Source organism: Lonchura striata, chromosome 2, assembly GCF_046129695.1.
Source record: "Lonchura striata isolate bLonStr1 chromosome 2, bLonStr1.mat, whole genome shotgun sequence".
In the NCBI taxonomy this organism is placed as follows: Eukaryota; Metazoa; Chordata; class Aves; order Passeriformes; family Estrildidae; genus Lonchura; species Lonchura striata.
The window spans coordinates 4,217,962-4,337,321 of record NC_134604.1 but is presented as its reverse complement, the minus strand read 5'-3'; the positions used below and the strand labels follow the sequence as shown (position 1 = coordinate 4,337,321).

At 53.0% G+C, this 119,360-nt stretch overlaps 10 protein-coding genes and 3 long non-coding RNA genes across 23 annotated transcripts; 7 read left to right on the top strand and 6 right to left on the bottom strand.

Annotated features, from left to right (window-relative positions):
• The first annotated feature begins 2,540 nt into the window (after nucleotides 1-2,540).
• On the top strand, nucleotides 2,541-6,068 carry PHOX2A (paired like homeobox 2A). 3 transcript variants are annotated; one of them, XM_077790541.1, is made up of 4 exons: nucleotides 2,541-2,748; nucleotides 4,471-4,658; nucleotides 4,892-4,901; nucleotides 5,563-6,068. In XM_077790541.1, exons 1-4 carry the CDS (start codon nucleotides 2,541-2,543, stop codon nucleotides 6,066-6,068), a joined length of 912 nt encoding a protein of 303 aa, XP_077646667.1. The 3 variants fall into 3 exon arrangements, with proteins under 3 accessions (XP_077646667.1, XP_021391071.1, XP_077646669.1); XM_021535396.1 differs by lacking the exon at nucleotides 4,892-4,901 and having other exon boundaries at nucleotides 5,640-6,068; XM_077790543.1 differs by lacking the exon at nucleotides 4,892-4,901 and having other exon boundaries at nucleotides 5,610-6,068.
• Nucleotides 6,069-7,782: 1,714 nt separating this feature from the next.
• On the bottom strand, nucleotides 7,783-22,537 carry INPPL1 (inositol polyphosphate phosphatase like 1). 2 transcript variants are annotated; one of them, XM_077790939.1, is made up of 28 exons: nucleotides 22,361-22,537; nucleotides 18,236-18,299; nucleotides 17,417-17,567; nucleotides 17,207-17,327; nucleotides 16,982-17,119; nucleotides 16,809-16,899; nucleotides 16,498-16,587; nucleotides 16,069-16,167; nucleotides 15,732-15,882; nucleotides 15,412-15,518; nucleotides 15,059-15,161; nucleotides 14,785-14,981; nucleotides 14,287-14,404; nucleotides 13,666-13,762; nucleotides 13,436-13,574; nucleotides 13,247-13,346; nucleotides 13,076-13,164; nucleotides 12,915-12,996; nucleotides 12,732-12,821; nucleotides 12,507-12,620; nucleotides 12,306-12,394; nucleotides 12,122-12,209; nucleotides 11,884-12,039; nucleotides 11,729-11,813; nucleotides 11,186-11,335; nucleotides 10,353-11,112; nucleotides 10,144-10,262; nucleotides 7,783-9,650 (listed from the first exon to the last, which is right to left on the bottom strand). In XM_077790939.1, exons 1-28 carry the CDS (start codon nucleotides 22,531-22,533, stop codon nucleotides 9,560-9,562), a joined length of 3,852 nt encoding a protein of 1,283 aa, XP_077647065.1. In that variant the 5' UTR covers nucleotides 22,534-22,537; the 3' UTR covers nucleotides 7,783-9,559. The 2 variants fall into 2 exon arrangements, with proteins under 2 accessions (XP_077647065.1, XP_077647064.1); XM_077790938.1 differs by having other exon boundaries at nucleotides 10,144-11,112.
• A 4,496-nt stretch (nucleotides 22,538-27,033) lies between these two features.
• Nucleotides 27,034-28,833, bottom strand: LOC110473113 (folate receptor gamma). The gene is made up of 5 exons (XM_021535397.3): nucleotides 28,737-28,833; nucleotides 28,418-28,565; nucleotides 28,011-28,199; nucleotides 27,801-27,936; nucleotides 27,034-27,445 (listed from the first exon to the last, which is right to left on the bottom strand). The coding sequence occupies exons 1-5, from the start codon at nucleotides 28,781-28,783 to the stop codon at nucleotides 27,171-27,173; spliced, it is 795 nt and encodes a 264-aa protein (XP_021391072.2). The 5' UTR covers nucleotides 28,784-28,833; the 3' UTR covers nucleotides 27,034-27,170.
• A 1,615-nt stretch (nucleotides 28,834-30,448) lies between these two features.
• ANAPC15 (anaphase promoting complex subunit 15) lies at nucleotides 30,449-32,214 on the top strand. Its single transcript, XM_021535398.3, has 4 exons — nucleotides 30,449-30,648; nucleotides 31,528-31,587; nucleotides 31,670-31,807; nucleotides 31,947-32,214. The coding sequence occupies exons 1-4, from the start codon at nucleotides 30,529-30,531 to the stop codon at nucleotides 31,992-31,994; spliced, it is 366 nt and encodes a 121-aa protein (XP_021391073.1). The 5' UTR covers nucleotides 30,449-30,528; the 3' UTR covers nucleotides 31,995-32,214.
• A 260-nt stretch (nucleotides 32,215-32,474) lies between these two features.
• TOMT (transmembrane O-methyltransferase) lies at nucleotides 32,475-33,860 on the bottom strand. The gene is made up of 3 exons (XM_021535400.2): nucleotides 33,615-33,860; nucleotides 33,018-33,230; nucleotides 32,475-32,795 (listed from the first exon to the last, which is right to left on the bottom strand). Exons 1-3 carry the CDS (start codon nucleotides 33,858-33,860, stop codon nucleotides 32,475-32,477), a joined length of 780 nt encoding a protein of 259 aa, XP_021391075.1.
• Nucleotides 33,861-39,481: 5,621 nt separating this feature from the next.
• Nucleotides 39,482-43,806, top strand: LAMTOR1 (late endosomal/lysosomal adaptor, MAPK and MTOR activator 1). Its single transcript, XM_077790937.1, has 5 exons — nucleotides 39,482-39,589; nucleotides 41,155-41,300; nucleotides 42,251-42,328; nucleotides 42,785-42,911; nucleotides 43,201-43,806. The coding sequence occupies exons 1-5, from the start codon at nucleotides 39,548-39,550 to the stop codon at nucleotides 43,291-43,293; spliced, it is 486 nt and encodes a 161-aa protein (XP_077647063.1). The 5' UTR covers nucleotides 39,482-39,547; the 3' UTR covers nucleotides 43,294-43,806.
• Nucleotides 43,807-45,562: 1,756 nt separating this feature from the next.
• NUMA1 (nuclear mitotic apparatus protein 1) lies at nucleotides 45,563-64,639 on the top strand. Of its 5 annotated transcripts, none has more exons than XM_021535357.3 (26): nucleotides 45,563-45,755; nucleotides 48,326-48,398; nucleotides 49,305-49,393; nucleotides 51,061-51,140; nucleotides 51,849-51,931; nucleotides 52,020-52,100; nucleotides 52,380-52,464; nucleotides 52,863-52,992; nucleotides 53,525-53,679; nucleotides 54,022-54,139; nucleotides 55,533-55,650; nucleotides 55,994-56,134; nucleotides 56,444-56,566; nucleotides 56,867-58,963; nucleotides 59,625-59,666; nucleotides 60,583-60,651; nucleotides 60,754-60,864; nucleotides 60,945-61,163; nucleotides 61,265-61,401; nucleotides 61,497-61,713; nucleotides 62,428-62,710; nucleotides 62,803-62,939; nucleotides 63,052-63,240; nucleotides 63,574-63,684; nucleotides 63,772-63,933; nucleotides 64,140-64,639. In XM_021535357.3, exons 2-26 carry the CDS (start codon nucleotides 48,357-48,359, stop codon nucleotides 64,173-64,175), a joined length of 5,055 nt encoding a protein of 1,684 aa, XP_021391032.2. In that variant the 5' UTR covers nucleotides 45,563-45,755; nucleotides 48,326-48,356; the 3' UTR covers nucleotides 64,176-64,639. The 5 variants fall into 5 exon arrangements, with proteins under 5 accessions (XP_021391032.2, XP_077647061.1, XP_021391033.2 ...); XM_077790935.1 differs by lacking the exon at nucleotides 45,563-45,755 and adding an exon at nucleotides 46,472-46,643 and having other exon boundaries at nucleotides 52,866-52,992; nucleotides 62,428-62,695; XM_021535358.2 differs by lacking the exon at nucleotides 45,563-45,755 and adding an exon at nucleotides 46,472-46,643 and having other exon boundaries at nucleotides 52,866-52,992.
• On the bottom strand, nucleotides 53,337-54,541 carry LOC144248936 (uncharacterized). Its single transcript, XR_013342121.1, has 2 exons — nucleotides 54,391-54,541; nucleotides 53,337-54,277 (listed from the first exon to the last, which is right to left on the bottom strand). It is a non-coding gene; the product is annotated as an uncharacterized LOC144248936 (long non-coding RNA).
• LOC110473097 (uncharacterized) lies at nucleotides 60,932-66,503 on the bottom strand. The gene is made up of 3 exons (XR_002465817.3): nucleotides 66,390-66,503; nucleotides 65,550-65,656; nucleotides 60,932-61,025 (listed from the first exon to the last, which is right to left on the bottom strand). It is a non-coding gene; the product is annotated as an uncharacterized LOC110473097 (long non-coding RNA).
• On the top strand, nucleotides 66,397-81,516 carry RNF121 (ring finger protein 121). 3 transcript variants are annotated; one of them, XM_021535362.2, is made up of 10 exons: nucleotides 66,549-66,615; nucleotides 71,389-71,426; nucleotides 73,249-73,390; nucleotides 74,745-74,899; nucleotides 75,420-75,527; nucleotides 75,968-76,088; nucleotides 78,063-78,196; nucleotides 79,771-79,872; nucleotides 79,943-79,953; nucleotides 80,188-81,516. In XM_021535362.2, the coding sequence occupies exons 1-10, from the start codon at nucleotides 66,559-66,561 to the stop codon at nucleotides 80,259-80,261; spliced, it is 942 nt and encodes a 313-aa protein (XP_021391037.1). In that variant the 5' UTR covers nucleotides 66,549-66,558; the 3' UTR covers nucleotides 80,262-81,516. The 3 variants fall into 3 exon arrangements, with proteins under 3 accessions (XP_077647062.1, XP_021391037.1, XP_021391035.1); XM_077790936.1 differs by lacking the exons at nucleotides 66,549-66,615; nucleotides 79,943-79,953 and adding an exon at nucleotides 66,397-66,489; XM_021535360.3 differs by lacking the exon at nucleotides 79,943-79,953.
• A 1,116-nt stretch (nucleotides 81,517-82,632) lies between these two features.
• Nucleotides 82,633-86,383, top strand: IL18BP (interleukin 18 binding protein). Of its 2 annotated transcripts, XM_031506041.2 has the most exons (5): nucleotides 82,633-82,778; nucleotides 82,985-83,047; nucleotides 83,245-83,310; nucleotides 83,546-83,675; nucleotides 83,779-85,131. In XM_031506041.2, exons 1-5 carry the CDS (start codon nucleotides 82,700-82,702, stop codon nucleotides 83,963-83,965), a joined length of 525 nt encoding a protein of 174 aa, XP_031361901.2. In that variant the 5' UTR covers nucleotides 82,633-82,699; the 3' UTR covers nucleotides 83,966-85,131. The 2 variants fall into 2 exon arrangements, 1 of the variants encoding a protein (XP_031361901.2); XR_004148877.2 differs by lacking the exons at nucleotides 82,633-82,778; nucleotides 82,985-83,047; nucleotides 83,245-83,310; nucleotides 83,779-85,131 and adding an exon at nucleotides 86,160-86,383 and having other exon boundaries at nucleotides 83,599-83,675.
• A 5,127-nt stretch (nucleotides 86,384-91,510) lies between these two features.
• Nucleotides 91,511-115,761, top strand: PAXBP1 (PAX3 and PAX7 binding protein 1). The gene is made up of 18 exons (XM_021535363.3): nucleotides 91,511-92,007; nucleotides 92,712-92,840; nucleotides 94,407-94,583; nucleotides 95,685-95,906; nucleotides 96,468-96,571; nucleotides 96,927-97,147; nucleotides 98,077-98,266; nucleotides 102,199-102,322; nucleotides 104,328-104,427; nucleotides 104,871-104,986; nucleotides 107,330-107,529; nucleotides 109,009-109,153; nucleotides 109,349-109,470; nucleotides 110,044-110,120; nucleotides 110,385-110,451; nucleotides 111,931-112,077; nucleotides 112,453-112,607; nucleotides 113,807-115,761. The coding sequence occupies exons 1-18, from the start codon at nucleotides 91,575-91,577 to the stop codon at nucleotides 113,922-113,924; spliced, it is 2,847 nt and encodes a 948-aa protein (XP_021391038.1). The 5' UTR covers nucleotides 91,511-91,574; the 3' UTR covers nucleotides 113,925-115,761.
• A 2,469-nt stretch (nucleotides 115,762-118,230) lies between these two features.
• Nucleotides 118,231-119,031, bottom strand: LOC110473116 (uncharacterized). The gene is made up of 2 exons (XR_002465821.3): nucleotides 118,900-119,031; nucleotides 118,231-118,713 (listed from the first exon to the last, which is right to left on the bottom strand). It is a non-coding gene; the product is annotated as an uncharacterized LOC110473116 (long non-coding RNA).
• Between the last annotated feature and the right edge of the window lie 329 nt (nucleotides 119,032-119,360).

Here is a 119,360-nt window from a genome sequence, read left to right as displayed (position 1 = left end):
GGGATCTAGAAGAAGAATCATCTTTGGCTGTGCCAGACACATTCAGTTCCCCATCTCTGAACCTGATGCTGTCACCCAATCCAGTCAGGGCACAGGGTGCCAGCAGCGTGGGGGCTCAGGACACCCTGGAGCACTCCAGCTTTGTCCCCAGGAGCAGTGTGGCAGTGAACAGATGCCCCCAGCACCGCTGGGAGCAGCTGTGGGGCTGGGGGACCCACCAGGACCCCCTGACACCCAATCTGGGGGACTCCATGGGGCGATGAAGGCTGGAGAGTGGGAGATATAGCAATGATGAGGTGCTATCATCCCAACCAAACTGGAGCTAGAGCTGGGGGAGTTTGGGGTGTGATCAGAGGGGATCTTGCAGAGGGGTCCCATCAGAGGGGGTTCACCCATCAGAAGGGTCCCATTGAAGGAGTCCCATTGGAAGGAGTCCCCCATCAGGTCAGTCCCTTTGGAGCTGTTCTATCATTGGAGAGGGTCACATCAGCCCCCCCGACCAGCTCTGGAGGGACCCCAATCCACCCAGGCACATGGACTTATCTCCAAGCCTCCAGGCAGCTCCCAGCACACAATTGGGATGGAGTGATGGGAGTCCCTGTCCCCATCTCCGCCACTGCTCAGCCCTCCCCGCTGCCAATCCTACCTGGGAGAAGGGGGCGTCAACCTTTACCCACCCCCCCACCCCAATTCGGCAGCACCGGGGACAGCTGGGCCACTGCCAGCACCCATCTCCCTTCATCCACCACAGTCCGCGGGGATCACCCAGCTCCACATCCCGCGGGAGCCGCAGGGATACGGGTCCGCTCCCTGGCTGTACCCCCAGCTGCACCCCATCCCACTCCCCTCCACGTTCCGCTCCCTCTGCTCTCCCCCTGCATCTCCCTCCTCCTCCTCCTCCTCGCCCTGCCGGCTCTGCCCGTCTCTGGGTAGCACCAGCAGCTCCTTGCGTGGCAGATTGCTGCCTAATTAGTTTAGAGGGAAAACTTAATTGAATTAACTTTTCACAGCTCCAGCAGCCCGACAGTGGGGCCTCGCTCCGCGCCAGCCCCACGCCCTGATCGAATTAACTTGTTTAGCAACCTGCCCGCTTCGGCCGCGCAGCTGGGGTGGGCGCGGGGGGGCACCACCGGCACCCACCGGGGACCGGGGGCTCGGCCGGGGGAGCGGAGACAGAGATGAGCAGCCGGGGGAAGGGGGGCTGCTCCCAGGGAACGGAGCCCAAGAGGGAGAAGGACCCTTTGTGGCTTGAGAATGTGGGGCAGAATGCGGGACGGGCACGGGGCAGGGCATAGGCCGGGACAGATGGGAGGCAATGGGCCAAGGGACAGGGCGGGAGATGGGGCAAAACGTGAGGCAGGACACGAGAGCAGATATGGGGCAAAACACAGAGCAAGACACGGGGCAGGATGCGCGGCAGGAAATGGGGAAGGACACAGGTTAGGACAGGAGAGGGAACAAGAATATAGGGGAGAAGGTGGGACGGGATGCGGGGCTGGGTACAGGGCAGGATATGGGCCAGGACCGATTCGAACCGATCCCACAGGACCCATCCGGAGTCCGTTCTTCCCCCATCCCCTGGTCTCCTGGGGGACCCAAAGCCCTTCACTAGGCACAATTAGACTTTTAAATCCTCTTTAGTGAAAGTGTTTGTCTTGAAAATGTCCCAAATCCCGCCAAATCCTCCTGCATCCCCCCCTCCTCACATGCCCCTCTGGTGCCGCTGAAAGGGGCAAAAGCCTTTGCCTTGGTCCCTGCAGGGGGCTGGGGGGATGGGGGGCTTTGAAATTCATCCGGGCTGAAAGGTGGGGAGGGAGATTGCAAAGGCCAGAGCCCCCCGAGGAGAGAGGGGTTGGACTGACTACCCCGCCAAAGCCGCCGCTTCCCCCGTGCGCCCAGGGATAGGGCGTGGTGGCGTTGTTCGCCCCTCTGTCCCTGAGATGCTCAGCCCCCGAGGCATGGCATGGCATGGCATGGCATGGCATGGCATGGCATGGCATGGCATGGCATGGCATGGCGACAGGGAGGGAGATGGGAATCAGGATGGAGATGCACACTGGATAGGACAGAGATGGGGACAGGACCGAGGACCGGGATGGGATGGCACGGGATGGCGATGGCGATGGGACAGGGATGATAGAAAGGGATGGGGACACGGGGGGAAGGTCCAAACGCTGGTCCCAGAGCAGGCCCGGCGAGTGCTGCTCCGGGGGGTGCCCAGGGGCCGCTGTGCCCCCAGCCCCAGCCCCGAAGCAGCGGCTGCCGGAGTCGGTCCGAGGCAGGGGGTGCGTGCGCCCACGAAGGGTTAAGGGGGGCGGGGGGCTGAGGGGAGGGGGGTGTCGGCTCCGCCCGCTCCCGCCGTCCCCGGGAGATATTGTCATGCAAAAGCCCCCGGCGAGCGCAGCCTTTGTCCGCGCTCCCCCCGCCGGTATATTAACGGGCCGGGGCGGCGGCGGTGGCGGGGGCGGGCGGGGGCCCGGCGGGCAGGAGGCGGCGGGGACGGGCGGGCGGGCGGCAGCCGGGGCCGCACCGGGCTCGCCATGGACTACTCCTACCTCAACTCCTACGAGTCCTGCGTGGCCGCCATGGAGGCGAGCTACGAGTTCAGCCCCTGCAGCCAGGCGGGCTCCTTCCAGTACAGCCCCATGCGGGGGGGCTTCGGGCCTGCGCCCGCCTGCGCCCCCCTTGCCTCCGCCAGCTGCGCCCTGGGTGCCCTCCGCGACCACCAGCCCTCGCCCTACTCGGCAGGTAAGGGAGAGGGACCCCGGCCCGCCGGGAGCCGCCAGGGGCAGCCCCTGCACGGGCGTGAGGGAGCGGCCGCGCCGTCGGGGCTGGCCGGGATGGGAGCTGGCGGGGGACCGAGGCCACCGGAGCTCGGGACCGGCAGCTGCCGGGGACGTCAGGGCTCGGTGCCATCGGTTGCCGGAGCCGTCGGTCTCTTGTACCGTCAGTGCTCGATGCCGTCGGTGCCCGGTACTGTGGGTTCCCGGAGCCGCCGCTGCCCTGTACTGTCAGAACTCGATGGCGACGGTGCCCATTGCTGAGGGCTCCCGGTGCCGCCGTGCCCGATCCCACCAATTCCCGGCACCGTTGCTGTCCAGTACCGTAAACGCTCGGTGCTGTCGGCGCCCATACCATCGGTTCCCGGTGCCGACAGTGTCCCGTTATTGCCGCTTCCCGGTGCCGCTGGTGCCCGGCATTGTCAGGATTCGTAACTATCGGTTTCGGGTGCCGCTGGCGACCGATATTATCGGTTCCCAGTGACCCCAGTGCCCAACACCGTTAGTGCTCGATGCCGCCGGCTCCGGGAGCCGTCTGTTCCCGGTGCCGCCAGCGCTCGTTCCTGCAAGTTCCCGGTACTGTCAGTTCTCGGTACCGCCAGTGCACGCTGCCACTAGTGCCCGGTGCTGCCCGTCCCCGTCGCCGCCGGTGCTCGGCATTTCACGCTCGGTGCCGTCGGTAACGGCTGCTGTCGGTCCTCGGTGCCGTCAGTTCCCCGTGACATCCATTCCCGGTGCTATCGATTCCTGGCACTATTGGTGCTAGGTCCCACCGGTTCCCGGTGCTGCCGGTGCTCGAAACCCAGGCTGGCCCTGCCTGGCTCGGTCCCTACCGCCCCTCGTCCCGGGTCTCCCCGTTCGCCCCCGCCGGTGGGGATGAACCCTCCCCAGCACGGCCGCGGATCCCCAAGGATCCCTGGAGCTGCGGCGGCCCCAGAACGGGGCTGGGGAAGGTCCTGGCCGCTGGAAACCCACTCCCCGGTCCGCATTCGTTGCCACCGCGGAGGGGCTGCATGTGCTTGCGCCGACAACGAAGGAGCTGCCGATCGGTACCGGCCGCCCCATCCGCACCGGCACCGGCACCGCATTGCCCCAGCCCAGCTCCCGCCCCGAGGTCCCGCGTCCCGCCGAACGAACGAACGAACGAACGGGGCCGGGGGCGCAGCGGGGGCAGCGATCCAGTCCTGCCCTCGTTCTGCCCGCGCTGCCCGCGGAGTCCTGCCTTGTTCGTTGTGCGCGGTCCATCCCTTCTCGGTTCACCCCAGCCCAGTTTGTCCTTCCCGGTTCCTTTGCCGATTCCTCTGCCCAGTGCATCCCCCTGCCCGTTTATGTATCGCCCGTCTATTTCTTCCTATGCGATCCTTGCCCAATTCTTCCCTGCCCCTTCCTTCCCTTCCCTTCCCTTCCCGGTTCACCCCTACCCAGTTCATCGTTCTCGGTTCATTTATCCCTGACCGGTGTCCCCTGCCCAGTCCATCCCTTCTCGTCCATTCCTTCGCGGTCCATCCCTGCCCGATCCATTCCCACCCGATCCCTCCCTGCCTCGTGTCTCATGCCTGGTCCATCCCTTCTCGTTCCATCCCTTCTCGGTCCATCCCTGCCCGATGCCCCCTGCCCAGGTGTCCTCCAGTGTTCACCACCACATCCCTCCCGCTGTGCCGGCTTTCTTGACTCCCCGTTTCCCTCCCAGTTCCGTACAAATTCTTCTCGGACCCGTCGGGGATCAACGAAAAGCGGAAGCAGCGGCGGATCCGGACCACGTTCACCAGCTCCCAGCTGAAGGAGCTGGAGAGGGTCTTTGCCGAGACCCACTACCCCGACATCTACACCCGCGAGGAGCTGGCCCTCAAGATCGACCTCACCGAGGCACGGGTGCAGGTCAGCTCCGGGGGGAGGAGGGGGCTGGGGAGCTGGGGATGGGGGTGGAAGGCTCTAATCCCGCTGGAGCAGGGACCCTGACCGTGGGATGCTGCTGCTCTGCTCCCTGCATTGGCAGATGTGCCAGGAAGGGACTTGGCCTTGGCGCTACCGCGGTCAGGGGACACGCTGTTGTCACAGCCTTGCTCTGCTGGGAGCTTTGGGGAGGCAGCCTGACTCCCAGCAGAGTGCAGGAATTAGTTCGTGCCACAGCCCCATCACTGTCATCCATGTTTTAGTCCAGTCCCGAACACCCTGAGGTAGGTTAGAGTCCAAGAAGGACAGAGAGTGGCCCTTTGTGGGTGCAGCTGTCCCCTGTGTCGGTGCAGATTTCTCCTGGGGGAGTCAAGACAGACACAAACCCCTCGTATGGGCGCAGATCCTCCTTTGTGAGTGCAGGCACCTGGTGTCAATGCAGAACCGTCTTTGTGGGGTCTTTCTGTGCGGGATCTCCCCTGTGTCAGTGAACACCCCCCTTAATGGCTTCAGAACCCCCTCAGTGAGTGCAGACACCCCCTTTGTGAGAACATCTGTCCCCATAGGAGTGTAGGGACCCCCATGGAGTGGGGGTCCTGGCCCCCTCCCTCCCAGGGGGGATGGTGAGTGAAGCGTGGACCCCACTGCTGGCACCGTGGGGAGCTGGGGGGGTGCAGGCTGTGGGGTGGGCTCTGGCCTCACACGGTGCAGGCATGGGTGATGTCCCCTCCCCATTTCCCTCCCGTGCCAACACCGGAGCACACGTCAGTGCCCGGCGTCAGCTTCACAAATCTACATTATTGTGGATTCATGGATCCCTCTGGTGATGCGGAAGACATTTCCTCCGAGGGAATGGAGGGTTGTGAAGCCCACCCCGGAGCTTGGGAAGGCTTCCTGCACCCACAGGCTCCCCGAAGCCCCAGGGACTGTGGCAAGGGGTGCTCCCACCCTCTCCATCCCCTCCAGGTGTGGTTCCAGAACCGTCGAGCCAAATTCCGCAAGCAGGAGCGCGCAGCCAATGCCAAGGGTGCCAGCGGCACCGGCAGCACCGGGAAGAAGTCGGAGCCACGCTCCTCCTCAGAAGACGACGAATCCAAGGAATCCAACTGCAGCCCGACCCCAGACAGCACGGCCTCCCTGCCTGCTGCCGCCATCGGCAGCCCCGGCGGCAGCTTGAGCCCCAGCCCTGGCGCGGGGGCACCCCTGGGACCCGGCCATGCCCCCCAGCCCCTCAAGGCACCCCTCTGGGCAGGGGTGGGGGGCGGCAGCGGTGCCCCCAACACGGCCGAGCTGCTGAAGGCCTGGCAGCCCACCGAGGCTGTGCCGGGACCCTTCTCCGGCGTCCTCTCCTCCTTCCATCGGAAACCAAACGGCATCAAGACAAACCTCTTCTGATCGCTGCATCACCGGATCCGGCTGCCCCCCAAACCCCCCTCGGCCCCCACCCTGCACCCTCCACCCACCGCCCCCACCGCGGACCCAGCCACGACGCTCCAGCAGACCGGGAGAGGGAGCAGGGGCCGCCCCCCGCCACCTCCCGCACCCTGCGCTGATGGGGCGGACCCGGAGTGGGGGCAGCTCCCACCGACACCCGTGGGTGCTGTGGGACCTCGGGGGTGCAAGGCAGGGGACGCCACCCCCCATGCCCAGCCGGCGTGCCCCTGGCAGAGCCTTTGGGTCTGGGGGCTCCTGGGGCGCTCCAGGGGTGGGGGCAGATGTGGGGCTCCCCACAGCACCGCGGGTGCTCCAGCATCGCCCCAGGAGACGCCCCCCTCCATGGTCTGTGCCGCTGGGCTGGGGGCGAGGAAGCACTTTATGGGGGAGCCTCTGGGGTCCACTGGGCGGGCAGTGCCGGGGAGTCCGGGATGGAGACGCCCCTTGGTGTGGGGAGGGGTGGATTTCCCCCAGATCCGACCTGCTACCATGGATCCCCCCCAGCAGCACCCCGGCAGGAAGGAGACACACCCCCCCACACACACACCCCGAAAATTGGGGAATTCATGCAGGGCTGGGAGGTTCAGGAGCCACCGATGGGAACAGGGCAGCGAGGTGGCCCCTGGAGGGGGGTGACGTGGGATGGACCCCCTGGCACAGCCGGTGGGATGTCTCGGAGCAGCCAGGACCCCTGGCCAGCAGCAGGTTGGGTGCTCCCACTGAGGATGCCACGGGTGCAGTGCTGGTGGTGCCCCTCGTGCCCAGCTGCCCACCACACCAGCGCTGCCGTGCTGGTGGGTTTCGTGGCACAGTGAGGATGCTGGCAGCCCATCCATAGATCCCTGTTTCCCCTGTAACCCTCCCAGCTCCCCCGAGGTGGGTTCCCCACTTTTCTTTTGGTTTTGTTTCTGGTTTTTTTTAACCATTCTGTAATTTATTACCCATGTTTGCAAATGCCACTAATCCAAATTAAACTTAATTTATTGACACTGGCTGCTGGCCCTCAGCCCTTGTTGCACCCCACACCCACCATGGGTTGCACGGGTGGGGGGGCTGCATAGTCCCCACCCCCGGACCCTTATGACCCACCAGAACCCCCCAGATGATGCCACAGACCCCCAACACCTTAGGGATTGTTTTGGGTGCCCCCCACTCAAAGACCCCAAGCAGCTGTAGGAATCTGAAGGGACACCCCATGGGAAGCCCCCTCAAGTGGGGTGAGGAGAGGGGTGCCCCACACAGCCCCCCTGGCCTCTAGGGGCCCTCTGGGGGGTGATGATGAAGAAGGCCTTGAGGGCATTGGGATGGTGGCAAGGAGCATGACAGGCTATTGGGGGAGTGGTCTGAGGTACCCAAGGTGGGCAAGAAGGGGAAAAGGGACCTGGTCCCTGCCTTGCTGGGACCAGTACAGCCAGCTTGGAGGGGTCACAGATTATGCTGGGACCCCAATTCTTCCCCTGGGTTCCCCATCTTGCCCCCCTCAGACTATTCCACAGCCATTGCATGAACATGATAAAAATCACTCCAGGTTTACCAAACACCTCCAAATACAGGAGCTGGGGGTTTAGTGAGGGGAAGTTCACACCAAACACCCCAGTAACAGAGGGGGGATGCTGGGGGATGCCAGGGGCACCTGGCCCATCCTTCATCTCAGCCGGAGTGAGGTTTTGGGGGGGGGGGGGGGGGAAGCATCACCCCCATCCCCCCTGAGGACAGCACGGAGGGAACTTCCCATGGGGAAGGCACAGTGGGAGGGCCCTTGTCCTGGGGACCCCCACCCTGGGGACCCTCCTGGAAGGACACTTGGCAAGGCTGGGGCTGAGCACCCACAAGGAGACCCGGCTGCCAGCCCCGCTGTCCCCAAGGGCAGCCCAAACCCCCGCGGGGCAGGCAGACCCAGCAAGTACCTAATGGGCAAACTGGGAGGGAGTGGGGGACACGCCCCGGAGGCACTGGTGGTGTGGGGTGGGCTCTGGGGGAAGGCACTCATCTGGCTCTGCTGTGACAGGATTCCCAGGCTGGAGATGGGGCTCCCAGCGTGGGGACAGGCACTCCCAGAGTGGGGACGGGGACCCTGCCATGTGGGAATGGGACACCCATGGTGGGGAACGGGACCCTGGGGGTAGGGACGGAATCCCCAGTATAGGGATGACAGGACCCCGGGGATGGACCCTCAGGGTGGGGGTGGGACCCCTAGGAATGAAGGCAGCACCCCCAGGATGGGAACAGGGACCATCATGGTGGGGATGGAAGCCCCAGGGATGGTGACAGGGATTCCTGGGGGGGAGATGGAACCTCTGGAGATGGGAACAGGAACTCCCAGGGGTGGTGACAGCACACCCAGGGCAGGGATGGGGATCATCAGAGTGGGGGTAGAAGCCCTGCTGTGCAGATATGAAGTCCAGGGTGGGGACAGGATTCCCTGGAGCTGAGACAGGGACCTACAGCAAGGGGATGGGACACCCAGTGATGGCGACAGGCACAACCTGGATGGGGATGGGGATCTTCCAGGGTGGGAGTGGGACATCCATCTTGATGACAGGGACCCTCAGGGGAACAGTGCCTTGGGGTGGGGACAGAAACCCTCACAGTGGGGGTGGGACCATCAGGATGGGGACAGAATCATTAGAGCTGGGGATGGGGACCCTGAGCTGTGCCTAGTGTTGTCTATGGGGGCTGGCTGAGCTATCCCGTCCCATCCCATCCCGTCCCATCCCAGGCATCATGAAGGCACTTGGGTCGAGACATGACTATGCTCAGAGCCTCCTCCTAGCTGTGAGGGGGTCATGGGGGGAGCCAGGATCCCAATGGTTACCCCCCAACCACCTCTTCCCCCATCCCTTCTCCCAATAAATAAAAAAATAACTTAAATGTGAGGGCCCCCCGTAGGGATCCTCATGTGAAATTATCTGACCAGGACCCAGCACCCCCTGTCTCCCCACTGCCCCTTCCCACCCCATTACCCTGCATCCAGGGGTGGGGGGCAGGCTGTGGAGGTCGTGGGGTTCCCACTTGCTGCTGGTGATGTGGGATGAACGGATGCAGGATGTGGGACTTTGGGATGAGGATCCTCAGCTGCAGGATGCACGGCTGCAGGATCTGGGACGCGCATCCACGGGACCCAGGATATGTGGCCACGGGATGCTGGGCTGTGGACACACAGCCAAAGGAGCTGGGAGGTCTGGGGTGCATGGCCACAGGATCTGGGGTGCTCAGCTGCAGGATGCAGGGCCACACGGTCCAGATGTGTGGCAGCAGGATGCAGAATGCACAGCCGTGGGATCCGGGACGTGCATCTGCGGGATGCAGGATGCTGGGCCGCAGGACACACAGCTGCAAGGTCTGAGACGCAGGGCTGCAGGATTTGGCATGCTGGGCCGCAGGATGCAGGATGTGCAGCTGCAGGATCTGGGATGCTGGGCCACGGGAGGCACGGGGTGCTGGATGTGCAGCTACTTGCGGAGCTGGAGGCTCTCCAGAAGGACGCGCTTGTGGCCAGGCTCCAGCACTCCAGCTTCCTCCAGGTCTTCCTCTGTGATGTCACTGGGAAGGAGGCACAAATATGGGGCTCTCTGACCCTGAGGGGCACCCCAGACTCGGCTGGGGTCCCCACCTGGGGGTGCTAGGGCCCCCACTCAGGTTGCTGGGTGCGCACCCAGGCTTCATCCTGTCCCTGCTGTGGGGTTTTGTGACTCTCAGGGGGCAGGGGGGATCCCGAGAGGCAAAGGGCAGTGGGGACACCCAGGGGCTGCAGGGACCCCTGAAGCAATGCCCACCCCAGGGCAGCACAGAACCTCTGGGGGGAAATGGGGCCCTGAAGGGGCAGTGGGGGGCTCCCAGGGGAAGTGGAGACCCGCAGTAGCAGTGGGGAACCCCTGGGAACAGTGGGGACTACCAAGGGCAGCACCCCAACAGACCTCCCCAGAACCCAGTCATCACTGGGACCCCCTGGGGAAGACATGGACCCATGGGGCTGGCCAGGCTGGTGGTGGGAGTGGGTGGGGGTCCCTCCCCACCGTTCTGGGGGGCTGCTCACCTGAGGAACTCCAGGTCATCCCAGCCATTGCGCACCAGCCCCTCCTCGTACCGCTCCAGCCCCAGCGCCCGCAGCCACTCGCCCACACCGGGCACGGCGCCCGCACCACGGCCCTGCGCCTGCGCCCCGACAGCCTCAGCACCACGGGGCACCCCAAAGGGAGCCCCAACTGAGGTGCTGAGGACCCCCACCCATCCTGTATCACCCACCTCCTCAGCTAGGTCCTCCTGGATGCTCTCCTGGATGGAGTGGGGAGGGAAGGCAAGGGGGCGGCCATAGTCAGGGTGCAGGGAGCGAGGGGCCAATGACCCCTTGGCCAGCAGCGGTGGTGGGGGGGCCACCCTCCCCTTCCCACCCCCGTAGTCCACCTCACTCAGTGTCTTGGCCATCTGCAGCACCGAGCAGGAGCGGTCATCCAGCAGCCCTCCCGGCAGCCCCCCAGGAGTGGGAAGCCCCCCGACTGCGGGCAGCCCCCCAGGAGTGGGCAGCCCCCCGACAGCAGGCAACCCCCCAGTAGCAGGCGTCCCTCCAGCCCCCTCCATCCCAAATCCAGCCCTGGCGGCTGGGGGTGGCCGGGGGTGCAGCTTGGGCACGGGAGCCTCTCCGAAGGCAGCAGGGTGGGATTTGGGGTCCTCACACCCGCCGGGTACCAGCAGCTCCTTGGGGGTGCCAAAGAAGGCGTTTGGGGGGAGCTCCAGCTCCCGCGGCAGCGGTGGCGGGGGAAAATCCGGCGGTGGCAGGTTGAGGGTGCCCACGTCCTCTTCCTCATCGCTCTCGCCACCACAGCACGCCGAGGGGCACTGGCAGCGCTCCGGCACTGCCAGCTGCACCTTGGCCTTGGGGGGCTTGCCGGGGTCCCCTTGCACCAGCAGCTGGTGGGGGACCCCCTCCAGCACGTAGTATGCTGGGTTGTTGAAGCTGTTCTTCAGGGGAGCCCCCGACAGCTCTGGCATTGCCTCCGCCTTGGACCTACGGGGACAGGGTTGAGCGTGGCACCCCCAGACCAATCCCCCCCTCCCTGGCCCTGCCCATTCTCCCTCACCGGCCCGAGGTGGCCTCGTCCCTGGGGGTGCTGCGGTGTGTGGCAGGGGGGCGCGGCGCTGCTGCGGTGCTGCTCTTCTCGGGCTCTTCTGGGAGCTTGGCCAGGATGGTGGTGGGGGGCTCAGCACCCGTGGGCTTCCGCCCCACAGACCTGGCAACAGGAGGTGTTGGGTGCCCCATGGGGTTTGAGTGTCTGCAATGAAGTTCAGACCCCCAGGCCAGGGCTCAGATCACCCAAGACAAGGTTCAGACCCTGTGGGATGGGTCTCAGCAGCCCAGATCAAGGCTCAGATCCCCGGGGTGGAGCTCTGCCCTCTAGGACAGGGTTCAGCCACCAAAACACAGCCAGAGCCACATTCGGAGGCTCAGAGCCCCGCCCCTGCCCCGTGTGCCACAAAACTGGCATCAGTACTGTCCCAAGTCACATCCCACACACCAGCCTAGGGGGACACTCTGAGCAATACCTGTGCCCAGCTAAATCCCTCAGGCCTCCCGACCCCCAGGAGCCGGTGCCCCCCACCCTGCCAAGCCCTGTCCCCCATACTTGGCATTGTCCTGGGTGGCCCTGGCACCTAGCAGCACCTTCCCTTTGCTGGCTGTCGTCTCATCCTTATCGACGCTGATCCACTCTGCCAGGGAACAGGGGCTCAGTGATGGAGCCCTCTCTCCACCATCCCCCCTGGGGTGGGGGCTCCTCACCATAGAGCCTCTCGCGGGTGCCCAGGCGCTCCGTGGGCACCCGGACCTTCATGGAGCCACGGATGTTGCCGGTCTCCTCACCGCGGTGGGACAGGTAGGTGAGGAACTGCTGTGCTGTGCTGCCAATCATCGACTTCAGGGCAATGACACACTCCCCTGGGGGTGACAGTGGGGGAGGTTGGGGGTCTACACCCCACGGACCCCCTGGTGCTGGCAGGGCGTGGGAGTGGACACTCACCGTAGGATTCGTAACCATCGAGGGATTTGACAGTGAGCAAAAGGTGCTGGTCCTGCAGGTACTCAATCTCGGAGAGGATGGGCTTCAGCTGTGGCCAAGGGAATGGGGTGTGGCACTGAGTGGGGGTCTCCCTGTCTTCAGCTTCTCCCAGCACCCACCCTGTCAGCCCCTAGCCCCTCCTCACCGTGGGCAGCTGCCGGGATGACCACTGCACCTTGAGGAAGTTGATGTTGTCACTGCTCTGGCTGTCGTTCTCAAAGCTCTTCTTGAACTCTGTGGTGGTAGCAGGACATGGCATCAATCCTTGAGCCTTCCAGGACACCATGAGCTTCCTAGAACCCCCCTCAAGCCCTCTGGGACTCCCCACTGCCATTCCAGTCCTCACCTTCCAGGCAGGTAGAATAGAACTCGATGAAAAACTTGGTGCGACTGGAAGTCTTCACGATGGCTTCTATGCTCTCAAACTCGATGTACGCCTGCTCTGAGGACTTAGAGAGCCCTCCACGGAGAGGCGAGGCATTGGAATCCCCCTGGAACCTCTCCATTTAGATGGAGAGGTTGGACCATGGAGGGGCAGGGGACAGCGAGGTATCCCCTTGGGCATAGGCACCTTTTTTGGAAACGAACTGGGATGTCACTCCCACTTCAAAGGAGCCGAAGACAGGTGAGTGGTCACTGGTGACGATGTCATCTGTGCACCCTGCAGCCAGAGGGAATGGGGAAGAAGTCAGGACGGAGGGGGGGATTGTCCCCAGAACATGATGAGAGTGCTGGGGGTGGGTACACTGCTCACCATAAGCGTTGCAGTTGACGTGAGTCTCAGGGTAGGACTTCCAGAGGATGCGGTCACACCAGGACGGCACGTTGGTACGCACCTGGCAGGGGTGGGGAGCAGTGGGGGTTTAGATTGTGGTGTCCTCCCCTCCCCTGACTCCCTCTAACCCCAGCACCTACCCCTGTGGGCTTCTGCTTGTGCCAGACGTAGGTGTCCCGGGAGCCCCGCTCATAGCGGTAGGTTGGGGGGAAGGTGATCTCCTCCTCACCTGCAGGGACAGCAGTGGGTCAGGACAATCCCCAGAGCAGGGCCTGCAGCACCAGACCCTCTCGGAGCCCCCCAGTCCTCACCGAAGCGCAGGAACACCTTGTGCTTCTCCTTCTCCAGATTGAGCTGATCCACCTTCAGCAGCGGCTCCAGCTCCTTGCGGCTGATGTAGTTGAGGATCTCCTGCGGGGACAAAGGTGTTGGCACTGGGCTGGGAGGGGGACCCTGACACTCCCACCTGCCTTCCCACCCCACCCACCCCTTCCCCTGACCTGGATGTCCATGTCTAGGCGGTAATTGAGGTCCCCGAACCAGAAGAGGTGGGTGAAGCGAAGAGAGATGTCAAAGGAGCTCAGCTGCTTGTCCCCCAGTGAGAGCAGGCGCAGGATGTCCAGGTAGTTCTGGTTCCTCCTGAAGTAGGGGACACAGGGACAGGGAGTTACAGATATGAGGACAGCAGTGACAGCCCTGTCCTGGCCCAGCTCAGGGTGGGGGTGCTCACCGTGCCGTCTTCTCATTGCCAGAGGTGAGGTGGCAATTGACAAAGCCAAAGGAGGTGCCATTGAACATGAAGGAGACACCCACAGCGCCCTTGTTCCCTGTGAGGAAATGGGGACATGGGATGGGATCAGGCAACCCCTGATTCTACCTCGGGGACAGACACCCGGCCAGCCCCACGTCACGATGACAGGGCACAGTCCCCACCTGGCCAGCCAGCACAGCATGTGCAGCCTGGCACACGCTGAGAGGCCTCCTCATGAAAAACACCCCCCAGATCCCCCTCGTGCAAAGCACCCTTATCCAGGGCCTGATCATGCAACTCACATTCCCAGACCCTTCCCTGTGCGCTGCACACGAAGCCCACCCCGTGAAACACCCATGCTCTGGGACCCCTCCACATGCAACACGTATTGGGACACCTCCTTGTGCAACCTGCACGCTGGGACCCCTCCCCGTGCAATGCCCACACACCAGGACTCCTCCCCATGCAAGGTACGCGTGCTGAGACTCCTCCTCATGCAACACATGCAACAAAAGAACCCCCCCAATGGTGCAGACAGCCCAGGACTCCCCCCAGTGCAGCACACGCCCCACATCCCTCTATACCCTGCTGCGGCCCTACCCAGGGTGTTGGCGATCCCTGTCTTGACGCTGGAGGTGCTGACGTGGCTGATGCGGTTCTCGTGCTCTGGCTTCACCAGCACCACCACCTTGATGTTCCACAGGGACTGCATGGCCACCTGTGGGTGCCAGCACCCTCAGCCCCCTGCCAGCATGTGCTGGGGCCCCCTGGGGCCATGGGGGCCCCTCTGGTGTGTCCACAGGGGATGCTCATTACTGCGTCAGCCCAGCCTCTCCCACCAAGGGCTGTTCCCCGTGGAATCCCACCACCATCAATCAGTGTCCACAGCTATCCAGCACAGGGAGACCACCCCAAAATGCTTTGTGTCGGCAGACTCGGAGCACCCACAGCCACCCAGCACCATGAGAGCACCCCAGAGCTGGGGTCACAGAGCCAGAGCACAGCCACCCCTGGCACACTGAGCATCACACACCTCCACCACCCACCAGTGCCTGCACCCCACAGCCCCCAAGGTGCCCTGGAGCCCCTGGCTCTTACCGGGCGGTACTCCACCTCTGTGAAGTCTTTGAGCACCGTGCGCAGAAAATCCACCCACTCCTTGTCTCCCAGAGAATTCTCCTGGGTGCCAAAGACGTAGATGTCGTGTGGTATGGCCATCGTCACCTCATCCAGGGTCTTGCCCAGCCCCTTGGAGGTGATCCACGAAGTGATGTTTTTGGGGGGGGGAACGCCGCCTGCAGGAGGGACAGCACAGTCAGGGGGACCCCGGGGCTTTGACATCCCACCGAGGGCTGCCCCCCGCCCTGCTCACCCATGTTCCAGGTGCCAATGAAGACAGAGATCATGTCAGGCTCATCCTGGTGGGAATGCTTGTTCTTCATCAGCTGCAAGAGCTGACAGAAGGCCTCACGTTTCTGCAGAAGGGGGAAGTGAGGGGGGGTAGAGGGGCTCCCTACAACCCTATCCCGCCCCCTGCTTTGGCTGAGCCAAAACTGGCACCTTCTGGGCATGGGGGACCGCCCCAGGGACATCACACAGCCATCAGGCACCGGTACCCAGCGCCTGTCCCTGAGCCCTGCCAGGGCCCAGGGGTCAAATCCTGCCCACCCCATCCCTACGAGGGACCCCTTGTCCCCTGCCCGTCTCCAGCTGAGCATTACCCACCCGAGCACTGACAAAAACAAAGTCTTTCCGTTGCGTTTTATCCTTTTCCTTCTCGAAGACGATGCCCAGCTTGTTCTGCACCCGCTGTGACTTGATCAGCTGCCGGACTGAGGAGGAGTGGCAAGAACTGAGAGGGTGCTGGGTGCTAGCCAAGTGCTGGAACCCCCCAGGCCATGCTTTGGGGGACCCCCAAGATGGGGACACCTCCAGCATGAGGAAATCCCCCAGCTTCCAGCTCACCACTGAGCCTCACAGGGATGCTCCCCAGTGCAAAGGGAGTCCCACGGGTGCTGGGGCCCCCCAGACACCTCCCCACTCACTCTTGTCATGGGTGAAGGTGTTCCAGTCCTCCTGGGAGTCCTTCTGCTTCTTCAGTACCACTAGTTTGCCCCCCTCCACATCCACGCTCAGCGTGTACTTCTGTGACTTCCCAATCTTGGTCAGGTCCCCCAGGGTGATATCCAGCTTCACCTGCCGGGGGACACTGGGATGAGGGAGGACACAGGGGACTCCCCCAGCAGCCTGTCTGGCATCTGGCCTCCCCCAGAAACACCTGGGGGTCTGTGCCCTCCGTGTCACACCGGAGGTTCCCAGCTGATGCTGAAATCCCCACAAAACTCCAAAACTCAGTAGGACAGGGGGTAGGGCAGGGCTCACCTCGAAGGTCTGCACTGGGATGCTCTTGGCCTTGCGGGAGAGGGGTTGAAGGGGGGTGGCAGGGGTGGCTGAGCTCATCTCCTGCAGGGCCTTCAATGCCTGCCAGAGCCCCAGCAGAGTCAGATGAGAGCCCACCAGTCCCCCAGCTCCATCAACCCCTCCAGTCCCACCAATCTTCCAAGCCCCACCAGACCTCACAGTCCACAAGGCCCCACCGGCCCCCTCAGCCCTACCAGTGTCAGCTCCACTGGCCCTCCCGAGTCCCACTGGTGCCTCAATCCCACAAGCTCATCCCCAGTCCCCCAGCTCCACCAGCCCAAAAATCTCTGCCAGTCCTGCCAGCGCCCTCAGCCCCACAGTCTCTCCAGTTCATTCAGACCCCTCAGAACACCCCCATCAGACCATCCATCCCTGCATCTCCAGCCTTACCTTCTTCTCGATGGAGGACAGGAAATCTTTCAGCACGGAGAGTTTCAGCACCAGGTTCTCCAGCTCCTGCTCTCCACTCTGCCCTGCTGTCTGGAACCCCCAGCAGGATATCCCAGCACTGGGATGTGAACCCCAGACCCACACCAGAGCCTCCCCCCACCCCAAGTGGCAGAGCCCACTGGCAATCTGGGATGGGGTAGGATGGTGTTTCTCCAGTTTTCCCCACCACCTATGGATGGTACCATGGTGGGGTCTGTGGGTGCAGTCCATGGTGGGGGATTGCCACTGCTATGTTCCCATATTCCCTTTACCTGTTGCAGAATCTTGGAGACCATGGGGGAGCTCTGCTGGTCAAACACCTTGGAGAGGATCTCCAGCCCTGCCAGCACCTTGTCCACCTCACTGGAGAGGCAAGAGGAGCCGGCTCACTGGGTGGCACAGACATCCTTCCATCTTTTCACCTGTCCCAGTGCCCGGCATTCACCTGTGCAGCCGTTTGCAGGAGGTGACAAGAGTCTTGTTGAGGTGGGGGAGGCTGTTGGCCCCTCCCTTCACTGCCTCCAGATCCAGGCTGTAGCTGCCCTTCAGGTACTCGTGAGAGATGCTGCTGATCCCATTGGTGCTACAGAGAGAGCACCCAGGGGGTGAGAGGCAGCAGGGAGGAGCAGGGGACAGACAGGGCACAGGCAGGAGACAGACAGACCCTCACCTCTCCGCTGGCCCCTCTGGCACAGATGGTCCCAGGCCAGTGGGGCTGAGCCCCGCTGAGGTGCCAGAGAAACTGGTGGAGCCGGAGCGTGGTGGCAACGGCGGCTTCTCATCTTCTCCATCTGCAATGGGGCAATGAGGGGGCAAGTTACTACCACCCCAGGGGTCTCAGGACCCTATTAACCCACCCCCCCATGTCACCCTGCCATACCTGAGTAGTCCCTGTCCTCCACGGTCTCCTTTTCTTTCTCCCTCTCGACAGGGAAGAGCAGGGTGCAGACCAGCCCCTGGTTGGGCTGCAGGTACAGGGCGATCAGCTCGCTGAGCGTCTTGAAGCGCCGCACCTGCACCCCCTGTGACGTCTGCGGGGACACGGGGACACCGGGACCATCAGCACCTGCAGCCAGTATCCCCAGACTCCCCCAGGTGGAGACACCACCAAGCAGGGAACCCACCATGCAGGGATGCCACCATGCAGAGATGCCCACAAATAGGAATCTCCCCAGGCAGGGATACCACCATGCAGGGACCCGCCCCCCCATGCAGGGATAATACCATGCAAGGATCCCCTCACGCAGAGCTGCCACCATGCAGGGATGTTCCCATGAAGGGACCCCCATGCAGGAACCCCTCCATGCAGGGACCTCCACGCAGGATGGGGGGCTGACCCCACGGTGGGGACCAGGGCCTATTGCAGGGGGCCTGCAGGGCTGGTAAGTGGGCTGACAGGGTGCAGGCAGCAGCAATCCCTTGGCCTCCTCCCTCCCAAGGGCAGCTTTTCCTGCCTGCCTGGCCAGCACAAAGAGGGTTCTGTTGCTCTAAAAATACCCAGTGCCACAGCCGGCCAAGACAGGCACGGCCAAGCCATCCGGCACAGCCGGGCATGCACGTGGCATCGGGCCAGGGCTGAGCCCAGCACAGCCAGAGAGACAGGTAAACTCACAGCACAAAGGCAGCACTGAGTACTGCTGAGCTGGAGACCCCCCCACTGCCCACGAGCCTGAGGGTGCCCCGTGCCCGCGCTGCCCACCTGCACGGCCAGGAAATCCTCCTCGTCCGGCAGGATGCGGTAGGTGTGCACGTGTTTCTGGAACCTGTGGCAGCAGGGAGGGCATCAGGGTGCTGGGGGTTGGGTAGTGTCCCCCCCAGCTGGCTGCACAGCCCCTGCCAGCCCCAAAGGGATGCTCAAGATTCATCCAGTCAGAGCCCTACTTCACCAGCACCAACAGTGAGGAGCTCCAATACCACTATACCCCATAAAATGCAGTGAGCTGACAGGAAACCCATGGAAAAATCATGGGAAGACGCTTGCAGAATGGGTGCTGGGAGTCCGAGAGTGACTCCCCTGCTTGCTCCGACCCCACAATTGACACCACTACGTCCTTGGCAGTGCTGCTGCCCCTGCTGCACTGCCTGTCTGTGCCAGAGGCACTGTCCCCAGCCCACAGCACAGGCAGGAGCTGGCAGGAGCAAGCAGGAGCTGGCAGCCAGGACACCAGGAAACAATTTATTTTCCTGTGGAAGCTGACAGGAACCAAGGACGTGATCCCGGGGCAGGGGGTGACGGGCAGCGCTAAGAGATGGGGTGACAGCAACAGTGGGTGCAAGGAGCAGGATTGGAAGCCCTCCCCATTTCAGGGACTCCAAGAGACAGGGAGCCTCAGCACTGCCAGACCTCCCCCCTCCAGGGCTGTCAGCAGGGACTGTGCCTCCTTGGCTGGCCTCTGGCCACAGAGGTCACCATAAGCATTGAGGCTGCTGTCACCACCAGGGCCACTCAGATGCTGTGTTCCCTGCCCCAGCTCAACACAGGGCTGGGGGACTGGGACAAGGCAGCATCCATCCCCCCATGCTGTGCTGTGTCTCTGGACAGGGTGCTGTGCCCTTGGACAGGGTGCTGTGCCCCCAAATCCTACCCCCTGCAGTCAGGTCCCCTGGTGCCACCCTACACTTCTGGTTACCTTGCCACAACCCCACACCACCAGGTCCCCTGGTGCCACCACACTCCCTGCAGTGCCAGGTACCCCATTTCTCCTGCCTCCTCTGGAGGTATGACCTATCCCAGCATCACTGGGGTCTTCCCAGGTGCCCTAATACCCAGTCAGGGGTCATTGTGAGAATGTGGGGCCATGGAGAACTCCCCAAGTGGTAGCAGGGGGCTGAATGGGAATCCACTATGGGGAGGATGTGTGGAAAACCCCACTAGCATAGGTGAAGGGATCAGGGGTTCCCAGACTCAAAGGAGTCTGTGGGAGAATCCCAGCTGGTAGGATGGGGGAGGGCACAAAGAGACACCCCCAAATGAAGGCAGCTTAAGGGGTCTCTGTGGGAAGTCCTAATACACAATTGGGGTCTCCATAGCAGGAACACCAGTGGAGGTGTGATGTGGGTACGAGAGGAACCCCAGCATAGCACTAATATGTGAATTGGAGGGGCAAGGAGCAGGATCCTTAGGAGGAACCTCAGCTGTGGGGGACATCGAGGAGTTCTCTGTGGATAACTGGCAGGGGGCTGGAGGGACACCCAGCACAGGGGTTGCTACTGTGGAAGGTCCCCCTGGCTGCCCAGTCCCACACTGCTGTCGCTGCTATTTTGGTATTTTGGTGAGCAGTGACGGGGAGGGGGGGCCAGAGAGCACCGGGCTTGGGCACAAAGAGCCTTTATGCAGGAGCAACGGGACTCCCCTGTCGGCTCTGACGCACAGCACCCTGCCATGGCCCCGCTAGCTCAGCGGGCACCCCGTATCCCCACTGCTCTGTGGCACCTACCACCCTGCTCCACCAAGAGCAGGATGTGGGCACCCTGGCAAGGGGGATACCGTGCGCCCACCGGCACCACCTTGGCACTGGTGTCCCCCATGAACTGGCGCTGAGCCAGGATGGAAGCTCCAAGCCCCCACGCTCCTGTGGGACACTACAGCAGGACTGTCCCCACTAGCACTGCTCACCAGCCAGTGATGTCAGCACACCCAGCACACACACTGCCATATGCTAACCCTGTGGGCTCCAGTGATGCCCCAATATGCAACAGTGAGGCCACAAGTGTGGCACCCTGGCGTGCCATGGTGAGACACCCAAGTGTGCCACGGCAAGAGCACAGTGAGATGTCCTGGTGTGCCACATCCGTCCCAGTGAGTCCATGGTGCACCAGTGGGAGGGTTAAAGGAAGCCGACGCTGCCGGGATCCCGCTGCAGTTCCCTTTCCTCCTCCTGATTCTGCAGCTATTTTTAGGGCCCCAGGAATAGCTGAGGCCAGTGGCTCCACAGCCTTGTCCACCCACTCATTGGCAATGGGGGTGCCTGGTGAGATCACAGCACCAGGGACTCCCAATAGCTCTTGCTGGAGTTCAGCTTGCCAACCTGGCATCCTCACGTTGGGCTTTGCCATGCTGCATGGTCCCAGTGCCACAGGCCAGCCTCGTGGCACCCACGGCCTCCTCACCGAGCAGTGAGAGGCATCAATGACAGACACACCTTACCCAGGCACCCGTACCACAATGCTGTCTGTAGCCCCCTATCACCCACACTGGTGCCACAATGCCCTCCAGCCACATGGCACCATTAGGTGCTGGAATTACATGCTCTCCCAGGGCTGTGCTAGTGCTGCTTGCTAGCCCAGCTCTGTGGTGGGGAGCCAGTGCCCAGAGCCACGCTGTGCCCATTTGGCTGGGAAACTGCATTTGCCACAGTCCAGGGGGAAGGACATCTATGCCACCATGGAGGCTGCATGCCTGGCAACTGCGTGTGGCACCAGCACACAGTACCCCAGGCCAGGGCAGGCCAGCTCACAGTACACTCCCAATTCTCCCACAGGCTCTCAGGGCACAGAAAAGCTTTAAGTGCCCTCATCACCACCTCACAACCACATCAAGGTCCAGGTGCTGGCACAGGTAGCCAGCCTTGAGCAAAGCTGGTGGCACGCCCCAAGAGCATCCCAGCACAACGAGGTGCCAGAGGCCCCAGGTATGGTGGGGGTGCTGGGGTGCACCACTGGGCAAAGGCACTTCAGGACCCCCAGGGCTGTCAGCACTCACCTGTGACCTGGCACAAGCTGGGAGCCATGGAGTTCCATGGCACAACTCAAGGGCACAGAGCTGTCCCCCCTTCCCAGACTGGGGACCCCCAGTGCCATGGGTAGGCTCAGGGACCCCAAGAGTGTGGGGTAGGGTAACAAAGCACCCCTGGAGCCAGCCCAATATCCCCCCAATGTCCAGAGATTGCCAGCCCCTCCGGAGTCTGTTGGTTTCTGGGCTCCTGGGAAACCCGGGCCACAGCTGGTGCCATTCTCCTAGTGCCCTGTGTCCCAGAAGTGCCAGTGTCCCTCTGAACCCCCAGGTCTTCCCATGTCTGTGCCCCCACAGCACCCACCAACCAGAGCTGTCCCAGCCTTCTTGTGCCCAAATTCCTAGCAAGCCCCACAGTACTGGTGACCCCCATGTTCACTGTATCCCTCAGGTGGCTTTCCCTCTCTGTCTGTTGCCCTCTTGATGTTTCGCCCACCCCCCAATGCTCCCTGCGTGTTCCCCTGGATCCCTTCCAGTGATCTCCACTGCTTCCCCTGCCCGTGCTTCCTTGGCACCCCCCCTCCCGACCTCGGTGGCTCTCCCACTGTTCTTCCCAGTTCTCTGCCAGTGCTTCCCTGGACACCTGCCCTGTGTCTCCTGAACCTCCTGGGTCTCCTGAATCCCTGCAATGACCCCACCATGACGCCCCAGTGCTCTCCCTGGGACCTCGCTGGCGCTCCCCCAAACCCTCCCCTCTGCTCGTCCAGAACCCACCCCCGGCTGCCCTCCAGACCTCCTGCTCTCCTCGGACCATCCCCGAGGCCCCTCTGGTGCCGCCCTGAACACTCCACTCCTACGCCCGAATCTCCCCCGGTACCCCCGCCCCGTTTCTCCCGGGATCCCCCCCCCCCAAGCTCCGGCGGTATCTAGCCGGTGCCCCCCTCAAGCAGAACCCGCTGTTCTCCCAGGGTCGCCCCCGGTCCTCCCCCCGACACCCTGCCCGTGCCTCCGCAGCTCCCCCGGCCCCCACCTTTCCCCGCCCCGGTGCCCCCCCTCCGGTCACCCCCGGTGGCCGCTCCCGGATCTCCCGCCGTGCTCCGCCGGTGCCGCGTGGGTCTCGGCCCGGCACCCCCCCGCCCGTACCCCACTCACAGCAGGCAGAGCGCGTAGGCCCCCGCCACGCTTTCGCTGTCCCGCACCAGGAAGCTGCCGTCCCGCCCGGCCCGCGCCAGCTGCTCCTCGGCCGCCGCCCGGCTCAGGTCCCGGTGGTACCAGGGGGGCACCGGCACCGGGGCCGCTCCTCCCGCGCCCCCCGCGCCCGCCATGCTCCGCCGCCGGGGCCGCGCCGCGGGGCCGCGCTCCGAGGGGGAGGGAGGCCGAGGGGCGGGCACCGGGGCGGGGAAAGGTGGGGGACGGGGACATCCCGGGGACAGGCGGGGTCTCCGGGGCTTGGGGGCACCGGGGGCCCCTGGGTACCTCATCGGTGTCCCCCGGAGAGATCCGGGGGTGGCCGCCGGGAAGGGCGATCGAGGGAGGTCGAGAGGGGTACCGGGGGGGACCCACGGGGGATCCTGGGGGAGCAGCAGCGGGGAGCCTGGGGGAGTACCGGTGAGGTAACGGGGGAGCATTGGTGGGGTCCTGGGGGGCGCACCTGAGAGGCACCGGGGCAGATCAGGGGCCATGAGTAGGATGTTCAGGGGGAATCGGGGGTTCTGATCGAGGGGCAGCGGCACCGAGGGGCGGAGAGCAGCACCGGGTAGCGGGCAGCAGCAGTGGGGAGCACGGGGACGATGGAGAGCACCGGGGCGGGGAGCACCTGGGAGGGGGAAAGCACTTGGAGAGATAGGGACACTAGGGGAGCACCCAGGGGCACATCGAAGGGAAGAGCAGGGGCACGGTGGTATGAAGGTATCGGGGTGTGAAGGTACCGGGGAGCCGGGCACTGGGAAAAGGGGGACCGCGGTGGGGCAGGGCTGGGGTCGGGGGCTGAAGAAGTGGGGGGCGCCACCCGGTTTCGCCACCAAAACCGGGGACTTCTCCACGGTCCAGGGATCGGAACGGTGCCACCCCACAGCCGGGAACACGGAGCGTGTGGGGGGAAAAGGGACACCAGGGGTGGGCTCCGGGCCAGCGAAACTCCCTTGACATGCTCTCACTTCAGAGTCCCCAGGATGTCCTCCCCTTTTCCCCCATAGTTTTCCCAGTCTCATCCTGTGCACCCCAGGGTGGCAGTGACGCCCTGGAGCCGTATCAGGTGCTAGGACACATTCAGCGACCCCATCCTCCTGGGCTCCAGAGGCAGGCAGCCCTGTGCCTTCTGCTTTGCCCAGCACAGTGGTTTTGGGGGAGGCAGTGCTGGGTGGAAATGAATAGAAGTGATGTCTGCTATTGGGGAAGATGAAGTGCCCAACGTGGAAGTGCCACACCCTTCAACTTTTCCACCAGTGCAACAGTTTTCTATGGTCGGTAACTAAATAACCAGTTGTAGCCCTCAAATAGGTGTCGTGAGCGCGGCATTTCGCTGCTGGCCAGCGTGAAAGCTGATGCTCAAAAGATTTCCCGAGGCAATCGTCGAGCACGTGGAGCCGTTATTAAGTAGCGAGCACCTGGAGCTCTCGGAGGACTTTGCCTGGCTGTCCTGGAGCACAGGGGCCGCTGCTAGCCGGCGGCTGCCTGGAGCTCTCTGAGGACCCTTGCCGTGGCATCCCTCGAGCACGGAGGCGCTGCGGAACAGCGCCGACCGGAGCTCTCCGGAGGGACACTGCCCCGAGCACAGGCGAGTGCTGCTCTGCACCGCCCGCACTGGGGCTCGGAGCGACTGGAGTCCGGGGGTCCCGAGCACGGAAAGCTGTTGCCAAGCGACGCCTGAAACCGGAGCTCTGAGGGGATGAACGCCGATTGGAATGCCCGGCCAGGCTCCCACGCCCGAGTTCTGAGTGAGGACCCTGCTCTGCGACACCAAGGTGGGCTACACTTGTGTAACAACGGGACAATCCCACTCTGCCCACGACCGAGATCTCTATAAGCAACTAAAGCATTTTTTAAAGATGCAGCAACATCACATTACCTAAGCAAGAGCTAGAAAACCTTTCAGGATGGACTTTAGTTAACTTCCCAATACTGAACGTCTTTACCAGAGACTTTTGGGACGCAGTTGGAAATAGACTGTTTAATAACATCTCCCGCCGGGACACGACTGCCGGTGAGCTCGTCCCGGCGTGCAGGGCGTTGGTCGAGCTGTTTGCTGCACAGACCACGCCCGCAGCAGCCCGTCCGTGTTGTTGCTGAGAATCCGCTCCATTCCTCCGCCGCTCTCCAACGCGGCTCCGCCGACCCCTACGGACCCCGCCGCCCCTCCCGCCATCCCCGCGCCCGCACTCCCGTTCAAGCAGCCCTGCTGTCCCGGTTGCCGCAGCTCTTCCAGCCGCCCCTGCGAGCCCGCCCACAGCGTCACCGCGGCGACAGCTCCCGCTGCCGGCATCGCGGCAGCCCCGGCCCCGCCTTCCCCCGCAGGCGCAGCTGCTGCGGCCCCCGGCCCATCCGTGACCCGTTCAGCCGGGACACCGCTCCTGGCATCGGCCGTGCGCAACTCCGGCACCCCGCACCGCTCCGCCACGGCTTTGATGCGGCCTCCCGGTTCCCACCCGCTGCATGCCGCAGTCCACCCCCGCCGACATCCTTGTGGCCCCAGTTCCAGCCGCAGGACGCCAGCCGGCCCTGCCAGCGCTTCCGTGTTCCCCGAGTGTCCAAGCGGACCCATCCACGCCGCCAGCCCAGCCCCATCACAAATAGTTCCCCCTGCAGCGCCTCCCGCACACCTTCTGGAACCCCCAACACTACAGCGGCCAGCAGTTCCTCAGCCCTCAGCTGCTCTTCACCTGCCTCCACCGCCAACACGGACCAGCGTGTCACCTGCATCCTGCCGCAGCTCCCGACTCTGCTCCTGTGCCTCCACTGACAGCTTCCCTGCCCCCTGCTTCCCTGCCTCCGCCGCCGCATCCTGCGCCTCACCCAAGCAGGACGGGACCACAGCCAGGCACACAAGCCGTGCAAGAAGGGAACGTGACACCCGCTTTAGCAGGACAGACAGAGAACTACTTTGCTCCTCCAAATGCTAACCCTTTGAACCCAATGCAAAGAAAGTCCGAAAAAGAACTAACCCTGTTCCCGAACAGCTCTAAAGTTTCTCCAGAGTTTGGCACAGATTTGGCAACCCAAAATAAAACAGTAGACCCTGACAATTCACCACCATCAACCTCAAATTTAGAAAATTCCCAGGGAGGTTTTGATAACCTTCAACTAACTGACTGGCATGAAGTCAGACGCGAAATTTGCAAAGAGGAAAGTTTAAATTCTTTGGCAATGCCTGTGATATTCAGCCAGCAAGCCAGTGGTCCTAGAAATGGACAGCCATCCCATCTCATGAGATGAAAGAATTACAAAAAACGATAAAGGACAGTGGTATTTTCTCTTCATATTTTAAGCAACTGCTGAAAAGTACCCTGGAAGGTACATACACTCACACCAACTGACTGTAAAAATCTTGCTCATATAATTCTTACAGATTGACAATATATGCTATGGGAACTCAAATGGAAGAGACTGCTTGCAGGGGTCCTAGCCACTTATAGACAATGCACTGATGCAGACCTTCGTGTCCTCACCTTGTCTAAGCTAACAGGTGACCCTCCTGATGATAAAAATGATAATCAAGTGAATTTACCCAGAATGGCGTTAGATGACATCAGAAAGATGGCTCTCAGAGCCCTTTTGCAAATTTAGCCTGCAGGAACTTTTGAAAAAGCTGACAATCTAATTAGCCAAGAGTAATCCGAACCATTTACCACATTTGTAGATCGAGTAATCCGAGCAGCAGAAAGGCAATGCAGTGATGATATAGCTCACCCAATAATGATATGGGACATTATTGAAAATAATGCCAATGCAGAATGCAAAAGAATTATCAAAGCCTTGGGAAAAGAAAAACCTACAGTGCTTGAAATGATTGAGGCCTGCAACAAAATTGGAAGTCCACAGCAAGCAGCGACGATTCAAGCAAATGAACTTGGAAAAACTCTAGGAGAACAAATTCAAAAGGCTCTCACAGCACAGGCAACACAAGCAGAAGCACGAGACAAAAAACTTACTGAAATCCTAGCTGCCTTGCATCTCACCTCCCAGCAACAAGGCAACGCTATGGCTGTTAGGCAAACTGCTGTAACTTCAGGACCTTGCTACTTCTGCAAAAAAACCTGGCCATATCATGAAGAATTGCCCAAACGGCTAAAGGAGCTCTGTAAAGTAGGCTTGATTATGTTAATAGTGATAGTTTCGTTTCATTTGTAGTACCCTGCATACTTCAGTGTGTGCAAAATTGATGAGGAAGAGAGTATCTAACATCTTAGTTGTTCATCAGAACGGGGGAGATATTGGGGAAGATGAAATGGGAAAGTCTTATAAATATGTTTGCTTAGCAAAGGATTTGGAAAATACAGAGACTGAGTGAAACTGAGATGAGAACAAACTTTGAGATTTCGGACCTTGGTTGCTAAGCAGCTGGTGGACAGTAGTGTAGCTAGTAGAAGGTAACTCCCTTTTTTGACCCACAGACAGATCCAAGGGTCATCCCTCAAAAATGTGTAGTTTATCCTAACACCTGACTTCAGAGATCTCTTGTCTCTGTCCGTCCCGACCATCCAGGACCAGCCCTCACCACAGTCTGCTTCATCTCCCCCCCAGAAGCAGGATGAGACAAACAGACACCCCCTAGGTCCCTCAACCATCCTACTGCCACCCCAACCATCCCACAACACCCCAAGACCAAGCCGGGCAGGAGCATTTATTCATGAAGCACGTGCCTTGGTGGGGGACACAGCTTGGGAACATTTCATGGGGAGACACAAGGCAGCCTGGTGACCTCCCTGACCACCTACTGCCTGCTCCTGCCTGCAGCCCCTCCTGCTCAGAGCAGGGCCAGAAGGGCGAGGGGCAGCAGGGACAGCAGGATAGAGAGCGGGGAGTTTGGGGGAGCATCGCCATGGGCGTAATATTGGGCGACGACAACGTTGGGGTTCCCCTGCGTGGGATCAAACCACATCTGGATGCAGCGACCGCTGCCACGGTGGTGGGATGTGTAGCGGTAGGAGCCAGACCAGATCTGCTCGCAGAGTGCAGCCGCCGTGGGGAACACAAACTTGAACTTCTGGCACATGGCACCCTTGGGACACTGGTTGGTGCCTGGGGGTGGGCAAGGGGTGAAGTGGGTGAAGGGCTTGGGGAAATGGGTGTTGTTTGCCTGTGCATGGGGTGCAGATGGGTCCCACTGGCATTGCTGGGGAAGAGAGAGTTGACCTCAAGGTGGCACAGGGTCTACCCCACATGCCATGAGGACCCTGACCCACTCACATGCACAGGGGACTCTCACCTGGCTGCCACCCCCACCCCATGGGGACCCTCACACCCCTGGACCCACTCACACCCACCAGGGAGGGTGGATACAACTCCCTTGCTCCCCTGCAGCAAGATGGACACTGACTGGAGACCTACAGGAGAGTTGAGGCATGATGGGGGCTGCCCTGCAACCCCCACTCACCTGTAGTCCAGTTCCAGCCCTTGTGCCAGTTGACCTTGCAGGTGACAGCATCCTGGCAATCCTCCCACCACTGCTCACAGTCCTCCCAGCACAGTGGCACATCCCGGATCCGCTCCTTCCTCCAGCTGGTGTCTGCCTGCAGGGCCCCCAGTTTTCTCCAGTTCACCCCAGGGATCCTGGTGGGTGGGTGAGGGTGGGGTCTTCACCTACCTGGTCGATCCATGGCCCCAGGTTAGGGGAACACTCATAGAGACACAAGTCCTGGATGAAGTGGCGCTTGCATTTCTCTGGCATGGCCCCACAGTGGTCCCAGTTGAAGTTGTACAGGTAGGACTGGTCCTGGTGAGCTTCCAAACTCGTGTTGGCAGTGCAGCAGGCATTGTCCTTCCAGAGGATACACTGCACCAGGGCAGCTGGGGCTCAGCTGGGACCCACCAGGACCCACCAGGGCTCAGCTGGGACCTGCTGCAGGTCCAGGGGAAGCACCAGTGCCCGTGGGTGGGTGACACTGGATGATGGAATTCATGTTGGGGCACAGAGCCCTCCAGCCTCCATCCTGGTGACCCCACAGCAAGTGACACCAGTGGGAGCTATAGTACAGTGCATGAGGACCGTACCTGCCCATAGAGCTGCCCCTCAGGGCCAGGCTCTGTTTTATGGTGCTTGGCATCCATGCAGACGTTGAGCAGCGAGTCCTGTGTCACTGTCACTGCTGAAATGGCAGCTGGCCAGGCCAGCAGCAGAGCCAACACCGCTGCCATTGCTCTGCCAGGGCAACAGCAGGTCAGGACAGCAGCACCGAGAGACGCAGTTACAGCAGGGACAAAGTCCCCCGCTGTGCCCGTGGAAGCGCGGCAGCACACGGTCACCGCCCACGACCACCCACAGTGGGGTCAGGGGTCTTACCTGGGGATGCCAGGGGATCAAGACTCTTACCTGGGGGGCAGCTGGGCTCCAGGTGCTGTGGGACGAGCACAGCTCATCTCAAAGGTCGTGGTGCAGCACAACCCGTGGCCACTGGTCACGGGATGTGGGAATGCAGCGGATTGGGCAGCACTGAGGACACGGAAGAGACAGTGCATCCCACCCTGGCACCCCACTGTGTCCTGGATTGACACTCATGCCTATCCTGGCCCCACGTGCAGCTGGGATTCATCCTCCTGGCGCCAGGCTGGGGCCAGCACCAGCCAAAATCTACTTAGGGCTATTTTTCCTTCCCTCCCGTGGGAGGTGGCCTGATTCCTTGACACCAGCACAAGGGGCAGGACGTGGCCCCCCAGTACCACAGGGTCCCTGTGAATCACTGTGAGGCGGGGAACACCACAGTGGGTAAGAGATGTTGCTGGCAGGGACAGGTACCCCCTGTGGGGTCACAGATGGCCACAGCGTAGAGGCAAGTACCCCTCATGGAATTACAGGCACTCCAGGGAATCACAGATGCCCCGTGAAGGGGGGAGCGGATAGCCTGCAGGAGAGCAGTCCCTGTGGCTCGGGAGGGACAGAAATGCTCCAGGGTGAGACATTCCTGGGGCAATCACGGAGGTAAGATACCCTACAAGGGGGACACACTTCCAAGGTCACACATGATGGGGGACCAGACATGCCCCAGGGATCACAGATGCCCTGAGTAGTGGGGAGGATACCCCTCACAGATGACAGATAATCCTCAAAGGAGCAGATACCCCATCAGCATCACAGATACCGCCTCACTGGGGTCACTGGTACCTGTGGGGGGGTCACAAACCCACCATTAGTCACAAATACCCCAACGAGGGGCACAGATATTCCGTGGGGATCACCCCCTGAGGAGAGTCACAATGCTTCCCATCGGGGTCACACATCCCCAGGGGGTCACAGATGTTATGTGTAGTAGATATAATTTGTGGCATTTCTAGGATGATATATGTGATATTAAATATTTGTTGGAGTATACATGTTTGTATTAGGAGTCCCCCCCACCCTCTCAGACGAAACCTGGTGCGTGTTGAAACCTGATTTACACGTAAAAGGATGTGGCTGGGCCAGGAGGGATAAGGGGATACCCGGGCACTGATCATTGCGTGAGCGACCCGAGATGGATATTATAGAAATATTATAGAAATCCTCGGGCAGATACAGGTGAATGCAGGATTCCTGTAAATTTCATCAAGGGATTCAACAACTCTGGACACGTAATTGTTCTTCCTCATCACCAAAAATAAAAAGAAAATCTCATTAACCTACGGATTCTGAATGGAAGAAAAGACTGATTGCTGAAATCTTGGCCTCAGGCGGAATTTTCCCTATAAAACCCGCCTGTGCCAGGATGGAGGTGTGTGGGCACAGAGGAAAACCTCTGCTGAGGCTGACTCCTTGTTGCGCACGCAGCGCGGGGCTCAGCACTGTTCTTTCCTTGTGGCTGGCTAGATAGAATCTGATCGCAAAATAAATATTTGCTTTTTTTCATTTTAATTCGGCTGGACAAACTCTCACTTGTAACACAGACAGCTCCGGGGCGGGTCACGTTCGCCCGGCCCTCACAGCGGCCCCACACAGGACGCGCGGGGGGGGGGTGAACCCTCCACCTGTCAATCAAGCGACGCCCCGCCCCCAGGCGAGGCCACGCCCCAGCCGGGCTCCCCCTGGCGGCCGCGGTCGCGCCGCTCTGCGCATGCTCGGTGCGCGGTAACCGGTTCCGGGTTGCGCTCGCTGCTGGCTGGGCGGCCGGCGCCGGGCGGGCGGCCGCGCCATGTCCACGCTGTTCCCCTCGCTCCTGCCCCGCCTCACCGAGCCCCTCTGGTTCAACCTCGACCGCCCGTGCGTCGACGAGACCGAGCTGCAGCAGCAGGAGCAGCAGCACCAGGCCTGGGTGGGCACGGCTGTGGGGGCCGCGGGCCGGGTGTCAGGGGGCCGGGGAGCGGGCCCGGCTCCCTCAGCGGGTACGGCCCCGGGGCGGTGCCCGGGCTGGGGGCTGCTCCGCTGGTCACCGCCTGTGCCCGTGTTTCAGCTCTTGTGCCGCTGTCGCCGGCTCGGGCACCGCTGCTCCCGTGTCCCTCATCCGTCACTATTACCGGAGCTCCCCGTTTTATTGTAGAGGGTTAATTAATAAGATGCTGCTGGAGCTACGCGAGCTCTCTATGAATTAATTAACTAATCTCCCCAGGCAGGCAAAGAGCGATTTGTGATCCTGGTGGCTGATAAGTGTTGGCGATGTGAGCGTGGTTTTGTGCTGCAGTGCCCCTGAGTGTGGGGGGAAGAACATCTATTTGATTAAAGTTAAAAAAAAAAAATCAGTAATTAAGTTTTTATAATTAAATAATAAAGTTTAAATCAATTAAAACTTCAGGACGTAGAAGAGGTTCCAAATCCCTCTGGGTGGGAGGTGCTGACATATTTTAATTGAGCTTTAATTATCTGCTGTGGTTGTGTTCATCTGGCTGATCAGATTTGTCCCAGATTTGTTTATTTTTTGATAAAGAAATACATAAGCTTTGTGTTTGGGCTTCTGATGCCGCACATGGGGATACCAGTGTCATTGGGACCAGCCTGCTTGGTGCCAGGGTGTTCAGGCAGGTGTCTGGAGCTGCTCTTCCCTGCTTGGCCAGGAGATGCCAGGGAGGCAGCAGGACTGGGCTGGAAACAGGCGTGAATAGCAAGCGCCACAAGCCAGCAGCTGAGCCGACAGGGCCTGTTTGCTGGCGTGTCATGGAGCTGTTGGGGTGCTCACCTGCCTCTCTCCTTTCCCCAGCTCCAGAGCATTGCTGAGAAGGACAACAACTTGGTGCCCATAGGAAAGCCAGCGTCCGAGGTGGGTGTGTGGGCAGGGAAGAGGGGGGCTTGCCACAGCGCTTGAAGGGCAGATGGGGTTGCTGGAGCTGTTGTGTCCACAGCACTATGATGAGGAGGAGGAGGAGGATGATGAAGATGATGAAGACAGTGAAGAGGACTCAGAGGATGATGAGGACATGCAGGATATGGATGAGATGAACGATTATAATGAGTCTCCTGATGATGGGGAGATCAATGAGGTAATAGTGCGAGACCCCAAAGAAGGGGATGTGAAGTGTGTGGGACCCTGAGCATGAGCTCCAGGAGCTGTCTTCTCTCCTTCACACCCTCAATTAAGTTCTTGCTCTGGAGGAGATCTTAAACTTCTTTCTTTCCTAGGTGGACATGGAGGGGACAGAGCAGGATCAGGACCAGTGGATGATCTGATTCTGCCACAACCACACCAAACCAGAGGCTGGGGGAGATTCTTTGCCCCCCATGGCTCTGGGGGACGGTTCAGTGAAGCTCCTCCTTCCATGGGTGCTGTGTGGGGCAGCAGATTCAGAGGGAAGCCCCACAGGGGAGCCAGAGGGGAGACTGCCACCTGGCATACTGGGACTGACACATCGTTTCTAATAAACTCAGTTTTCAAGAAAACAACCCCAAATCTGGTGTCTGAGGCCACCAGGGAGTCAGGGGGTACCACCCAGGCAAATGCAGGGCTGCTCCCCACCATTGACTGGTGCGCCTGGCAGATCTCCCTGTGCAGTGCAGGCAGGAACACTGCAGGGAGTGAGCCCACTCATTGCCCGCTGCGCCCCACCACAGACCACAGAGCCACTGCCTTTTCTCCAGAGCCCTTGTTGAAGCCGGGGCAGGGGTTGGGGAGTAACTGTGGCCATCACGAGGCAGGGGCTCGCCGCCCGCTCAGTGGGTGCCGGTGTAGCGGAGCTCGGCGATACCGTCAGGAATGGCGCGGAAGTACTCCAGGCTAGCGCGGTGCACCTTGCAGTGGTATTTGCCGCAGGTCTTGGCGTACTGCAGGAAGTGAGGTGCCCCAGGGAAGAGGACGTTATCAGCCAGGATGGTGGCCCCCTCAGCCAGCAGCTGGTGGCTTTCCAGCAGCCGTAGATCCCGCAGGTAGCAGCGTTTCCAGTGATCCATGAAGACCAAGTTGGCATTCACCAGGCCATGCTTCTCCCGCAGGCGCGGTATCACCTCCTCCGAGGGGCCCACGATCAGCTCCACCTGTGCTGCATCACCCTCGGTCACTGGGGCAGGGTGGCAGGGTGCCCACCCACCACCCTGCTTTACAGGGTGGCGAGAGGTCCACATGGGACAGGATCTTCCTCTTCCCACCCACACCGCCCAGCAGGTGCCGCAGTCCCTGCCACAGCAGCAAAGGACCCCCACCCATCTCCCTGGTTTCATGTGCAGAGCTGGGCTTTATCCCAGTGCCTGGGTGCTCACCGTCTGCTCGCTGAAGCCGGCCAGGCGGATGACCTTCTCGGCCACGGCGGCGTGTCGGGGGTCCCCCTCGATGGTGTAGAGGCGGGCACCTGGGGGCAGCCCCTGTGCCAGCAGGACGGTGCCATAGCCACAGTACGTGCCCAGCTCCAGCACCCGCAGCGGTGCCCGCTCCAACAGCACCCGCTCCACGATCCGCCCTGACATGGCATGTGCCTCTCAGCAATCCCACCAGTCTGTGCCACCCCAGCCCTGTGCAGGGCAAAGATGCCAAGCAGTGCCCAGAGGGATGGAGGAGAGCCATGCCAAAAATGCCACAGCCAGGTGAATGATGCCATAGCCATACCAACAGTGCCATGGCTGTGCTGGCAGTGCGATGGCCACGTCACTGGTGCCACAATCATGCCAACAATACTATGGCTGTATCAACAATGCCAATGGTGGTGTGATCACACCAACACTGTCACAGCCACATCACTGGTGTCATCGCCATGCCAGGGGTGCCATGGTGGTGCCGGTGGTGCCATGGCCACACTGGCAGTGTCATGCCCTGCGCTGTGTGGAAAAGCAAGGGTGGCACTCACCTTTGTCAGGCCCCACACAGCTGAGGTGCTCACAGTGGTAGCACCACTGATCGAAGGTCTGGAGGATGTGGTGGGGGTCCCCAGGGATGGCATGGGCCAGCAGGTACTGGAAGGCGCGCTGCTCCCGTGAGGTGCCCGTGAGCCGGTCCCGCAGCCAGGCCAGCAGCACCGCCCGGTACAGCAGCACCAGGTAGTGCCGGTACCGGATCAGCAGGGTGACAATGAAGGGGAGGAAGGCCAGGGCAATCGCCGGAGACACCATCACGAGCAGGCGAGGCTGTGCTTTTTTGCACAGTTGCTGAGTTGACTTTGTTAGTTTTGTACTTATCTTGGGAGTCCTTCCAAATGGGAAGTTCTGCACCCTTTGTGTCCACTATCAGTAGCATAACCTTGGGCCCAGGCTTTGAAAATCTCCCTGTGCAGATATCATTGAAGCATTGTGAGCCCTTTAACTGTAACAAGGCAAATCTCTTTCCTCACAGGGGATGCTGTGGTAGAATGTCCTTCCAGGGTGCCAGCCTCACATCTCCCAGTTATGCCACAAGTTGGCTGTGCTGTGCACCCCCTGGAAGTACCTCTCCCTGGGCTCCAATGCTGCTGGGCCTGTAGGGCTGGGGCACCCCAGGATGCTGTAGACACCCCTGTGCCAGGGCTGGGGAGTGCTGGGGACCCATCTGCCAGGATCCAGATATTGGGGTTGGCAGGGCTGGCATCCCAGGAAATTGTGCTGCTGTGAGGGGCCTTGTTCAGCACAACCCCTTGCACGGCCCTTGGTCCTGCTTTGCTGCTCCCATCCCCCATAATCTGCACCTCACACCCTATTCCCCACACCCTGCTCCCCACACCCTGAGCTGTTGGGGGTGCCCAGCCACAGCGACAGGATAGGGTAATGGGGGTGGCACCTACCTGTCCCCACACTCCAGGCAGGCAGAGGCAGGCAGTCCTGTGTGGAGTCCTGCTGCCACTCAATTATTGATGGTGTCACCGCAGCTGCAGCTGCTCCTGGAGCTCCGGTTACCAGCTCAGTGGGGCTGGCCATGGAGACGGGGCCAGGCTGGGGCTGGGAGGTGGTCCTGGGCTGCACAAGGGGGCCTGGGACTGGGGTACTGATACTGGAGCTGGGGTGCTGATACTGGGGCCTGGAGTATACCAGTAGCGTGGCTGGGGTCCCAATATTGGTGTGTAGTGCTAGGAGCTGTGGTCCTGATACTGGAGCTGGAGTCCTGTCACTGTGCACTGAGAATACTGGAAACACTGAGCAACAGGAGCACGGGGAGCCAGAAGCACTGGGCACTGGGAGGACTGGGAGGCCTTATCAGTGGATACTGGTAACACTGTGGGCCTGGGTACCATGGGAGCATTGGGAGCACTGGGGGTGAGGAGCCTCGGGGCACTAGGGTCTGTTGTGGATTAGGAATGGTTCTCCCCTGTTCAGTGCCCCCACCGAGACCCTCCAAACCATGCCCATTCTCTTGCTTCCCTGCTTTCCTCTCCCCCTTCCCACAGCAGCAGGATGGAGAGGAGGCACAAAAGGTAAAGATCTCAGGTTGAGATAAGAACAATTTAATGGCTGTAAGAAACTTAACAGTAACAGCAACAATATTAATGACAAGTGGTACAAGAAAAGAAAAGATTCACATAGAAGACCCCCTTCCGACAACAGACAATACCAGACAGCTCCCTCTGCCAATTTACCTGACAGTGAGTTGGTGTATGACAATGTTGTGCTCTTTTGTCCTTGTGGCATACAGTCCTTGTGCCACAAGGACTGTGTACACCGGACATTTGGCCCTAAAGGGGACTTTGTTATTTGAATTCCTATAGTTGACTCAACCTCCAGCACCACTATTTCTCTCCAAGATACTGGGTACTTTGCTCCATGGTGTTCCACATGCCTCAATGCACTACTCAATCATCCTTGAGAGAATGCCTTTTCCTCACGCTTGACAGGAGCTGCCTTCAGAGCCTGAGAGTTTTTGTCCTCTTCCCGCTGCCCTTGTCAATGTTCACATCCCAGGACAAGGATCCCAGTTGCTTGGCTTCACTACCATCCCATTCCATATCGTGGGCCAGGATATCCCAGCACTGGAGTAGCCAGGTCGCCAGGGGCTCACCTAAGTGGCAGCTGGAACCTTTTCCCACATCTTACAGCTCACCTGGGGCCATGGACCAGGGGATTTTCTCTGGCCCTGCCTCCTCCTCCTGTTCTGAGGGCCCTGCTTCGCCAGCCCTCACTAACTGAACTGATTTTGTCTTGGATTCCTTCTTCTGTGCAGGGTGACTGCCCCCAGCACGGGCTGTTCCCTGGTTCAGCTGCAGCTGCCGTGGCCATGGCTCCTGTTGCTGCTCCCTCTTCCTCCCCTGAGGGTGCTGTCCACTGTCCTCTGGAGCTGACACAGCATCCTCCTTGCAAATATTCTGTCACTTTATCAGACTCCTGTTCAGGGGTGAACTCCCAAACCACTGGAGCAGAGAATTTCTCAAAAGATTGGCCAGTTTTCTCACACATTCCATGCCACTCATGACCATTCCCCCTCGGGACAGGTGTCTGATTTGCCTTCTTGGAAATCCCTGTTCTGCCTCCAAACGTGACTAAACAGAGTGTGGACTGTACTGAGGCATAGCAGACATAGCAACAGGAACGTGCTTTCCTTACCATCCAAAGGGAATTCAAAATTCTCAGAAGCTGTTGTAACAAGCCTGAAGGAGGAAAAGGGGGGAAAGGGAGAAAATCATCCTTCCCCTGTTCCCCCCACAGAGTGGGTATGGTTATTAATTGACTTCCAAAGGTAGTGCTGAAGTAAGGGCAGGAGAGCAGCACTGAATACACATCCCACAGTACCCTCATTGCCCTTGGTATCATCATGTCATAAACTCACATCCCACAGCACAGCAACAAAGAAATGCTGATCCTCATCCCTGCTCCATGAAAAGTCACCCTGAGGAGCACATACAGGAATGTATGAGCAGAGCCAGGGTTAGCCATGCCCACATGAACAGCCCAAGCACCACTGTGGCCAGTAGCTCTGTACCTAATACAGCAAATGCTGAGATCACATTTGTTTCCAGCCTACTATTCTGTTACCTCAACCCTTAGTGCCCCTATATGCTGGGTAACAAACAAGGACAGTCGTGGTTTAATCCCAGCCAGCAATCAAGCCCAACACATCAGCTTGTCCACTCCCCCGTCAGAAAGATCAGAGAGAGAATTGGAACGGTAAAAGCTGGAAATCTCGTGGGTTGAGGGAAAGCAAACACCACACAGACAAGCAAAGCAAAACAAGGAATTGCCCACTTCGCATGGGCAAGCAGGTGTTCAGCTATTCCAGGAGAGCAGGGCCCCATCACATTTCAGTTATTTGTGACAACAGACACCATCACTTCAGACATCCCTCTCTTCCTCCTTGCCTGTTATAAATGAAAATTTGTCCAGCCAAATTAAAATGAAAAAATAAAGTATTTATTTTGCAATCAAATTCAATCTAGCCAGCCACAGGGAAAGAACAGTGCTGAGCCCGGGGTCGGCCCTGGGTGTGCAACAAAGTCAGCCTCAGCAGAGGTTTTCCTCTGTGCCCACACACCTCCATCCTGGCACAAGCGGTTTTTATAGGAAAAATTCCACCTGAGGCCAGGATTTCAGCAATCAGTCCTTTCTTCTATTCACAGTCCCATAGTTTGATGAGATTTCTTTTCTTGGCAAGGAGGTAGAACAATTCGATGTCCGAGTTGGTGAATCCCTTGATGAAATTTAGGGGAACCCTGCATTCACATGTATCTGTCCGGAGGATGTCCATGATATCCATCTCGGGTCGTTCACACGATAATTAGCGCCTGGACGCCCAAGGTGGGCGGGACCCCTAATACAAACGTGTATACTCCAACAAATATTCAATATCACGTATATCATACTAGAAACGGCATGAATTATATCTACTGCACATAACATTGCCCCCCGTTTATATTCCGAGCACCGGAAGGGAACCTGGGGGCGCTGAGAACACCAGGACCCCTCAGAGCTCCCTGCAGGAGTGCGCAGAGCATCATTCCCTGTATCCGGGTGTCCCTGTGTGTCCCTGTGTCCTCGTGTCCCTGTGTCCATGTCTCCCCGTGTCCGTGTGCCCGTGTGTGTGTCCCTGTCTCCGTGTGTCCATGTGACCCTGTGATCCGTGTGTCCATGTGTCCCTGTATCCCCGTGTCCCTGTATCCCTGTGTCCATGTGTCCGTGTGTCTTCGTGTCTGTGTGTCCATGTGTCCCTGTGTCCATGTGTCCTTGTGTCTGTGTGTCCCCGTGTCCCTGTATCCCTGTGCCCGTGTGTTGGTGCGTCCCTGTGTCCCCGTGTCCGTGTGTCCTGGTGTCCCCATGTCCCTGTATCCCCATATCCCTGTATCCCCATGTCCGTGTATCTCCATATCCCTGTATCCCCATGTCCGTGTATCTCCGTGTCCGTGTGTCGGTATGTCCCTGTATCCCTGTGTCCGTGTGTCCCCGTGTCCGTGTGTCCTGGTGTCCCCATGTCCCTGTATCCCCATGTCCGTGTATCTCCGTGTCCGTGTGTCAGTATGTCCCTGTGTCCCCGTGTCCCTGTATCCCCATATCCCTGTGTCCCCGTGTCCATGTGTCGGTGTGTCCCTGTATCCCCATGTCCGTGTGTCTCCGTGTCCGTGTATCGGTGTGTCCGTGTGTCCCCGTGTCCGTGTGTCCCCGTATCCATGTGTCGGTGCATCCCTGTGTCCCTGTATCCCTGTATCCCCGTGTCCGTGTGTCCCCGTGTCCGTGTCCCCGTGTCGGTGTGTCCCTGTATCCCCGTGTCCATCTGTCCCCGTGTCCGTGTGTCGGTGTGTCCCCGTGTCCCTGTATCCCCGTCTCCGTGTGTCCCCGTGTCCGTGTGTCCCCGTGTCCGTGTGTCGGTGCATCCCTGTGTCCCTGTATCCCTGTATCCCCGTGTCCGTGTGTCCCCGTGTCCGTGTGTCGGTGCATCCCTGTGTCCCTGTATCCCCGTGTCCGTGTGTCCCCGTGTCCGTGTGTCGGTGTGTCCCTGTATCCCCATGTCCGTGTGTCCCCGTGTCCGTGTGTCGGTGCATCCCTGTGTCCCTGTATCCCCGTGTCCGTGTGTCCCCGTGTCCGTGTGTCGGTGCATCCCTGTGTCCCTGTATCCCTGTATCCCCGTGTCCGTGTGTCCCCGTGTCCGTGTGTCGGTGCATCCCTGTGTCCCTGTATCCCTGTATCCCCGTGTCCGTGTGTCCCCGTGTCCGTGTGTCGGTGTGTCCCTGTATCCCCATGTCCGTCTGTCCCCGTGTCCCCGTGTCCCCGTGTCCCTGTATCCCCGTGTCCGTGTGTCTCCGTGTCCGTGTGTCGGTGCATCCCTGTGTCCCTGTATCCCTGTATCCCCGTGTCCGTGTGTCCCCGTGTCCATGTGTCGGTGTGTCCCTGTATCCCCGTGTCCGTGTGTCCCCGTGTCCGTGTGTCGGTGCATCCCTGTGTCCCTGTATCCCTGTATCCCCGTGTCCGTGTGTCTCCGTGTCCGTGTGTCGGTGCATCCCTGTGTCCCTGTATCCCTGTATCCCCGTGTCCGTGTGTCCCCGTGTCCGTGTGTCCCCGTGTCCGTGTGTCGGTGCATCCCCGTGTCCCTGTATCCCTGTATCCCCGTGTCCATGTGTCCCCGTGTCCATGTGTCGGTGTGTCCCTGTATCCCCGTGTCCGTGTGTCCCCGTGTCCGTGTGTCGGTGCATCCCTGTGTCCCTGTATCCCTGTATCCCCGTGTCCGTGTATCCCCGTGTCCGTGTGTCCCCGTGTCCGTGTGTCGGCGCGCCCCGCTGTCCCCGCGTCCCCCCGCCGCTCATGTGACCGCCGTGACTCGGCGCTCACGTGGCCGCGCGGCGGGGCCGTGCCGTGCCGAGCCGAGCCGAGCCGCGCCGAGCCGGGCCGCGCCGAGCCGGGCCGCGCTCGCCATGGGCTGCTGCTACAGCAGCGAGGCCGAGGCCTCCGACCAGGTGGGCGCGGCGCGGGGGGACTCGGCCCCACTCCCGGGTTTCCCGGTGGCGGGGGAGGCGGCGCGGTTCCCGGCGGGGCTGGGCCCTTCCCCGCTCCCGGCGGTCTCGGAGCGCCGCTCCCGCCGCTCGCGGGGCGCTCGCCCCTCGCGTGTACCGCCCCGCGTCCCGCGGGGCCGCAGGCGGGGCTGGGGTCGTGCCGGCCGCTCCCGCCGCAGGTGTAAGCCCGAGGCCTCAAACGGGAGCGGCGCCGGCTCTTGCTGCTCGGGACAGCTCGGGGGTCGGGACGGAACTGGGGCCGTCACCCGTCCCGCCAAACTTAATGCCCGCTGCGGGGAGAGCACGGCTGTGACAGCCCGTCCCCTTCCACTGGTGTCGTGAGAAAGGCAGAAGGGCCTGGGCGAGAGAATCGCGGCAGCGTTTCCCAGCAGGAAGAAGGGGAGAGGAAGCTTCTGGCCGGGGAGGAGCTGCAGATGCCACTGACTGCGTGTGTGGAGAAGTGGTTGCACTCCCAGCTCACCATGGGTCCCAGGCTGAGCATCCTTTCAGGACAAGACAGACATGGAAGGGCTTGAGCATGTCCAGAGAAGGGAACGGCGCTGGAGGAGGGGCTGGAGCACAAGGAGTGGCTGAAGGAGCTAAGGGGGGCTCAGCCTGCAAGGAGGCTCAGGGATTACCTTCTCACTCTCCACAATTCCCTGACAGGAGGGTGGAGCCAGGTGGGAGCCTGCCTCTGCTTCCAGGGAACAAGCAACAGGACAGGAGGAAAGGGCCTCTGTTCGTGCTGTGGAAGGTTTAGGTTAGATATTTGGGAAAATTTCCCTAGAAGTGTTGTACAGCTGTGACACAGGCTGCCCAAAAGAGTGTTGGAGTCCCCAGACCTGGTGGGATTTAAAAGTGGTGTAGACTTGGCACCTGGGGGCATGGTTGGATGGTGGTCTCGGCAGTGCTGGGAGAACAGTTTGGCTCAGAGGGCTTTTCCAATTTTACTGATTCTGTGATCTTGTTCTCATGGGTGTTTGTGCCCATGATTTCCCTACTGGGCTCTTCTCACAGCCCCTGCAGCACCATTGAGCCAAGCCAGAGGATCAAGGGCTGGGCTGCAGCTCTGCACCTCTTGGAGTGGAGGAACATGCCCTGGGACTCTGGGACTCTCCCACCCCACACAGTCCCTGGGCTTTGGCAGGTGGGATTCACCTGGCTTGGGTGAGCCCCCTGCTATGCCCGGGTGGGCTCTCTGTGGTGCCCAGTCAGGGGTGGGGCCACAGCAGGTCCTCATTAGCTGCAGGGTTTGATGCTGACTGCAGACTCCTGCCTGCAGCATTGGCCACTCCAAATGTGCTGCCTGATTTCAGCCTTTGTGGCTGGGGGGGGGGGCTTCATCTGGGAAAAAGCAAAAAAATTGAGCAAGGAGGTGCCTGGGAGAGCTGAGGCTGTTCTGCGTTACACTGGGATGCACAGGAAGCCCTCCTGGCTGGTGAGGAAAGGGTGAGACTTGCCTGATCCTGTGGGGTTAGCGCTGCTGGTGTGGGGAAGCCAGGGCTGATTTTCCTCTGCCTTTCACTCAGGAGGAAGAGACAAAGCGGCTGCTGGAGCCGGCAGCCAGCCCACCCAACAAGGTGCTGAACGGAGCGGAGCAGAGCTACCACAACCTCCCGTCGGCACGCACGGATGAGCAGGCCATGCTGTCCTCCATCCTCGCCAAAACAGCCATGTAAGCCTCGGGCCGTGCCCGTGGGGCAGGCAGCACGCCTCGGGGACAGCGGTGACCCTGGATGTGGCACGCAGCTGGGGCTGCCCGGCTGTGGGCCCCGGGGATCAGCCATCTGTGCTGAGGGGAAGGGAGGAGCTGTGGCAGAGCTCCCCATGTCCCTCTGCCCTCAGACAGCCCTGTCCCTCAGCTTTGGGCCCCACAGGGACACAGAGAGAAGACCCCATATGTGAGGTAACCCCTCAGCTGCTGGGCTGGCAATAGGGGCAGGGTTTGGATATAAGAGACAGCCCATGGGGATGCGGAGAGGGTGGCTGGAGGGGCAGCAGCATTGTATCCCCTTCTGAGGAGGCTTTTCCTCAAATGCACCAGGGCAATGTGGGGAGAGGGCTGTGTCCAACCTGGCTGGGAGGGCTTTGGGAGGCTCTTAGGCCCTCTGCCTGACATTGGAGAGCTAGTGGCCACTGGTGTGTGTCAGCATGCAGGGCCACAGCAGCTCTGAGTACTGCTCTGCTGTGGGGTGCACACAATGGGGCTGTGGCAGGGCCCTGGGCAGTAGCCCAGGTCCTCTGTGAGCCTAGGGCTCAGTACCAGGGCTATCAGGACATCTGCAAAGGACACTGTCCTCCCAGTGGTTCCTTTTTCCTCCAGGTGGCTGCATGCCAAGCTCCCCAGAGCCCAGACCAGCCCCCAGCTTCCTGCAGCATCTGCTTGCCTCCCTCTGCCCCAGGGCAGCTGTGGGCAGTCCCTGGCATTCCTTCCTGGTGAACAGCCACTCCAGCCTGGCACACTTGTAGCCAGCTGGCAGCATTAATTGGGCGAGTTTGGCCTTGAGATGTTTGTTTTGGGGTGCTGTCGGGTGCTGGACTTTGTCTGCCCTGGTCAGAGGATGCTCTGAGATGGGGAGGGAACTCAGGGAGAGCAATGGGAGCCACTGTCTCGTGTCTCTGCAGCAACATCATCGATGTGTCGGCAGCGGATTCCCAGGGCATGGAGCAGCACGAGTACATGGACAGAGCCAGGCAGTACAGGTGGGACCTGCACTTCTCCGCTGGGGTGCCTGCAGTCCTTCACAGCTGTGCGTGTCCCTGGGCAGGTCCCAGGGGTTTTGGCCTGGGGGAGTGAACTCAGCGTGTAGAAAGTCTGCCTCATCTCCGAGAGCAGGGTGCAGCCTGCTCAGGGAAGGCTGATGGCAGTGCAGGCAGCAGAGCCCAGGACAAAGGGCTCCTGTGTTCACCCAGCCCTTGGGGCAGATTTTTGGGGGCTGGATGTGATGGCTTCTGCTTGAAAGGTGCCTGTGTAGGAGAGCTGGAATCTCGCTCATCCTCCTGCTGCGGGGAGTGCAGAGGGCTGGATGCTGGGAGTGCAGCTCTGCTGCTCTCCCTCTCTCCCCCTGGGGGTTCCAGGTGCTTGGGGGTGCAGCACCCATCTTCTGGATGTCCCCACGTCTCGGCAGGTCACTGATGTTCACTGCTCTCCCCTCACAGCACACGCCTGGCCATGCTCAGCAACAACCTGACGCACTGGAAGAAGCTGCCCCTGCTGCCATCTCTGACCAACCAACCACACCAAGTGCTCGCCAGCGACCCTGTCCCCTTCGCAGACCTGCAGCAGGTGAGCCGGGCTGGGGTGAGCCCCGAGCCCCTGCGGTGCTCCCCAGAGACACATCCTCGTCCTGGAGGAGCAGTGATGCCCTCCTGCTTGCCCAGAGCTCTGACACAACTTGTTACAGCTGAAGGCAAAGCCTAGGTCAGGTTTAAAGCCTTGTTAGAGGTGGAGGCAAAGCCCAGGACAGGCTTAGGGACTCTTTTGGGCTGGAGGTTAACCTCCTGCAGCAGTTTCTTTGGGATAACGGGGAGTTTCAGCAGCCACCAGTGACACAGCCATGTCTTCGTGCCTGCAGGTGTCCCGGATAGCCGCCTATGCCTTCAGTGCGCTCTCACAGATCCGTGTCGACGCCAAAGAAGAACTGGTTGTACAGTTTGGCATCCCCTGAACCTGCCCCCACCACTGCTGCTTCAGCGCTTTGGGTTGTTTTTGGTTTATTTCCTGATTGTTTTTTTTCCTCTTTATATCCCTTCCCTCCCCATGCTGCTGCCACAGAACTTGGACAGATATCCTGTTTCCTACTAAATGCCAAGGCGCACATCATTGGCACATTGAGCCCACCTACATTGCTTGAGGCTTTCTCCTCCTCGTGGGTGGGTAGGTGGGTGTGCGTGGGGAGCAGGCTGTGTCAGCTGGACGCTGCCTTGCACAGGGACAAGCACAAAGGGAACAGCTGCTGCAAGGAGGCCCTGGTGTGGGTCAGCACCACGTGCCAGGTTACCAGGACGGGTGGGCTGGAGCCAGGCAGATGTGATGCTCTGCATGGGGCCTGGTGGCTCCAACACCATCCCTTCTCCTTTCTACATGTTTAGACCTTTGTTTTGGCTGTTTGGTTTTTGGTTTTGTTGGGTTTTTTTAATTATTATTTTTTGCCACAGTCAATAAAGCCACGTTCATCCAGTGCCTGTCTCCACTATTCTCTGCTGGACACAGAATGGACATGGTGGGGGAGCCATACCCTGGTGTATGGTGCACATCTGTCTGACCCCTGTCCATCATGTGCCACAGGGCCAAGAGGACGAGGGGACAGGGAATGTATGATGACCCACCTTTAAGGGGAAGGAGGCACCTGAGATTCCTAAATGCTCGTGGTCCAAAGGAATGTCAAAAGTCAGGGCTGGCAAATAATCAGAAAGTTTTATTAGTAAATTACACACTTGGCATGGAAATTGCAGGGTACCTTTTTTTATGGGTAGGTTTCCCCAGCCTGAAGACGGAGTTCTCATTTTCTATGCAAATTAGTTATCATGCACAGTCTGTTCTTTCAGGTCTTCCTGGAAATGGGTCAGAGGGGTTTAGGGGTCTTTGGTCACCTTAATCCTACCCGTAGTCCGTGCCCACTTCCTGCCACTCATTCCTATGCTGTACTGTCTTGTGCTTATCAGCAGGAACTAGAACAAGGATGTTTTTCCTACAACAAGGATGTTTTTCCAGTGCTGCTCTATCTCACCTTGCCTCTCTTCTTTAGCCATACCTTGTTATGGCGTGTTAAGGTCAGCAGGCCTTGTTTATTACCAACAGTCCTTGCTAGACGCCACAACCATCCAGTTATCTATGTTTGAGACATACACATTAGCTCTCCTATGTTCTGGGAATAGAATTTTCAGTGAGATTTATTTTGGACTGTGGTTTATGGGGTCATTAGAGAGTGGGCTTCAGTATGCATTATTAGCCCTTTATAATTGAGAACTCAAAGGGTCTCACTTTGGATTGCTGTCTAGAAGGTTGCAAGAAAGTGGGCTTTAGTCATAGTAGTTTTCCATCTTGGCCACAATTTAATTTGGTTGAAGGTTCAACAACAAAAATACTGTTCCACATTGGTTGTTACTCAGGCAAGAAAAATAAGTTTCCAAGTCTGTTCATTAAAAACCAGATGCTCGATAAACATCTGTTACTTCCTTGGAACAGATTATATCCAATAAGCTCAAGAGGGGCTTAGTCTGGGTGCTCTTTGTGAAGGCCAAAGCCTAACAAGCATTTCTCAGGTCTTGGTGGGGCCTGAGCAGTGGTGGGGACATTCGCCACCACAATCCAGTTCGTGACTGAACCTCTGTGGGCCTCTACAGGGTGAAATAGGGCTGTGGCCACGGGGACAAGCACAGGACCCCCCAAGTGAGACGAGGCCCCGGTAGCAGGTCAGGACAGGTTTGGGGGCTGATGAGGACCCCTGCCTAGCTGGCACTGCAGGGCAGAGTGGGGTGTCTGTGTGTGACACACCGCCAGAGTCCCCCCACGTGTCCCCTGACACACTGTGGCCTTCCAGTACTCCGTGTGGCCCCGCACAACCCCCTCTACGTGTCACACAACCTCCCCTCATGTGTCCTCACCTCTCACTGCGGGCTTCAGACCCACATCCCCCACACCCCCGTGGTCCCACCTGTCTTACTGTTACCTTCACGAGTGTCCCCAAGCAGCCCTGTAACCCACTCCCGACACCAGGGCTTCCGTCGCTTGGACTGTTGCATGTTGCATGTGTCCCCCAAGTAGCCCGCGAGGGTCCCGGTGGCCGGCAGAGCGCTGTCCCCCGCAGCCCAGCGCGAGTGCGGGACCCCGCGGTCCGCCCGCCGTGTGCCGCCCCCCGCCCGCCGGTGCCCAATGGGCAGCAGCGGGGGCGGGCGCTGCCGTTCGAATAAGAGCGGCCGCGGCACGGGCCCCGGCAGCTTCCAGAGCACCGCCAATATTGCTGGAGCCCCCAGGGCATCGTCAGTACTGCTGGAGCCCCCAGGGCATCGTCAGTACTGCTGGAGCCTCCAGGGCATCGTCAGTACTGCTGGAGCCTCCAGAGCATCGTCCGTACTGCTGGAGCCCCGGCGACGCCGGAGACGGACCAAATTCGCAGCCACGGTCACGGTACGGGGAAAGCTGAGGTCAATCGCCGGGCGGGCCCCGGTGGTTGCTCGGCGGGGGTGAATTCAGGGCCGCAGAGCGAGGCTGTGCCAGAGGCGGGCAAAGCGCGGAACCCTCGGGCGAGCGGGGCACGTCTGTGGCACAGCCTCCGTCTCGGGCCAAGCTCGGCGGCGTCCCCGTCCCTAAAGGCATTCGGCGACCGCGTTCCTCGCAAGTTCCTCTGCTGCCCCCAGCGCCGGTTCCAAAGAGCCTTCTCCTTGTGCCCTTCCTGGGCCGTGCTCGGGGCAGCCCCATCCCGCGGCCCTGAGCCTCCGCAGGCAGCCCAGGCACTGCGGCGATGACTTCCGAGAGTCTCCGGAACAGCAGCGTCCCTTCCTCGCCCGACTCCTCCCTCGTCTAGCTGGTGGCCCGTGGGGTCCGGTTCCCGTCGAATCCGCGCCCGCGGGGGTGTGTGCGTGTCGGGGGGAGTTTTCCAGGGGTCAGCTGGGATGTGAGTCCGGCCAGGTTAGAGGGAGACGCAGCATCGGGGGCTATTCTCTTTCCCGAGCCGCGCTGGGGCCGGGAGCGGGTCAGAGCCGGCCGCAGCGGCACAGCTCTCCGCCGCTGGCCGGGGCAGGGTGGCGGCAGCGAGCGCGGCCGGGGTCGGGCGCTCCCCCTCCGCACGGCGCGGCGCCGGAGGTTTCGGTGCCGTGCGCCTTTAACGAGCGCGGCCCGGCGCGGTGACGTGGGGTGGCGCAGGGCCAGGAAGGGGAACCGCCGCCTGCCAGCCCCGCCGAGAGAAGCTCAACAACTTTTCTTTTGTGCGTGGCCGCTGGCTCCCCGGCCCTTCCTGGCCTGCCAGCGCTCATGGCGGATTAACCCCAGCGCGCCGACGACGGCCGCGCGGCCCCGGTAAGGCCCCAACAAAGACTTTCTGCCTCTTCCTCGTTTTGTTTTCCACGGGGCTGGGGGGGAGCGGGGCGGGGGCGGCGAAGCTCAGCTCGCCCAGCTCCGCCGCCTCGCCGCAGCGTGCGGCTCCCGGCCCGGCGCCTCGGAGCCCCGAGGTGCGGGTCCGGGGCCGGGTCGGGCTCGCCAACATCCGGGCGCTCGGGTCGGCGGCTGCTCTGCCCCGCCGCCCCGCGCCGGCTGCGGGCCCGTCCGTGCCGGGGGCTGCCGTGGGTCGCTCACTCTGCCCGGGTGCTCCCCGCAGCCGGACCCCCGGCCTGGGACGGCCCTCGGGCGCGTCCCCCGGCGCGCTGGCACGTCGGGAGCTCCGGAGCGCGGGCTTGCGTAACGCCGTGTTGTGACCGGAGCGGCGCGGGGGAAGGGGGGAAGGACAATGCCGCCGCCGCCGCCGCCGCCTCCGGGGCTCGTTCCCCGGTCCCCGCCGCCCCCCTGCAGCTGCTCTCCTCGGGGATGCGGCTGGGAGGCGCTCACGGCCGCTGGCGGGCTCCCCGACCGCTTCCCGCCTGCCATCGCCAATGGCGCGTCCTCACCGAGGGTCATGGCGTTGTCTCAGATGCTCAGGGTGGCCAGTGTCACCAGGGACAAGCCAGGCTGTGACCGCGGCAGGAGCGGGTAGCCCTGCCCGCTGTGCAGATCTCACACCAGGAACCAGTGTGTTTGCAGGCTGGTTCTGGTAAAACCCAGCTCGACGCTGGTGGGACACAGTTTTTTCCGAGGGTCTGCATCCAGTGCTGCTCGAGTGCTGTGCCCTGTGCCTTTGGGTAGATTTTTAGGGAGAAGTTTTGTCTGTGCCACCGAGGGGAGGGACAGTAGTTGTTGAGTGACCCAGCCATGACACAGGGAGCTGGATTTTAGCCAGATTGGAGGGAGGACCTGTCCTGCTGAGGATCCCATGCTTCCCAGCTGGACCGACAGCAGTGGGAGCTCTGTACTCCCTAAAGCCACCGTGGCTGGTTGGCTGTGCTGTGCTGAGCAGCTGCAGATCCCGAGCAGTGTTCAGGTGCAATACCGGGTGAGGAGCTCCCTCCTCATCTAGGCGACTTTTTGGCTCCCAGCAGTTCCCTCCCCTGGAAGACTACCAGGGTGGCACTGGGGGCAGCCAGCGTGGAGGCAAAGGTCGCTGTGAAGGGGACCTGGCAGTGATCCCAGATCCTGTCAGGGCAGCTCATCCCTGCTCCCACCCAATGCAGTGATGCCCAGAGAGCTCCCTGTACCTCAGCAGGTGGTTTTTTCCAGTAGTAGCTGTGGGAAGGGGAGCTGGCAGCGCTTCAATGGCTCAGCCACTGCCTTGCTGGGCAAGAAATGTTAGTGACACTTGGAGGTGAGAGGGAGGGAAGAAGGCACAGCAGGAGAATGAGGAGCCCGAGCAGCAGTTTTCCACTGACCCCATGTCAGGATCCTAATCTGTGGGAGTAGACCTGGCTGCTGCTCAGCATTGCTTCCCACTCTGTGCCTGTGGGGAAGCAGGAGGATGCTGGCTGCTCCTGCACAGCTGGGATGTCCCAGATGCAGGGACACATCCTCCCTTGGTGGGTACAAATGCCTGATGCTGTCTGAAAGTAATTTAGTAACATAATTACTCTACCTTTTTTATTCCCCTCCCCCCACCCCTCTGTTGGTGTTTTTAGGTCTGGACAGGGACCTGATAGGCTGGCCACAATGTCTCTTCACGGTGCAAGAGTTGCTGCTCTCCTTGCTTGGGTAAGTCCCCCCTCCCCTGCATGCTGCTGCCAGCCCTGGCAGCTTTGAGGCTCGATGCTGAGGCTTGTCACAGGAGGGATTGTGGCTGGGGCAGGTCCTAGGGTAGTCCAGTTCCTGCCATTCCTGGGCAGGTGGGTGTTTGCAGGAGAAGCCTTGCTCACCCTTCCTGTTGAGCAACCAGAAATGCTGGAATGGCTTGGTCTGGTCATGGAAACAGCCTGGGAGATGGAGCTGAGCCTGAAGCAGGTAGCAGCTGTACTGTAAAGGGGTTGTTGGATCTGTCTCACAAAGCACTGCTGTGTCCAAGTGAAAACTCACAGAATAGTTTGGGTTAGAAGAGGCTTTTAAGCTCATTTAACTGGAATGCTCTGCCATGGTCAGGGAGACCTCCCACTAGACCAGCTTGCTCCAAACAACATCCAACCGAGCCTTGAACACTTCCAGGGATAGGGCAGCCACGGCTTTTATGGACAACCCTTACATGGAAGAATTTCTTCCCAATATCCCATCTAACCCTGTCTCTGTTAGTGGGAAGCCATTCCCTCTTGTCCTGTCACTCCAGGCCTTTGTCCAAAGTCCCTCTCCAGCTCTTTTGAAGCCCCTTTAGGCACTGGCAGGAACTCTAAGGTCTCCCTGGAGCCTTCTCTTCTTCAGGCTGAGCACCCTCAGGTGTCTCAGCCTCTCCAGGGAAGAGGGGTCCAGCAGTGTGATAAATGGGACTTGTGCCAGACTCCCAGATGTGGGGCTGTGGGAATCATCTTCATCTGTTCCCTGAGAAGGGGTGGTTTAAAGGGGTAGATTTACTTTCACCCCCAGACCAGTCTTGCTGTCCCCTGCCAGGACTTGAGTGGCACTGCATAGTTTTGTCTTGGTTTCTGCCTTCTGACTGTCCCACCCCATTTCTAGGTGAACAGCACAAAGGTTTGTCCTGATCCTCTCAATGATCTGTCCCAGCTCCAGGACTGTAGCGTCTTCATCAGAATTATCCACAAAATGTGAGTATGGGGAGCTGTGTACACATTTCAAACCACACAGCTGGGTCTGCACTGTCCCTGGAGCCATGGCCTCAGCCCCCAGGAGCTAAGGGGCTCCTGTCTTGGGCAGGGTGGGAGTGGGGGTCTTGGGGTATTTATTCCTCCTTGGGATATGAGATGCTGGGATCTCCATCTCCTCTGTGCCATTGCTCTGCCTGCAGAGCTGTTGGGTCCCACAGAGCTGCCCAGGAACTGCTTTGGTCAGAGTTCCTGTAATTTGAGACTTGTTGTCACATCTGGCACTTAATATCTGGGTTTGCTCCTGGCATTGAAGAAAAGACCTGAGTGCTGCTGCCAGTAGCACAAGGGTTCCTGCAGCTACACAGGTGATTATTCATTTCTGTTGATGTCCCTCTGGTGAGGGAACAGCCCAGCAAGTTTTCCTGAGTGGCATCCTTGGGATCCTGAGGAAACCTTGTATCTGGAAAGCAGTGTAAAGAAGGACAGTTTCTGCCTCATGAAGTGCTTCTGTTACCAGGGGATGTCAGGCTGCTGCTGAGTAGAGTGTGGTCAGGATGGAGCCTGTGTGCTCTGTCCTGGGACCTGAGGTGGCTGGCGGGGGTGGGAGGAGTCCCTCCTTCAGGAATTGTGTTTGTTCCCTGGGATCAAGGGGCAACTAACATTTACAGGCCATTATGGGCATCAGAGGTGGGACGAAGCCTGGTGGTTAAGGAGCTGACAAAACACATTGAGAGGGTGTGAGGCTGCCATGCATTGCTTTCAAACCCTTCCGGAGGGAGGCTCACTGGGAGCCTGTCAGCTATAATTACCTCCTGTGCAGGGCAAGGAGAGCCTGCCTGGAGCAGGGATCTGCCTGCAGTGGGTGGGGAGGAAGGAGCTGCACCGCAGATATATTTAGTCAGACCTGGTTAATCTCCTGGGTCTGTGCTCCAGCTCGGATCAGTGGGATCCTGGTGGCGTGTGCTCTCTAAAGAGGCCTGGCCATGGCTTGATGCAGTGGAGTGGCAGCAGGGCAGCTGCCACAGCAGCTGGCTGATCTGAGGAGCTCCCGTGGCATGAGGGGAAGTCTGTGAGGAGGAGCAAATCCTCGTGGCAGCCCCTGTCCCAGGCCAGGTTCCTGGTTTTGGCACTTTGGGAGTAAGTGACAGTACTGAAGCAGTGCTGGTCAAGCATGATTGGTGTGGGTTTTGGGCATGCCATTTCTGAGCTGCACTTGGGTTCAATGACCCTTGTGGGTCCTTTCCAACTCAGGATATTCCATGAACTGGTGGCTGCTCAGGAGGAGTGTAGTCACAAATAAGAGCAAGAGGAAGCTTCTGCCTCCCCAAAATCCAGCAAGAAAAGCCCCAGGGTCCACGCATGGACTGCCCCTGTGGTACTTCCCGGCCAGAGGGGCCACCACAAGCTCCCTGTGCTATGCTGGATGGGCTGGCAGGCAGAATAGGAAGCAGTGCAGGGGGGTGTTGGCTGTCCAGCTCCAGCTGCTCTCCCAGCAGGGAGATGCCAGGGTATTCCTGTTGGTCCTGGCTCTGCTGGCCCTGGTGTGGGGATAGAAGGCAGAGCAGTGCCCCAGAGCCAGCCCCTGGCTCAGCAAACCCTGCTGCACAAAACTCAGTGTTGGTCTAATCCCTCCAGAAGGAGTTAATGCAAACCTTGCACTCTTCCAGCCACAGGAGCAAGGAGGGGGAGTCTGTGCTGGAGCAGCCGCTGCCAGAGAGGATCTCCTTCATCCATGGTTTCCTAAAGAGTAAGACCCTCAACTGGTGCTGGGGAAAGTGACTGCCCCTGCTCGGTGCCCCTGACCTCTGAGGGAGTATGGTCTGCTGTCTGCAGCTTCCCCCTTCACAAAGTGACCCCCTCACCCCACATCAACAGCTTTGCGAGGTGCCAGCAGCTTTCCTGCAGCAGCCTGTGGAAGGGGAAACTTCCAGATGGAAATCCTTGTCAGAGCCTGGGTTCAGAGCAAAGGAGGTCCTGGGTGTGAAGGGCAGGGTGCCAGTGGCTGCTCTGGTGATGCTGCCTTGGAGCAGTTTTGCTAGTTGGGTACCTGAAGTCAAGCTCTTCAAATCCCAGTTGAAAACCTTTACCCAAGCAGAAATCCTGGGAGGGGAAATGGGAAGTATCTCATACTCTTTTCTCAGCCTTTCCTTGTGGGAAGACACCACATCCCTACTCATATCCCACCCAGAGATGGAGCTCTTTGTGCTGATGTTGAAGGGGAGATGCCAAGGTGGGGAGGCTGGGATTTAGGGTGGAATTCCAGGGAGGGGAATCAAAGTCGGTCAGAGTTAATGGCCAAGGCTGACCACTGGGATAACAGCTCTGGAGCCCATCCTGCCTCCTGTCCCTTCTCCTTGGGGATGCATTACAAGTGCCCTCCTGGCCATGACTGTCACCTCAGGGGAGGCAGTGTGCCCAGTGGCTCCTGTATGACTGAATTCTGCTTCACGTACAGAGCACTGCCGGCACAAATTGGCTGCAGAAAACCTTGTCTCTGCACAGAAACTCCTGGATGGAGAGGAGCTGGAGCTGGCCAAGGTAACTGTGTGGCATGTTTTAGTCCCTGATGGTACCAATGTGCTTGTGACTTGCCTGGGGTTAGTCATGCTTTTCCTGCCTTGCCCAGGTGGCCGTGCTGCTCCTGTATCACACCTCCATGAGTTCCAAGAACTCTGGGGACTGGAATGAATTTGACTACAAGACCCAGGTAATCCCTTTGGGCTTCCTCCTCTGGATCTGGGGTGCAGAGGAAACAGCAGTTCCTTTGGGGGAAGGTGCTCTGAGACTTGCCCTCCTGGGTCTTGTTGAAAGATGGTGTGCAGTGGGCACTGTGGTGCTCACTGGTGGTTTGGGCTATCAAAAGCATGTGTGGGCAAGTGTGGGCAGCAGCACAGGCAGGCAGGTAGCTGCTCACCGCCCCACGCCTGCTGTGGTGCTGCCTGTGACCTGCAGCAGAGCCCCTAACTCTGCAGTTCCTCCAACACAGGTTGAACTGGCATCAATCGTCAAATTTGTGCTGGATAATGAGGAGTGCCTAAATGAGAACCTGGAGCCATTTCTGCAGAGGAAAGGTAAGTGCTGGGCCCTGGCTTTTCTTCCTATTGGTGCTGCTGTAGCTGCCCAGCTGTAAAGGCAGCTGTACAGACGCGCTCAGCTACAAAACAGTCCCCTGTAAACTCCAAGAATATGGCTACCTTAGACCTGCTGGCTCTTCCTACTCAGCAGTACCTCAGCCTTTCCGTGGAGGAAAGGAGCAGGTGGGGTGCTGACAGTCTTGTGGGAGCAGAGTTGATGGGAGAGGCCTGTGTAGCAGGAGGGATGGGGATGTAGGGCAGGTTTATGGCTTTCTCCATTGGCTCCCTCAGCTCTATCCCTACTGGAATTTGTGGTTCTCGTGCCCCTGAGATTTCAGCTGCTCAGCCTTTTAGATATTAAAGATCACAGCCTTCATCTCCCTTTTTATTTTCAGCAGAGCTGTCCTTGTCCAGTGTGTTCAGCAGCAGCAGCTCTGAGGAACATTCCCCAGTGTACTCTCTCCCGCACAAGCGAGAGGTGCGTTTCCTGGAGCTGCAGAGGATCGCCTCCTTCCCCAGCACCAAGTATGTGCCCTGCCTCCGGCCTGCCACGGGAAATGAGGGAAGGGAGGAGTGGGTAGGGTGGCTTTTGGGAGCTGCAGATGGAGCCAGGCTGCACACTGACTCCCCGGAATGCCTTGTTGCTGTCCTGCTGCACATTGCTTGGGCGTGATGTGGGGATGGATGATGGAGGTGAGCTTGGGCTCTAGCTCCTTTTAGAATTATGGAGTCATTCAGGTTGGAAAAGCCCTCTGAGACCATCGAGTCCAACTGTGCCCTTGGTACTGCCAAGGCCACCAGTAAACCATGTCTCCAAGTGGAGGCATTTTTCCATATTTGCCCCTGGAGGCCTCCAACGAAAGACCAGCTTTTATATTACCTCCTTTATTGAAATTGTTTTGTATGTGTGTTGTTTTGTCCTAGATTTTTAAGGCAGCAGTTCCTTGGGGATCCAGGCAGGAGAACCTGCCCCAGAGATGGGGGTAGCAGAGTGAGTCTGGTTGCGTGGGGCCTGTGCTGGCTCAGGATAATCCAGATTGTGTGTGTCTCCTTGCAGCCTGCCCAGCATTCCATCTTCACCCATGGGGGACATCATGCAGACCCCCCAGTTTCAGCTGCGGCGGCTGAAGGAGCAGCTGGCTTTTGAGAGAAAGAAACAGGAAGAGCTGGAGGTGGAGGTGGCGGAGAATCACAGGCTCATCATGGAGAAGGGTCAGTCCAGGATGTCCTGGGGTGCAGGGAGGGGTCTGTGGGGCAGAGATTTCCTCTTGTTTCTCTGACTTTTCTGTTGTGACCCCATCACAGCTTGGCTCATGCATGGTCCATCCTGCCATGCCACAAGTGAGACTCCAGGTTCCTTCTTCCATCTTGTATTCCCTTATATATGCTGGGCAACAAAAGCCATGACTGAAGCAACAGCTCTGCTGAGCAGCAGCACTTGTAGCCTGGCTCTCTGATCTCCTGCTGCAGAGGGTTTCCGTGCAGAAATGCTGTTGTGGGGCTTCAGGTGACATGAAAAGTTGGTAACGGGCCCTTTCTTGCCCCCTTCCCCAGATGCTCAGATCACTACAATGCAGCAGCGGATTGATCACTTGGTAAAACTCAATGAGAAGCAAGCAGAAGACCAACTGGAGCCCAAAGAAATGGAGGAGTTGAGGGAGAAGAATGAGAGGTAACTCTTCAAGAACATCCACTCCTTCCTCCTAGGTGGGACCTCGTCACTCCCACATCCCCAGGTTCTATGTTGTCTGTCTCTTCCCTAGCAGTGCATGAAACAGGGGAGAAAGTAAACCTCGTTCTTGTTCCTCTGCTGCTGGGGAGAAGACAGCAGACACAGAATCAAAAAGGGGCCTAGGTTGGAATGTGCCTGCCATGGGCAGGGACACCTTCCACTAGACCAGTTTGCTCCAAGCCCCATCCTACCTGGCCTTGAATACTTCCAGGGATGGGACAGCCACAGCTTCTGTAGACAACCTGTGCCAGGGCCTCACCACCCTCTCAAGGAAGAATTTCTGCCCAATAGCTGATCTAACCCTGTCCTCTGTCAGTGGGAGATCATTCACTATTGTCCTGTCGCTCCAGATTCTTGTCCAAAGTCCTTCTCCGGCTGTCTTGGAGCCCCTTTAGGTGCTGGAAAGTGCTCTGAGGTGTCCCTGGAGCCTTCTCAAGTCCAGGCTGAACACCCCCAGGTCTCCCAGTCTGTCTCCAGAGCAGAGGGGCTCCAGCAGGCCTTGGAGAATCTCCTCTGGACTTGCCCCAGCGGCTCCACATCCTTGTGATACTGGGGACCCCAGAGCGGGAGGCTGCTCTGCAGGTGGGGTCCCACCAGAGAGGAGTAGAATCCCCTCCTCCCTTGTTGCCCACACTGTGGGATCAGCCCATGACACAGCTGTGCTACCATCACACTGCCTCCCCTCAGGGCAGTTATGCTCTGCAGCCCATTTTTATTGCAGTGGACATGGATCCAGTCCCAAACCATGCAGCCTGTTCTAACAACTCTTAACCCAAACTCTGCAAGGGAGCAGCTATTCCTGTTATGTGAAAAAAGTGTGCTGCCCTTATGGGTCTCACCTGCCCTGGAAAAGGTGAAGCTTTCAGGATGATCCCACTGGAAATAGGCTGGGCCTATTTCCTAGGCCTTCAGTTTGATCCCATGTACTGGACTTCATCACACACTTGAAATCACTTGTCAAACTTCATCCTGGCCTTGTGCCATTGTTTACTCAGGAAGTCTGCTCAACCTCCACTGAAAGTGCCATGTCTTTTTTTGTCCTTTCCTCACTTACTTCCCTTTGCAGGGGAGTGGCTGGAGTCCCACAGTGGCCTCTGCTCTGAGTTTGGAGCAGTATGGCTTCTGCAAAGCACAAACATTGCTTATCTCTAGTCTGCTTTGCCACCTGTTGGGACCCAGTTTTAGAGCTTGGGTTGATGGAAGAGTCACAGCAAAGCATGGAACCCCTTGGTACCTTTAGTTTCTGTGGCAATATCCAGCAGCAACAATCCCTGATGATATCCTTGCCTGCTGCCAGCACGCACCACCTCCTTAACCACCTCCTTTCCTGCAGCCTGGTGGGGCGCCTGCATGAGGCCTTCAGGCAGTGCCACAACCTAAAGACTGAAAAATCCCAGATGGACCGAAAAATCAACCAGCTCTCGGAGGAGAATGGGGATCTTTCCTTCAAGGTATGGGGTGCAGTGTCCTTTCCATGTCCCCACAGCCCAGTTAGTTGTGATGAAACCCATGGGGGTGGATTTGATGGCAGTGCCAGATGCTGGGATGTTTATGGTTCTGCTAATGTGATCTTTGATCCAGTGACCAAGCCTGCTTTAGGCTCTGGATCCTGATCCAAATAGGAACTCTGGTGGGGGAATTGGGGCTGAGTGGAGCTGCCTGCATGTGGTGAACACCCAGAACCCAGGATGCTCGTATGTGCTGCAGCTCTTGGGAATGGGGAGTAGGCAGAGCCCTGAACAGCAAAGGCACACTCTGCCTCTCTTCTGGACTCGGTGGATTTTCACTTGGCAGCTGCGGGAGATCGCCAGCAATATGGTCCAACTACAACGAGCCCTGAATGAGCTCTTGGAGGAACACACCACTGCCATGGGACAGTCGCAGGAAAAGCAGCAACAGCTGGAGAAGGAGCTGCAGGCAGCCCTGCAGGACAAGGTCAGGGGGCCTGGGGAGTGGTGGGTGCATCCCCTGTAGCTCCCCCATAGCCCCCCCACCAGCTGGGGGACATGCCAACTGCAAGCAGGGTGCAGCAGCCAGGAGCCTCCTGCCCATTTGTGCAGCACACAGGGAGAAGCTGTGTAACTGTTAGCTCCTGTGGGAAGCCTCTCCCTGGTGGGACTGGCTGCTGTCGTTGCAGTGGGGAGAGACAAAGCATGGTGTCAGTACTGGGTGGGTGACTGTGCCTCTCCTTGGTTAGCTGGCTCTTCTGTCTTGCACCATGCTCAGTGCCATTTCTGTCCCCAGAAATACTCAGAAGAGAAAATCGAGATTCTACAGGGGAAGATTTCTGTGCTGGAGGACCAGTTGGCCAAGCTGGAGGAGTGCAGCACCCAGCAGAAGGGAGAAGTCATGGGGGACATTTTGAAGGTACATTTGGGCTCCTGCAGCAAGGGCTTTGAATGGTAAACTACTCCAGTTGGAGAGAGCAGCAGGTGCCAGGAGATGCATGGCAAAGCCATATAGGGCAGAGCCGCTCTCTGCTGCTGGATAAGGGGATGTGGGGCTGAGCTCTCTGGGAGAGTTCCTTTTGGGCTGAATTTGCAAATACTGCTGCCAGGGAGCTGGCAAGGGGTTGATGACACACCAGTGTTTTGGGTACTGCTGAGCAGCACTATCTCTCTGTCTCAGTCAGACCCAATACAGTCTCCCTGCTTTTCTCTTTGCCAGCTGGAGGAGCTGAAGAAGGAAGTGTCCAGCCTCACGGCCAAAGGACTGCAGCTGGAGGAGCAGAATAAGCAACTGGACAGCCTTGTCACCAGCCTCCAGAGCTCCCTCTCTGAGAGCCACCAGGCCCGAGAGAAACTCAAGCAAGACCTGCAGGCACAGGCTGCGGAGAGCCAGGCTGAACAGCTGGCTGCCCTCAGTGTCCAGCATGAGCAGACCCTGCGGGAAAGGGACTCTGTCGTGCAGCAGCTCCAGCAGGCCAACGCATCCCTGAGCAGCCAGCTACAGGCCATGGATGAGGAGAAGACAGCACTGAGCCACAAGGTCGGTGAACTGGAAGCCCAGATCCTGGAGCTGGATGCCCAGAGACAGCAGGGAGTGGCAGCAGAGGCCCTGAAAGCACAGCTGCAGGAGCTGGAGGGCAGGCTAAAGGAGAGCCAGCAGAGGCTGGCTGAGAAGGAGAAGCTGGCCCGGGAGAACAGCCGCCTGCAGGAGCAGCTGCTGTTCCTGGAGGAATCCCTGCGGAACACTGAGGGAATATTGGAGGACGAGAAGAGAAGAGCAACTGAGTGCCTGGAGGGCAACCTTGCCAGGATTGCTGAGCTGGAGGCAGAGAGACAGCAGCTGGTTCAGGGCAGGGAGCAAGCTCTGCGGGAGCAGGGTGAGGAGCTGGCCGCACGCCAGGTGATAGAGGAGAGCCAGGAGCAGTCCATGGGAGCCTCTTCTGCTGCCCAAGGGGAGGACAAAGAGTACAGGCAGCTGAAGGAGGAAATACAGGTGCTGAGCCAGGAGCACAGCCGGACTTGTCAGCAGCTGCAGGCTGAGCAGGAGAAGGTGGCTGCGCTGGAGGCCCAGGCAGAGCGGCTGGCTGGCCTCCAGGCTGACTTGTCCAGGACTCAGTCATGGGCAAAGGAGAAGGAGAACGAGGAGAAGAAGCTGAGGGCCGAGATTTCATCGCTGCAGGAGAAGATGGCTGTGGCAGCGCAAACAGCAGCCCAGCGTGTGGCCAAGCTGGAGGCGGATGCCCAGAGAGCTGCTGAGGCACTGGAGGGAGTCTCCCAGCAGCTGTCCCAGGAGAAGCTCAAATCCAAGGAGTTGGAAGGCACCATGGATAAACTGCGGATTGCAGAGAAGGAGCTGGTGTCCCTCCGCTCTGCCGTGCAGGAGAAGGAGAGCTGGAAGGAACAAGTGTCCCAGTGTGTCCAGGAGATGGAGAGGAAGAACAGCCTGATCAGCAGCCTGGAGCATGAGGTCTCCATCCTCCATCACCAGGTGGAGGAAGGGGAAGGGGAGAGCAAGGAGCTAAAACGCCTCATCCTGGCTGAGTCAGAGAAGAGCAAGAAGCTGGAGGAGAGGCTGCGGGTGCTGCAGACAGAGATGGCCACCGCAGCCTCCCGTGCAGCTGAGAGGTGCTCATTGATGAAGGTAGAGGTGCAGCGGTGCCAGGAAGAGATTGAGAAACAGCAGATGACCATTGAGGCCCTGAAAAGGGACCGCCATTGCCAGAGTAAGCGGGAAGATGAGCTGCGGCAGGAGGCAAAAGTCTGCCAGGACAAGTGCCTACAGAAGGAGCAGCTCCTGGCTGCTTTGCAGCAGGAGCTCGACAGCGCTCGGGCCGAGCATGCCTCCCTGGAAAGCCAGCACCACCAGGACCTGGAGCAGAGAGCAAAAGCTGTGTCCACGCTGCAAGCTGAGCTAGCGCAGGCCAAGCTGAAGGTGGCTGAGGTGCCGTCACTGCGGGAGCAGTTGGCGGAAAAGGAGCGGGCCGTGCAGCGGCTGCAGGCTGACGCAGCAGAGGCAGGGGCACAGCTGGCAGGGCTGCAACAGGCCAACGCTCGGCTAGCCGAGGAACTCAGGAAGAGCCACAGCCAAGGGCAGCGGCAGCTCGAGGTGGAACTGGGCCAGGCCAGGGAGCGGCACCTGCAGGAGCTGGAGCAGCTGCGGGCAGCATCGGAGAAGCTGGTGGCCAGCAGCAGGCAGGAGGCTAAGGAGGCAGCACAGAAGCTGGAGGACCTGAGTAAGGAATATGAGAGCAGCAAAGCAGCAGCCTCAGAAGAGAGGAAGAAACTCCTGGAAGAGAAGCAGAGACTGACAACTCAGGTAGGGGTTCCACTCCCAGCAGGAGGGATGTGGATGGGGGACCCCTCCCAGAAAAGGGGTGTGTTCAGCTTTCTGTACACCCCTAAACCCACGTCCTGCTCAGCACAAGGACTAGGGGTGTGGGACACATTTCTAGGTGTAAAAGGGACTGTCACATTGACATGCTGCTGGAGTGTTTCCTGAAAAGGGCAGCAATGCTGGGGGATGATCTGGAGCACCAGTCTGATGAGCAGCAGCTAAGGGAGTTGGGGGGCGGGGCTAAGCCTGGAGAAAAGGAGGCTAGGGGTAAACAGTCTCTCCCCTGAAAGGGTGAAACAGCTCCCTGAAAAGAGGGTGCAGCCAGATGGGGGTCTCCCAGGTAACTTGTTCTCCCAGTTAGCAAGTGGCATGACAATAGGAAATAGTTTCAAATTGTGCCTGGGGAGGCTTAGGTTGGATATTAGGAAAATATCCCTTCCCTGAAAGGGTTGTCCAGCCAAGTCACAGTCTGCCCAAGGCAGTGGTAGAGTCCTTATCCCTGGAGGGATTTAACAGACATGTGGACATGGATTAGTGGTAGTCTTGGCAATGCACTCAATCTCAGAGGGCTTTTCCAACACAAATGACTCCATGATTCTATGAAAAACAGCCTATGCCTCACCTCTGCCTTTTGTGCTTGCAGGTGGAGCAGTTGGAGATAATCCAGAAGGACCAAACTAAGCAGGTAACACACACCAAGATCTGGCTGATCAGTGACAGTGCACAGCCCTCCTTGTTTGTGACTTCTTGCTGAAGCCACCCTCTCCTCTTGTGAACTGTTCACAGTATGGACCCAGCCATGGAGCACATGGCTCCAAGTCTCTGGGCACCTTCACCTCCAGTGGGTAGCAATTAGGGTCCCATCCTGCTACCTGCTCCTTTACATTGATGCCTGCAACTTGGCATGGCAGCACATGCAGCAAGTGGCTGCCAGGAGCATCCAGGGCTCCTCAGTGTAGGACTGTCAGTGCTGTGATGGCTTCTCCCCCCACCTTTAACCAAGACACAACTCTTGGTACAACTGGTAGGAACAGCTGCACTCAGTATGGTCCAGATGTGGCTAGAGCAGCATTGATCTCGGATGTGATAGGAGTTAGCACTTGGGAAACAATGCTGGGAAAGCCACATTTCCCTGTCCAGTCCCAGTCAGAGCAGCCCAGGACTCTGCAGAGGCCTTGTGGCTTTGACCAGGGGGCTGGGGGCTCCTCAAGCATCCCCTGGAGCAGGGAGACCATGGCCAGGCCAGAAGTTGCAGCAGCCAGCTACCTGTGTCAAGAGTGCTGGATTACTTCTGGGACTCCAGGTTGCAAGCTCTGGGGCACTGGGAACTTAACACAGGCTTTGCTTCCAGCACATGGCTGCTCCTTATGCTTGTGTAGTTCCAACCAGTCTTGCTGTAAGGATTAACATGGGGTGACTGTCACCTTGCCATGTCCTGGGATCTTCCTTGGTGGTGGGTGGTGCTGCATGGTTGCCCTGTGGCAGGAAATTTCTTCATTGTGCCTTAGAGCTGGCTAGAGAGGAGGGGCTGTGCTTGCCCACAGGAAGATTTTAGTTTTGTGCCTGGTGCAGATCTCACCAAGCCATGTTCTTTCTTCCAGGTGGAGGAGCTGAATAAAAAGCTGACTCAGCATGAGAAGGCCACCAGAACCCAGCAGCAGAGAGTTAAAGTAAAGAGGGACTAAAAACCTGGGGGCTGACCCCTGCAGCTGTTGGTGCTGCTAGGGGGCTCACCTGGGTTGCCTCTAAGCCAGTCTCTTCCCTACCCACAGGCACTTGAAGGGGAGCTGCAGGCAGCAGTCACCAGCCATCAGGAGAAGGTGGCAGAGCTGCAGGTGCAGCTCACCCAGAAGGAGCAGGCAGCTGAGCACTACAAAGGGCAGGTATGCTGGGAGCTAGTATGGCCCTGCTGTCCTTGACACTGCTGAGAAGGTGGACATGATCCTTCTGCTTTATATCCTAGATGGAGAAGGCAAAAAGTCATTATGATGCCAAGAAGCAGCAGAACCAGGAGCTATCAGAGAAGCTGAAGGCCATGGAGCACCTGCAGAAAGAGAACACAGAGCTTCAGAGCAAATCGGAGAGGCTGGCCAAGGAGCTACAGCAGAACATCCTGCAGGCCAAGGAGTCTGAGATGAGCTGCAAGAATCTTACCAGTCAGATCCACAGCCTGGAAGCTCAGGTAAGTATAGCATAGATGAGCTTCAACCTCCTTGTCTTTGTTTTCATCACCACCTCACTTGGAGGACAGATCCATGCATTCCTCCCTGCTTCCCGTTCCAGGTGGAGGTTGCCAAACGACAGGTGCAGGAACTCAGCAAGATGACTGCCACAGTAAAGGGACAGGAGACTTCCTGCCAGAGTGTGGCTGACCAGAGCACTGACAGCCTTGATGAGACAGAGCTGCTCAGCTCTCCCAGGTACCAGATCAATCTGCTTCCAGCACCCCAAAAATCCACTGTTCCTGCTGGCCTGGTAAGCCTGCTGGTGCTACCCTCATCCTCTGTCTCTGCAGGAAGGCTACCAGCTCTCAGTTGGGAGTCTCAGTGTTGCCATCAGACAGTGAAGACTCACTGCTGTCTCAGCAGCTGCCCCAGAGACTGGAGAGTCTCTGCTTTACTCCCATCCTCTCTGAGACGCGCGCCAACTTCCCGGGTGACTTCTCGCTCGACTCGGGGCGCAAGACCCGCTCCGCCCACCGCCGCACGACCATCAACATCACCATGACAGATGTGAGCAGGGGGCCCTGCTGGGGAATGCAGGGATCAGGAGCAGCACTGTAGAGGGACCCAGCATGCTGGGAATTGAAAAGCTGAACATGTCAATATGCACTGGCAGCCTAAAGTCCAGCCATGTCCTCGGCTGATCCCCAGCACCGTAGGAAGCAGTGCAATGTGGGGATTCTGCCCCTCTGCTCCACTCTGGTGAGATGCCACCTGCAGAGCTGCTTCCAGCTCTGGGACCTGCAACATCAGAATGACATGGAGTTGCTGGAGTGAGGACAGAGGAGGTCACAGAAGCTCTCCCTAGGGCTGAAGTCCCTCTGCTCTGGAGAGAGACAGAGAGTGGGGGGGTGTTCAGCCTGGAGAAGAAGGTTCCAGAGAGACCTTAGAGCATCTGCCAGTGTCTAAAGAGGCTCCAAGAGACCTGGAGAGGGACTTTGGACAGGGGCTTGGAGTGACAGGACAAGGGGGAGTGGCTTCCCATGTACAGAGGGCAGGGTTAAATGAGATATTGGGAAGAAATTCTTCCCTGTGAGGGTGGCAAGTGCTTTGGCACAGGTTGCCCAGAGAAGCTGTGACTGCCTTATACCTGGAAGTGTTCAAGGCCAGTTTGGATGCAGCTTAGAGCAACTTGGTGTCCCCAGACAAGGGAAGCGGGAATGGAAGGAGATGAGCTTTAAGTTCCATTCAACCAAAACCCATCTGTGGATTTTTCTCTCCCAGAAACAGGCAAAGTCTGACGAACTGGTCTGCATCAAGAACATCCCATTGGCTCAGTCCACAAAAACGTCTTCCCCTGCTAAGGGCCGTCTCCGCTCAGGTGTCTCCACTCGTTCCCTCACCAGCCTCCCCTCCCAGGAAACTCTTGCAAAGCTGGAAGCCTCTTCCCCAGAGAAGACCCCTGGCAAGTCAGCACTGTTGGGCCTCCCTGGGTACCGGCCAGTCACCCGTAGCTCCCTGCGCTTGCAGCAGACCAGCAGCTCCAGCCTCGGTGTGTGTGGGCAGGGTAGGCACTGCTGGTTGCGTGGTTCTGCCCTGGCTTGGGGGAGTCAGGTCTTACATGGAACCCCCTCTCATCCTTCCTTGCTTTGGATTTAGGCCGGAGCACCATGAAGCTGGGCACGTGCCAGGATGAGCCGGAGCAGCTGGACGACTGGAACCGCATTGCAGAGCTGCAGCGGCGGAACCAGGCCCGCCCCCCTCACCTGAAGACCAGCTACCCCCTAGAGAGCATGGTAAGGGGCGAGAGGGAGAGGTTAGGCAGCCCTTTGTCCATAACTGGGGTTTGGGAGGGCGTCTGGGAACGGACAGTGCCCCTCGGCAAACATCCCCACATCTCCTCCCCAGCCCTCCACTTCCTTGGGAGCCATCACAGATGAGGATGTGAAGATGGGGGACCCAGAAGAGACGCTGCGACGTGGCAGCATGCAGGCCTCCCAGATCATCGCCACCAGCAGCCAGGCCAGCAGCATCACTACCCGGCAGCAGAGGAAGCGCCTCTCGGAGGAGACCCACCAGGGCCCTGACACCCCCCCGGTGAGCTCAGCCCAGTTCCCCATCACAGCACCCTGCTGGGAACAAGAGGCATTCCAGGTTTTGAGGGAGCTTCTGTGGCCCTGTGGGTAACATCCCCATTCGCCACATGTTCCCACTGTTCCCAGCATCCAGTGCTATACCTAGTACTGGTGGTGCTCCCAGTGCTGGCAGGGAGGCCATTCCAGAGGCGAAGGGCTGAGCCTTCTGCCTTCCCTGGGCACTGCTACCCTCAATTACATCCCCTCCCTGTGCCCCCTCAGTGCCCTCATTGCTGCCAGCCCCACAGCAGGCTGAGCCCTAGATGGCAGTACTAGCTGGTCCCCTGTTTTCCAGTCAAAGAAGCCAACCAGCTGCTTCCCACGGCCACAGACCACCCAGGACCGCAGTGAGCAGAGTGGTTCCCAGGTCAGTCAACACAGCGAGCAGCCTGCCCCAGCCACACAAGTAAGCTTCAGAGGGAAAAAGAGGGATCAGGAGGGATCCCTCTGTCTTGTCCCACCCTGAGCTAATGGTCCTGTCCCTCTCTTGCAGGCGCAGAGGCACCAGTCGATGGCGTTCAGCATCCTCAACACCCCCAGGGAGCTGGGGAGGCGCCTGCTGCGCCGGGCAGTCGCCCAGAGGAGCACTCCCACATCCTCCAGCGGCACGCGCCGTTCATCCCGCATCGCCACCGCCAAGTCCCCAAAGGGCAGGGTAGGTACTGCCTGACCCCCAGGGCACACTTCTGGGCTTATGCTCACCCCAGTGCCCCCAGGCCCTGCCTTGGGTTCATACAGGCCGTGGGGGAAAGGGGGACAGTCCCTGCTGTCTCTGGGGTGCTACGGCAACGGCAGGTCCCTGCATGAGGCTCGGCCATGTTCGTGGTCCCTAACCTCCCGTCTTCGCTCTGTCCTTTCCAGGTCAGTCGCCAGTTGCGCAAGGACAAGCGATCCTGATCCAGAATCCAGTCCCTGCAGTGCTGGTTCTGCCCTGGCCCCCCACCTGCACTCCCTCACCTCCTCCTGTCCCCCCAGGGCCCAGGAGCACTGAGGGTGAACAGGTGGGGCCACCCACAGACTGCCTTGCATATCCCACTGACAACTGTGGGCGTGCCCTGGGCATGGCAAGGCCCCCTTGCCCTTCCTGTACCCACTGTCACCCTAAACCCTTCTGGGACCGAAGGCAAGGGGCTGCACAGAGGTTGAGGGCTAGAAACACACAGGGGTGCAGGGGCTGGCACCAGGCTGCAGCTGGAGGGACTGAGCTCTCCCCAGGGATATCCTGCAGCCCCAGTTACAGGGACAGAGGTGAAACTTAGCATGCCTAGGGCCACAACCCTTGCTCCCTGTGTGTGGGACCCCCCCGCCCCCACCTGCCCAGTCCTGTTTCTACTTGTAAATAAAGTGTATTTTTCACCTGATCTGAGGGGTCTTGGCTTCCTTCTCCTACAGTTCCATGCACTGGAACCCTTATCAGGGCTTGAGGGGAGGAAAAGCATGACCTCCTTCCCTGCCCTATCACTGAACTATGCAGGGTGTCCTGAGGCAGGATGCTCACCCAGGGAACTTGCTGTACTACCAAGCAGTCATAGTGCAGATTTCTGTCTTCTTTTTCTCCTTTAACTTACTCTTTTCCAGTAGCAACCCCTGCCATTACAGCGCTTCAAACCCCACCAAACCTGGCTATAGGGCTGGAAGCACCGTCTCCATCCTGACACCAGCCTTGCCACAAATGTCTGGGGGCTGCAGTGTCTCTGCCCCTTGTAGTACTGCACGTTCAGCCCTCAAGGTGGTGACAGAGGATTTGTCCCCATCTCTGCTGTCCTGCTGCAGGCACTGAGGTGAGGACGGGGCCCCTGGTATCTCCCTGCAGTTGCTGGCATGCTGGCTCCTGCATGGGAGTGGGGAACAGGAAAGTATCAATGTCAGTGTAGCCAATGGGACTGGCTCTCTCTAGTCACAGCTCCACACTCAGCTGCCTGCTGTGATCCTTGGGGCAGCCAAGCCAGGGTTGTATGCTATCCTCACTCAGCAGGTTCTCTGCCAGGTCCTTGGGGTCCTGCACACACAGCAGGGACACAGCATCATGTACCAACCCCTCCCCTCCAGTCTAGCTTGTTCTGGACATAGGAAGAAGCACGGAATTCTCTGTAACCTACAGGAACGACATCCCACTTTGAGAGAGTAAGAATTACATGAATAATTTCTCTTCAGCTTAACAAGGAGAGGTACTACTGCACCCTGTTGTGCCCTGACCCACCTCTTCTGAGACCCTAGCAGCTCAGAGGGATCACCTCCGCATGCAGCCCCCCAGAGGAAATCCCCAGGTACCTGGGAGGAGAAGGACACTACATAGCTGATTTTAACCAGAAGCATTCAGGATCTTTTGGAGACAACACTCTGCCAGAGTGTAACTTCTCTTTGGATGCCTCCGGTGCCTGGTGGGGAGAGAGGAGAATCTGATGACCTTGGGCATCTCCTGGCTTTGGAACCATTCAGCCCCCCAGCCCCATCTCACCACCTCGGTGCCTCCCAGACCTGCCCCACCACCCATCAGGTTACCGTCCCAGCAGTAACCCCCATATCTGACTCACAATCCCCCAGCTCCCTTCAGACACTCCTGTGCCCCCAGCTCACCCCACAACGCCCACATTTCTGCCCCCCAGGTACCACCCCCATCCAGCCCTCCAGTGCCCTCAAATCCATACCCGCAACTCCCTTCAGCCCTACGGCCCGTGCTCCCAGACCCGCAAACGCCTCAGAGCTGTAGTCGCTCCCCACTTTCCCAGCCCTATCAAAACCCTGGCTCCGCCCCACAGCCTCTCCACGCCATTCGCCAACCCAGTGCTTCACCCCACAGCTCCAGCTCACGCCCCAACCGCACCGCTCCCTCACCGCCCGACCCCCTCACCGCGCCCCTCACCGCCCGCCCCGCCGCTCCCGGCTCGGCCGCGGGGCCCGACGGGACTCGCGGGCACCGCCGCGCACAGCCCCGCGGGCGGAGCTCGGCAGCCGCCTGCGCCCTCCCGGAGCAGCGCGAGGCGGGGGCAGCACGGACGCTGCCGGTACCGCGGTGCGAGGCGGCCGGTATTGCCGGCGCTGCCCAGCGGGGCTCCGCGTCCCGCTGCGGGCCGGGAGAGCGGGAGCCAGCCCCCGTCCGTGACAGCTCACCGCTCTTATGCGCCCCGAGTGCCGCGTCTGGCAGCCCTTCCACTCCTTCCCTCTCCTGATTGGCCGCCGGGACAGCGCCGCGTCCGGTGATTGGCCCAAGGTGCGGCAGCTTGCCCGGTGATTGGTGGGCGGCGGCGGAGGAGGCTGGCCGCTAGGGGGGCGGGGCAAGATGGCGGCGGTGCTGGAGGTGGAGGTTGGCGGCCCCGTTGAGCGTGAGGCGGAGGAGGTGCGGGGCACGGGGCTGCCGGGGGGCGGCTTAGGTGGAACCGGGTAGGGCGGGGGAGTGCAGGCGCGGATGAGCTGCTTCAGCGCTGTGGGCTGCTTTGGGAAAGGGAGCCGCAGCGGACGTGGGGCCTGGGCGACGCGAGCTCCGGGTGAAGGGTGTAGGGATGTGCGCTGAGGAGCTCGGAGGGTCCCTGGAACGGGACGGCGGCGACTCTAATCGCTTTGAGCTTGTAGAGCTTTGGGGAAAGTAGCTGTGGGGAGTGTTAGGGTGGGGGAGATCACATTGAGGGTCCCGGGGCAGGGTGGTCCTGGGAGCTTCGGAGGGCCCATGGGGCAGGGGACAGTGGGGGTAGGAGGGCAGGGATGGAGGCTCAGCTGTTGTTCCCATGCTGGCTTTTAAATGCTCCTGGGGATGAAAAGTTGCAAAACTGGAAAGAAAAAATTTGTCCGGAAAGTTGGAATTGGAAGCAGGGTGGGTGCGTCTGTCACAGTGCAAGTGCCACTGTCCGGCGCTGCTGGCCCGGGCTTTGCAGTGGCTCTTCACCGTGCCCTGTGCTTCATGCTTGGGAGTTTTTCTTTCACTTGTAGAGAACCAGGAGTACTTGGTTCCATCCTGTCTGCACTGTGGGAGTGGCTGCACAGGGGTCATAAGTCACTTAGCTGGTACAGTCAGGTAATTTTTTTGTGCCTTTCCTCAAGAACTGGTGGTGTGGCTTAAAAGTCGTCAGATGCTGACGGTTGTTTTGGAGAAGATTCCTGGCAGGGCCCAGTTGTGGAGATTCCCTACTGCGTGGCTGAGCTGTGGAAGCTTGTACCTCCACCCTGTGCCTTGTGGTGCACTGGGGTGATGGGAGGATTAAACCCCAGATTGGTCACTCTTGAGTTGCAACTGGTTATATTTTAAGATATTCGTTGGTGACTTTGTATGTAAAAATGTGGAAGATCCAAATCTCTGATCCTCAGAAATGAAATTACCACTTTTCATTCCATCAGGAACTGGCAGAGAGGGTGTCACAAGGAGGCAGTGAATGAGGAGGTGCATTTAAGACTGTGCTTATCCCTGTGATTCCACAAATTGTTGATGCTAAAACCTATCTGCCTGTGCTATCCTGAGATCTTTGGGCAGAGCAGTTTGCTGATGAGGCACTCGTTGTGGGGACCTGAAAGCAGTTTAACATTCCACCAGAATAAAGCCAAGTGTCCCGTGGCCCTGGCTCTGCCTGTGCAGAGGCAAAGGTTTAATTTCCAGTTATCCAAATGTTTGATCAGTTGGGGGATTTCCACTCCCTGCTCCTTGTTCCCATGTCTTGTGAGTGGAAAAAATGCAGAATTGAGATTCCAGAATTTCTTCAGACTTTCACTAAAGAATATTCCTTGTCCCAATTTGTCTTGGTTGGACTTACAGCACTGTAGAGATTTATCTTCCCCTTATTTTAGATGATTCCTGGTAGGTGCTGAAAGACAAAGAGTGAAGTTGGGGCAATGGGAAAAGTGAAATCAGGGCTGTTGGTTGCTCAGGAGCTTTGAACTGAAATCAGCAGCTGCTCATTCTCCATCCTCAAGGCATTCTTCTTGCCTCCTTTGGAGATTTAGAGCATAAGTGGATTACAGTCAGCTCACAGCTGTGTGTGTTTGCCCAGAGATCCTCCCAGCTCCCTGGGCTGTGAGGAACATGGGCTCCAGCTTTGCCCATGACCTTTTAGGGTCTCCCTGTCCCTTTTGGGGTGTCCCTGTCCTTTTAGGATCAAAACTGTGTAGAAGTATTAAGTTTGATACTAAGCACTATCAAAGTCTTATCCATATCAACAGCCTTTGTGTTTTTCTAGGGGGGGTTATTCTGTGACTGTCCCAGTGGTGAGGATCACGGGTTTGTGGAGGCTTTGGGGCATCAGCTCCTGCAGAAAACCAGAGAGTGGCACAAGATTCTTCCAAAGGCCATGATACCACATCCAAGGGAAGGATTAAACTTTAGTCTTAGATATCCAGTTTCTCCTAGTCATCACCCAGAAGAGGCTGTGGTTTTTGAGAGGATCATGAGTTACAGAGGAGATAAGAGAGCAGAAGAATTGTTCTTAATTCCTTTTCTTCAAAACAAAAAGTTTGTCTAAGAGCTGTAGTTGGTAGCACACTGGGTCCTGTATTGGTGTGGCAGCTGAAGGATGCTGAAACAGGGGTAGGGTGGAGTTGAACACTTGGTGGAGCTGATCTTCAGCTGCTTCAGTCACCCGAAATGTTCTTGTCAAACCCCTCTTGGTAAAGGGAGATTTAGGAGTAAAGGTTCTTCTACCTAGCTATTTGGGTTAGAAAGAGACCTAAAAGACTGCATGTTAAAATCAAACAACCCCAAACTAGAAGTGGAATAAATGCTTGCTGGCAAGAGCAGGTGCTTCCTTCATCATTGCTGTGCATTTTTAGCTCTAACCCAGAACTTCTGTGCTAAGAGAGTGTGCAGGTCAAAGAGGAGTTAACTGGAAGGTCTGACTCAGGGTGGCTGCTCTGCTATGTCCTGTCTGACAGTCATCAGATCCCTCCCAACATCTCTTCTGTCATGTCCTGCCCCCTGCTTAATAAAGTTATTTCAGGAGCTTTGAGCTCTGGGGAATCTGGTGAAGCTCAGTCCTTGTACTTGAGAGAAAATTGTGTTCAGGGCCACGGATCCCTGATTGTCTTGGGAGCACAGCTCAGAAGAAGACTGTTCTGAGCAACACCAGCAGTGTTTCCACAGGGTTTGGAGCTGAGGCATCTCAAATGCATTTGCTGGAAGAATTTGGAGATTCAGGGAAGATGCCAAAGGAAAGAGGCTGGTAAATATCCCAGTCTCTGTAGAGTGGCTGCTGGTGTGGTACAAAGGAGTGAGCTGAGCCACTGTATAGGAATGAAAATTATTGCTGTGGTTGGAAGGTGCTTGTCAAATGTCTTCATCCAGCACGGGTGGGGACAGAGCCTGGGAGGAGTGGGGGTCTCATGGTGGGAGGCAGTGGGAGCACCCAGGTGGCTCTCAGGGCTTGTAGAGTGGTTGACCTGTGCTGGAGCCAACAAGCACTAGGGATTTCTCAGTGTCTCCTGCGTGCAGTGACCAGCAAACATTTTAAAATCTCCTGTTTTCTTGTTTGTTTGGAGCAGTTCTTGCTCCAAATTACATTGCAACTTCTGAATTGATGCATTTGGACGTGGCTGCTTTAGGAACAGAGGTCCTCAGGGAATTTGGTCAGTACAAACACCCTTCTTGGTGTCAGGTTGTCACCACCTTCCCTTGCCTTCTGACACGGGCCAGCAAACTCCAACGAGGATTTTCTTAGCTTTAGATTTTGCATCTAAGTCCTGAAGTATTTCTTCAGGACTTGATTCTCAAGGGCTGAAATTCTTGCAGGTGTTGCTGTGGAGTGAAGCTCAGCAGATTCTCCACATCAGGCAGATGGGTTGCTGCGGTGTGTTTTTTCCCTACCTCCTCACCCTGGGGTAAAATTAGGTGCCACAGAGGAAATGAGGCAGCTGTGCATCCTCAGCTGAGCCTGGCTGTGATCAGAGCTGCTGCTTGGGAGACGTGTGTGTGCTGGTGATGGTGACCAGGCGGGTCACCAGCCTGTGGAGAGCCCCAGCACAAAGGCTGGATCCAAGCCTGTGGCCCTGTATCCAGTGGGGTGAGGTGGAGCTCGTTCCTGTGTACACATCTCTGGCGTGTGCAGGAAAGAGTGATAACAGTCTGTGCTATGGCTTGTTTCCAACCTTCATCCCCAATGCCTCAGCAATACTGGAGTGTCTCCAGCACTGTGAGGATTTGTAAACCCCACATGTATGTTCCCAGCCCAGATGAGCTGCTCTTGATTTAATCTTTGTGTCTTACCAAGAAAATATGATGGGAAGAGCTGTGGGATTCCCTCCCTGGTTCTGTGGGTCAGGCTGTGCTGCCTGGTCAGTGACCCTGTGTGGGGACATGACCAGTGCTGGAGGCTTGTCAGCAGTTAGGTGAAGATATTGAGGGAAACAGAAGCTCCATCCCTGGAGGTGTTCCAGAGCAGGTTGGATGGTGCTTGGAGCAGCCTGGTCTAGAGGAGGTGTCCCCATGGGAGAAGGGTTGGAGTAAAACGAGCTTTAAGGTCTCTCCAACTCAAAGCATTCTGTGGTTCTATGATTCTATATAAAGCTCCAGGTGAAAGCAGAACTGCAGTGTTGAAGCTCCCCTTACTCCTCCCCTTTCCAAAAAGGAGAGTATTCGTGCTTTTTGTGAATCTTACTGGAGAAGATGGGATACAAGTATCTATTGTCAATCATCACTAATAACAGCAGCTCCTCTTGCTCTCAGTAGCTCCTGCCTGTGATATTTGGGAGGATTTTTCAATTATCTCAGCAAAGCAAGGCCTAAGTCTTTCTTTTACTGTGAGTTTCAAATCTTTTTGACATTGATTTATTTCTGATGTGTGACATACTGTCCCCCATCCTGCAGCCTAGTCTCCTACCACTGGTGGGAGCATTGGCTTCACTGGGATCACCACTCAGTACCCTGAGACACCTGGCTGTATTTTGAATGTGGGATTTAAGACAGTTCTTTTGTTCTGGTCACATGGGATGTTGGACAGATCCTCGGCTCCAATAAAATGTGGGAGTGTAAGTAAGGTGGAGGAGCAGGGAGAGTCTCTGCTCTTCCTGGGAAGATGAAGGACAGCTCTGGGCTATGCTGGCACTGTGGGCATGTGGATGTTTCTTATTTAAAGTATTTGAATCCAGAGTTTCCCAGCAGCTGATTTCATGGGTGTTTTTTTTTTTTTCTCCCTAGATCGATCTTTCACACTTGTCCCCAGAGGAGAGATGGAGGTGAGTTTTGGGAGCTGATTGGCAGCATACAGCTCAACTGATCTCCTGCTACTGAACAGAGCAAGTAGCAATACAGCCTGTGATCACAGTGGAGCAGGAAAGGATCACAATTTTTTGATAAGGAGAAGTATGAACTGTCTTAAAAGGCAATAGTTTTTTTCTTTTAAACTGCTGCTAAATATAGAATCACAGAATAGTTAAGGTTGCAAAAGCCCTCTGAGATCAGAGTCCAGCCATTCCTCCAGCACTGCTGAGGTCCCCACTAAACCATGTGTTCAGGTGCTATATCTACATGTCTGTTAAATCCCTCCAGGGATGGGGACTCCACCACTGCCCTGGGCAGCATGTGCCTGGGATGGACAGCCCTTTCTGTGTAGAAATTTCCCTAATATCCATCTTAAACCTCCCCTGACACAACCTGAGGCCATTTTCTCTTATCCCATTACTTGTTACCTGGAAGGAGAGTCCAACCCCCACCTAGGCCCACCCTGCTGTCAGGGCCTTGTAGGGAGCAAGAAGATCCCCCCTGCCCGAGCCTCCTTTGTCCAGCCTGAGCACCCCCAGCTCCCTCAGCCATTCCTCACCAAACATGTGCTCTTAACCCTTCTCAAGCTCTTTTACCCTTCTCTGGACACCCTCCAGCCCTTCAATGTCTGCCTTATAGTAAGGGGCCTGAAAAATTCCTCTTTTTTTCCTTAGCCAAACCAATTTAATCCAGATGCTTATTGAAAATCAGTCAGACTGGGCTCTCAGTATTGCAGCAGCACAGGCTGGAGACTGACTTGCTGGAGCAGCTCTATGGAGAAGGATCTGGCGGTCCTGGTGGAGAACAAACTGTCCCTGAGCCAGCAGTGCCTTATGGGCCAAGGAGGCAAAATGGATCCTGGCATGCATTGGGAATAGCATTGCCACCAAGTCAAAGGAGGTGATCTTGCCCCTCTCCTCAGCCCTGGTGAGACACCTCTGGAGTGCTCTGTCCAGTTCTGGGCTCCTCAGGACAAGAGAGACAGAGCCTGGAGTGGGTCCTGTGGAGGCTGCAGAGATGGTGAAGGGACTGGAGCATCTCTCTTATGGGGAAAGGCTGAGGGAGCTGGAGCTGTTTAGCCTCAAGAAGAGATGACTGACAGGGGACCTGATCAATATCTGTCAGCTCTTAATTCCTCCTTGTTTTTTGGTCAAACAGCACAAGCTGGGCAAAGAAACCCCAGGTGTCTGGCAAGTCTTAGGCTGGAAATCACTTGTTCCAGAATGCTGAGGGTGGAGAGAAGCAATTTGCTGGGTTTTGGGGGGTTTTGCCAGATATCAGCTGTTCTCCCCAGTCTCCACCCTGACCCTTCCAGCATTTCCCTTGTTGGACTAGTGGGAGAACAGTGTTAGTGGTTCCAAAACTGGACTGAGGGTTTGGTATTGAGAATTAACATACACTGTGGGTCAAACAGTTGGAGTGTGCTCTATGAAGACTCTGCTTGATCAGGAAGGTTGAGAGAGATGACCCCACTGGTGGTCCTTTCTAACCTTGCCCATTCTGGGATTGCAAGTTATGCTGACTGTGCACTCCACGTTCATTAGTTCAGGTATGTCAGTGGGAGTTCTCCACCTCTTTCACGCTCAGATGGGCAAAGTGGTATTCTTGGCTTTCACAGCGTAAAAATGAGCTGGTCTCAGAGCAGCCTTTTGTCCCTTCCCCTCTGGATTGTTCACAAACACAATTCTTCATAGTGCTGTTTTTCCATCTGGTCTTCCTGGCTCTCCCGAGGTGTTCATACCCCAGCATGCAGTCTGTGCCAGTGTGCCTTCAGCCACCTTTTCCTGCTTGTTGCAGGGTGGAGCATGTACGGATGCATGCCAAGCACCGTGGGCACGAGGCGATGCATGCCGAGATGGTTCTCATCCTCATTGCCACACTGGTGGTGGCACAGCTCCTCCTGGTTCAGTGGAAGCAGCGGCACCCTCGCTCCTACAACGTAAGTTACCCCCCAGCCTTTCTGCCTCTGCGCTGGATGGGAGTGCTGAGCAATGCCCTCCTTTTGCTGATGAGAGAAGCGTTCCTGGGTTTCCCATTGTCTGGTGTTGATTCCCTTGTTTTCCCAGCATTCCTTGTTTCTCTCAGCACATCGGGGATTCTAGCTAGGGATGAGGGTGGATGAATCTGAAGGCCTCAGGTTTCTGTTGGAAGTGATGCAGATAACTGTGTGTGACATAGTGCTTTCAATCAGGGATGGACAAGCAGATCCTGGGGGTTGTCCTGAGAGAAGCTGCATTTTGTGTGTGCTTCCTTGGAAGCAGTGGGGGCTTCTTGCTGCTGGCAGCTGGGTTTGATGGTTCCTGCAGCACTCTGCTGAGCAGACCTGCCTCTTGCTGATGCCACCAGCTTGTCTGGGTCTGGTTGTTACCTGAAGCAACTTCACTCTGACTTCCTTGTCATAATAATAATAATATTGATTTAATGTTTCCAGGTAGTACCTCTGTGAACTTTAAACCAAACCTGTTTGCCCGTTTCCCTTCAGCAGCACTATGGGAGCTCAGCTGCACAGCTGTAGATCCTTTTGGGAATAGGCTGTAGTGCAGAGGCAAGCCAAAACCTTCTTGCCTTGTGTAAAACCTGTCTGAGGTGTTTGTAGTTGCAGTGTTGGGATCCTGGCAAGAACTAGTTATGTGGATCATCTCCCATACATTCCTCTGGAGATGATTCCTGTATTCTCCTGCCAGCTGTACCCTTTGCTACCAGAAATCACGTGGCTACTGCCTCTGACTCCCTCATAAAATCACGTAACTCTTTAGGTTGGAAAAGCCCTCTGAGATCATTGAGTCCAACTCCTGCACTGCCAAGCCCTGAACTAAACCTTGTCCCCAAGTGGCACATCCACACAGCTGTTAAATTCCCCCAGGGATGGTGACTCCATCGCTGTCACAGGCAGCCTGTGTCAGGGTTTCACCACCCTTTCTGGGAAGAAATTTTCTCAATATGCAACCTTAAACTTCTCTAGCAAAACTTGAGGCCTTTTCCAAGTCCTTGTTTCCTGGGAGCACAGACCGAGCCCCACTTGGCTATAACCTCTTTTCAGGTAGATGCAGAGAGCAGGAACGTCCTCCCTGAGCTTCCTTTCCTCCAGGCAGAGCCTCCCCAGCTCCCTCAGTTGCTCTTGTGCTGAGCTTTGAGCTCTTCTGTAGGTGTCACAGGTCAAACCCCCCCAGGTTCCTGGTGCAATTCAGAGCCATTTGATGCAGGCAGGAGAATGGCTGCCACGGCTGACAGTGTGTTTCTGATGTCTGAAGAGCAGAGAACCAGCTCCAAATGCCTTTCCTCTGTTCCTGCAGATGGTGACCCTCTTCCAGATGTGGGTAGTGCCTCTGTATTTCACTATCAAGCTGAACTGGTGGCGGTTCCTGGTGATCTGGGTGCTCTTCTCAGCAGTCACAGCTTTTGTCACCTTCAGGGCAACTCGAAAGCCTCTGGTACAGACAACACCCAGGTTCGTCTGCTGTTCCTGGGAAACTCCTCAGCCCCAGGGTAACCATTACAAGGATCTCTTTCCAGTTTTCCTGATGTGTGTTAAGCTTTGCACCTTACAGATCCTTACACATCCTTACAGATGTGTGTTAAACTTTGCACCCTGGGAGTGTGAAAGCCCTGCACGTGTGAAAGGGTGTGAAGCACTTAACTAGCAGCTGGCAAGCCAGCCCATTATTCCTGGTACCTGGGTGGGGGATGGAAAGGTGGATTTCATGTGGTCTGGTGTCCTCACCCAAGTTATTCCCAGCACGCTTCCTTATGGCCTTTGGAGTTCATGAGGTTTCTAGTTTGGAAATCAAGACTGCAAGCAGTCTGTGACAGGTTGAATTAGGAATGTAAAACTCTTGCCCATGTATAGGGGTAGGTGAAGTGTCTGCAAAAACACAATAGGTGTGAAAAATAAAATTCTTCAGATGATTGGCACACTTTCATTCAGGAAAAAGTGAAGTAATTAAATTATTTGTTTTAATTTTCTACAGATTGGTTTATAAATGGTTTCTACTAATATACAAGATCAGCTATGCTACTGGGATTGTGGGGTACATGGCTGTCATGTTTACGCTTTTTGGACTTAACCTATTATTCAGGTGAGTGAATCTTTCAGCTCCCACTCCTGGGGTGATAGGGTGGAACACACCTTTGGCTATTACTCTGGAAAATCAATTTACTTGACAATCTGATTTATGGGGCCAAAGAGACTTGGAGTGTCCTTTCACTCCTGGGAGGATGACAGGTGAGGTGCTGGTACCTGAACTGGTCTGGGTTCCTGGAGAGCCCTTCTTCCAGCTCACTTGTTGGAACCTCCCCTAGCTCTGTGATGTTCAGCCTGGGGGCAGCAGTGGCTTTTTTTTTTTACTGCTATACTGCAAGAAGCAGCCAGTCCATGGGTGGTGACAGAAGACTCTAGTCCAAACCAGCTTCATCATTAGAGAGTTCAAGTACTTCTCTGGAATAATACATTCTCTAGAATATGATTAGAGTGGCTTTGCCCTCAAAAAAAGCCCTGTTGATGGTTTTCCTGTTGTAGAATCAAACCAGAAGATGCGATGGACTTTGGCATCTCCCTCCTCTTCTATGGTCTTTACTACGGAGTGCTGGAACGGGACTTTGCTGAGATGTGTGCGGATTACATGGCCTCAACCATCGGGGTGAGTTCACGATAGACCATCCCCCAAGCCAGAGCTGTGCCCCATATCAGGAGGCCTGAAACATGTTGGTCTCAGCAGCAGCTTTGGCTTCCCTCAAATGGGAATTTCCCTCACCAAGGAAGAGTCCCTGGGTCTAATGTAATAAGAGTTGCTCTGAGATCCTTCCTGAAGAGCGCAGCCTCTGCAGGGTTCCATCTCCAGGACAAGAAGTTCTTTCCTCTGAAGGTGGTGAGACACTGGCACAGATTCCCTAGAGAAGCTGTGGTTGCCCCATCCCCTGGAAGTGTTCCAGGCCAGATTGGATGGAGTTTGTAACAGCCTGGCTTAGTGGAAGGTGTCCCTACCCATGGAAGGTGGTTGAATTGGGTGACCTTCAAGGTCCCTTCCAACTCAAGCCATTTTCTGAGTCTGTGGAGAAGTGGAATGATCTGTTTAGCCCTGCTAAACTGACAAATATTTCTTTTCCTGGGCATTTAAAATCTCCAGTGCCAATGAACACTCCCATTTCTGACACCCATGTGCTTGTATTGTGACCTGCAGCCACCAGGGAAGGATTCAAACTGTGGACTTCCTTCCTTGTACCTGCTCAACTTTAGCTGCCCCTGTGGACAGAGGATGCAGTGGCCTAAAATCTGTAGTCCACTCATCTGGTATCAAAATAACCCACTCCACCAAAAATACATGACCTAGGATACCAATGAAGAAGGTCATGTTTCTTCTTTTCAGCAGCTGTTTAGGGGTTTGGACTTTGTGTTTCCATCTTCCTGAGCTTGCTGCTGCTGCTCCTTGAGGTTCAGCTCCAAGCCCTGGCCTGCCACTAGTACACCATGACACAGCTCAGATCTCTCTTAGATTCTCAGGGCTCTGTTAGATGCTCAGAGCAAAGCTGTGCCAGGGCTCGCCAGAGGCATGTTTTGCTGATGGTACTAAACCAGGAGGAGCTGTGACCTCCTTGGAGAGGGAGCTGGGCAAGCACCAGCTGTGTGAAATTTAACAGGGGCAAGTGCCAAATTCCCCATCTGGGCTGGTGTAATTTTGGTTATAGGTACAAATTTGGGGACAAGAATCCAGAGAGAGTTCTATGGAAAGGGATTAGGGAGTTAGGGTTGACAGCAACTTGAATGTGAGTCAGTAGTGTGTCGTGACAGCTAAAAGGGGCCAGGTGTGTGCTGGGGTGCATCAGGCACAGCATCAATGTGTGGCCAGGGGAGGTGGTTGTCCAGCCATGAGGAAAGGGAGTGAAGCTGAATCAGGGGAAGTGCAGGTTGGACATGGGGTAAAGGTTATTTACTCAGAGGAAAAAGGCTCCCCAGGGACATGATCATGTCATCAAGTCTGCCAGAGTTCAGAGTCCCTTAGTCATATGGTTTCGTTTTAGGTAGTGTGGTAGAGCAGGGAGTTTGACTCAATGATCCTGAGGGGTCCCTTGCAGCTGGAGTGTGTAGGACCTGGTTTTGTGACCATACTTTCCATGTTGTGTCAGGCCTATGCTGAGCCATGAGGCTTGGAAATGGAGAGGGGTGGCTGCTCTGTGCTTTGCTGAATGAGTGTCAGGGACCTGCAGGGCTGGAGGTGGGGCTGTGTCTGACTGGCAGTCCAAGGTTGTCATTTTGGGTCAAAGCTGTGACCTCCAGTTTGTCCTGCTCTCTCCCCCAGTCTCTGCTCTGGGTGCACGTCCCTGGCAGGCAGCTGAAAACGCACCTGGCTGTTGGGGAGCAAAGAGGGCTGGCCCCTTGACATGGGGAGGGGGTGCATGGGGCTGGGGTGAGATGGGCCACTGCATCACTGAGCAGCTGTCCTGTTGTAGTTGTTTCCTGCAGCCAAACCTGTAACAAGGTTTTAAGCCCCAAAGGCCAAAGCTGGACTGCTGGGGCCCTGACCCCAGCCCTCCTTAGAGCTTAGCTCTGCCACCATGGGTGTGGGACACGTGCCCTGCCACTGTCACTGCTCTCCCTCTGTTCTGCCCTTGCTCAGTTCTACAGCGCCTCAGGGATGCCCACCAAGCACCTCTCTGACAGCGTCTGTGCTGTCTGTGGCCAGCAGATCTTCGTGGATGTCAATGAGGAAGGGATCATCGAGAACACCTACCGCCTCTCCTGCAACCACGTGTATCCTTCTCTGCAGGTGCCAGCCCCCTGCCTCACTAGCCCTATGCTGGGGTGGCCAGCAGGGAGCTCCTGCCCCATGGCTTCTCCCGCACTGGGTGAAGAAATTCCTGTTCTGGGACTTGGGGCTGTCTGGCTGAATTTGCATGTGATCTGTGCCTGTGTCATCGCTGACTTGGCATGGGAAGAGGTGTTGCTGAAATTACTTTGATGACACTCACAAGTGGTTGTTTCCTCTTCCTTCTCATCCCCAGCTCCCTCTGCTGAGTCATGGAGCTGCACAGATTTGTCAAAAGCAGTTTTTACCTGCTCTTGACAAATCTGCTGCGACCCATCTGGCTGGCAGTGCCTCCAGCAGATATTCTGGTGGAAGTGATGGTGTGAGGTCAGGACATGAGGCATTCCTGCTCCATGCCACACTGGGTGGGTCCTGAGTGTCTGTAAGGAAGAACCGTGGGGAAACACTGCTGGCCCCCTCTGAGAACAGCCCCCTGGTCCAGCACTGCTGGTTGCTACCTGCTCTGGTTTCAGCCCAGCAGCTTCTTCCTTCTCTAGAACTCCTCCAGGGTTTCCAGCACGCTGGAGTCACTCAGCCCTTTGTGTCAGCTGATTGATGGGAAGTGGGTTTTAAAACTGGAAGTCCTGGTTGGTGCTCAGTCCTGGCTGGGGCAGCAAGTCAGGGTTTTTTCCCCGTGGTGATTCAGTGTAGAGATGGGATGTCCTCTGGCACTGTGTGTGTTACTGCTTGCGAGGTGGTTTCCAAACTGGGCCTGAGCAAAGGTCATGCTGGCAAAACAGGAGCCTAAATTTAACTCTTGGGAGCTGTTGGTGAGATTTATGGCTGACACTGTGCAAGGGCCTGGGACTGCAACAGCTTGGGGTGGCGTGGCTGCCAGAGGAGCTGGTTGGTGCTCCTGGTGGTCCTCAGGGGTCACTGCTGACTGGGCACTCCTGCATCTATGGCGCCAGGGCTGACAAGGAAGTGACTCCTGTTCCTGCTGCCTGGCATTCTTCCATGGTTTGAGTGGCAGAGATATTCTGGGGAAGGTCTATTTGCTCTGTGACACCTCTGTGTGTGGCAGAGTCAGCTACAGCCACCTCATGTTTTCCTGTAACTTTGCCAGGCTGTGCTCAGGTTGTGCAAATCCTTGTGACAGAGCATAGTAAGCACCTGTAAGTCAGACCCTTACTTACAGGGAAATTCTTTAAATGTTAATCTCCAGGAAGCCTTTGAAGAAGGCTTCCAAAATGCATGCAGTTCACAGATCTCTCCCAGTCTATTCAAACCTTCTCAGTGCTTGGGCACCATCACTGAAGAGTTTCAATTTCTGTTTCAGTGAAGGTCAGGGCCTTCACGCTGCCACCCTGGCTCTGTTCTGCTGCCCCGTGAGCTCCTTCCGCTGTCCTTGGAAGCTGCTGCTGCACCTTATAGGAATTGTGATTGTGCAATGCACCATCCTCTCATGGGGGGATGTTTCCATGGCTCTGGGGGGACTTCCTTGGCCTTGGTGGTTTCCTCCACGCTGAGCCATGTATCCCCCTCTTCTTCCAGTTCCCCTTAACATGCCACTCCCCAGGTTTCACGAGTTCTGCATCCGGGGCTGGTGCATTGTCGGGAAGAAGCAGACGTGTCCATACTGCAAAGAGAAGGTGGATCTCAAGAGGATGTTCAGTAATCCGTATCCTTTCTTCCACTGGTAGCCAGCACTTTGGGAAGGGAAGCTGTGGGTAGAGCACACAAGGGGTGAGAAGCTTGCCTGGTACCCTGAGTAAGTTGCTGCAGCGTGTGGCTGTGGCAGAGACCCTGCAAAACCCAAGTGAAGCCTGGCTACAGCCTGTGAGGACTCATGTCTGTCCTTCCCTGGGTGCTTGTCTGTCCCTCCCTGGGCACCTGTGTTCTCTGTCCCTGCTTTGGGGCACCTTTGGGTGGCTTCTGGGTGGGCCATGCTCCTCTCATCCATTTCTCCATGACTCTTTAACTCCTTCCCCCCCAGCTGGGAGAGGCCGCATGTCATGTACGGGCAGCTGCTGGACTGGCTGCGCTACTTGGTGGCCTGGCAGCCGGTGATCATTGGACTGGTCCAGGGAATCAACTACATCCTCGGGCTGGAGTAAGGGCAGGCGGTGGGGAGCCACGGAACCACGAGAGGACATTGCCACCAGAGGTGCTGGCTTTGCTCCGTCACCTCTCAGGACCTTGACCACCACCAAGGACAACAACGTCGGGGCCCCTCCTGCTGGGGCTAGGGGAGGATTTTTTAAAAAAGCAATTATTTTAATGAGCATATTTAAAACTTTCTATTGCAGCCAAAAAGAGATGCTTGTCCCCTTTCCCTGTCCCTGTCCAGCCCTTTGCAGCGCCCTGCTGGGCTGAGCTTTGGGCTGAGGGCTGTTCTCCAGCTCCTTCCTGCCACTCTGTCGGGGGAGGCCATGGCGAGAAGGGCCAAGGCTTCGTCAGCTCCCAGTGCCAGCACCCTGGAGCAGCCTTGCTGGCAGCGAGGATGGGACATGGGGGCTGCAGAGGAGAGGCTGGAGCCCAGTGCCCTGAAAAAGAGGATGGAAGGTCACCTGGCTATCCCCAGCTGCCAGGTCTGCTCTGGGCACCATGAGTATGCCAGCAGGAACCAGGCTGCTCTCCAGCATGGTGATGGTGGGCTCTGCCTTGGGGAACCCTTTTATATGCTCCCAAATTTTCTGTGTTCCTCCCTGGAGTCCAGCGGTGTCCCCTGACTGCTCGGGGGGGTCAGCCAAGGCATGGAGTGGGGCCAGTGCTGTTCCTCTCTGTGCCCTTTAGGGTGACAGCAATGGTACATCACGAGCAGCCAAGAGTGGGTGCCCCTGGCCCAGGGCGCAGGTCCGCCCTCACTGCGTAAATCCGCCCTCACTTGGCACTGGAATAAAAGGGATGGAGTGAAGGTTGGGCTGGTGCTGGTGTTTCCCTGCCCCAGCATTACTCCATGACATCCTCCTGACTTTGCGGGTAGAGGAGCCATGCCAAAGTCCTGCTGGGGCAAGTGGTCTTGGGCTCAAGTTTTGGTAGTGAGTGGGGGCAAAGTCCCCAATCCCAGGGCCAGTGGTGGTATTTTGGCATGTGGAGACTTGAGTCATATTCCCTGAGGGCACTGGGGTCTGGTGGAGGGCTACAAGGCAGCTTCTGGCTCAGGATTTGGGAAGTGGCCACAGTGGTGGTATGGCTGTGGGTGCTGTGTGGGCTGTGTTCCCCCTGGGGAGCCCCAGCACTGTGTTGCATCCTCAGTTTTCTTTTGGGTGAAACCACATTGCAGTGTTGTGCCAAACACCAAAATAAGAGCCCTGGAAATGGAGATGTGGCCCTGGGTTTTTCTTGATCGTCTTCCTTGCTGCAGGGCATGGAAAGTTTCTCTTTTCATTGCTCCTAGGGGAAGGCTATTGGGTGGATGATGACTAAGCAGCCATCTGCATTCCCTGTCCACCTCTTTCACCCAGTAGTATCCAGAGCTAAACTGATTGGTATTGGTGGGAGCAAGAAGGTGGCAGAGGAGCTGGGTGCTGCCCTGGGAGCTGCCTGTGTTGACAGACGGGGTTGCTGTGAGGAGGACGCAGCCACTGCTGGGAAGTATTGCACTTGCCAGGTCTCCAAGATAGCACTCCTGTTCCTGCCATCTTCCTTCTCTGCTGGGAATGTATCACAAAACTCACTGGGAGTTTAGGGACTTTTTTCCAAGACTTGTCAGGGCCTGTGACTCAGGTGGCTACTTCTGCCCTATTGCTGTACCTGCACTGGCTCCCAGCCTTGACGCTAGTGGGGTGTGGGGCCTCGCCCCTGGTTTTGTAACCAGTGGGTTGTCGAAACCATATCTGCTGTCAAGGGGCTGGCTCTGGGGGTGGGGGACTGCTGTGGGACACAGGAGACGGCTTCTTGCAGCCAAGAACTAAAGCTCTGGGGATTTTTATCTGAACAGCTGTTGTCCTCCACCAGCTGGGACACCCAGGGGCCAACACCCAGGCTCCCCCAGCCACTGTTGTACTCAGACTCCTGGGGGCTTCACCCACTTTCCTCCTGTGCACTCCCTGCCTTGTCCCTGATCCCAAAGCATTGTGGAGCAAACCAGCATGTTCAGAATCCTGTGCTAGACACTGGGGGGCCCAGCTGGGCTCCATTTCTCCATCCCTGTCGAGCCCACGGATGCTCCCCAGGGGTCGGGGGGGGGGTGTCATGGGATGCCGATCATGGGAGTGCCTGAGGAATGCGCATCCCCAGGTGCAGGCGACACAGAGCGCAGGGGGCATGGAGTGCTGGGGACACAAGGCATGTTCGGAGGGCTCGGGACATGTCGGGACAGGACCCATCGACACACATCAGCGTCCAGGTGGGGGTCCCCGTGCAGTGGCGCCGCGCCGCGTCGCCGGGGCCGAGGGCGGCTCCCGGTGAGTCACAGCGCTGCCTCCCGCCCCGCCCCGGGCCGCCGCATAAAGCGCCGCGGTCCCGAGCGCCGCCGCCCCGTGCCTGAGCCACGGGCTCTCCGTATGTACCGGAGCGGTGGGCGGACAGCCTTGGGGGGCACCAGCCGCGACTTGAGTGACCCCGGGAGGAGGATGCTGGGGGGTACGGGGTATCCCAGACTCGGGGGGTGCTGGGCGGATACGAGGGTACGGGATCATCGACTTGGGCAGTCCTGGGGGTACCATGGCCAGCTGGGAGGATGCTGAAAGGATGGGACCATCGCAGATACAGGAATGCTGGGGGAACCATCCCAAGCTCATGGGGAGCATCCCTGTGTGCCCAGCACTGAGCTCCATTTTTGTCTGCAGAGCCCCTGAGAAGCCCTGCATGGACCCTCCTGCTCTGCTGGGGCCTGGCTGCTTGCTGCACAGGTAAATGGGGGTTACTGGGGGGCCGGGGAGCCTAAGGTCAAGCCTGGGCTCTATGCCCCTCAAAAGTCCTGTTCAGGGGTCTGGGGATGAGCAGTGCTTCTGTCTCTTTGTGGGACCCTGCCTCCTCATCCACTTAAAAATTGTGTGATCTCAGGGTCACTCTCGATCTCTCACCTCACCCCTCTCTGCTCCCCCAGGTGCCATGGCCTTGCAGCCGCCCAGCATCACCATGCTGCGGATGCCAGCAGAGCTTCCTCGCCCAGGTGAGAGACCCTCAGGGCCATGGCAGGGCCTAAGGGTGAGGAGGCTGCAGTGGGGGTCAGCTCCTGTGCCAGCCTCCAGCAGACACAAGGTGAATCCTCCACCCACAGCCAAGATTTTGGGGTGCTGATGAGGTGGGGGAATGTTCCCCTTAGTTAGGAGAGGGGCTGTGTCTGTGCCTGGGGAGCACTGGAGACCCTTGCAGCCCCCCGACTTTCACACCCCCTGCGGCTGCAGGTGAGAGTGTGACTGTGTCATGTGAAGCGTTGAGTGAGCTCCCAGAGTTGACGCTGCTCTACTGGCTGGAGAATGGCTCCTTCGTGGAAAGCCTGCACCCGGACGGGGCTGTGCGTGAGGGGACAGTGCAGTGAGTATGGGGACAGGGGGGCAGTGACAGCAGGGCAGCCCTGGCTGGGCCAGGGGTCTGCCCATCTGGAGTGGGCGCTGACCGGTCCCCGCTGGGTCCACAGAGAGGAACGGCAGGGCTCGGGCTTGGCCCTGCGCCGTGACCTGCACTTCAGCTCCTTCGACAACCAGCACCTGCACACCAACTTCACCTGCGTGGTGCTCAGTCCCCTTGGTGTCGACACCAGGGAGGTGCGATGGCCGTCCCAAGCACTGGCCCCTGTCACTGGGAAGAGTGGGGGCTTGGGCTGAGATGGGGGAACAACTGCTGTGCTGGGTGCAGCTCCCTGCTCTGACAGCCCCACACCACTGCATGTACATGTGATACCTCCCGGGAGGCTCGTCTCTGTGACCTGCTTTGGGAACTGCATGGCCCTGTGCTGGCCTTACTGGGGCTCCTGGTGTCCCAAGTTGAGTCAGGAGCACTGCTGGGCTGGAACCAGCTCTTCCCATAGCTGGATCTGGGACCCTAGAGTTTATTAAAGTACATCAAGGCTGCCCAGTGTCACCTGCATGCTGGGGATGGTGCTGCCCAGGGGTGTAGAGGGTACCTGTGGGATGAGGAGGGAGGGAAAGGAGGTAGCCCCAGTGCCCGTGAAGGGCAGGATCCATTCCTCACCCCCTTCCTGCCTGGTGAAGGGCTAGAGAGCTACAGTCAGTCTCAGTTCTGCCCAGGGAATACCTGGCACAATGGCTATGCCCTGCCCTGGATGAGAGGGTGGGTGGAGAAGCCCTGGGGTTCAGGCACCATGGAAGATGGGGCCATCACATCCCTCTCTGCACCTGGGGGGATTGGGGCTGTTCCTCAGCATGGCATTGCTGAGTCCCATCTGCTGCTCCATGAGGCAGCCACTGTAACCATCCTGTGCTGGCAGGGCTCCTGCTCTTGTGTCCCAGTCCCCTTCTGGCTCCCACAAGTGCTTGTGGGGGCTGCAACCCCCCTGGGCTGTGGGACAGGCTGGGGAACAGATCCCAAACCCCTCTGGGCTATGGGCATCACACTTCAGGATGCCCAGTATGTGGGAGGGATAAGGATGGGGGAGATGGAGAAGCCCGCAGATGCAACTGCCCTGAGCCAGGGAGCCACAGGAGCCCCCGGGGACACCCCAGTCCCACAGTGACTCTTAGGAGCCAGGAGAAGGCAAGTAGTGGAGCAGCCACCTGGGTGGGGACCCGGCCAAGGCAGCCATGCAGCATCCCCTAGCCTGGTTAATTCCAGCCTCCATCCCTGGGAGAGCCTCTCACAGACCCCACACACAGCTTCATCCTGACACCGCAGCTGCCACTCAGCAAAAGCTGAGCCAATGTCCAGGGGAAGTGTCTGTTGGTGTCCAGAAGCCAGGTGTCTCTTTGGATGAAATAGGAATGCCTTGTCCTGCTGTTATGGAGATTACATTCGCGTTGCTGCCCTCCTGTGATGCAGGACATTGTTGTTGTTGATCCTCCATGGCTTGAGTGCTGATGTCCTGTTCAATGTGTGTTGTGCCTTGGCTTGACATGTCCATTTTTCGTGGAATGATGACTATTGCAACCGGCTGGACGTGCCCTTGTGCCGTCTTTTTTTGAGGGTGGCAGCCGAAGGCGTTGCCACGAGCACCTTGGGCACCTGTGACACCTCCCAGAGTTGGCACCGGGGTGGGGAAAGTGGAACGGAAAGGCCCCTCCAACCCCCCTTCTCCCACCTCAGGGATATACAGAGATGTAAGAAATTCATAAAAAGACGTGTCCTCTTCATCATCTTTACCAATAAGTAATTTTAAACGAGGAAGCCGCTGTCTTTCGGGGTCCTCCAGAGACGCATTTCCTTTATTTTCTCCTTCCCCTTCCCGTCTCCTCTCCCGCTTCGCCCTCCCTCTCGGATGTATCTCTGCCCTCCCCAATGTAACTTTTTCCCGAGCCTTGGTAGGATGGCGAGTTTCAGGGGACTTCTCCAGAAATCCACTTTCTGGGACAGCAGGCTCCTGCTCTTCTTCCCCCGGGGAAAAACTCTCAGGTGTCTGAGGATTATTTTTTTGTGATATGTAGCAGTTTGCAAATATTTTGCATCATATTTAACTTGATAGAGCGCTCTAGAAGCCGCAAACAACGCTGCTGCATTTGGATCGTGGGCTACCACGTCCTCATATAGCTTGGTATCATCTGCCCAAAACCAGGGTTGAAAGAAATCTTTCTCTTGAAGAGATGGGTAATTTTCCTTTGCCCAAAGCAATAAATTTTCCAAATCCTTTTTGTCCACTTTTAATTTGTGCTGTTTCACTAGGGATTCTAATTTTTGGAGTGTGTCCAAATCACTTTTGGCAAGATTCCCTCCCATTTTTGTTGCCTTCACCAAATTTGGAGTTCAGCTCTTGACATTCATCCAGCAGAGCATGGGATGTGACTCCTGTGGCCACCAGGAACCGAGATGTTGAATGGCTGAGTCTTTTCACCTCTGGCTCTCTTTCAGGGACTTCGTGGGGTGATCTCTGAAGAGCTGAAGAACTAGATTTTCCTCACACTGGGGCATCAGCTGTGAGTTTGTGGGCCCCACATCAGCCAATTCCCTGGGGGCTCCCCTGGCGGGGGGAAACTCTCCTGAAGCAGGAAAAGCAGACCCACAGGACTTTTTCGGTCTTCAAGTTCTTGTTTTACTGTTATCTTATCATGACTTCAGCACATTGTCTACACCCAGACCTTGTATGCCTGAAAATAGCACAAAAGTGGCTAACAAACTCCTTCTGTAAGGTCTTTTAAAGTCTAATCAAAAACTAAACTACCCAATTAAGAAGTGACACCTAGATTATTACCTTTTCTAACCCAATAACTGACCCCTAAAGACCCGCAATGCGGATTTTTCTGCCCAAACAAGATGTCACCCAAACCCAAGAAGAAGGAAGAAGAAGGAGGAAGAAAGGAACTTAAGACAACACCCTGTACCCTCCATCTTGTGCCTATCTACAGTATGTTAAAAATCCTAAAATCTAATTTCTCACCCATGTGACATACTAAACTACTCTCTACAATTTCTACAATCTATTTCACACTTTTGTGGTCTCTAGTTTACTTTGAGGTTTAGGAGGCCTTCTCCACAAATGAGGGTTAAAGTCAGTGTTTTCCTGGGAGTCAGAGCACCCCAGGGCAGACAAGGGGATATTCCCCCTGCCCTGGGTTCCCACGGTAACATTTGGAAGAAGGGGCAGCAAGTCAGGAAACCAACAAGGATCTAATGAGGCAGAGAGAAAATGAGAAGAATGGAAGCCCATCTGGCCACTGCTGTAAAATACAATAAAACAAATGTTTCTATAAATACATTAACCACAAAACAAGGGCTAAAGAGAATCTCCTTTATTGTATATCTGGGCAAATCTAGAGACAAAGAATGAGGAAAAGTCTCAGGTACCTCAAAAGGTGATGGAGCAAATAGAGCAAACCATCCTGAGTGCCATAATGTGGCATGTGCAGATCAACCAGGGATCAGGCCCAGCCAACATGGGTTTGTGAAAGACAAGTCCTGCTTGAGCAACCTGGCTTCTGTGACAACATGACCTGCTTGGTGGGTGAGTGAAAGGCTGTGGATGTTGTCTACCTGGGGTTTAGTAAAGCCATTGACATAATTTCCCACAGTTTTCTCAAGGAAAAGCTTTTAGGTCATGACTTGGACAGGTGTGCTGTTTGCTAGGAAAAAAAAAAAAAAAAGCCTGGATGTCCAGGCTCCAAATGACACCCTAACTCCTCCTGACTTTGGCCAAATGTTCTTACTGTGGTACCAGTATTGGCTGTTCCCAGAGGGACCTGAAGCATGTAAAGGCCAGGCATTATATTTGAAAAGACAGCAAATACCTTTTCATTTGAATCACAGCAAACCTTAGTCTTTGTTTCTTACATGTGCCCTACTAGAGTGCCTTTGCTTCACAGGATGTTGCCTCATGATTTTTTTTAGTGTAGTCCTATTGCATTTCCTTGTGAAGCTGCTTTATGAGTTCTTGCAAATAATCTCACTGCTTATTTAGGACAGTTAGTCCCAGGCTAGCAGCAGAAATTCTAGCACTCAGTAGGTACTCTGTTGTGAAAACAGGAATGTAAAGGTGGTGTTTTGAATGCAGATTGTGGAGAAGCATACACAGGGTTTGAACAGCTGAGAGCCAGTTGTGTCTCTGCTAAGCTGTGACTGAAAATTGCATAGAGTCACAGAATATCCTGAGTTGGAAGGGACCCACGAGGATCATCAAGTTGAACCCTTAAGTGAGTGGCCTATATGGGGATTGAGCTCAGGACCTGGGTGTCTCTAGCACTCAGCCAATGTCAGCAACACCTTCAGCGCAGTCCCCTGCTGTCAGCTCACTGCTTCTGGGATCAGACCAGGCAGCTCAGCAGTTGGGTCCTGAAAGCTCCCGAGGATGGAGCCTGCACAATGGAACCTGCTCCACTGCCTTGCCTTGTCCTCACTGGTAAGCTTTTTTCCATGTATGAGCCTTAGCCTTCCCTTCTCCAGGCTGAGCATGGATAGTTCCCTCGCACTTCTCTCACAGTCACATGTGCCAGCCCCTGCTTGTCTTGGTGACTCTCCACTGGATCACTTCATCTGATCCATATTTTTTCAGGGAAAGGCTGCCACCTGCATGATGGATGTACTGTCATCTGCAATTTCCCCAAATGGACGGAGCTTCAACATCTGTGACAATGGCAAATTGCTCATGTTCTCCCATATGAGAGAGAAGAAATACTCCATGAAATGACTCTCATCTGACAAGGGAGGTGAGGCTTTGGGCAGATAATTTTCAGATGTGTTGCATGAGAAAGGTTGTCATCCCCTAAAAAACCTACACTAAGACTATTAAAATAGCCCAAAGTCTGCTCCTTGCCCATGTCTGCAGGTTTGAATTCTGTGAGATATGACTAAGGCTGGATCCATTCACACAGTACAATAAAGGCTTTGAAATAAGAGCCTTGCACTGGCAGCAGTCGATTACATGAAACTGAGATAAAATATAAGAAACCTTCTGTCCAGAGAAGCTGTGTCTGCTCCATCCCTGTGAGTGTCCAAGGCCAGGCTGGGTGAAGCTTTGAGCAGCCTGGTCCAGTGGAAGGTGTCCTTGCCCATGGCAGGGAGGATGGAACTGGGTTGTCTTTAAGGGCCCTTCCAACCCAAACCAGTCTGGGATTCCATGATTCTCTGTGCACTTAAGGGAATGGCTATCAAGATTCTGAGGAACCAGAGGAACTCTGAGGAAGTGAAGCTGCTGCAGTTTTAAAGAAAGACTATTTCTATTTTAAATAGTCATATTGATACAACTGTAATCAATGATGGAGCAGTTTTCTAGAAAGCAAAACTTAATTTTTCAGAAGACTTAAATACATTCCCACCCCCCATTACTGTGACCTTTCCCACTGAAATCAGCAATGTGCTAATGATGGAATTAATGGGGTCTATTTGCAATTGCAAATAGATTTAAGCACACTGGTTAATGAAAGCTGGGTACCGAACTCCATTTAACTCAGCCAGAGAACAATTGAATCAGCTGTTGTAAAGACATTGTTCCCTTTGTCAGCCCCTTGGCAACAAACCATAAGCCTTTTTCTCCAAATTACAAATATTTCCAGTGATACCTCTCATGACTGTCTATTACAGACACAGGCAAATGTGCTGAAATCACAGTAATTCCCCACTACCATGACAGCGGTGTCCAAAAATTTACACATGCAGCAGTAGCTGAGGATGTATGTATTCTGGCCTTGTTGGGAAAAAATGAAGTTAATAAATCCATGGGCTTTCTAACAGAGCAAATTAAATTTCTAGTTACTTTTGCCACTGTAGTGTTCTGAATAAGGCTGGTGCAAAAAGACATTTTATTCCAGTGCCCAAGTAAGCACTGCAGTTTGCTGTTTCCAGGAAAAAATTCTCAGCTACAGAAATCCACAGCTCAGATATTGTGGTGAGTTTCCCAGCAGCCCCGTTCTGGCCCAGCAGATACCAAAAACCTGCTACCAATTCTATTTTATAGGGCTTTGCACTACAGAAGTATTGCATTAGAAGCTCACAGAATTTTTCCAGAGTGTGAAAAACGCCCATCACTTGGTTTTTAAAATTTTAAAAGTTTAATAAGAATAAAATGGTTATAAAAATAGTATTACAATTAGAGTAATAAAGTTTACAGTTAAGAAAATTATAAGACAATAAAAAGCAAAGAATTACGGAGGTCCAGATGCTCTCGGACACTAAGTCATGAAGAGCATTCCTTGTGAACAAAGGAATAACCTTAAAACAATACACTTGTTGCATATTCATATATCTCATACATGATGCATAAATTCCTTGCAAATTAAGAACTTTTCTGGTTTTTATCAATTTCTTCTTCTTAATCTTGGTGGTTCCAAAAAGATGGAGAGAAGGTAGAAGAATATTTGTCTTTTCTGATAAGGAGGCTGTAACTTTCTATGGGCCCCTTTTGCTGACATCTCTGTGTGAAGAGTTTCTTGATTATCTCATTTTCTCACTTGAACTTGTAACAAATCCTATATTGCAGAATTTCTATTTTAACATTATGTTGTAACCTCAAACTACGTTTATCACACTGCTTAAGAGAATTAATACAGCATAACATTCTAACATTACACATATAATATTCATTGTAACATTTGCAAAAAGCCAATAATAAAATATGCATTTTTTCACACTTATATTAAAGAAAAGGCTCATCATGTGAGATGAGTGTGTTGTATAAAATTTATTATACCAGACGTAGATGCATTTTGGAGACGTTGCTCTTGTGAAAATATGCATTTTTCACACTTATATTAAAGAAAAGGTTCATCATGTGAGATGAGTGTGTTGTATAAAATTGGTTTTATTATACCAGACGTAAATGCATTTTGGAGACATTGCTCTTGTGAAAATATGCATTTTTCACACTTATATTAAAGAAAAGGTTCATCATGCAAGATGAGTGTGTTGTATAAAATTTGTTTTATTATACCAGACGTAGATGCATTTTGGAGATGTTGCTCTTGTGGAAAAAATGCATATTTTATTATTGGCTTTTCGCAAATGTTACAATGAATATTATATGTGTAATGTTAGAATGTTATGCTGTATTAATTCTCTTAAGCAGTGTGATAAACGTAGTTTGAGGTTACAACATAATGTTAAAATAGAGACAATGTATGTTGGGGGAGTTTGTTTTTTTTTTTTTTTTTGAATGAGATACTCGCTTTGAGGAACACTTAAATCTTTCCAAGAAAAGGAATTTATGGTTTTCTTATCAGAAGAAGCCAATTTCTTCAGGCCATGCTCAGACTCGAAAACGCCTTGGGGATTAAAGGAAACAGTGGACATACAACAGAGTTCTTGTTTTGAATAGAATGTATGCATAACCATGAAGGATATATGAATATGCATCAGGCTATTGTTTTTAAGGTTATTCCTTTGTTCACAAGGAATGCTTTTTGTGGCTTAGTGTCCGAGAGCATCCGGATGTCCGTAATTCTTTGCTGTTTATTGTCTTGCAATTGTCTTAACTGTAAACTTTATTACTCTAATTGTATTACTATTTTTATAACCATTTTATTATTATTAAACTTTTAATATTTTAAAAACCAAGTGGTTGTCGTTTGTCACGTAAGCCACCTCACGCTCCCGCCGCCCTCCCCCCGCCCCGCTGCCGGCACAAGATGGCGCCGGCCGTGAGGGGAGGCAGCGGGGGCGGGCCGGGCGCGCTGCCGCCGCGCAGGCGCCGTGCCGCTCCCCGGCCCGCCGCTGGCGGAGCGGGCGGCAGGGGGCGCTGCGGCGGCGCGGCCATGCTGGCGGGGCCGGGCCTGGGCCGGGGCCGCAGCGCGGGGCGGGCGGCGCCGGGGCCTGGCGGGGCGGCCGGGGGGTGCTGGCGGCATGTTCCGCAAGGCGCGGAGGGTGAACGTGCGCAAGCGGAACGACTCGGAGGAGGAGGATGAGGAGCGCGACGAGGAGCCGCCTCAGGAGCCGGCGGCCGCGGCGGCGGGGGAAGGGCCCAGCGAGGCCTCCGCGCCGCCGGGCGCCGGGCTCCTGCCGCTGCCCGCCGGCTGCGTGCCCCTCGCCCTGCCCGGCAGCCCCGCGGCTTTCGCCTGCGCCGCCAGCTACGGGGCGGCTCTCGGCTTGGGGCTGGGCTTGATGGGAGGCGACCGAGCGGGGCTGGGGGCTCTGGCAGCGCCCGCTGCCCTGCGCCCGCCGCCGCAGCAGGGCAATGGGCTGCCGGCTGCCGGGCGCCCCAAGGAGAAGAAGCGCTCGCGGGAGAACAAAGAGGTGCCGAGGGCCAGCCTGCTCAGCTTCCAGGACGAGGAGGAGGGTGAGGCAGAGATGGTTGCCTGGCTTTTGGGTCGTGAAAGAGAAGCGGAGCTGCCCAGCCTGCGCTGGGCCTCTCCAGGCCTTCCGAGCGAGCAGGATCCGTATTTGTTTTTTAGGGCAGTCAGGGTTCGCCCCGTCTTATGTGATCCCACATCGCCCCAGGCCGCCCAGGGGACTGAGAGCACGGGCCTCCCCCGTCCCCTGCGGGGCCAGCATGCTTCCAGCGGGGTTAGCTGTGGTGGAGGGGTTCAGATGCTGCTGTGTTGCTGGTGCATCGCTTGTGCTGCGTTTGCTGCGCCTGGGATGCCCCAGGTTCGTGCAGCCTGTAGCCTCCCCCTGGAGCCATCGGTGTTAGCTGAGGAGCATCGGTGCCGTGGCTTTCTGTCGAGGTGGTTTTAATCTGGCTGGTGTTCACATGTCACCTCGGACTCACTGCCTGTTGTACGAACAGTTCACAGTTTTGAGTTGTCTTAGAAGGAATTATCTTGAAATCACTGAAACTTGGTTTCTAAGAGTTGTGATTTGAAATCTTTATAGAAGGTGTAAAATTAGACTTTCACTAGAGACTGTGAAAGAACCCTACAATGGCATCCATTAATGGTTTTTTAATGGCATTTGTGAGGTTCCAGGTACAAAATTTAAAGATTAAATAAATAAGTATGCTTGACAGATCTCATGTAATGTTATCCAATTTCTCTTTTAAAGAAACGGAAGAAGTTTTCAAAGTGAAGAAATCAAGTTACAGCAAAAAGATTGTAAAACAGTTGAAGAAGGAATACAAAGAAGATCTTGAAAAATCAAAAGTTAGAACAGAGGTCAATTCTCCAACAGATGGTAATTGCAAAACTAATAGTAACTTCTGTAGTGGAAAAGATCAAGTACTGTAATTTAATTTATTGTTTTCAAAATGAATTGTTAGTCTTTTAGAGAATTTCACATTTAGAGCTGAAGTAAGGCACAGATGAAAGGTGTTACTTGAGCCTTAGGAATGCTGTTCTACATTGGTAGGAAGTTCTTTGGTTCTCATGTAGAAGTTAACATAGAAGGATGGAACTTCTCAGCTCTGTTAGATGGTTGTCAGTAGACATCAGTATTCTGAATTGCAGCTGTGTTTATGACAGATGAATTGCTTATTGAATTGGGAAGGAATTCCATTCATTTGAAAATGGTGCTTGTCTGACAAGATGTGTCCTTATAATGCATTTTCTTCAAAAAGGAAGATTTTTGGGGCGAGCAGAGTGATGGTCTTTGTTTTTAAGTTAATTGTTAAACAGCTACCTGTTTCAGGGCTTGGACCTTTGAGTATACTTGATTAAGATGATAGACTCAAAGTGTTGGAGCAAAAGGATCTGTTTACAATGTACAGTCCTTGAGAGGTTGAAATAGAGCCCGGGACTTCAATTTCATTTTACTGTTGGTTTTTGGGAAGCTCATTGGTAAAGTGTAGTGCTTCCTTTTCCACTTAAGTTTTTACATAAATTATGTAATGATATGAGCATGAGCTGGGAGGCTTATGATCTAAAGATTGCAATGATCTAGAGAAGCACTTGGGTGTTGAACATGGTCCCATGCAGGAAATACCCTTTTTAAATTGAATTAATTATTTTTAAATATTTTGTTTGCATTTAGAAAACCCACATATTCTTTCTTATTAGAATCTTTAAATTGCCTATGCAGTGGTGTGGGACATGAGCAAAACCAGAAATTATCATTTCTATGGCTAGTATTCAGGTCATCTGTGAAAACCTGGATTCTTGCTTCTGTCACAATGATGCTTAAAATACTACATTTTGCACGTGTCTGTGTGGGCCATGTTTGTTTCGCTCTCCCTAATTCATGTGGCTATAGTTCAAAGACTTAAAGACTGCTACTGAAAGAGCAGCCTGGATTCTATAAACAAGTGCTTGAGTCTGAAACCTCAGATATGTGCAGCTTGGTTTGGGTAGCTGGGTTTAATGTGCATTTTTTTACACATTATTATACTTGCTGCCTGTATCTGTATGTTACCCACCTAATGTAGGGTGTAGCCAAGAGGAAAATGAATGGTTCTTTTCAAATCAGTCATTTCTTGTGGAAATACTTGGTGTAACACAGGCAGTGCTTTCTCATTGAAAGAGATTTTGACAAGCTTGCACAAGCTTGAGTTCCCCCACTTTCTTAATACTTGACAATATGAAGAATGTTTAGTGGTTGGTGGGGCCTGCCTTGTCACATTTTATTTTGAGAAGATGTCAGTGATTTAATCACAATTAAGAAAGTGTATTTTCCTAGATCTCAAACAATAAAATTATTATTTAACATTTTCATTTGATTTTCACTTTTGGTTGTTATATCTTTAAAAAAATACTTCTGAGTGATCTTTATAAAAGGAGTAAAACATGGACTTTGCTGTCTTATCAGTTGAAGCACCACTAGAAAAGATAGGACAGAATAAGGATATAGGCCAAGAAGATGGGACTGCAAACAGTGAGCATGGTGAAGAAGAAATGGAAGTTGAAAGTGAGAAGGAAGAAGAAAAACCAAAAGCTGGTGGTGCTTTTTCAAGTGCTCTGTCATCACTGAATGTTCTCCGCCCAGGTTGGTTTTTGTAGTATGTCTGATAACTTAACAAGTGATTTAGCTGATGTTTATAGCAGACTAATGTGTGTGAGAGATTAGGAAATAGTTTCCAGCAATTTAAAATCTGAAAGTTCAGGCAATTGCTATTTTCTGAAGGTGTTCAGTTTTACAAATCTTACGGGAGAAAATGTTTTGCTACGGAATGCTTAATCCTGACGTTAGAAGCAGGAATTCATCTCTCAGGTAGATGACAAATTGCAGGAAAATCTAGATTTGGAATAGGTGACTTCACATGAGATTTAACTGCTTTCAGTTAAAATTTCTTCTTTAATTGGAATATTTCAGTTATGGGTCTGCAAGGTATCTGAAATGTTTTCCTATCCTGTTTTGTATACTGAGGTTCTAGTCAGGCCCTGAGTCCAGAGAAATCACTCTGAGAAAATATTTTTGAAACTAGTTTGCTAATTATGGTAGTTTGCTCTTCAAATACCAGATGGGTGTCCTGGGTCCACAGTTGGTTTATATTTTGTATGTAAGTTGCGTTAAGTTTTGTGCTGTAGATGGTAGAGTTTTCAATTAGGTCTGATGTTTTTTCATGTTTCCCCTTGATTATACAATTTTTTGTACATTAACTGTGTCTGATTTTGTGTCCTATTAATCTCTGACTGATTATTGTCTATTGAAATGGTTGATGCTTTTTATTCCCCCAAAATAAGAAGAGCTGGGAGCAATATTGGGATGGGAAATGACACAGTAATTCTTTTCCTCCCTTTGCAATGGTCAGCTCCTGTTCAAGGACTTCCTCTTCCTTAGGAATATTTAACATAAGAGCACTAGGCTTCTGATCTTATGACATGAGCTGCTGGAAGTAGAACCAGACTATCTGTGACGATCCTGACTTTGAGGGTTTCTGGTCAGAAAGTTGACATGTTTAGCATCTAAGTTGTTTGCAAATGTTTTCTGTGAATATGGATTTGCTTCCTCTCCTGCTTTTTTTTTTTTTTTTTTTTTTCCTGTGTGCAGAGATGGTTTGATACAGTGACAGAGATGAGCAGTAAGAAATTGTAACACCTGTTTTGGTTGCAGTGGTTGTTTAACTGTGCACATATTTGTCTCTAGGAGAAATTCCAGATGCTGCTTTTATTCATGCCGCTAGGAAAAAGCGTCAAATGGCTCGTGAACTTGGAGACTTTACCCCCGTTGACTCTGAACCAGGTAAAAGCCGCCTTGTTCGAGAAGATGAAAATGATGCCAGTGATGATGAAGATGATGACGAGAAGAGGAGGATAGTTTTTACAGTGAAGGAAAAATCCCAAAGGCAAAAGATTGCTGAGGAAATAGGTAAACCCTTTTTTGGAAGGTCAGCTGATAAATGTTCACACTGTTTTCACTGCAAATGCTCCCATTCAGCATTTTTAAACAACATGTTTTTCAAACAATCTGGAGTTGCATAACATTTCTGAGGAAAATTACTACATAATGGTATATGCTTGTAAAATTTTGAGCACAAAACTATGTTCCTGTGCACACTGCTGACTGTAATAGAAACTTAAACTAGGATCAATTCTTGTTTTTCCTGTACTCTGTTTTTAGGGAGTATACAATTGTGAAAAGAAAAACATTTGATATAGAAACCTTCTTGCTGGCTAGCAGGTAAAATAACCTTTTGGAAAATGAGTTAGAAATTAGAGGATTTCACCAGCAGTGAATTGCAAAATTTCCCATTGGATCTTTCAAGTGGAACCCCTGTGCTAATAATTCACAGGCCAGTGTCCTTAATTCCTCATGAAGAGTTAAGGAAGATACTCTGAGATGTTCTCACTGAGGCATGGTTTCAGGTTTTTGAATCTGTGGCCCTTACAATTATGAATGCATTATCTTCTTTTTCTTACTTGTATGAAGGTATTGAGGGAAGCGATGATGAAGCACTAGTGGCAGGGGAGCAAGATGAAGAACTCAGTAGGTGGGAGCAAGAGCAGATACGAAAAGGAATCAACATACCCCAGGCATGTTTATAATTGTGCACTCTTTTTTGATTTGTTTCTGCAAGTATTGCCTAAATCCTTTACAAACCTGAGTAGTTTACAGAAGGCTGTTTCATTTGAGAAATTAAGTCTGTAAATTCTGATGTTTTTTAAAAAGAAATAGTATAAGTATTTAGAATGGTAATGATACTAAGAATTTGTCCGTTTACCTTCTTGAGGGTATTTGTTTCTTAGATATTGGATGCTTAAATCCCCTTGATAATTACATTTTCTAACTGTATCTGCTTACATTTTTCACTTTGATTTGAAATGTGTGAAAAAGTTTCCCCTTTCTTTAAAGCCTGATATAGTACAATTGCATTTCCTCTGCCACTAGGTTCAACCAAGTCAGCCTGCAGAAGTGAATAATGTTTACTACCAGAACACTTACCAGACACTGTCTTATGGTTCATCATATGGCATTCCATACACCTATGCTGCGTATGGATCATCGGAAACCAAGTCTCAAAAAACAGATAATACAGTTCCTTTCAAAACTCCCAGTAATGAGATGACTCCTGTTACTATTGATTTGGTAAAGAAACAGCTTAAAGACAGGTAGGACAGACCATCTTTTTAGACTTAAAGACCTGTCCCCTAGGTTTCTGTTCCTCAGGTGTCTTTTAGTCTCGGTGAGCAAACACAGAGTTTCATCGCTGGAAACTGACTGGTACATCCATTAAAAAAAAAAGGCAAACAAAAAGGCTCAAAGTGAAGATGACATTGACACTTTGTTCGAAAATCTCCTTGGATTGCTTCTCTGGAAGTGAAACTTTAAATATGAGGCCATTAATCTTGTTGAAGAGAGGTCTGAGTTCCATCTTCTGGACACTGCACAGTCTTATAGTGAAGAAATGAAAGGCCAGTGAGGTGTTTAGCTTATCAAGCTGCTTTCCTTTAAACTGTGAATCAGAGATTTCCCCTTCAGTAGATAAAGAATTTAATTTTTAGTGTATACAGGGATTTACAGTGTATACTGTAATCTGCTTGTCAGGTATGCAGAAGGTATGGAATGAGCAACACAATTGCAGTGAGAAATCGTATGTAATGGACAGCTTGCACTTTACGTGTCTTCGAAATTGGTTTGTATGCCCCTTGTAGTGTTGCAGCCTTTGACAGTGAATCAAGTTAGTAGAGTTAAAAAAATGCTTTGTATAAGCTGTAGTTCGTGTCCACCCCCAACCTGTTCTGCCAGCTTTTCATTAGGGGCAGCCTTGCACTATTCTGTGTGCTGTCAGCTCCTGTAGAAGTTTGTAGGAGTGGCCAGTGCCATGCATTACAGCACAGTCTAGCAAATGAGTGTTGATCCTTAGCCTGTGGTTCACGAAGAGAGGGGAGAAGGTGACAAATCAACAGTCAAGAATTTCTTTGCAAAATTTCCTGTATGTAGGCTCAGTACTTGCACTGTACTGTCTGTTTGATGTCTCAATGGTCTGAAATAGACAGACTTTTGGATGTAAATTTACTATTTATCCATTGCCCTTCAGGTTGGACTCTATGAAAGAAATGCACAAAGCTAATCGGCAGCAATATGAGAAACACCAGCAAAGCCAAGAGGACTCTACCAAGGCAATTGAAAGATTAGAAGGGTCTTCTGGGGGTATTGGTGAACGGTATAAGTTTTTGCAAGAAATGCGAGGGTATGTCCAAGACTTGCTTGAGTGTTTCAGTGAAAAGGTAAGGATGCAAAAACATTTGTCTCTTTACCAAAAAAAAAAAAAAAAAAAAAAAAAGGTCTCGTATTACATGCCAAGCAGCACATCTCCCTCTGTTTTTGAAAAAAATCCTTTGAGAGCATATTCTTCTAAAGGTTTGGTTGTTTGAGGGTTGAAAAGAGCTTTATATCATGCTAAGCTCGTTATCAGAAATCTCTCCTCCCAGCTCACCGACTTTAGATTGTCTAAAAACGTACAGATTTTATGTCTTCAGGATTTTCGTAGATACTTTGGTGTTTCAACTTTACTCAGAACTCCTTTTTACTTGTGTTTGACATCAGGTTAGCAAAAATAAGGGCTGAATTACAACACTGCTACTTTCTGGAGTGCTTGATGTACACAATAACAGAGGCTTGTATTTTCTGTGTTATTATAAACTTCCTCCTGACAGATGTTTCTTGGTATTGCTCTGGAGTCTGAAGGAGAGAAGTTTTAAAACTAGCATAGCTGTTCAAAGACACCCACACTTAAAAATATATTTCTTTCGTGTAGTGTGATACTTTTATGTATCTCTAAGCCAAAAACTTAGTCTTTTCTCTTAGGTTATGCTTTGATTGCTTACTTTGTTGTAAATATAATAGGAACTCTTGAATATATAGCTATATATATACACATGTAGTAGGCACACACAGAAGCTGTAGAATTCAGTTAGTAGTATATTGGCTATTTTTTCATTGTCTTCCGACTTGAATACAATTGTATAATAATTTCTTAATATCTTGTCAGAATAATTGAGTAGTTTTAAGCTACTGCTTGCCTAGCCTGTTAGGCATGAGAGAGGAATGGAGAAGCATTTTGGGTGCTGATGGGTTAGTTATTAATTCTCGTCTGTTAGTGGAACTGGGAGAGTCCAGTCTTCATCCTGTAAAAGTGAAGAGTAACTGTTTCATGAGCAAACCCAGGAAGTGTGGGACAATCGGTTCACCCAGCTGATTGATTAGTGTAACTAACTAGTTGCAATTGATTGTTCACTTAAGAAGCCATGTTCCTGAGTTGGTGTTAGCATTAGCTGTTGAAGATTAATAAAGGTACTTTCATAAGCAGCGCTGGCAGTGCTGGTTCCCCAGATGGCTGATTTCCTATTCAAGAAAAGATTTTACATTTTTACTCTGAGATAAATTTGTATTTCAGAAATCAAGTTGAATATTTGTGTCTCTATTCAGTGTTTGGTTTCTAAATACCTTTTGGTAAATTTTGTGATGACTGTAAACCATGTCTGGAGGTTCTCCTTTTTAGCATAAGCTGTCTTTTTCAAATATTTTTAAGATGTGATTTTTATCATCTCAGGCTTCTTAGAGGCATTCACAGAGTTTTGCTGGTTTCAGGTGGAGGCTGCTGCTGTACTTGTATGTTAAGTGAGCTGCAAAAGCAGCAGGTGATGTGGTCAGTGTAACAGGAGCATTTAATTTATTTTGATGTTGTTTGGCCAAGTAATGTGGTTTGGAATTCAGTGCTTTCAGCATGGCAAAAGTACCAGCAAATTCAGTAGCCCAAAGGATACTGAAAAGTTTTCTAAAAAGGAGGTGTTGAAAGGGGACAAAGTCAAATAATAAAATCAGTATCAGCTTTTATTTAAATGAAATACAGTAGGATGGTAAATTGTTTTAATCTTTTGAGTGTAGAGATAAATTACCTTCAGCTTTTCTGTAGAACCAGTGGCCCTGAGTGCTTTTATTTAAAGTGTTGCTATTATTTATAATAATATATGTGGTTATTATAATATACATGAGGACATGTATATGTATAATAATAATACTCTATGTGTATATACATACACATACATACATATATATATGAAAACATATACTGAAATACGATATTTTGAAGATATTCTTAATGTTAGGATCACTTTGCCCAGTCTTAAGGCTCAGCAGAGTATGAGAAGACAGCTATTACACAGATTTTAGAAACAAGTACTAGAGAGGTCAAATCCTGTGTAATACCTTTTTTCCCCAATAAATAAGAAAAACAATAGAATGGAAGATGGTTGCATAACTTCCTTCAGAAATAATTACTGTCAAAATTATGCTTTCTGAGAAGGCTGGCGAATCACAATGGCATCTTTACATTTTGAGTATAGGAAAGTACAGTGGATATAGAAAGATTGAATTGTTCTGGGCATGCCTTTGACAGGAGAAGTAGATGAACTGTTACTTTACCTGAAAAAGTGAATTACCAAAACATGCTCTGTGTATCAGAATTATCCTTGTGATCTAAATGTTTAGAGAACTTTCTGCTTTTCCTCTTCCACTGTTTACAAGGAAAGTGAATAAAAAATCCCCTTGAAAACACTGAATTTAAGGTACTGACTAAACAAAACTGGGAATGAGGCCTATAACTTCATAGTAGTCAATAAAATTGTCAGCCACTCATTAACCACAGTATCAATTAGAGAAGAATTAGGCCTTCCAAGTATCTTGTATTCTGAATGGGAAATATTTTGAGTGGATTCATATATCTGAATACATCACTAGGTTTCTTTTTTAATCCTGAGAAAATTACAGAAAGAACCACTAGGGATGCGTTGAAAATTTTTCATTTAACTTTTCAATCTTAGCATTTCCTCTACATGCTTAAGAGAAGAAGCATGGTGAACTGCAGTAAAGCTAGTATTTTTAACTATTATTTCTGTTTTCAAACCTGTCTTAAATTCCAGCTTCCAGCTCTTGGAAGATTATTCCCTCCTTGTCTTTCTCTCTACTCTTTTCTCCATAAGAAAGGTGTGCATATTTTGAGTTGGTACAGAGCTGCTTTCATTTTAATCCCTGGAGCCCTGTTTATCCTACAAAGCTAAAACCTTTTTCTTCTCTGATGTGTATATCAGTCTCAGTGAGCTGAAATGGCTCTGTAGCTATGAACTTGGAATTTTACATTTTACTGAAGGAGGTTCTTTAATAGTTGCTGAGTCACATTCTAAAATACTTCAGGAAACAATTTCTGATTTTATCTTTTGTTTTGAAAAAAACAAAAACATAATCCTGGATGGTAGGCAGCAATGAAATATAAAAGGCTGGAAGACTGTGGAGTAAGCATACGTCTCAGAGGTAAGGAGGACATGGCTTAAGTGTTCATACCAAAAGGACTTGCCTTTCCAAATTAAGAGATTGTGAAAACTTCTGGTCTGCTATTTAATGTCAGGAAATTCCTGGCTGTCATAATATCATCTATTTTTATTAGAGATGCTACCAAAATAGTTCATTAAAGAAAGAAAAAAAGTGGCAGGTCTGACGTGACGTACCTGATTAATTCAAGGTTATACTTAATGCATAACTTGCACAAATTGTACTATTTTAATTTTAGTAATAAACTAGAGGAGTGTTTGACTGATTTGAATTACCTGTTGGCATAACACCCTTATGCAGGGTTTTTCATTTCAGTAATAATATTTCAGCATATGTTATTAAGAGTTAGAGGACACAAAACAATAGCTGCTGGCTTCAGTAGATTGGATTGATGGGTGTGTTTTTCACTGCATACAGTCAGGTGATTTTCTCACTGAAGTGTAAAATACTTCTGCATTCTTGTTTAGAGATAGAGAGGAAACATTTGACATCTGAGAATTGCAGACCTTTACATAACATGTAACATACTTGGCAGGGAAAGCAAGAATACTGGAAAAAATATTTCACACTCTTAATAGGATGTCTGGCTCTGTAGACTCATTCAAGCCATGGAAGTTGCTTTCAGAATGCTTTTGTTCTGATTGAAAGCTGCCAGTGTTAAATGTATGCATTTTCCACACTATTGAACTATTTCCTGGTGCAAATGATACAGATGAGTCAAAGGCAGGACTTTGTGCTGCTGGGAGCACACATTTTGCTCCGGAATAGACTGGGACCCCAGAATTGAGCAGCTCAGGATCCGGGTATTACGTGGTGTGTTGTATTTTTACAGGTGCCTCTGATTAATGAACTTGAATCTGCAATGCACCAGCTGTACAAACAGCGAGCTTCCCGCCTTGTCCAAAGACGACAAGATGATATTAAAGATGAATCTTCGGAGTTTTCAAGCCATTCAAGTCAGTCCATCTTGAAGGTTTTTATTATTCATTAAACAACCTTGTTTACTTAATATGACTTAATTGAAATGTAAATGTTTAATGTATGACTGTCCTATTAAAGTTTATTCTTACTCTTGAGATGAGTAGAAGCAAGTTTAGATGAAAGTTCTCTAATCTGTTTTGTTTTAAACTTGAAACCACTATAACTCTGACTTTATCTCTTCTTTCTGTTTCTCTTAACTATATTTTCTCCTTCCTAGCACTAAAAATGTGTGCATAGTGGCTGTGAGAGTAGTGGTAGCATGTGACTCCCCATTTTCTTATATCAGGACTTTTAAAAAATTTCTTTTAACCTTCCTGAATCTATGTCATTTAACATGTACAGTTAACTGTATAAAGCCACGAAGCACTGGGCTAGACTTCTGTCTAATGTTCTGTTTTGTAGCCAGTATAAGCATTTGATTTCAGAAACTTAACTGGTAAATTAAAGACCTGGAAGACTAATCAGACTAATACAGTGACCTTGTATGAAATACAGTCTAAGAATAGCCAGTTAAAATGCCTGCTTACTGTGAATTTGTGGATGGGGGATTCTCACTAAGGAGGTTTCTTAGGGTGATTACTCTTCAGTATGTAAAACTCTACAAAAGCGTAAATGTTAATTTGGATGGAAATACATGTTTCTTGGATGAGGTTTTATTCAGCGTATTAAATCATTGGATGAAATATCCTATTAATAGGAGTCTTCTTTATGCTTCAGAGAGCTTCCCATTTTTAAAAATGGCTTTCTGTCCTGTTGTTGATGTAAAATTCTATAATTAATGCCATTTCCCTGTTCTACTGCAGTTGTCAGAGGTGAAATCTTGTTAGTACCATTAGCTAGAATTTACCAAGATGATGAAATGTTAGGATTCAGAGTTGGTCATTCCTTTATAGAGTGGTTAGCATACATATTCTTTTTAGGACTATTATGTGGAGTTCCAGGCATCACATAGCCTTGCAGTTTTATCATGAAAATGCTGTTTTGAGAACTAGAAACCTATTTTCTAAAAGAAGCTTAGAATGGATTTTTTTATAATGTTGTTTAATAATAGAATGGGAATAGTTCTCATTGCTGAGGTTGGGTTTTACAGAGAGATCTGACTTAGTATCTGGAAGTTTAGACAAGGCTCTTAGTTCAGGTATTAAATTGGAATATTGACATAGATTGGCATTAATACTTTAAACAATGAATTTGTAAATAGACTTTTGTCAGAACATATAAATTTATTCTTGGACTTTGAATAGGGTGTTGTTTAAATGGTAATGTTTATACTTTAATGGATGGACTTGAGCAGTGGCTTGCATTCAGTCTACTGTTGAAATGTACCTGGAAGGGAGGAACTGGAAACACTCCTGCCTGCTGTCTGCTGTTCTAGCTGTGTTGTTGTCTATAGCCAGGAACATAGATAAGCAGAGCTTGAAAAAATGAGGGAAGATGGTTTATCTTTCTGTAGATTTTCATGTGTTTTAAACTTTAGGTAATCTAAAGCATATGAACTTAGAATCACTGTGACTAGAACTCTGAAATAACATCTATTCTTACCCCAGTCACTCTTGTCTGCCTTTTTTTTTTTTTTTTTTTTTTTGCTAATTTTCTTCTTAAAAATTATGTGGTGATTGTGTTTATGTAAGGAGCACTTTTTTCTTGGACATTTCATTTAAGCTATTTCTGTTAAAACTGTTGACTTCTGTGTAGTTTGGCAGTGTTGTGAGAGGGATAAGAGTGAAGTACAGTGAAAACTACTTGGCATTTAGGTGGAAATTTTCCCAAAGTCCACTGCTTTCTGTTTTAACCTCTACACGTCGTGAATTCAGGCTTCTGGGGGGCATTGTGGTTTTTTTTTTCTTTTTTGATACTTTGACTTTCTATTTCAAATTACACTTAGTTTAAAAGTGGGTAAAAGGCTCTTATGAAACTGCCTATAGCACATTTATAGAATCATAAATAAGCATTTTAATTTTCATTGATGTAATTTTACAGATAAAGCACTGATGGCTCCAAATCTTGATTCTTTTGGGCGAGACAGAGTGATCTATCAAGAGCAAGTCAAGCGTCGGACTGCAGAAAGAGAGGCTAGAAGGTAGAGAATGAGATTTCTTTTCTCCTCTAGGAGTCTTTGCCTGCCTGCAGGATATAACTGTGTGATGTACTACAATGAGTGGTAATATTTGCTTCTTCCTTGCAAAGGGAAGAAAACACTTGAGCTGGTATGCTGGGCAGGGATATTCTTATATATCCCAGCTTATTGTGCAAATATACGAAACATTCCATGATCCTGATTTAAAATCACTAAAAGAAAGCGTAGTAGATACATTCCATATCTATATGGTCTCTGCTGGTTTTGTTTCTTTCCATTGTTTGAGGCAGCAACAATGAGGTCATGGCATAGTAGAAGTTCTTTTCTGCTTGGCTTCCCTAGAACTAAAAGGACAAGCCTAAGTGGGCATATGCATTGTATAGGTGGGGAAAACAGCTGGTTTCTCTTGCTTCACTATAGCTGCTTTGTACTGCTGCTCCTTTCAGAGCTCGCCGCAGACAAGCCAGAGAGCAAACTGGGAAGATGGCAGATCACCTTGAAGGCCTTTCCAGCGATGACGAGGAAACTTCAACAGATATCACAAACTTCAACTTGGAGAGAGGTTAGAAAAGCTACCCAAGGTTTATCACAGAGTCACAGCGTGGGCTGGGTTGGAAGGGACTTTAAATCACAGCCAGTTCCACTCCCCTGCTATGGTCAGAAACACCTTTCACTAGATGAGATTGCTGCAAGCCCCATCCAAGCTGGCCTTGAACACTTCCAGGCATGGAGCAGTCATAGCTTCTCTGGGCATGTGCTAGGGCCTTACTGCCCTCACAGAGGAAGAAATTTTTCCCAGTATCCTGTCTAACCCTGCCCTTTGTCAGTGGGAAGCCATTCTCCCTTGTCCTGTCACTCCAGGCCCTTGTAAATAGTCCCTCTCCATCCTGCAGACTCCCTTCAGGTACTCTAAGGCCACAGGTAAGTTACTCTGAAGCCTATTCTCCAGGCTGAACAATCCCAATCCTCTTATGTAACAACATACCAAATACTTGTCAGGATCCAGTTGCAGCCCTCTTTATATATTTCACCACATTTTGGAAGGACTTCAGGAATTTTTGATTTCTGGATCATCAATGTTACCAGAATAGTCTCTGTTAGACACCTGTTGTGTGTCTTGCAGCTGACTGAATAAACCTATCCTTAGTGAGGTTCTTTTTATTTAATTCTAATATGCTTTTGCAGGCAGTAAGCTTTTGGACTGTCAGTAAGACTTCCAATTTGTAAAATATTGTTTATCATTATTGAAATACGTGTTTGTCATACTTGGGAAATTCTGAAAACATCAGTGCTTTAGAAGTCTTTTTTTTTTGGTTCATGGCAAGTATTTAGTGGAGTTGTGAATAAGCTTCTAGAAATGCAATGATAAAAGTTTTGTATAGTCTTATTGCAGCCTGGTGAAGTTTGCAAATTACAGAAAACAATATTGTATGCAAACACTGCAGAAAAATCTTGTGGTACAATTAGCATTTGCTCTGATTAAAAGAGAATCAAGTTAGAAGTGAAGAGGGAGGAGACCAGGATTGCATACACAGAATTACTCGTGTTGCATTTGAGGAGAGATTGAATGGTTTTGGTCTCTCCAAGTAGAACAATATCAACTTTTCACATATGATAGCTGGGGACCATGAAATCAAGTGATAGGGTGGGAAAGAGGTTATTTCCCACAGAGAAAGTAATAGCAAAGTCATTGATGTAGGTGGTTGTGGAGACCCAAAGTATGAACATATTAGAAAAGCAATTAGATGAACTGTCTGTCTGTTGGGTCCTTTGGAAGTGCAGACAGTTTCCACATCTTTAGTTGCTAGCTAATTTGCTGCAATTTTATGATTGCATTGATTTTCTGTGTACAGGGAGGGGTCTTGGATAAACAGAACAGCTGTTCAGGGTTGTTAGGTGCTGTAATGAACTTTGTTAAATTAAATTATCTAGATTCAATGGGGCTGAATTGCACTTGGTAGCTTGGCAATTTATATGTGTAAAAGCCTTTTGTAGAAATTTCTTCAGTTTCTGAATAGGCAGAAAGAATGTTTGTAAAGCTTTTTTACTATTGTTTGAAGCTCTCATGTTAGTCCAGAAACAGCAGTAGAACAGGGGAGTGAACTTTGGACCTAATAACTTTATATATAGTGGTTTTTTTTAATCACAGTATGAAAAGTGTGGTTATATGACATAATCTCCTGTTCTCTCAGCCCTGTCTCTGCCTGCTGCGTGTACTAGTGGTGTTCATTGTGTACAGGTTACTACTGTAACCAGACATTTACAAGTGTGGCTGCAGTAAATATGGCTGATTAAAATGAAACTAACCCTGAGAAGTAGAAAACATGAAGGGAAAATAATATATAGAGAAAAGGTCTGGACTGCATAGAATACTGGTACTATAAATACAAAAAAAAAAAAAGTGCATGTTCTGGGCAGTATTTTAGCATGGTGTCTGCCAGGACCCACCCTGTCTGAACTGCCAGTTCAGTTGGCTTATCTGAAATGCCCTCCTATATTTGCATTTGGATTATCAAAGATGTGGAATAATGTGGGTTGGAAGGGGCCTGGAGATGAGCTGTTTGAAACTGCCGTGCAAAGCAAGGCCAGCTTTGAAGTTCGATCCACTCTGAATACAGTCCAGTACATTACCAATCCTAATTCCATCTGGTAACTGAAAATCCTTCCATGGAATGTTTAAAGTAAGACCTGTGATAAGCCAGACTATTGGACAGTACTCATGCTCCTGTTTTTATGGCTTTGTGTGCTTGAGGCAGGAGTAACAGAGCTTCTGAAGGTGATGGGGGTTTTTTGTTTGGTTTTGTTTGTGGGAGTTAGCTTATGCCAGTGAGCATCAAAGAATGTCTTGAAAGAGGCATTACAGGGAGTAGGTGATTAACTTTTTGTTCCTTTTCTCCCCTGCTAGATCGTATATTGAAAGAATCCAGCAAAGTTTTTGAAGATGTTTTGGAAAGTTTTTACTCGATTGATTGCATTAAGTCACAGTTTGAAGCTTGGCGCTCCAAGTACTTTGCTTCTTATAAGGATGCTTATATTGGCCTGTGTTTACCAAAGCTGTTTAACCCTTTAATCAGACTTCAGCTGCTTACCTGGACTCCTTTGGAGGTAAGCTCTTCTGCAAGCAGCTTCTGTCTTAGCTGCTACAGGGTGGTTCTTTCACACTTGAGCAAAGTAAATTGCACCTTTGTGTGTGCTTCTCCTGAAGGTGTGTTCTAGGGATGAAGTTTCAGATGGGCACCTGTCTTGGCAAAGCTTTTCAGGGGAGTGCCTGGACTAATTGATACTTTATGTTCCCAGCAAGCCAGAGTTAAATTTTGGCACATTACCAGATCCTTCTCAGGAAGTGGTATAGACCAAAAAATCTGCAACTGCCCATGGTAGTGGGTTGGAACTAGGTGATCTTTAAGGTCCCTTCCAACACAAACCATTGTATGGTTCTGTGCAAATACATTTAGTCTTTAAAATACTTCAGAGAAAATTGTGCCTCTAGATAATGCTGTTTCATCAGAAGTGGAACTAAGAAGTTTGTTCTTACGTGGAATTACAACCTGCGTCTCCAGGTTATGTATCTGTCTCTCACCTACACCTCCATACCCTGTAGAATTCTGGCTGGCAATTTCCAAGTCTTTCTCATAGTACTCACTGCCCAGTTATTATGTAGGGAACATGGGAGAAGCAGGACAGCACTGTGGCAGCCCAGTATCCCTGGCACACATTCGTTGTCCAGCCTGGATATGTATTTCAGGAGATGCCACCAGGACAAACAGCTCAGGTAGCTTTTGACTCCCTCTCTGTTCCTCCTTTGTTCTTTTTTAGAAGTGTTGTTTTTTTTTTTTTTTTCCCCTTAACCTACCAAGAGAATATCTGCAGAAGGGATTTTTTTATCACCTCTTCTCCAAGTGCAGAGGAGGGGGAGGCATGACTTCCTTTCAGGGGAAGTTCAGAGTGTTAATAATAATTAATATAATAATTTAAATAATTTTGTAATATTAAATAGTTTTATTAATTTGATGTCTGACTTCATTAATCAAGCAAGGAAAAATCTAAGAAAGATTCCATCATTAAATTTAAAACATTTTCTGTGCATTCTCTCTTCCCCCATGCTATTTTTCTGAGTTTTCAGGTTGACAAAACAAAGCTGATGTTAATTGGAGACATGGTAGAGAATTATAAAGTCTTAATTGTATTCACTACTCTCTGTTACTGATCCTAGTAAGCATTTTGTTGAGGTAGAAAAATTGCAAGGTGCTCATAAAAAGGAGTTTGAAATCCAGAAGGCATAATTTTAAAATGCAGCACAGCTGAGCTGTAGTTCCAACTTGTACTCTAATCTGTAGGCTTTTGTTTGGTTTAGGTGTAAGTAGGAGTTAAAATCTGTGGGGCAACAACTGCTAAAAAATCAGTCTTGCTTCAGCCATTTTCTCTTTCCATTACATCTAGTGGCTATGCTGGTAGAATGAATTGGTTCATTTGGCAGAGTGTTTTTAAGCTGTTTTTGTATCATACTTGCATGCATAATACTTCTTCTATGTGTTGACTTCAAATCTTTGTTTAGGAATCTAACCCCAGTTCCTTTTTTCTTAGGGCAAGTGTCGAGATTTTGAGACAATGTTGTGGTTTGAGTCATTGCTGTTTTATGGCTGTGAAGAGCAGGAGCAGGTGAAGGATGATGCTGATATTTCACTGTTGCCTACCATTGTAGAGAGAGTTGTTCTTCCTAAATTAACAGGTACAGGCTTAAAAAATGGGAGGGAGGGGGTCGTGGAGTCTGATGCTTGTTTGTGCTTTCAGATTTTACTGTTTTGTAAATAACTGTATGAATTTGAGTATATAATACTGTATTTGAGTATAGAATACTGTATTTGTATAATAACTACTGTATTTGAATATATGTAAAGTGGACTAATTCTTTAATCTCTTACAGTAATTTCTGAAAATATCTGGGATCCCTTTTCTACCACACAGACATCAAGAATGGTAGCAATTGTACAGAAACTAATAGATGGATATCCCTCAGTGGTGAATGCAGAAAACAAAAACACACAAGTAAGTTATTGGATTTTTTTCTTAAATATGTTGCATAAGTTAAGGAATTTGAATACATTTTTAATACCTTATATTGGGAAATACAGCAAGAAAAATAATTTTGAAATTATTTGGTGCTCTGCAGCCTTATTGTGGGGAGTAAAGTATGGTGATAAATTAAAAGAAGAAACTCAGTGAAGCCTCCCTAGAATAGGTAGTAGAGATAAAAAGATACACCAGATGAAGTAAGACTTGCTGGTCTCCAGTTTTGCTGTAAGGGTTGGCTACAAATACTTGGACTTTTCTTTTTTAGATCTTTGCAGCCTTTTCAAATGTATTGCCTGGAAATTGGTTTGTTTTACTTGCCTCTGTGGATGCAGGAAGTGGTAATAGGAGTTCAAGTTGTAATTGAAAGTGTAAAATTTCTGCTTTGTTAATTATTACAGACTTCTTTAAGACTATTTATTTGTGTGCTCAAGTATGTATGTATGCTTACTGTTATGATTACAAGTGTTCTTTGTTGCTTTAAAAATCAGAGTGTTTAACTTCTAAGCAGTGTATTGGACATTTAAAAAAAAAAATTACCTGTTTCAGATGCTTTTAAAGGCCCTGTTGCTAAGAATGAGGAGAACACTAGATGATGATGTATTCATGCCCTTGTACCCAAAAAAGTAAGTTTACTTTCCACTATGGTGTTAGACCTTTCTTAGCAAGTCACTGTGTTCTGTCCATAGTTAAGAGGGGTTTTTCCCAGTGTGGTTCAGTGCCTGGGTACAGGAGATCTTTTGTCATCCTTCTGGGAGCATTTAGCAGAGACAAGAAGGATGAAAGGGAGTATTTGTGGAAATGAACTGTGTCTTGGAAGGAAGAAGCCAGCAAATTCAAGACAGAGGTGTGGTCTTGGTTGCTCATTAAAGAAATGTCTTACTTTCCAGCATCTTAGAAAACAAGAACTCTGGTCCATACTTGTTTTTCCAACGTCAGTTTTGGTCCTCTGTTAAGGTAAGTCAGTAAATATGTTGGGTAAATCTTTGGTCTAAGACAGTGTAGCAATAAAATCCTTCTCAAATTTGTAGAAAATAGTAGATGGAAACTGCTTCAACTTCACTTGCAGAAACTCCAACTCCGTGTTCTTAGTCTTTGGTAACGCACTGTGCCCTCTTCATGGTGTGTCCAGTCACTAGTGGTGTCCCCCAGGGCTCACTTTTGGGCCCAGTCCTGTTTTATATCCTTATTGATGATCTGGATGAGGGGGATCAAGTGCACCCTCAGTAAATTTGTGGACTACACCAACTTGTATTTGTTGATCTGCTGGAGGGCAGGAAGGCTCTGCAGAGGGCCCTGGATTGATGAGGCCAGTGGGATGAGGGTCAGCAAGGCGAAGTGCTGGGTCCCTATTTTGTCCACAGTTACCCCAGAACTGGGGCCTGAGTGGCTGGAAAGGCCCCTGGGGGTGCAGCTGAAGCGAGCCAGGTGTGCCCAGGTGAGCAAGAAGGTCAAGGGCAGCAGTGGTGAGACCTGAAGGACCAGGGCAGTGATTGTCCCTCTGTGCTGGGCACTGCTGGGGCTGCACCTTGAATGCTGTGTCCAGCTCTGGGCCTCTCAATTCAGGAAGGACATTGAGGGGCTGGAGCACGTCCAGAGAAGGGAACAGAGCTGGGAAGGTTCTCGAGGGGAAGTCTTGTGAGGAGCAGCTGAGGGAGCTGGGAAAGAGGAGGTGGAGAAGGGGGGAGACAGGACAGGGACCCCTTATTGCTGCCTGACAGTGGAGTGTGGCCAAGGGGGTCTGGCTCTGCTCACAGGCAGCAACAGGATGAGAGGAAATGTCCTCCAGCTCTGCCAGGAGAGCTTCAGGATGGACATCGAGAAGAATTTTGTCACAGAAAGGATAATTAACCATGGGGATGGACTACCTGGCAAGGTGTTGGTGTCACATCCCTGGAAGTGTTTTTGAAGATGGACATGGCGCTCCATATTCTGGTCAGGTTGACAAGGTGGTATTTGGTCTAAGAGTGGACTTCATCTCAGAGGTCTTTTCCAACCTAATTGGTTTGGTAGTTGAAAAGGTTGTCAAGAGGAAGCACCATCATTTCAACTCGAATGTTGCGAGGTCACTTAGCTTACTCACCCCAGGTTTTTTATATCCTTGTGCTTGTCAGAATAAAATATACTACTTTTGGGGAATGTGGGAGCACAAAGCTGTGGCTGTCATAGTTTATTTCCAGTAAAAGACTGTGAAAAAAATTAACTCCCAGCAAAACAGAAAGTAGAGGCTGATGTTGATTGAAAAACTGCTCTCCATGATCACATAAACAGGAATCTTCTCTGGAATTTTCTGTTCAAATGGCAGCAGCAAGGGAGACTGTATTCTGAATAGGTTTGCAAAACATTTAAAATATTTTAAAATGTTTGATGTGTTTGATGAACTCTCTGATTTCAGTACATTTTGGAATAGTTATTTTCTCTGTGTTGTATTTTTAGTTATTGGGAAACTTTCTCCAGTGGTATGGAATCCTTTCAAACAAAACTCTACAGGAGCTGTCCATAGATGGGTTGCTAAATAGATACATTCTTATGGCTTTTCAAAACTCAGAGTATGGAGAGGACAGCATTAAGAAAGCTCAAAGTGTAAGTAAAATCAAGCAATGTTTAAAGTAATGGATTTAAACTGAAAGGAATATGTAGTTAAAACTTGACGTTGCCTATGAAATCTTGGCTTTGATGCCTCAAAAGCTGTAATCTGTGAAAAATAGATTTTTTTCTTTTTAGTATACATACTAAAGAAAGAACCTTCTCTGGCTACCTGGATTAGGCATACTGTGGGTTTCAGTGCTTTACTGCTTGGATTTTAGTGTGGGGTTTTTTGGTAGTTTTCTAATTTTTTCACTCTGTTGAGCCTTATTCCTGCAGTCTCACTAGGCAGACTTCTCAAGTTGTACATGTTACCTAGCTTTTAAAAATTTGTTACATTGTGTTTAACTTCCTTTTTCCCATTTTTCATAGGTAATTGCTTGCTTCCCTAAGCAGTGGTTCACTAATCTAACGGGAGACAAGACTATTTCTCAGCTAGAAAACTTCTGTAGATACCTTGTTCACCTGGCTGATACAATTTACAGAAACAGCATTGGTTGCTCTGATGTAGAGAAGAGAAATGCAAGGTAACTTACTTTGAGTGAAAACAGTTGCAGTTCTTGTGTTTTGATTTATTTTGCCAATGCATGCGAACATGGGTAACTCTCTCCATCCTGCTGTGTGTCTCTGGAAACTTCTTTGAATTCACACATTAGAAATGGATATTTTTAAGGTGTCTGAAAATAGCAACTGCTGGAAATACTTGAACGCTGATAATATATTTTGGACTACTGCTTAGTGTCCTGGATTCTTTATAAAAAGCAGGGAGAAGCACTTTTTATATGAGCAGATATACTCATATAAAATCAGGACGAGGGGGAGTGGCTTGAAACCTGAAGGAGGAGATGCTTGTGTTAGACATGGGGAGGAATCTTGGCTGTGAAGGTGGTGAGGCCCTGGCACGTGTTGCCCAGAGAAGCTTCTTGTCCCTGCAAATGCTCAGTGCCAGGTTGGATGGAGCTCTAAGCAGCCTGGTCTGCTGGAATGTGTCCCTGTCCATGGCAGAGAGTTGGACTGTGATGAGCCTTAAGATACCATCCTACCCAAAGCATTCTATGATTCTGCCAAATTTTGTAGTACCATGTTTGGGCTGTTTCACCTTCTGAGCCTGTTGCTGATTGCTGCATAGTGGCTTCTAAATTGCAAAATGTCTTTTGTAAACAGTTCAAAAGTTCTTGCTATTTACACAACCAACTAGATGAACCTGTTTCACCTGAGATCCAAGAGTAATTTTATTTGAATCCAATGATCAGCTTAATTAAAAGCTTGCATTAGACACGTTCCTGCTGGCCAAGTAAGCTGACATGCTATGGGAGCAGCAACAACACAGGAATGAACAGTCTTCCAGTCTTGGTACAGTCCTGTGTTTCAGTGTAACAGTTTGGGATTGAAGTTTATTTAAGTTTTTGAACTCTCTTGTTTGCTGGTATGTTTCTAAATTTGAAAGAGCCTTCTTCACCAGGTGAAATGATAACTTGGTAGACATTTTTATTGGAAGAAAAACATCCAATTAACCTGTTTTTATAGCAGGTTCTAATTTGATTTCTATCTTCTGTCTTGTTTTTTCCCAGCATTTAACAAATCTGTTGCCATTACTCATTAAGCAAGTATAATAAATCTGCAACAGGAATATGAAATATATGGCTCCACAATGCAGTCATCTGTTGGAAAATTAATGTCATTGATTGTTCTGTTTCTATATTGTTTTCTGCTGCCTCTTTTTTAGGGAGCACATCAAGCAGATTGTGAAGCTTCTAGCAAGTATCCGAGCTCTGGATCATGCTGTTACTGTTGCAAATGATCACAATGTAAAAGAGTTCAAGATTCTAATAGAAGGAAAATAGACTTTTCCCACCATTCATTTTGAGCTTTAAAACCATTCCTGATGTGTAATTTATGTACATATGTAAAGTTTCTTAAACTGTAAAGTATTGATCTTTGTTTTAATACAAAGTGCATTCTTATATACATCCTTAAAAATAAAAATCATTGACTTCACTGAAAACAAAAATGGAATCCCAAGGTTGTCATCTTTCCAGAAACAAGATTTTTCCTCAAATTTCTCAAAATCTTGTTCACAAAAATACTTTGTGCCCATAATCAGTGGTCATCTACACCTGTTAATTGTTCCATGGTTAACTGGAATGTGTATAATAGATTCTGTGTAATACAATGATGCATATATTTATACCACCATGTTGCTTTCACACTGGATATACAGATGTTGTACTGTCGCAATAAGCTTTTCATTTGCTAAAAATAGTTATTTTGAAAATAAAATGATCGTATTATTGGTCAAAAGGGCTGGTAAAACATTCAAATATGTGAATATTTGATGGGCACATTGAAGTGGACCCTGACCTTTAAAAGGCAGCTGTGCACTCCAAGTGGAGTAACTAAAAAGTGATTTGCATTCAGAATATGGAAGTCTTACCACCGTCCTTCAAAAGGAAGATCTGGATAAATGGTGAAGTATTTTTTTTTTAATATACAGGCAGACACTGAGAATTTATGATTATTATGCATGTGTAGATGGTGGCACTTCTTTCATTTTGTAGGACTAATGAATTCTGGACCCTCCTTCCTTTTCTAAATTGCTTAAGTTGTGTCAGGATTGTAGGGGGAGGGTGTTGGGTTTGGTTTTTTTGTTTGATTTGTTTTTTGGTTTTGTTTTGTAATGTCATTCATGGAACCTATTTCTTCAGGTTAGAGTGGCTGAAGATATGGAACAAAATGAAGGTATTTTGAAACTTTAAAGTATTTATATAGTGGATATTAAAATGTTACACTTCCCACTGTTAGGAAAATGAATCCACAAACATCAGAGGTTTATGTCCAAAAAGGAGACAGAGGAGTCCTGTAACTTTATTCAAATAAAGGGAGAGGCCATGGGGCATTCCCCTGGGGTCTCTCAAATATTTGAAGGATGCAGCCTCCTTTTTATGTTAATTTCCTGGGCACATTTACCTCTCACTTTCCCCATTGTCTGAGGTACTTGATAGGTACAGACTTCCTGGAATAATGTATAACCCTCCCTTTAAATTTTTAATTCTTAATGGAATTTAGGGTTTTTCCTCATTGTTTCTTTAATCTTTCAATGCCCAATTTCGTTTATCAGCAAACCTAAAGTTTATTTGTAAAAGCAAATACTTTTTTTTCCATTCATCAATCAGTGGAATCCTTCCCATTGTTTCTGTTATCTCTGTGTTAGTTTTATCTACCAGCAGACCCACAGCTTGTTTGTAAAGAGAAATCCGTCATTCCTCTCACCACTAAATATCTAAGTATGGTCCTAAAAAATCCAAGGAGTTTAATTTAAATGTAAGTGAAAACCACTTCAAAAATCTGTTGATATACATGAGAGCACTAGTGACTTGATCTTGGGGTCCAAGGCAGGTGGAGTGCTGTAATAGCTTTAGATTAAAAGCTATTTTCCATGTGTGCCCAGCTTTTTTTTAGGGGAGCTATAGCAATTAATCTGCATTCTGAATAATATTTATGCTTACTGCTTGTGATTTAAATGGGCATATTAAACACATACCATTTGTAACATGGACACTTCCTTGGGACACTGGATAGTTATTTTTTTGAACAGTTGGGATTGATGGAGCACGCTCAGAAATACGTGCTTTTAAAAATTGCTTCAATAAACTCATATGTCAAGGTGTTGTTGCAGTACAACTTGGTAAGCTTTGTTCCTTTAGGAAGAGAGTGAAGGAAAATATGTGGGTACTGGTTCTGGTTGACTATTCCAATATGTCAGAAAAAAATAATGTTTCAAAGTTGAATTTCTCAAGTGAGCACAATAGCATTAACAGTGGAATTCACGTACCAACATAAATCATAGTTTAGATATTTGAAATAGTATTGCAGTTGTAGTTGCATGATTTAATAGTGACAGATTTGATCTTTCTCTGCTAAAAATGTTACTGATTTCAGTATCTTGAAGAGGACCTGAAGGGAGCCTCTAAGAGCTGGAGAGGGTCATTGGACAAGGGCTGGGAGTGACAGGTAAGTGTCAATTGGAGCTGAGGGAGCAGTCACAGTTCCCTTTATACATGATGCTGTTGATGTTACTGGTTTTTTATCTCGGCTTTTATAGGAAATTGTTCCTTTCTCAACCCATGGTCCCCCAAATCTCCTGCCTTGGGGAGGGGGAGAAGTGAGCAAGTGGTTTATAGAGCAGTAAATCTGGAAGTACCATTCCTACACCAATACAGCCTTACTTGGGTCTCAGTGTGAGGCACAATGAGGGCACAACCCACAAAAGAGTGGGTTGGAAACAAATGTGATCTCAGCATTTGCTGTATTAGGTCCAGAGCTACTGGCCACAGTGGTGCTTGGGCTGTTCATGTGGGCATGGCTAACCTTGGCTCTGTTCATATATTCCTGTATGTGCTCCTCAGGGTGACTTTTCATGGAGCGGGGATGAGGATCAGCATTTCTTTGTTGCTGTGCTGTGGGATGTGAGTTTATGACATGATGATACCAAGGGCAATGAGGGTACTGTGGGATGTGTATTCAGTGCTGCTCTCCTGCCCTTACTTCAGCACTACCTTTGGAAGTCAATTAATAACCATACCCACTCTGTGGGGGGAACGGGGGAAGGATGATTTTCTCCCTTTCCCCCCTTTTCCTCCTTCAGGCTTGTTACAACAGCTTCTGAGAATTTTGAATTCCCTTTGGATGGTAAGGAAAGCATGTTCCTGTTGCTATGTCTGCTATGCCTCAGTGCAGTCCACACTCTGTTTAGTCACGTTTGGAGGCAGAACAGGGATTTCCAAGAAGACAAATCAGACACCTGTCCCGAGGGGGAATGGTCATGAGTGGCATGGAATGTGTGAGAAAACTGGCCAATCTTTTGGGAAATTCTCTGCTCCAGTGGTTTGGGAGTTCACCCCTGAACAGGAGTCTGATAAAGTGACAGAAGATTTGCAAGGAGGATGCTGTGTCAGCTCCAGAGGACAGTGGACAGCACCCTCAGGGGAGGAGGAGGGAGCAGCAACAGGAGCCATGGCCACGGCAGCTGCAGCTGAACCAGGGAACAGCCCGTGCTGGGGGCAGACACCCTGCACAGAAGAAGGAATCCAAGACAAAATCAGTTCAGTTAGTGAGGGCTGGCGAAGCAGGGCCCTCAGAACAGGAGGAGGAGGCAGGGCCAGGGAAAATCCCCTGGTCCATGGCCCCAGGTGAGCTGTAAGATGTGGGAAAAGGTTCCAGCTGCCACTTAGGTGAGCCCCTGGCGACCTGGCTACTCCAGTGCTGGGATATCCTGGCCCACGATATGGAATGGGATGGTAGTGAAGCCAAGCAACTGGGATCCTTTTCCTGGGATGTGAACATTGACAAGGGCAGCGGGAAGAGGACAAAGACTCTCAGGCTCTGAAGGCAGCTCCTGTCAAGCGTGAGGGAAAGGCATTCTCTCACGGATGATTGAGTAGTGCATTGAGGCATGTGGAACACCATGGAGCAAGGTACCCAGTATCTTGGAGAGAAATAGTGGTGCTGGAGATAATCTATGAAGATTCAAACGATGAGCAATCCCCTGTAAATCCAGATGAAGTCCAGTGTACACAAACTCTGTTTGTTCTGACAGAGCATGCCAGTGTCATATGACAGATTGCTGGCAGTGCTGTCATGGAAAGAACAAAGAGTAGTTTTCAAACTCCAGCTGTAAGAAATATTTTTTCTGCCCCCTCCTCCCCAGGCCTGTGTCTTGTTCATGGGAAGACTGTCCAAGGACCTGGAGCAATTTAAAGAGGACTACCAGTGATTAAAAGAAGTGTCCCACACCCCAGCCCTAGGGCCTGGAGTCTGCTGTTGGAAGCAGGAATCTTCTGCTTGAGAGAGAGGGTGCACACCACGAATAACCTGTGGTTTTACCTGCATGACTATAGAGAGCACACAAAGAAGTGGGATGGAAAACCCACCTGGCAGCACAGGTATAAATGCTTTTCCCATTTCCTGTGGGCAAGTCCTCAGACACAATAGGAGGGTTGTTACTTCCAATGCTCTTGAAGGATTCCAGTTCATGTTTACAAGACTTGAGCAGTGAGTACCATGATGAGAACTAGAGAGGCCCTGTCTCCTGCCAGATGGAGGAAAGGGACAATCTGATCTATTGGAGTGTGTGAATCTGATGGCCTGGCATCAGATATAAGGCTTTAATTAACGCTGGTGCACAAAGTACCCTGATGGCATCAAGATACGTAGGGGCAGAATCCATCTGGGGATTTCTGGGGTGACAGAATCCAACAGGGATTATGCTGGAAGCTGAGTGAGTCTGACTGCAAACAAATGGCAGAATCACCCCATTGTGACTGGCTCAGAGGCCTAGGTCATCCTGGCCATAACTTGCCTCAGGAGAAGGTATTTCAAGGACTCAAAAGGACATAATTGGGATTTTGGGATAGGTGCTGTGGACACAGGAAATTAAACAGCTGCAGCTTGCACATAAAAATGTTCCAGTAAAGAAGGAACTGCTGGACTGCTCCTTCTCCTCACTGCCTATCAGTGCACCACAAACATGGGCTATGCATTCTTCTTTCTGGCTGTATGTAGGGTCTCATACTCCTACAGTTTGGTGAGTCCATACGCCAATTTGTAATCTCCAAAAACCCTCAGAGTAAGGTCCTAGAACAAAAAGAAAGGGCTGGGCATCAGCTTCCATTTGCAGCCTGTGCACACCCGGGTACTATTCAGTTTCCTTCTCTATGTACCTTCCCATTCTTTCCCTCTTACAGACCCAAGATCCCAAACAGTTCAAGAACTGCTCCCACACTAACAGTGTCCCAACAAGAAGCTTGTGGTGTCTTTTACCTTCCCCGTTGCAGTTGCTCAGCTCCACATGATGGCAGCACTGTAGCTGCAAAAGAGATAAATGTCCTGATCCTCCAGAAGCAATGACGTGTGCACATCCCAAATTGAAATTGTCAGTACTGGCAAAAAGCAATAGGCCAGGGCAGAAAAGTTTGTCTGGCCTTCACATTCCATTTGCAATCCTTAATTCATGTAACACTCTAGCAGCATTCACTCCCTCTTATGGCTGGTAAACTTCTGTTCCATGGGAAGGAAAACCTGGAGATCCATTGTTTTAAACTGCTGAGGTGAAGGCCAGCAACAGCTTCCTAGCCTGGCACCTGTTGTGTTGGAGCAATCCTTGGCTATATTCCATTTTTGAGCTTAATCTGAAATTTCCAAAGTGGGGTCCAGGAACTGAGTGACAGTACCATTCCTTAGGAAATACAGAACATAATGCCAGTGTTGCTGCTGCAGATCAC

Bases quoted from the DNA above. Each gene is read 5' to 3' on its own strand.
- PAXBP1 (XM_021535363.3), top strand. From the start codon at position 91,575: ATGTTCCGCAAGGCGCGGAGGGTGAACGTGCGCAAGCGGAACGACTCG. The intron at 107,530-109,008 runs GTAAGCTCTTCT...CTTTTTTCTTAG, and splicing joins TTACCTGGACTCCTTTGGAG to GGCAAGTGTCGAGATTTTGA. The intron at 109,154-109,348 runs GTACAGGCTTAA...AATCTCTTACAG, and splicing joins TGTTCTTCCTAAATTAACAG to TAATTTCTGAAAATATCTGG.
- PHOX2A (XM_077790541.1), top strand. From the start codon at position 2,541: ATGGACTACTCCTACCTCAACTCCTACGAGTCCTGCGTGGCCGCCATG. The intron at 2,749-4,470 runs GTAAGGGAGAGG...TTTCCCTCCCAG, and splicing joins GCCCTCGCCCTACTCGGCAG to TTCCGTACAAATTCTTCTCG.
- TOMT (XM_021535400.2), bottom strand. From the start codon at position 33,860: ATGGTGTCTCCGGCGATTGCCCTGGCCTTCCTCCCCTTCATTGTCACC. The intron at 33,231-33,614 runs GTGGGGCCTGAC...GATTGCTGAGAG, and splicing joins ACTGTGAGCACCTCAGCTGT to GCACATGCCATGTCAGGGCG. The intron at 32,796-33,017 runs GTGAGCACCCAG...GATGCAGCACAG, and splicing joins CCGGCTTCAGCGAGCAGACG to GTGGAGCTGATCGTGGGCCC.
- IL18BP (XM_031506041.2), top strand. From the start codon at position 82,700: ATGTACCGGAGCGGTGGGCGGACAGCCTTGGGGGGCACCAGCCGCGAC. The intron at 83,048-83,244 runs GTAAATGGGGGT...CTGCTCCCCCAG, and splicing joins CCTGGCTGCTTGCTGCACAG to GTGCCATGGCCTTGCAGCCG. The intron at 83,676-83,778 runs GTGAGTATGGGG...CTGGGTCCACAG, and splicing joins GTGCGTGAGGGGACAGTGCA to AGAGGAACGGCAGGGCTCGG.
- LAMTOR1 (XM_077790937.1), top strand. From the start codon at position 39,548: ATGGGCTGCTGCTACAGCAGCGAGGCCGAGGCCTCCGACCAG. The intron at 39,590-41,154 runs GTGGGCGCGGCG...CCTTTCACTCAG, and splicing joins AGGCCGAGGCCTCCGACCAG to GAGGAAGAGACAAAGCGGCT. The intron at 42,912-43,200 runs GTGAGCCGGGCT...TCGTGCCTGCAG, and splicing joins CCTTCGCAGACCTGCAGCAG to GTGTCCCGGATAGCCGCCTA.
- LOC110473113 (XM_021535397.3), bottom strand. From the start codon at position 28,783: ATGAGCTGTGCTCGTCCCACAGCACCTGGAGCCCAGCTGCCCCCCAG. The intron at 28,200-28,417 runs GTACGGTCCTCA...GCCCTGGTGCAG, and splicing joins AGGGGCAGCTCTATGGGCAG to TGTATCCTCTGGAAGGACAA. The intron at 27,937-28,010 runs GTAGGTGAAGAC...GGGGCCCTGCAG, and splicing joins TGGGGCCATGGATCGACCAG to GCAGACACCAGCTGGAGGAA.
- NUMA1 (XM_021535357.3), top strand. From the start codon at position 48,357: ATGTCTCTTCACGGTGCAAGAGTTGCTGCTCTCCTTGCTTGG. The intron at 49,394-51,060 runs GTGAGTATGGGG...GCACTCTTCCAG, and splicing joins ATCAGAATTATCCACAAAAT to CCACAGGAGCAAGGAGGGGG. The intron at 61,402-61,496 runs GTACCAGATCAA...CTGTCTCTGCAG, and splicing joins GAGCTGCTCAGCTCTCCCAG to GAAGGCTACCAGCTCTCAGT.
- ANAPC15 (XM_021535398.3), top strand. From the start codon at position 30,529: ATGTCCACGCTGTTCCCCTCGCTCCTGCCCCGCCTCACCGAGCCCCTC. The intron at 31,588-31,669 runs GTGGGTGTGTGG...TTGTGTCCACAG, and splicing joins TAGGAAAGCCAGCGTCCGAG to CACTATGATGAGGAGGAGGA. The intron at 31,808-31,946 runs GTAATAGTGCGA...TTTCTTTCCTAG, and splicing joins ATGATGGGGAGATCAATGAG to GTGGACATGGAGGGGACAGA.
- INPPL1 (XM_077790938.1), bottom strand. From the start codon at position 22,533: ATGGCGGGCGCGGGGGGCGCGGGAGGAGCGGCCCCGGTGCCGGTGCCC. The intron at 17,120-17,206 runs GTGAGGGTCTGT...CTCTCTCTGTAG, and splicing joins CCAGAGGGGCCAGCGGAGAG to CACCAATGGGATCAGCAGCA. The intron at 13,763-14,286 runs GTAGGGCCGCAG...ATTTCCTCACAG, and splicing joins AGGGATCGCCAACACCCTGG to GGAACAAGGGCGCTGTGGGT.
- RNF121 (XM_077790936.1), top strand. From the start codon at position 66,397: ATGCGCCCCGAGTGCCGCGTCTGGCAGCCCTTCCACTCCTTCCCTCTC. The intron at 71,427-73,248 runs GTGAGTTTTGGG...TGCTTGTTGCAG, and splicing joins TCCCCAGAGGAGAGATGGAG to GGTGGAGCATGTACGGATGC. The intron at 78,197-79,770 runs GTATCCTTCTCT...GCCACTCCCCAG, and splicing joins CGCCTCTCCTGCAACCACGT to GTTTCACGAGTTCTGCATCC.